The sequence below is a fragment of the Dendrobates tinctorius genome, unplaced genomic scaffold (assembly GCF_039654945.1).
Source record: "Dendrobates tinctorius isolate UK_male_01 unplaced genomic scaffold, ASM3965494v1 ptg000062l, whole genome shotgun sequence".
In the NCBI taxonomy this organism is placed as follows: Eukaryota; Metazoa; Chordata; class Amphibia; order Anura; family Dendrobatidae; genus Dendrobates; species Dendrobates tinctorius.
The window spans coordinates 19,920,805-20,064,983 of NW_027361730.1; the positions used below are offsets into that span (position 1 = coordinate 19,920,805).

The 144,179-nt window shown below is 44.8% G+C and overlaps 1 protein-coding gene across 4 annotated transcripts; it reads right to left on the minus strand.

The window, feature by feature from the left end:
- Positions 1 to 3,070: 3,070 nt before the first annotated feature.
- KTI12 (KTI12 chromatin associated homolog) lies at positions 3,071 to 101,789 on the minus strand. Of its 4 annotated transcripts, none has more exons than XM_073579358.1 (10): positions 101,684 to 101,789; positions 90,942 to 91,105; positions 68,905 to 68,956; positions 66,915 to 66,967; positions 36,729 to 36,784; positions 34,377 to 34,456; positions 32,417 to 32,576; positions 23,505 to 23,567; positions 13,770 to 13,840; positions 3,071 to 3,379 (listed from the first exon to the last, which is right to left on the minus strand). In XM_073579358.1, exons 2-10 carry the CDS (start codon positions 91,087 to 91,089, stop codon positions 3,238 to 3,240), a joined length of 825 nt encoding a protein of 274 aa, XP_073435459.1. In that variant the 5' UTR covers positions 91,090 to 91,105; positions 101,684 to 101,789; the 3' UTR covers positions 3,071 to 3,237. The 4 variants fall into 4 exon arrangements, with proteins under 4 accessions (XP_073435459.1, XP_073435460.1, XP_073435461.1 ...); XM_073579359.1 differs by having other exon boundaries at positions 90,942 to 91,102; positions 101,684 to 101,783; XM_073579360.1 differs by lacking the exon at positions 101,684 to 101,789 and adding an exon at positions 101,440 to 101,677 and having other exon boundaries at positions 90,942 to 91,102.
- Positions 101,790 to 144,179: the final 42,390 nt, after the last annotated feature.

Here is a 144,179-nt window from a genome sequence, read left to right on the forward strand (position 1 = left end):
ACTCGATCTTGTATCCTGTCGACACAACGTCCCTGACCCAAGCGTCCTCCACTGAGGCGAGCCAGACGTCGCTGAAGAAAAGGAGTCGACCTCCCAACTGAAAAGGACCCCTTGGAGACCGACGACAGCCATGCAGAAGTAGACCGTCCAGATCTAGATCTGGATGATCGGCCCTGGGAAGAGTGCGACCGCCATGACGGAGTGGGTCTGAAAGAAACCTTCTTCCTTTCCTGGCGAGCTTGTGGCCTTTGCTGGTTGGAAGGGTTTTCCGCCGCATTGAAACGGCGGAAAGTCCGAAAGGGACGAAACTGGCGCCTTGGAGTAGGTCTGCGAGGCTTGGATTGAGGGAGAAGAGAACTCGTCCCCCCGTTAGCGTCCTTAATAATCTGGTCCAATTGGGACCCAAAGAGGCGCACTCCCTGAAAAGGCATATTAGTCAGAGACTTTTTAGAGGACAAGTCCGCCTGCCAGGCCTTGAGCCAAATTGTACGTCGGATCGCCACGACGTTGCTTGACGCCTGAACCGCGCAGGAGGCGGCATCCAGGGAAGCAGAAAGCAGATAATCCCCCGCATGGGAAATCTGATTGGCGAGATAGGCCAGGTGCTCGGGTTGAGCTTTATCCAGGATGCCCTGACAAAGATCCTCTGCCCAAGTAGCTACGGCCTTTGCTGCCCAAGATGAAGCAAAGACTGGACATACCGCCGCTGATGCTGCTTCAAAGGCAGACTTTGCTAGAGATTCTATGATCCTGTCGTTAGAATCTTTCAGAGACGCCACACCCGACAACGGGAGAACCGTGTTGGTAGAAAGTCTGGACACGGGAGGGTCCACTGAGGGAGAAGCGGACCAGTTATCCAAGAGCTCTTTAGCAAACGGATAGAGCACGCCGAGACGCTTTCCTCTTTGAAAGCGTCTGGTCGGATCTTCCCTCTCCTTGGTAAAAATCTTTCCAAACTCTGAATGGAAGGGAAACACCCTGGATGGTGTTTCCGCCCGTCTGAACGAAACCTCCTGATCTGAGAATTTCGCAGGGGCGTCAGTGATGTCGAAGGTATGGTGAATTGCGGCAATGAGGTTCTGCAACCGTAACCGTCATGCTCGCATCCTGGTCCGAATCCAGCTCTAAAACCCCTTCAGATTCCGAAAGCGCTTCGCCTGACTCGGGAGACGAGGCCCGAGAGGGAGACTGCTGGGGACCGTGGGGTGAGGTAGGACGAGGAGAGGACTCCGCCTGGAGATCCTGCCTGGGCCTCTTGCGACTGACGCTGGCTGGCTCAGATGGGTCGTCCTGAGACGTGCTGGGTCCCGCCGAAGCTCCCAAGGGCAACTTATCCAGAACGGCTACTAGGGACTGAGACACCTTGGTGAGGTCTGCCACCGACTGTGATAGAGAGGAGGACCAGCCCGGCATGGGGGGCTCACTCACCACTAGAGCTATGGATGGCTCCTGAGCGGCGTCGGGCTGAATTGGATTGCTACAGTCCAGGCAGAGGGGAGTGGACTGACCTGAGGGAAGTTTGCGATTGCAGGACGAGCAGGCAAAGAACTTCACTAGCGTGCTAGGGGGAGCCGCAGAGCGGGTACAATCAGACTTAGCGTTAGACATAGTGAAAAATGAGGCAGTGCCGGCCGGTTGGGGGACAGAAGGCAGAGAAGGGTGTCAGTCTGCAAATGCAGAGCTACTCACGGTCCGGTGTCCCCAGAAGGTGACGCTGTCTGATCTGTCTGCAGGATGCGCCAGGCCAAACCGGCTGAAACAGAACCAAGTGGACGATATTCGGCAGGGAATGAGGTCCGGCTGGCAGGCTGAAAAGATGGCGACCCCCGGAGGAAAGAGCGCGCTCCAAGAGAAGGAAGAAGGGCGGAGCTCGCCGCAGAGATCCCCTCAGCACCGCCCGCCGACCAATGGCAGGCTGGTGCAAGGAAAGGGGGCTGGGAGGGCCTAAGACGGGCGGGAGAAATGCCCGCTTAGAAGAAAGGGGCAGGGGGCGTGGCCGCGACGCAGAGGGAGGCCCGAAAGAAGCCGGGGCCTAAATTAATAGCGCCGGCTGCCTGTCAGCAGGGGGTCGGCGCGGAAGCGCGCCGCAACACCGGCCCACGTCCCTGCCCAGAGCTACCCGACTCCTGCGCCACCCCTGCCGAGATGGAAAAAGGGAGGGGGAGAAGCGCAGAACGAGGCCCGTGAAAACCCGGGGCCTGCATGGATGCGGAGACCGTAGGGGGATGCGGGGTGCACATGGACCCTAACGTGGTCCCCCTGGCGACCGCTCCAAGAGAAAACGCCGGGGGACCGCCTAGACTGAGGGGGCCTTACAATAAAGGTACCTGAAAATCCCACGCTGTCTGTCTCTATGAAATCCGCGCCTCATCCAAACTTCAGGCTCTGGTAGGCGAGAGGGTGGGAGGCGGGGGGGCAAGGACCGTCAGTGCGGCTGGCACCTACTTGTGCGAGGCTCCTGGTCCTGCTCCGGAGACCTATGAGGATACGGGGTGGCAGTACACGCCGTACTCATAGTCTCTTTGTGGGAGTACGGATGTGACTGTTCACTCCGTATCCCTCCGGAACCTGTAAAGAAACGACGCACACTGAGGTAGATATGGGTCTAATAAAAGACCCGTGTCCACCTCCTACTGACACTAAGCTAAACTGAGGAATTCGCCTGCCGGTCGGTGGGGTGTACACTGCGGAGGAGGAGCTAACCTTTTTTTGTGCATAGTGTCAGCCTCCTAGTGGCAGCAGCATACACCCATGGTCTCTGTGTCCCCCAATAAGGCGAACGAGAAATGTACGTACCCTTCTCTGTGAATTGCATTAGACTATAAAGTAACATCTGGTTGCATGGCTTTAAACCTCAGAGAAGAAAAAATGGCAATGGAAAGGCAGCAAATGTTTGTGACTAAATCCAGATTCCAGCCTGAATAAGAATTACAAAGTGTGTCTAAAATCAAACTACGCATAGAAGACACCTATTAGGCCAAAATGTTCTTCATAAATACATTCTTGCGTGCTGCAACATTTACAAGTACTAATTTATATCTACAGGTTTAAGAAAAATTCAACCACACAGTTAAATAATAGTTGGGCTTTATGTTGTGAAAACGAAAACAGATTTATTGCTAAAATCAAGAAAATAAGAAAACTCCTCTTTGCCAATTACACTGTCCTTTTAAAATCTTGAATAACTGAAAGTAGCAGCAGATCCTGTAACACGAGCAGCCCCAGCAGGACGCCTCTTCAGCGGAGACTTTGGTTCAGGTATTGCACAAACATATTTGCAAGCTGTGATATGTTCTCATTGGGATGGAGTTTGGTGTAGCTGATGAATTGCTGACGAAGCCTCCGCAGCTCTGACATATTTAGGATACGTGGCAGCTGAATGTGTGAGAATTAAGGAAAAAAAACTGTAGAATATTACATAAGAGAAAGTCAAATGACGTCAAAGTTCTTTGGAAACCAAGGATGTGCAGACAAGGTCTGGAGTACTGAACGTGGACGCAGATGAATCACATACTACTGTCACTGGGTCCATGATCATTATTTGCAGCAAATGTTAAATGGAACCTGTCAGAATCTTTAACCCCTCCACCTTCAGATATAATTTATATGACTGTGTAGCCCTTTAAAAGATCACTCAGTTTATCTATTTATGACTCCAAAGTGATGCTCCGGCAGAGAGAAATCACATTTTTAAGTTGAGTCTGAAAGCACATTTGGGTGCAAAAAACCGGATTACTTACCGGTAATACTCTTTTGTAGAGTCCACGACAGCACCCACTGAGAGAGGGGATCCGCCCCCGGAACAGGAAACCTACAGAGAGATAAATGGGGCGGTCCCCCTCGCTCCCTCAGTTTGTATTACCGAGAACAACGGAGGAACCGCCATACATGATTTAGTCAATTTGTTTGGGCGATTCATCTATCTTACACCCCTATATTATTTATGTTCGCTAAGTTTAACCACATATTAAATTCTAACTACAATCTCCACCACCAAGGAGACCCATGTGTGAGAAAAATAATTTTTACGGGGGGGAAGTGAGCGGGTGCTGTCGTGGACTCTACAAAAGAGTATTACCGGTAAGTAATCCGGTTTTTCCTCTTCGCCACGACAGCACCCACTGAGAGATTTCCAGAGACAATCACTTGGGAGGGCACACCGTGCTAAGGACTGATCTACCAAAAGTCAAATCCTCGGTAGAGGATAAATCTAGTCTATAGTGACTATAAAAGGTAGATGGAGAAGACCAGGTTGCAGCCTTACATATTTGTTCAATTGGGACGTTTGCCCTCTCGGCCCAGGAGGATGATATGGCTCTAGTAGAGTGCGCCTTAATCCCCAGCGGAGGTTCTTCTCCTTTTGCCAAATATGCCATTGTGATCGCATCTCTAATCCACCTGGATAATGTGCCTGTTGTAACTCCAGACCCCTTTCTGTTGCCCTGGAAGGAGACAAAAAGAGAACTACTCTGCCTCCAGGGACTGGTCCTATCAAGGTAGGCTAGTACAGCTCTTCTCACATCTAAGGTGTGATATTTCACCTCGTCCTGGTTTGACGGGTTTTCGTAGAAGGAAGGTAGGCATATCTCCTGAGACCTATGAAATTTAGTTGCCCATTTGGGAAGGTAAGACGGGTCTGTCTTCAAAATCAGTCTGTCTCGTGTTATTGACAAGAACGGAGGGTCTACTGATAGAGCATGAAGATGACCTACTCTTCTAGCTGATACTAAAGCTACTAGTGTAGCAGTTTTTAATGAGAGGCACTTCGTTGATGCTGAGCCTATGGGCTCAAACGGGGCCTGAGTAAAGGCATCCAAGACCAGAGTAAGGTTCCATGCCGGAAGCCGAGGAATATGCACCGGTTCTGATCGTTGACAAGCTGAAACAAAACGGGTCACCCATCTATTTGCTGCCACGTTATAGTTAAATAGGGCTCCTAGGGCCGATATATGGACTTTAAGAGTATTTACTGAGAGGCCCAATTCTCGGCCTCTTTGAAGAAACTCTAAGATGGCCGTAATGGGTACTTCACCGGCTAGCTCTGCTGGGTGAAAGGTCAGGAATTTTCTCCACACCTTAGCGTATATTCTTGTTGTAGACTCTTTTCTACTTTGTAGCAGGGTATTAATCAGGTTTTTCGAGAAGCCCTTCTGCTTCAATAGTTCCCTTTCAAATTCCAGGCCGCTAGGTGTAGGGCTTTGACCTGTGGATGGTAGCAGGGTCCCTGCGAGAGAAGATCCTGGTGCAGCGGCAGGATCCACGGGTCGGTTATTGACATGGCTCTCAGCCATGAAAACCACGGCCTTTTGGGCCAAAACGGGGCTATCAAGATGACCCTCGCCCTCTCTTGTCTTATTTTCCTGACTACTGTTGGTAGCAGAACCATTGGAGGGAAGGCATAGGCTAGCTGGAATGTCCAGGGTGCTTGGAGGGCATCTAGAATGTCTGGGTTGTCTGACCTGTAGATCGAAGCAAACCTTCTTACGTGCCTGTTGGCTCTGGTCGCGAACAGGTCTCTCTCTGGTCTGCCCCATTCTGTCGCTATTGTCTCAAAGACATGCCTGCTGAGGACCCACTCGCCCTGATATAGGACCTGGCGACTGAGATAGTCTGCTTGAGAGTTGTCCACTCCTCTTATGTGGAGCGCCGACAAGGAGTGAAGATGTACCTCGGCTATTTCTAGGATCTTTTCCGCGATAGACATCAACGGTCCCGATCGCGTACCTCCTTGTCGGTTTATATAGGCCACTGCGGTGGTATTGTCTGTCTGGATCCTCACGTGGGTTCCTCTTAACTGCGGGAGAAATTGAGATATCGCATAGTAAATTGCTTTTAGCTCCTTTACATTAGAGGAGGTTTCTATTTCATGTTTACGCCACCGGCCTTGCCTCATGTGCTCCTCCAGGTGGGCCCCCCAACCTAAGGGGCTAGCATCCGTGGTGAGCACCTTGGAGGGAGTTACCCACCATTGCACTCCCTTTGACAAATTGGTAGGATTCAACCACCACTTTAGGGATTCAACCACTTCTGGCGATAGGGACATCCTCCCTTCCAACCGCCCCTGCAGTCTGTTTCCTGCAGAATAGCCCACTGTAGCCTTCTGGAGTGGAACTGGGCCCTTTGCACCGCTGGGATGCACGATATCAGGGACCCCAGCAAGGACATACCCTGTCTTAATGATATTACAGGTTTTCCTATAGTATTCTGTATCTTATTGATTATGGCCACCGCTTTAGCGTCTGGTAGAAAGCATCTCTGACTTACGGAATCTACTTGCAGGCCTAGGAACCTCTGACAGGTCACTGGCTCTAGCCTGGACTTCTCCCAGTTGATTAGCCAGCCTAGTGTCTGTAAGGATGAGATAATCTTAGCTAATCTTGTTTCGCCCTGAGAAACAGAATTCCCCACTACGATCAGGTCGTCCAAGTAAGGGATCACTAGGGTGTCATTCAGTCTTACATACGACATCACCTCCAGCATCAATTTGGTAAATACCCGAGGAGCCATGGATAGCCCGAATGGCATTGCCGCAAACTGGAAATGCTGAATCCGACCCTTGAACCAGACCGCTACCCGCAGGAACTTCTGGTGCTCTCGGAATATGGGGAGATGGTAATAGGCATCCTTGAGGTCCAAGACTGCCATATAGCACCTGGGAAACAAAAGTTTTATTGCAGAATTTATTGACTCCATCTTAAATGGCCTCAGCCTCAAGAAGGTATTAAGCTTTTTTAAATTTATTATAGTCCTGAAAGAGCCATCTGGTTTTGGGACTAAAAACAGAGGAGAATAAAAGCCCATTCCTCTTTCGTCCTCTGGGACCTCTATCAGGACCTGTTTAGTTAGCAGTACTGCAATCTCCATCTCCAGTGCTTCCTGCTGTATCTGGGACTTCATGGAAGTCAATAGGAAGAGGTTCGGTGGATGCCAAACAAATTCTAGTTTTAGGCCCGATGAGACGATATCAATGGCCCATGGGTTAGATGTTACCTTCCCCCATTGGTGGCTGAATTTCAGTAGTCTGCCACCCACCGGTGTACTGGTATTAGCGGAACCTGTCTCCTCTGAAGGGACGTTTTCCGAATAGTGCCCCTCTGTTTGGGGTCCTTATTTCCCCAGCGGTCCTGGGGTTTAAAGTGTTTCTTTTTGCCAAACGGCGGCTTTCTGTAGGCCCTCCTATTAAAGGGAATATACGGGTTAGTAAAACCTTTTTTTCTCTCCCCCGCTTTTGTTAAGCTCTCGTCCAGTTCCGTGCCAAATAGGTACTTACCCTGGCAGGGTATAGCACACAGTTTAATTTTTGTTTGCATGTCTCCTTTTCACCCCTTCAACCATAAGGCCCGCCGGACTGCATTGGTTAGTCCTGCTGCTCTAGCAGATAAACGGAGAGAGTCCGCTGAGGAATCGGAGAGGAAGGCCGCTGCTCCTTTAATGAGGGGCATAGAGGACAGGAGTTTATTCCTGGCCACTCCGTTCTTAACATTGTCCTCTAGGTCATTCAGCCACACCAACATTGACCTTGCCGTACACGTGGCTGCTATTGCGGGCTTAAAAGCTGCCGTACATGCTTCCCAGGATCGTTTTAGGAGTGTATCGGTCTTACGATCTAATGAGTCAGCCAAAGATCCTGAATCCTCTACCGGCAGGGAGGATCTACGAGAGGTAGAGGCCACTGCCGCATCCACCTTGGGGGCTCTCGACCAAGCCGTCAATTCCTCGTCGTCAAAAGGGTATTTACGCTTTGACGTTAAGGGGAGGAAGGTTCTCTGCCCCTGTTTTTCCCACTCCCTTTTTACTAGCTCTTTTATAGCTGGGACCACTGGGAATGCTCGGACCTTTCTACGGGAAATGCCTGCAAACATTATGTCTTGCGGAGTTTTGGGGTCCTTACTCTCTGGTAGCCCCATGGTATTTCGGATAGACTTGACCAAGTTACTGACGCTGTCTGTGGGGAAACACGTCTGCTCCTCATCCTCTGAGGAAAGGTATTCCTGGGATCTATCAGAGTCTAGATCCCCGGTTTCTGACGGTGACTTTGACACCGGCGAAGCTCCTCCTCTCGGTGAACCTATTTCTCTCACGGAGGAGTGACCCCCCAGACTACTGGAGCTGCCTAAGGCCCGTAGCTCTTCTCTAATTATCGCTCTGATATCCTCTTTCTTCCGGGAGGATTCCTCCTGTAAGGCCTCCTCAATACACGACTGGCATAACCTTTTAGGGTGGCAGTCTGGGAGGGGCTGAGAACATAAGGCACACTCTCTATTTTTCGCCTTCTCCGTTCTTTTGGCCTAAAAGGGGGGTATGGACCAGAAAAAAAACTGCCATCAGTTATTTATTCTGACTAAAAACACTCACCCGTGAGTCTCGTCAGCACACTACCGGCTGCGGGGTCCGCGACTCAGGCCTAGGCGAGGCGTGGGACGGTTTTTTCTCTTTACGTTTTTTCTCCAAGTGCTCATCTTGCCTGGAAGGTCCGCTAGATTCCTTCCTGGAGCTGCCACTTCTTCTGGTGCTACTGCTTCTCCTTGTAGTACCGCTTTGTCTGCTGCCATGTGGGGATTCCACTGGCTGACCTAACGGGAGCGAAGCTGGGTCATCTATGGATGACATGACTGCGCATTGGCGCTGCGTTCGTGGCTCCTTTTTATAGCCTTTGTAATTGATGCTTCCCTTTCCACCATTTTTTTTTTTTCTCTCCCTTCTGCGCATGCGCGGGCGTTTTCCCTCGATCGCCGCCTCCTGTCTTGACCCCGGAAGTCCTCATACCACTTCCGTGTTGTCTCTGCCTGGGAGCGCCGCTGGAAGAGCTGATACCGCGGCCGTCGGACGGTGACACCCACGCACCCGGCCGCAATCTGTTAACCCCTTGCCACAGGTATGATCCCCAGTAGCGCTGCCTGGTACAATGCTCAGGCTCTTCTGCTTCCTCTCGGGGGGGGGGGGGCGCGCGGCCGCCATCCCCGATATGCTCTAATGGCATTTGTAATGCGCTGCCCGCTTCTGGGGGGGGGGATATACGCCCATGTCCCCTCAGTGAGCCTTGGCACATCTCTTACCTCCGGCCTCACCTGCATTACCAGCTCTGGGGGGGGGGGGAATCACCTCTCCGCCCGACGCTGCCTCCAGTCCTGGGGCCCCTGCTGCTCATATTATGCACGCAGGCGGCTACCAGACCAGGTATCCTCTTCTGCGGGTTCCTTTCCAGGAACAGGAAACCAAACTGAGGGAGCGAGGGGGACCGCCCCATTTATCTCTCTGTAGGTTTCCTGTTCCGGGGGCGGATCCCCTCTCTCAGTGGGTGCTGTCGTGGCGAAGAGGAAAATACACCTTTAGCTCCTCAGGCTCACGCCTCAGTGGCCATGGACCAGGGTCAGCAATCTGTCAATCAGCGAGGGGAGGGTGCTACTAGGTAGGAAATACAGAGTAAGGCTGCTTTTACACTTGCCGTGTTTTTTGCGACCAGTTTTTACGCAAAATACCTTATCGGATCACCGTTTTACCCTGTTGTAACAAATTGGTGGGAAAAATACGGCGATCCGCATATACGGTGTACTGCAAAAAATAAGCTATCGTTGTTTTTGTGGTACCATTGAAATGTATTGCGGCCGTGTCCATGAGCCGTGAAAAATATCGAGCAAGCTCGATATTTTTTTCATGGCCGTATATACGGCCCTCACGGCCATACGGGACAAGGCGCACCGATGAATTTTTGCGGGCCGTTTTTGCGGCCCCATAGAAATCTATTGGGGCCGCAAAAACGGCCCTCAAAAACACAGCAAGTGTAAAAGAATCCTGAGGCTGAGAAGCTAGAATTGCATCATCACATCTCAATGTAATTTCTACTGGAGCCTTGCTTTGGGAGATATAAAGGAATCGTCTGGCATATCTTTTTAAGAGATACACAATCATATTAAATGTTTGGTAAGGTAAACATTTCTGACAGGTTCCCTTTAAGAATTGTAGTCACTTCATTATTAAGGGGAAATTAACTATATATATCCTACTAGCAGCAATGTTGTCCCCTTCTTATCTCTCCCCAAGTATTAGCTGCTTTTCCCTCTCTCCCATCGCTCTCCTAATTGCAGCAATGTTGTCCCTTTCTTACCTCTCCTCCAGTAACAGCTGCCTTGTCCTTCTTCCCACCCTTCTCCTACTAGCAGCAATGTTGTCATTTTCCTACCACTCCTCCAGTAACTGCAGGCTTGTCCTTCTTCCCACTCCTGTCCTAATTGCAGCAATGCGGTCACCTACCTACCCGCTGCCCCAGTAACAGCTGCCTTGTCCTTCTTCCCATCACTCTCCTACTTGCAGCAATGCTGTTCCCTTCTTACCTCTCGTCCAGTAACAGCAGCCTTGTCCTTTTTCCTACCCTTTTCCTACTTGCAGGAATGTTGTCCCCTTCTTACCTCTCCTCAAGTAACAGCAGCTATGTCCTTTTTCCTACCCTTTTCCTACTTGCAGGAATGTTGTCCACTTCTTACCACTCCCCCAGTACCAGGGCCTTTGTCCTTAACACTCCTGTTCTACATGCATCAATACGGTCATATTCCTACCACTGCCCCAGTAACAGCAGCCTTGTTCTCCTTTCCACCCCTCTCCTACTTGCACCAATGTTGTCCCCTTCCTACCCGGAGCCCCAGTAACAGCTGTCTTGTCCTTCTTCCCAACCTTCTCCTACTAGCCACAATGTTGTCACCTTCTTACCTCTTCTCCAGTAACAACAGTCTTTGCCTTTCTTCCCATGACTTCCCCACTAGCATATGTTACTTAAAGAATGACCATGGTTTTGATTTAATTAACAGTACACATGGAAAATAAGCAACTTGATATGTCTTATCAGAGAAATCTGCTTCTTTCTCCTCCTTGATTGATCTTTTATTCTCAATTTGGGAGCAAAATCAGTAAATTCTGTCTTCAGTGAATACAGACTCTCCCATAAGTGAGATAGGAGATGACAATTGGTGCTCATGAAGTTCTATGGAGGGGGTTGCTAGAGGAAGACACGCACATGCTGCTACAAGTTTTCATAAAACAACAGTTATACTAAAAAAAAAGTCTAATTGTCGTTTCAGGAGAACTTGCAGCGACTGCAATCTCCTATCTTACAAATGGGAAAATCTGTCTTCACTGAAAAGATTTTTTTTACAGAACGACTGATAAGATATTTTATAAAAGTTTCTTATTTTCTCCTTTACTATTGATTTCTGAAAGAAAATTTAAAATGATGGTTACTTTTTAAAGAAGCATAATTAAAAGTGGTATTTACAAAGAAAAAAAAACAACCGATTTTTTGTAATGATTTTTTTTTTTTTTACATTTCAGTCAATGTAAAAATCTGTTGAAACAATGCAGTCTTCACTTTGGACACTAGATATCAGCAAAAAAGGTTATTTTCTAAAAAGGAAAAAAAAAATCCTATCAGTAGTAGGTAGAAAAAAGTTCATGGTAAACATCTGGTCAATGAGGGAAGATTGCAGACACCAGTATATAATATAATTGATAATCTACAGTTAAAGCCTCCATACATATTAGAAAATGTCAGTGGCTGTGTTCTCCCTCAAGGTAAACCGCTGCTAGGAGAACGGCAGGGACTCGGAAATTACCAGTTCAGATTTTATATATGTATTGCAAGGTAGCGCTGTCATTCAGGTAGGGGATACTCGCTTGGCAGCCAAATAATCATATCCGGCACGGGTTTTCCATAAAACAATAACAATCCATGCGGTTTATTCAGGCATCATAAACCCACAGCAGCAACATAAAGTTCATATAATCAGCATATAGCGTTCATGACAGCGCTCCACTCTGTTATCCCTGGGGTCACACAGGGTACGCAATGTCCAGTACTCAGGCTCTTCAGCCTCACAGATATCTCACCCTGTCAGGGTTACCTCATGGCTGCTTCTCAGTGCAGACCTTCAATCCCTCTCCCTGGGAACTGTCAGACGCTTGCAGCCATTACTCACAGCATTCACGTGCTGTCAGGCAGGAAGCCCCATCTCCCAATGGGACCTTCCACAATGGACCAACCGGGTCCAAGCATTCACTACATGTGACCTACCCTGGCCACCTTATATGGTCAGTAGCCACGCCCACCGGGTCACATGGCTATGACCTCATCACAGATCCTACAAGCATTCATACATTCTTTACTATGGCGTTCTAGCTACACCCCTGGGTGGATTTGTAGGTAGCTCTCACTAACCCATTGGCACGAAACCTCAGCAGTATCACTGCTGATCAACACATACACAAGTCTTCATCTCAAGGCCACCCACCTTGAGATACATTACGATCATTCAGCATCCTACACCTATCAGGACACTGGAAATGCTTATACGCCTGTCCTGGGACACCCACACAGCACCCCCTAGTGTACACAGTGGTCACTACACTAAACCTTTCCTAAGGCTTCTTTTACACTTACCGGGTTTTTTGCGGCCCATTATTGCTGGCCTTTTTTGCGGGCCGTACCGCCGCAATTTTCACGGTCTGCCACAATAACGAACCGCAAAAAACTTGCAGATTGCTGTTTTTCAGGTTTCCAATACTATGGAAGAAGTATTGGGAAAAAAAACGGCGTTCCGCAAATCCGGAAGTGACAGTGCACCACACTTCCGTTGTTTTTGCGGTCCCACTGATTTTCAATGGGAGCCTTGTCCGTAAGCCGTGAAAAAGATCGAGCAGGCTCGATCTTTTTTCACGGCCGCAAATACGGCCCTCACGGCCATACGGCACTCCGACTAATTTTTGTGGGCCGATTTTACGGACCCATAGAAATCTATTGGGGCCGCGAAAACCCGGTAAGTGTAAAAGAAGCCTTAGGCCTTGCCAGTCAATTCTTGAGGATATTGGGACCTCTGTGTTACCTTCCCAGAGGATACCATCAGCACCATCAAATACATCACATCATCACCCCAAGAAGCCACAAATATCAGACTGCAGTGTAAAATGCCTCCCTAGTAAGGTCAAAAACACTACAGTGTAAAATACTTCCCCAACACCAGTGTAGCATGAAATACCTCCCCAATACCACCAAACAGCACCTTGTAACAAATACCTCCCCTACAACTCGGAATACACAAAATAATGCCCTTGATGCCCCAAATAAACACAGCACTGCAGTGTAAAATACCTCCCAAGCACGGACAAACAGCAGTGTAGCAGAAATACCTGCAATGCTGAATACTTAAAATATTGCCCAGATGTACCAAATAGCACAATGCTGCAAAAAATTCCTCTCTAAAAGAGCTAAACATACACCACAGCTTAGTACCGTTGCTGCATAGTCCGTTACAACAGCATTAAGCATCCAACATTTCCCCCACTAAGGCCTCTTTCACACTTTAGTTTTGTGATGCCAGTCAAAATCCGCCCTTTTTTTGAAAAAAACGGATGTTTTTTTTTTTTGGTGGAACCGTTGCATCCGTTATTTGACAGATCCGTTGGCATTTCTGCGTCCGCCATGCGGAGTAGACGGACACAGTAAAGTTTTTTCTCTGAGGCGGACCCGCTTTTTTAAACTGCGCGTGCCCGTAAAAGCTTCCATTCATGTAATTTAAGCCTGAACGCCGTTCTGGCACAGGTGGAAATCTCTCTCTCTCTTTAAAATTGACATCTGATACACATCATGATATCCCCCCCTCGACACAGTTTTTCCTTCTCCACTAGCTTGTTAAAAAAACAAAAAACAAATTATAATTTACAAACTGCACAGTGTGAACTGTGCTACAGCCTACAAAAGTCATGTGCATTTTTACTTAAAGGATATTTTCTCCGTGGCTCCTGGCACCATGATGATATCTCCAGGAACACTGGTTTTCTGGGCACTTAGAACAGCCTATGAAAACACATAAAAAGGTTACAATAAAAGCAATGTGCAGAAAGGCAAGACGTACTTTTAACCTTACAAAATAAAATGCTACAATGTAGAAAAAAACTAAGACCCACAAACTTTTAAATGTTCCCAACTTTAGCTTTTTTTTTTTTCAGGATGATCAATATGTTTTGCGTCAGGGGTAAAATGTAGCATAATGAAGATTTTTTTTCCAGGTGTATTTTTATAGACAATAAAAACCACTTAAAAGAGATCCGAAATCTTGCAATATTCACACTGCCCAGGAGGCATAACGCTAAACTCATAGTTCCTTAAATCATGTGGATCTTGCTGCAGAATTCCCTTCCATACTGGCAGCAGGAAATAAAAGAAAATACATTTGCTAGTGATTTCTGTGGTACCAGCAGGGCTACTATGCCAGTCCTGGTGCATGCCGTTTGATCATTACAGCCTCTGATTGCATCCAGTGTGACAGCATAGGAGGCTGGGATGGGGAAGAACCGACATAAAAACTGTGGCGGTGTGGGGAGGAGGACTCCCAGACAGTGAAGGGGCAGGTGCCCAGGGGACCGCCATCAGGGCATGATGCTGTTAGGACAGTTAAAGAAAAGACTTGACTGAAGTGGTCAGGGAAACAGGGGGCGGGGCAAGCTTAACAGGAGCAGGGGGAGCGCTGAAGTGGCAGTTGACAGAGAGCCAGACAACAGACAAGAAGTTGGGTGAGACAGAGAGAGGACCGAGGGAGCGAACGGTGTGTTGTGGAGAGACCGACAGGGCCCTGTGAAAGGAAAGCTGCGGACTTACCGACTAGTGACACGTGAGAGCCTTGCACCGGCGGCCGCTCCCCTCATACGGTCGCATACAGCCGCCCCCGCTGTTTCCCGTCCTGCTGTGACAAGTCCACGACCTCCACTGACCGCTGCGACTATAGACCATTCCTTTACAGCGGTCAGGACACTGCCCCCCTGCCTTCTTCCACAGCTGCGGCCCTGTCATCACCGGCCCCAGGGGGCGCCACCTCGCTAGAGGCGGCAGTAGAGGCCCCCGTCTGGTTTGCTGAGGGACTCTGGGCAGAGACTGGTGAACGGTAGATTTAGAGACTGCGTCATCACCGCACCCCACCGGCATCATTTCTTCAGGGCCTGTTGCGCCCCACTGGCATAATTTCTTCAGGGCCTGTTGCGCCCCACCGGCATCATTTCTTCAGGGCCTGTTGCGCCACACCGGCATCATTTCTTCAGGGCCTGTTGTGCCCCACCGGCATAATTTCTTCAGGGCCTGTTGTGCCCCACCAGCACCGATTCTTCAGGGCCTGTTGTGCGTTGCCAGCACAGATTCTTCGGGGCCTGTTGTGCCCCGCCAGCACCGATTCTTCAGGGCCTGTTGTGCCCCACCAGCACCGATTATTCAGGGCCTGTTGTGCCCCGCGAGCACCGATTCTTCAGGGCCTGTCATGCCCCACCAGCACTGATCCTCCAGGGCCCGTCAAACCCAAATCATCCCGGGACATCGGGGCGTCAAGGCAGCCGCATCAGCGACCTCTGAGCGGCCGCATCTGCGATCCTGAACGACGCCTGGAAGGATACGTTGTCCATAGGAAATAAGGACCCTTAGTTCGGCCGTACGTGGCCTACAACACCCGGACTAGCCGGATTAGTCGCATTTAGTATAAGCCAAATAAAGCAAAGCCAATATCAGTCCGAAATGACAATTATTTCTCATCCAAATTTACAATGTAAAGCAGCAAATGAGATAAAATGTAACTTTTAATATACCAATTAAAAAAATACCAAAAATAATGTCACCCACAAGTGAATTTAAAAAAAGATGCAAGATAAATGGGTGATCCTCAGAGGATATTTGCAAGCACCCAAACGCATCACATAAGGGATATAGAATGTAACTGATAAAACAGACAACAACCTATATAATGGATACAGCATGAATGAAAAGGTAGCACAATGCTATAGCCAGTTGCACATGTATACACATGTATATTTTTAAAGGCCAGAGCACAGGTTCATAGCCTTTCATAAACGAGATTTCAAAAAAGGAACGAGATTTCAAAAAAGGAACAATCTCACCGGTTTATGCAGACGGTCAGGAGTCACCAGGGATACTCTGTATACCAACAGGAAGGTAGCGATGGGAAGACAATACCCTGTCAATTCCCTTACATGCTAACCATTAACTGATCCCCAGGCTCCTGCCCTTACAAGGGCAGTCCACAGCTAGCCCTATATTGCACATGCCCTGCACTTTCCCTATAAAGAGCGTCCCAACGCGTTTCATCCAAGTAACTCTTCAGGGGACTAACTTGTTTAAAGTGCCATAGTGCTATAACTAAGAGAAATACATCCTCCCACTCTCTATGCTATCTGCTGTCTGCTGAAAAGTGTTGTAAATGTTATTGAGTCCCTGCGAGGACAGTTTGTTGTTGCCCATTTGATTTGTTCAGCACAGCCCCAGCGGCACCAATTTATAAATATTTATTTTACCAATCACACTCAGTCTCGTGTCTCGTCACTGCATCCTGAGAACCTGTCTAAACCCTACACTTGGCGTAGTCGATGCAGTCTCCGAGCACAGACAGTGGTGCCCCAGATCAGGGTAGAGCTGTAAACTCTACAAATGAGGAGGGTCTCCGTACCAGCATATCATTGGGGGCCATGCTGAACAACCTGCCTAGATTTTCCGGCTCCAATACTATGTTATGGAGCTGGACAGAGCGGATGCGGGGGCTCCTCTGGATGCACCAAATGACCCCTGATCTGGAGGCCGAGGTGGCACTCATGGCGCTGGACGGGGAGGCGCGGAGGTCAGTGATGTTGAAACCTCCGGGGCACCGTAACATTTTTGAAAAAGTGTTACAGATAGTAGAACAGACCCATGCGTACTCTACTGATGTGGGAGAATTAAGAACCCGTTTGTTTAGTCGGATGCAAGTAGAGGGGGAGACGATCACAGAGTATATGAATGTCCTCCAAGAATTGCATACGGCTATAGAAAGAAAGGACGGGGTAGGGGCAGGACCTGTTGACATTACCCTACGTGACCTACTGGTGACTGGTTTGCGAGATCTATTAGTCAATCAGGCACTGCGGGAACAGATCAGAATGAATCTCCGAATAGATTTTTCAGAGGTGGGAAGTCAGGCACGTGCTCGAGAGCAGGAGCAGGGGATGGCGGTCCCCGTGGGGAAAGTCTAAGGTGTGGGGGCCTCCACGAATGTAGTAAAGGAGCCTCAGTGGGTGAAAGAGATGAAGCAAGAGCTGAAAAGTATTAAAGGGCGAGTTGGCCGAAGTAAAGAGAAGAACCGAGACCGGGACTGGACGACCTAGCTTTAACCCCGGCTCCTGGGGATCCCGCTCCCCGCGGGGTGGTCAGCCTACACAGACCTGGTGTTTTGAGTGTGGAGAACCAGGCCACTTTGGCCGAGTGTGTCCGCGGAGTGGGAGATACCCACCCCGGCGGCCATTAAACTAAAGGGCTCCTGGCTGGGGGGACGCCGCTTGGAGCCAAAAACCACAATTAGGGGTGGTGGAAGTCCCGAAGATTTGGTAGCAAAATGTCCGGTGGTTTGGGCAGAAGTGGAGGGCCAGGCTGTCCGGTGCCTGGTGGACACGGGGTCACAAGTAACCACTATGCCTGCAACGTACTTCAACAGAACTTCCCGGGAGCAGCCAGACCTCAGTGGGGGCCCGTGATCAGACTAGTAGCTGCCAACCAACCGCCGGTCCCAGTTGTCGGGGTGGTGTGGGTGCAAGTGACGCTGTGCGGTAAATCCCTTGGTCGCAGAGGAGTGGTACTGACTCAAGGAGAAGCTGATAAGCAACACCCTGTCACCCTAGGCATGAATGTCCTATGAGAGTTCGGCAACCTACTGCTCAATGACCCTACACAGAGGATTCTGAAGCAGTGGGGTTCTCGCACAGCCCAGGGCCAGGTATTCCAGCAGCTGGTGTGGGGAGCACGGGTACATCAGGACCGTCAGGAAGGCGAGGCTCTGGGTAAAGTCATCACGCCAGCGACTCCCCTGCTTGTGTTACCTCCTGGACAGACTGTGGTGGCCCTGCCCATTCGAGCCCCGATACCCTTGGAGGGTGTGGAGGTGCAGGTGGAGCCGTGTCACTCAGAGCGCTTACCTCCTGGCATACTGGTGGCCCGTTCCCTGGCTACTGTGCAAAAAGGAGCTGTCCTGGTGCGCTGCGTTAACCTTGAAGACCGAGACACCGTTCTGAAAGCACGGACTGTACTGGCCAAACTAGTAAGGCCCTTAGAAGAAGTGCTGCCAGCCCCTGCGGTTCAATTACGAGTACACCCCGAGGATCCTTGGGAAGTAACAATACAAACCTTACAGGCCCACGAAGTCTCGGCACAAGAGAAGGGCCGAAATATTTTGGAGCAGATGCGGGCCGAGCTTTCTGGATTAACTGCAGCCCAGGTTTCACAGATAAAAACATTGCTGGGACAGTACCATGAAGTATTTGCTAGTCATGAGGACTATTTTGGGTGTACCACCGCCATCACTCATGAAATCCCCACAGCAGGAGCGGCCCCTATCCGGGAACGATATCGACAGATTCCGCCACAACTCTATCAAGAGGTGAAAACTTTGCTGGCCCAAATGCTGCGAAAAGGGGTGATACGGGAAAGTCAAAGACCCTGGGCGGCCCCAATCGTGTTGGTCCGGAAGAAAGATGGTACACTACGATTCTGTGTGGATTATCGTAAACTGAATGCTTGCACTATTAAAGACTCATACCCACTGCCCCGCATAGAAGAATCCCTGTCCGCCTTGGGGAAGGCAACATATTTTTCGACCCTGGACTCAGCCAGTGGGTACTGGCAGGTGCCCATGTCAGAGGAAGATAGAGCCAAGACGGCGTCCATATTGCCCATGGGACTGTTTGAGTTTAATCGGATGCCGTTTGGGACTCGCCAACGCCCCCGGGACCTTTCAGCGTTTGATGGAGCGGTGTCTGAGAGATCTCAATTTTGAGGCTACGTTGATCTATCTGGACGACATCATCGTCTATGCCACCACCTTCGAGGACCACCTGAAGCGGTTGGGACAGGTACTCAGCCGGTTGCAAAAGTACGGGTTGAAGGTGAAGCCTCAGAAATGCCACCTATTTCGCTCTCAGATTGAGTAGATGGATCATGTCGTTTCGGCGGAGAGTGTGAGGCCATCCCAGGAGAAGGTGGCTGCTATCCAGGAATGGCCTACCCCCGAGACGGTGAAAGATGTGCGGGCTTTTCTGGGGTTAGCCGGATATTACCGTCGTTTCGTAAAGAATTTTGCATGTCGAGCTTGAGCCCTGCACGACATGCTGAAGGGGGCTCCCGCTGGGGCTCATGGGCGAAAGATCCAGTGGCAACACCCTCAGGAAGAGGCCTTCCGAGACCTCAAGGCTGCGCTCTCGGATGCCCCAGTGTTGGCTTATGCGGATTTCTCTCAACCGTTCATCTTGCACACTGACGGGAGTCTTCACGGGCTGGGGGCTGTGTTGTCACAGGTTCAGGATGGCCGGGAGAGAGTGATCGCATATGAAAGTCGCTCACTCCATGACTCCGAGCGTAACCCTGACAATTACAGCTCTTTTAAGCTTGAGCTCCTCGCAGTGGTGTGGGCTATGACGGAGAGATTTTCAGAGTACCTAGCAGGCTCCGAGGTGGTAGTGCGAACTGACAACAACCCGCTGGCTCATTTGGAAAACGCCAAATTGGGGGCTCTGGAACAAAGATGGGTGGCCCGGATGGTGAAGTACAATTATAAGATTATCTACAAAAGAGGAGCCGAGAATATCCATGCAGACGCCCTCTCCAGGATTCGACATACAACTCCAGGGCAGAATCGAGATGAAGAATTAGAAGGAGAGGAAATACCGTTCGCTCTCACTGCTACCGTGCTCACAACCGACAATAAAAAGATATCTTCCTCTGAGACCCCAAGGGGCATACTGGAACAATCCCGGGATAAGTGGATACAACAGCAACAAGAAGACAAAGAGGTTGGCCTTCTCAGGACATGGGTCACCGCTGGGCAATTACCCACTGACTCTCAACGGCAAAATTTGACCCAAGACCTGTTGCTTATGCTGCGACAATGGGAGAGGTTGGTTATCCGAAAGGGATTATTGTATCGTAAAATAACATCACAAACAACCTCAATGATGGTTTGGCAGGTGGTTACGCCAGGAGCCCAACTTCACGTACTGGCTCGGGAGGCTCACGAAAAAGGGGCCCATTTCGGAACAAAAAAAACTTTGCAATGGCTGCAACAGAAAGCTTACCACCCGCGCTTGCCGGTTGTTGTGGATGAAATTTGCCGGACCTGCCGCCTGTGTGAACTAGCCAAACCACCCGCTCAGCGAGCCGCAACACAGACTATTGTGACCTCAGCACCCCTTGAGCTCCTGACAGTGGATTATCTGACCATTGGACCCGCATTTCAGGGATACGAACACTGTCTCGTTATGGTAGATCATTTCATCAAGTTCGCTGTGGTCACCCCCACTCGGGATCAGACCGCAGAGTCAGCTGCCTCCGCAATTTGTAGAAACTTTATACAAGTATATGGCTGTCCTCAACGAATACATTCTGATCAGGGAGCATGTTTTATGGGAAAAGTCATGGAAGAATTACATCACCTCTATGGAATCGACAAATCCCGGACCACACTGTATCACCCGCAAGGGAATGGGGCTTGTGAACGATTTAATCGGACATTGATTCAGATGTTGCGCACTCTGGAGAGTGACAAGAAGGCCCGTTGGCCCGAGTATGTTTCCGAATTAGTTTGGGTCTATAACAATAGGGTACATCGAGTGACTGGCTATACCCCATCTTCCCTGTTTGGGCGGGAAGGTAAAGGGATCACGGAGGAGGAGTTAGACCCCGAAGAGCCTCAGCCCTGGACTGGAGTGTCGTCTTGGGTCCGAAATCATCGCCACTGGCTGCAAACTCTTCACCGGATTGTACACACCAAGCTCAGAGACTGGGAGCACCCAGGGAAGAATGCAACCCCGCCTCCTCACCTCCAAAGCGGGGACTGGGTGCTTGTACTAGATCAAAGCCCCCAGAACAAATTGGAGCCGCGTTGGGAAGAAAGTCCTTATCGGGTCTTACGCCGTATTCATTCTGACGGACCGGTGTACGAAATACGACCTGAAGAGGATGAAACACTGCCCACTCGTGTTGTGCATCGTAATATGTTACGCCCATGCACTTCCTCCGACCCGAAGCAACCGGAGCCTATCCCGTAGACATCTGAACCGTTTTCCGTATGTTGGGACCCGGACGACGACGAAGATTGTCTCCAAGGACCCAGAGGCCCTCCACTCAGTAATGAATCATCTGACACAATTAGCCCGCCTGCACCAACCAGCCCACCGATGTCCACCACCCCAGACGACTCTACCCCGGTTGAACTTAGACGCTCCGAGCGGTCAACAGCCGGCAAACCCCCTAAACGATATGAGCAAGATCAATTCATATGGCAACGAACATTGAAACCCCTACAGACCGAACTCAATAGACTAAAGCCCTTGCACGAGGACTGGCGAGCTTACAGGGTGGGGGAGTGTGGGAAGGAGGACTCCCAGACAGTGAAGGGGCAGGTGCCCAGGGGACCGCCATCAGGGTTCCTGAGGGAACGATGCTGGGAGGACAGTTAGGCCGGGGTCACACTAACCTGCGCAAAATACGGTCCGTAGTTTACAGGCGAAATACGGATCAATGACCCATAAATAGTGCTCTGTAGGTCATCCGTAAGCAAGGTGCGGTCGCGTATTTTGCGCATGTCTGCATCCGTATGTAATCCGTACAGCATCCGTATGGCGAGATTTTCTCGCAGGCTTGCAAAATGGACATATAATGGAGCCCTATGACAGCGCACTGAATTGCCGCCTTTGCTAAAAGACACCGGGTGCGTATTTCTCGCAATATACGGCTGGTGCGAGGGACCCCATAGAGAATCATTGGTCCGTGTCTAATGCGTGCTTTTAGCGCCTCTCACTCGGCCGTATTCCTCGCCAGTGTGACCCCGGCCTTAAAGAAAAGACTTGACTGAAGTGGTCAGGGAAACAGGGGGCGGGGCAAGCTTAACAGGAGCAGGGGGAGCGCTGAAGTGGCAGTTGACAGAGAGCCAGACAACAGACAAGAAGTTGGGTGAGACAGAGAGGACCGAGGGAGCGAACGGTGTGTTGTGGAGAGACCGACAGGGCCCTGTGAAAAGAAAGCTGCGGACTTACCGACTAGTGACACGTGAGAGCCTTGCACCGGCGGCCACTCCCCTCATATGGTCGCATACAGCCGCCCCCGCTGTTTCCCATCCTGCTGTGACAAGTCCACGACCTCCACTGACCACTGCGACTATAGACCATTCCTTTACAGCGGTCAGGACACTGCCCCCCTGCCTTCTTCCACAGCTGCGGCCCTGTCATCACCGGCCCCAGGGGGCGCCACCTCGCTACAGGTGGCAGTAGAGGCCCCCGTCTGGTTTGCTGAGGGACTCTGGGCAGAGACTGGTGAACGGTAGATTTAGAGACTGCGTCATCACCGCGCCCCACCGGCATCATTTCTTCAGGGCCTGTTGCGCCCCACCGGCATCATTTCTTCAGGGCCTGTTGCGCCCCACCGGCATCGTTTCTTCAGGGCCTGTTGCGCCCCACCGGCACCGTTTCTTCAGGGCCTGTTGCGCCCCACCGGCACCGTTTCTTCGGGGTCTGTTGTGCCCCACCAGCACCGATTCTTCAGGGCCTGTTGTGCCCCGCCAGCACCGATTCTTCAGGGCCTGTTGTGCCCTGCCAGCACCGATTCTTCAGGGCCTGTTGTGCCCCGCCAGCACAGATTCTTCAGGGCCTGTTGTGCCCCACCAGGACAGATTCTTCAGGGCCTCTTGTGCCCTGCCAGTATGGATTCTTCAGAGCCTGTCGTGCCCCACCAGCACAGATCCTCCAGGGCCCGTCGAACCCAAATGATCCCGGGACATCGGGGCATCAAGGCAGCCGCATCAGCGACCTCTGAGCGGCCGCATCTGCGATCCTGAACGACGCCTGGAAGGATAAGTTGTCCATAGGAAATAAGGACCCTTAGTTCGGCTGTACGTGGCCTACAACACCCGGACTAGCCGGATTAGTCGCTTTTAGTATAAGGAAAAGTGTTGTAAATGTTATTGAGTCCCTGCGAGGACAGTTTGTTGTTGTCCATTTGATTTGTTCAGCACAGCCCCAGCGGCACGAATTTATAAATATTTATTTTACCAATCACACTCAGTCTCGTGTCTCGTCACTGCATCCTGAGAACCTGTCTGAACCCTACAGCGGGACCAAAGTAATCACCAGCAGATAAGAGTCTTTTTTTTCCCAACTTCACTTGTGGATTTCACTGGCAGCTTGTCCTGCAATAATTTCCACAGTATTGTGTTGGCAAATGTAGCATTCTAAAAAACTGCAACACAGATAAATTTCCTTCTTGAAAATAAAAGCAAAGTTTGGAGGAGATTACCAAAATTTCATGCACTTTGCTAATACCGTATTACACTGCAGACTGATCCACAAATTATCCATAAGGTCAGAACAAACCATCCAGTTGTGATCCTCATTTAGATGAAAAAGCCATTTTCACCTTTGCACAAATACTTTCAGCAGAACACTTCACTTACAGTTACAACATCCTGTGTCACCTTGTCCAATTCATGCAGAAAATTTGTGGAGGACAAAGGTTGCTGTTTAGGGGGGAAAAAAAAACAAAAAAAACAATGCTTGTTAGAATGCAAATCTTGTACAAATAGTAATTGCTGAAATAAAACAAACAAAAGCCCCACTGCACTCAATTTATGTTTGTTCCCTTTCATTTTCTTTCTCCCAGTCTTCCAGGGGCCATATATGGTCAGACTCTTGAAAGACTTGGAGAAAGAAAAAGGCATGTTTTCTGGTTGAGCTGTAGTATTGAATGACATCCCCCAAAAAAATAAAAACAGAAAGAAAGGAGAAGAAAAAAGGAATTCAACAATAGCTGCGTTGGAGTCATTTTTAAAGTATTCACTGTGCAGTACAAATGACCCTGTAACTTTATTCTGCAGGTCATTACATTATGCTACATTCACAGACCTGCGTGACACATCCTAGTGCTGTTCGTTTTTTTCTTGGGAAGCAAAAGGATCCATATGCACATCAGTTTGAAAAATGGACAATGTTTCTGGTCCATGAGCATGTCCTATTCTCAAATGTTCTGTGGATCAGACTTGGCCATTAAAGTCTATGGGGATTCATGTAAACACTGAAGCCATAAGGCCCGATCATGACTGGTGCTGTTCACACCGGCCTTGATGAGGAGATGGTCTGGAGTCAGTCAGCAGTGTTGGATTAGTGGTGTGCACATGTGTTGACACCTCACCAGAAATCCTACTCCCCTCATTACTAGAGTAAGATTTGTGGTGTAGCAAATGCTGCAGCTTGTCATGAATTTGATGAGTGGTGGTCATTACACCCCCACCCTCTTTGCCGGAGCTGGGTGAAAATGACGTGAGAACACATTCTAGTGCAGCCTTAAGTTGTGGCAACATTTTGATACATTTCAAATCTATTTATTTATATAGCGTCATTAATTCCACAGCGCTTTACAGACATTATCATCACTGTCTCTGATGTGGCTCACAATCTAAGTTTCCTGTCAGTATGTCTTTGGAATGTGGGAGGAAACCGGAGAACCCACGCAAACACGGGGAGAACATACAAACTCCTTGCAGATGTTGTCCTTGCTGGGATTTGAATCCAGGACCGCAGCGCTGCAAGGCTGCAAAGCTAACCACTGAGCCACCAACACAATACTGCCATAAAAGTTTTGATGAATTGCACCCATAATTTGTACTTTAGAATTCCATCATATATTTTTAACTGATACATTAAAGTGTAAATGGATGAAAAAGCTCATACCTTCTACCTTTTTCAATTAAAACAAAATGAATGTAACAAGGATGACACTTTGGGGAAAAAAGAAAATCGGAGGGCAACACAGCGGTGTGAGGCAATATCAATTTTATATTCAGAAATCACCAGTCTGTGGCTGCCCACTTTATAATACATAAAGAGGGGAGCCCCACACTGGCGAGAGGCACTCTTTCAGAGTTCTCTCCCTTCTACAAGAAGCATATACAGTGTGGGAAATAAGTATTTGATCCCTTGCTGACTTTGTAAGTTTGCCCACTGACAAAGACATGAGCAGTCTATAATTTTGAAGTGCAGGTTACCGTTAACATTTAGAGATAGAATATCACAAATAAAATCCAGAAAATCACATTGTACAAAATATATACATTTATTTGCATTTTGCAGATAGAAATAAGTATTTGATCCCTCTGGCAAAAAAGACATAATACTTGGTGGCAAAACCCTTGTTGGCAAGCACAGCACTCAAACATTTTTGTAGTTGATGATGAGGTTTGCGCACATGTCAGAAGGAATTTTGGTCCACTCCTCTTTGCAGATCATCTGTAAATCATTAAGATTTTGAGGCTGTCGCTTGGAAACTCGGAGCTTCAACTCCCTCCATACGTTTTCTATGGGACTAAGGTCTGGAGACTGGCTAGGCCACGCCATGACCTTAATGTGCATTTTTTTGAGCCACTCCTTTGTTGCCTTGATTGTATGTTTTGGGTCATTGTTTTGCTGGAAGACCCAGTCACGAACCATTTTTAAATGTCCTGGTTGAGGGAAAGAGGTTGTCACTTAGGATTTTACGGTACATGGCTCCATCCATTCTCCCATTGATGCGGTGAAGTAGTCCTGTGCCCTTAGCAGAGAAACACCCCCAAAACAAAATGTTTCCACCTCCTAGACAGTGTGGATGGTGTTCTTTGGGTCATAGGCAGCATTTCTCTTCCTCCAAACACGGCGAGTTGAGTTAATGCCAAAGAGCTCAATTTTTGTCTCATCTGACCACAGCACATTCTCCCAATCACTCACTGAATCCTTCAGGTGTTCATTGGCAAACTTCAGATGGGCCGGCACATGTGCCTTCTTGAGCAGGGGGACCTTGAGGGCACTGCAGGATTTTAAACCTTTACGGCGCAATATGTTATCAATGGATTTCTTGGTGACTGTGGTCCCAGCTGCCTTGAGATCATTAACAAATTCCCCCATGTAGTTTTAGGCTGATGTCTCACCTTCGTCATGATCAAGGATAGCCCGCGAGGTAAGATTTTGCATGGTGCCCCAGATCGATGTTGATTGACAGTCATTTTGTATTTCTTCTGTTTTTTTACTATTGCACCAACAGTTGTCTCCTCACCCAGCGTCTTACGAATGGTTTTGTAGCCCATTCCAGCTTTGTGGAGATCTATGATCTTGTCCCTGACATCCTTAGAAAGCTCTTTGGTCTTGCTCATGTTGTAGAAGTTAGTCTGACTGATTGAGTCTGTGACAGGAGTCTGTTATAAAAGGTGACTATGTAAGACAGCTGTCTTTAATGAAGGTAACGAGTTGATTAGGAGCGTCTAACAGGTCTGTAGGAGCCAGAACTCTTAATGGTTGGTAGGGGATCAGATACTTATTTCTCACTGCAAAATAAAAATAATTTTATATAATTTATACAATGTGATTTTCTGTATTTTATTTTTTTATTCTTTCTCTCAATGTTAAAATTAACCTACCCTTAAAATTCTAGACTTATCTGATAGACACTATCAATAAACCCCAATCACAAAATCTGAATACCGTATTTTTTGGACCATAAGACGCACTTTTTTCCCAAAAAACTTTTGGGGAAATGCGGGTGCATCTTATACTCGGAATATACTTACAAAATACTCTGGCGCGGCGGTCCCGGTCCGACGCTGCAGGGTGATGCATCCTCCCTTCCCAGGCTGGTGCGGCGGTTGTGCTCTGTGGTGCGGCGGTCATGCTCTGTGGTGCGGGGGGGCTCCGCCGCCATTTTCTGAAAGCCCGGAAGCCCCCACAGATCCATTGCTGCGATGCACTGGCCTCCGGGAAAATGGCCGCCGGGGGCGGCACATGCTCACTTCTGGGAGGAAGTGAGGCTGTTAATTTCCAGGGTTCTTTATGTGGAGGTGGGACAGGAGCCGATGGTGTATCTGTTAAATATTACCCCCAAGGGGATGGGGAAAAATTCAGCCAAGATGTTATGACGCATTCTTATAGCAGATAGGTTGCTCTTAACGGGAAGCAAATCTCCCCTCCCTCATATCAGCACTTATATAGCATTAACGACATCAGAGGAATGGAATATCTGACGGCTCATTTGGTTGCGAGAGTGGATTGTTTTGATTCTATTTGGGTTCCAAGAGATTACTTCTGGGCTCAGAGAAACAATTAGATTTTCTTTTATATGCTTGGATTCTCTTCCTGGATTATTTACTCCCCTCTTTTTCTTCCCTTCCTTGATGCGTGTGTCTTGTCTCTTTGTCTGTCACAAGAGGTTGTATTCATGATATTGCTGATGGGGGAATGTTGGGTATTTTTGATAACTTTGCTTATTATATTGAGTACCCATTGACTCAGTTTATAGTTTACATCTGAGCATTCTATTATCTTAGGGAGTTCCTACCTATATTGCTCTCCGCATTGCCTTGTCATTGCAATTTCTTTTATTTCTTATGCCTCGGGATGTAATGGTTTGTCCGGATTTATTTCCATTTGTTAAAATTAGTAAAATCTTAATAAAAATTTACAGTTTCAAAAAACAAAAAATTATACACTGTTCATTGTCTTTGCCAGTAGGCACACTTACAAAATCAGAAAGGGATCAAATACTTATTTCCCCCCACTGTACCAATAGCGGATACCCTGAAATTCCAGGTTACCTAGTGGTTAAACTTTTTTTTCCTAAAAACAAAACAGTCTAAAAGAGAAATGACCAACACAGAAAAAAGTGCAATGAGTGCAAAGCAGCAGAATTCCTAGGAAAACGTAATAGCAGAGAATGTGCATATTACATAAACACAGTAAATCCAGTCTGCTCACAGGCAAAAATGTGAAAGACAGATGGACATAAAACATAGGTCTCCAAGCAATGCTTGACCCAGAAACTGTTAATACATGGTATCACATTATAAGAAACATCTGATTGCAAAGCCGTGGATCTAATGACATACTGGGACTACTGTTAAGGGCCATGTACACAGGCTGATAATCGGGAAAAAACGATCCTAGAGGAAGAGCTCCTTGTTTTTAACCCCTTTACCGCCAAGGGTGGTTTGCACGTTCATGACCGGGCCAATTTTTACAATTCTGACCACTGTCCCTTTATGAAGTAATAACTCTGAAACGCTTCCATGGATCCCGGTGATTCTGACACTGTTTTCTCGTGACATATTGTACTTCATGTTAGTGGTAAAATTTCATTCAAATAACTTGCGTTTATTTGTGGAAAAAAAACGGAAATTTTGCGAAAATCTCGCAATTTTCTAACTTTGATTTTTTATGCCCTTAAATCACAGAGATATGGCACACAAAACACTTAAGAAACATTTCACATATGTTTACTTTACATCAGCACAATTTTGGAACCAAAATGTTTTTTTGTTAGGAAGTTATAAGGGATAAAAGTTGACCAGCGATTTCTCATTTTTGCAACACCATTTTATTTTTATGGACCACATCACATTTGAAGTCACTTTGAGGGGTCTATATGATAGAAAATACCTAAAAGTGACACCATTCTAAAAACTGCACCCCTCAAGGTGCTCAAAACCACATTCAAGAAGTTTATTAACCCTTCAGTTGCTTCACAGGAATTTTTTGAATGTTTAAAAAAAAAAAAAAAGGAACATTTAACTTTTTTTCCACAAAAAAATTACTTCTGGTCCAATTTTTTTTTATTTTACCAAGGGTAACAGGAGAAATTGAACTGCAAAAGTTATTGTGCAATTTCTCCTGAGTACGCTGATACCTGATATGTGGGGGGAACCACTGTTTTGGCGCATGGCAGAGCTCAGAAGGGAAGGAGCGCCATTTGACTTTTTCAATGCAATATTGGCTGGAATTCAGATCGGACGCCATGTCACGTTTGGAGAGCCCCTGATGTGTCTAAACAGTGGAAACCCCCCACAAGTGACCCCATTTTGGAAACTAGACCCCCCAAGGAACTTATCTAGATATGTGGTGAGAACTTTGAACTCACAAGGGCTTCACAGAAGTTTATAACGTACAGCCGTACAATTAAAAAATCATATTTTTTCCACAAAAATGATCTTTTCACCCTCAATTTTTATTTTTCCAAGGGTAACAGGACCCCAAAAGTTATTGTGTAATTTGTCCTGAGTACGCTGATACCCCATATGTGGGGGTAAACCACTATTTGGGCGCATGGCAGAGCTCGGAAGGGAAGCAGTGCCATTTTACTTTTATGGCTGGAATGGAGATTGGACGCCATGTTGCGTTTGGAAAGCCCCTGATGTGCCAAAACAGTGCAACTTGGAAACTAGACCCCCAAGGAACTTATCTAGATGTGTGGTGAGTATTTTGAACCCCCAAGGGCTTCACAGATGTTTATAACGCCCGGGCGTGAAAATAAAAAAAATCATATTTTTTCCACAAACATGATCTTTTAGTCCCCAATTTTTTCACAGTTTGACTTTTTCAACGCAGAATTGGCTGGAATTGAGATCAGACGCCATGTTGCATTTGGAGAGGCCCTGATGTGCCCAAACAGTGGAAACCCTCCAATTCTAACTCCACTTTGAGAGCTATAATTTTTCCATATTTTGACCCACCGAGTCATGTGAGGTCTTATTTTTTGCGGGACGAGTTGATGTTTTTATTGGTACCATTTTCGGGCATGTGAAATTTTTTGATCGCTTTTTATTCCGATTTTTGGGACGCAGAATGAACAAAAACCAGCATTTCAAGAATTTATTTTGGGGGATGCGTTTACACCGTTCCGCGTGTGGTAAAATTGATAAAGCGGTTTTATTCTTCGGGTCAGTACGATTACAGCGATACCTCATTTATGTCTTTTTTTTATGTGTTGGCGCTTTTATGCAATAAAAACAATTTTAGATAAAAAATAATTATTTTTGCATCGCTTTATTCTGCGAGCTATAACTTTTTTATTTTTTCACTGATGATGCTATATGGAGGCTCGTTTATTGCGGGACAAGATGATGTTTTCAGCGGTACCATGGTTATTTATATTAGACTTTTTGATTGCGTGTTATTGCACTTTTTGTTCGGCGGTATGATAATAAAGCATTATTTTTTGCTTTGTTTTTTATTTTTATTTTTTAAAGGGGTTTGCTAAAGGGGTTAACTAATGGGACAGTTTTATAGGGCGGGTCGTTACGGACACGGTGATACTAAATATGTGTACTTTTATTTTTTTTATTTCCAAAAAATGAATTTTAGGTAATATTTTTTTAATTTATTTAGCGATTTTTTATAAATTATTTTTACACTTTTTTTTTACTTTATTACAATGTCCCAGGGGGGACATAACTGTCATGTGACAGATCGCTGATCTGTCACAACACAGATCGCTGTGACAGATCAGCGATCTGTCACAGGCAGTGGGGCAGGCTTCCTCATGCCGGCGCTTTGCAGGCATGTGGAAGCCACCTCCCTGCAGGCCCCCGCCGCCATTTTGGATCCGGGGACCTGCAGGGAAGGAGGCCCCCACAGCAGCGCTGCACATTGCGTTGCTGCGGGGGTCTCAGGGAAGCACGAAGGGAGCCCCCTCCCTGCCGATGCTTCCCTAAACCCCCGGTACACTGCGATTGTGTTTGATCGCAGTGTGCTAGGGATTAACGTGTCGGGGGCGGTCCGTGACTGCCGGGACACATAGTGCCAGGTGTCAGCTGTGATAATCAGCTGACATCCGGCCGTGAGCGCCGCTGATTGCCATGACGTACTATCCCGTCCATGGGCATAGGGGCCCGGGTCCCATGGACGGGATAATACGTCGGATGGCAGAAAGGGGTTAAACTTGCTGGCAGTCACCCGACAAATGAGCAAAATGTTCATTATCTGGATGAAATAATTTTTAAAGGTTTAAAACGATCTATCACTGTGAAAAAAAGAACAAGTGCTGGGAACAACAACGATATCCTATGATCACAACATGATCATATTAACAATTGCTCAGTGCGCCTTGTCTCCACAAGCTTCGAAACGACTGTAGATACGTATCCATGTAGCAGATTAGCGATGGTTTAAAGGGAAACTGGAATGTCCCAAACTGTACTAATCTGCAAATATGGTGTTAACCTGCAGGTTTAACAGCGTTCCATTTCTGTCCGGCCACCATACTGAAAATGAGGTTATGGGGAAGAGATAAAATGTATTCCTCCCAGGAGCGGACAAAGAAAGAAGCATAATTTAGCGATAGAGACCCTGATTCAAGTGATATGTCACTTACTGGAGTTTTGATAAAATCACTGTTTTCTCAGTTGCAGATCACTAGAGGACTAGTAATCCTGCCATCATATAGTCGTCCATATTCATGATCGCTGCATAACCTTAACCCCACCACTGATTGGCAGCTTTAAACATGTGCCAAAAAGTATAAAATAGCACGATAAATGACCTGCTTAGTACGACTGACCAGATTACGATGAAACATTCATCTAGAATCTGTTAATTCATAATATTGCTTTGTTATAAACAGAATAGCACGAGTTAGTACACTCGTTGTGTAAAGAAGGAATATCATCGCTCGCAGAGCAGGTCTCCTCTTTAGATCGGACGATGTGCTGCCGAAAATGATGATTGTACTGCTGGCATAAACATTCTATTCACCTCACAGAGCGTTTTGCCGTTTTGCTCGCTTGCTGGGTGATTGGCAACTTGTTTACACAAGCTGGTCATTTGCGCAGATGCTTTCTATCGGCTAGCCTAAATAAGCCTTTAGCTGCAATGCTTAGAAATTAGAGCGTTAGATAGGATTGAATGTTATTGATCCTGGGTTTATACATGTCAAACGACTGCTGATCATCTACATGAAAGCTAACCAGTGATCATTTAATGGCCTTTTTAGACTAGTATTCTATGTGCATAAAATATAACTTATCAGCAGCACATCCCCTGCTTAACAGGACAACGTGCTGCCATCAACGAGGATTTTTAAGCCGCCAAAAATCATTTTGCTTGTTCATTGATGATTAGCAGCCTGTTTAGATGGATTGAAAGTCAGAAACAAGTGTTCCTAGGAATGCTCGTTCCCCGTAGGGCTCCGGAGTCGGAGTCGTGGAGTTGGTGTCCATTTTGGTGGAGTCAAAGTTGGAGTAAATATAAAATGGACCGACTCCTAAAACATAATAAATTGGGTACAGTAGAACAATGCAGGATGTGCTGTAAATGATTTCATAATAATTTGGGGAAGTTTTGAAGTGTCCTATAAATGTCTGATCTGTTCCTGATCTAAGGATCTCGGCTTTTAGTTGAAATGAATCTTTGTTGCACTTTATGTACATGTTCAGTAGTGAGGCAGTGCTGTGGGGTCGGAGTCGGTAGCCAGGGAAATTGTGGAGCCGGAGGTTTGGCTTACTGACTCCTCAGCCCTGGTTCCCCATCATCAGCCCATCTAAAACTATGGTAAGGTAGACAATTGTGAATTACACACCGTTTGCGTAGACTGGTTAGGCGGTGGGGCTTTCCTGTGAAAAATTGCATTACTGATCTGATCCAGTGGCAGAACATCATCCTTATGAACAGTAAAGATAGGACTGTCCCAGCGATTTCGAGAATCTGGAGCTTCAAACCTCTGTACCAAAGCATCAAACCTGTCATGAGAGAGATTCATTATTGACAGCGTGACTGGCAGGGCACAAACAAATCAGTTTTTCTAAACCCCAAAATATGTCATAAAGCCCAAGATGTGACTGATACTTTATATGTGATCAAGATGTTATTAGCAAGTGACTCAACAAGACAAAGTAAAAAAAAAACAATATACGGTACATTTGTGAAAGAATGATCTATTGCGTCTACAAGATGCAAGAGAGTACTAAGGACGAGCATGCAGAATCCAAACAAAGATGCTGGGAAGAAAATTAAGCTGGTGCCGAATACAAAAGCCTCAATGAGCAGACAAAATCAATTCTTGCGCAGTGCTAGGCTATAATACATTTAATGAGTTTTCCTGTCATTATTTGGGACTTTGCACTTATTGGAAGGACAGTCCCATAGGGTGAAGATAATTACATTCATTTCTATCTAGAAGAGTTAGAAATATAATCAATCCCACATTAAGTGAAGGCGCTTGGACTACACAACGTCTGGATTAGGCATTTTAAGACTTAAGGTCAGAAAGTAAAATATTAAAAAACAATAGGCTTTATGTTGCCTATTGAAATCTATTTGTAAAAAGAAAAAAAAAACAACCCAAGGCTTATAATAATATAAACCGCTGACTATTTCTCTGATCATGGATTGGATGCTGTGTTTTCAGCCTTTTGTACCTCGGTGCTGTCTGTAATCAAGAAGTTACCACGATTGGATTATATATTAACAAGAAACAAAAGAAAGATAATTGTTTTCAGAACAAACTGTTTCAAATTGAAAATGACTTAATATTCAGTATGTCTCGAACTAATCCCTGAACATCTGAAAATCTTTCTTCCTCATCTGCAATTCAAAGAGTTCCGTGTAGAAATAAAAGACGTACAAGAATTCCAGCAGCCGTTGATGGCAGCTTTGAACTAACCAATTCAGAAATCTAACAACCCCCCTGAGAGAGGCTTATGGTACCACGCTTTCTAAACCCGCTTCTAATGAATTATTCTCTGTTTGTCTTCAAGGCTAAATTAGGATTTTTTTTCTTCTATCAGTTTTGAAAAACAAACGGAGAAAGCGGTACAATGCAAAGAATGGAGATGGCTTTGAGTGTATTCTCCATTTGCAGTCAAAGTCTCCGCGGTAAAAGGCAATCTCATCCCTACAGAATGTTAATAATGGCTCTTCTTTAGAGGTATGTTCATACCAGGGCTATGGAGTCAGTCGGAGCCCATTTTGGTGGAGTCAGTGTCATGGAAATTGAGGAGTTGGAGGTTTGGCTTACCGACTCCACAGCCCTAGCAGGGCTGTGGAGTCGGAGCCCATTTTGGTGGAGTCAGTGTCATGGAAATTGAGAAGTTGGAGGTTTGGCTTACCGACTCCACAGCCCTGGTTCATACACAGCTTTTTTCACGCAAAATTCCACGCAAAGTCCCTGTGAAAATAGTCCAAAAATGCCTTCCACTATTTTTAATCAGAAATAAGTGTTGCCTTCCATATTTTTTCTAACATTTCAATGCCATCTATCGAAGCAGCTTCTGCTTGGAAACTTGTGTGTCGTCACACTCACGGAATTACTCTAATCTGCACGCGCACCGGCAGTACTTCAAACTATAAATCCATGGCGGATAGCAGAGGGTCAGACTCAGATTTTTGCTACAAAGACACACTGTATTATTCAAGTGTGTGAGCATACCCTAAAAGGAATGTTTTTAACCATATTATTGCTTGCAAGGTTGACGCAAAGGTCCTACTAGATGATAGAACTGTTAAAAATTGGTGGTAGAGCCAAGGCTTCAATTACTTACACTGCCTGTGTATACTGATCGTCCTGCTGTCTGTCCTGGTTCCATCCAGAGCTTGTGTCAGGAGATGTTAGACAATGAATCTGCAGTAACAAAGAGTAATAATCACACAGTATTTCATTATAATCCTTCATGGTTCCCCAAGATTGGATCCTTAGGTTAAAGGAAAGCCATCATCAGAAAATAACCTATCATTTAGATCAGGTTTTTGTGTTACATGCATTTAAAAATATAATATAAGATCTTTAGGAAAAAAATAGTAATCTTGCAATTTTCAAACTGGCCAATTTTGCTATTTTAGACTCCTATTTACTGTCCTTTCAGGAAGAGTTTTCAGCAAGGATCCTTATGAGCAGAGGCAGGATTACAATAACTGGCAACACCTGTATACACAACGGATATCACCAAATACAAGAGGTGATGGTGCAGCTGACCCTTCACAGTGACCATTGCACAGGTTCATTGGATGCCTAAATACAAAAGTTAGGGTCAGAGTATGTACTTGTGGCTAATGCACGTGTTGCTTCTTTAAACAGCAGTCTAAAAAAGGCCCCAGTGGCCAGTGTAAAAACTGCCTGCAAGAAGAAGATGGCAAACAAACAACAAAAGAAAACAATATTTAACACGAAAACCTGAATTAAACAGCAAGTCATTTTCTGAAGGTTGTTTCTAAAAGGGAACCTAAGAGTATAAGGTGCTCTTAATTAGGACAGAAATCTATACAAAGCCAAGGTGACATTGCAGGATACAGGTAGATATGATAATAGGAATACCCATTATATTCACACTAAGATTATCATGGCCAGTCTACAGGTCAATCCTTTCACACACCACCAGACACAGGCTTGTAATGCACTTTTATGCCCTAATTCTTCTTTCATAGTTACTTCACTGAAAGATGTTCAGACTATTGTTTTAGAATAAGTTGAACTGAAGAGCATAAGAAAACCAAAGCATACCGATATGAAAAGGCATATAAGTAAACAATACACTTAAGGGAATCATTAAAAATATGTACAGAAAATGCCCAGCTACCTCAGCTTTAAGGGGTTGAACAAAGATCTGAAGTTATCCTCTATCCAAAGGGATAACTTTGTTAGAAGGGAGGTGAGGTTGAGCATGTGCACCTCAGCTCCAATCACTCTCAATGGAACTGCTTGGCCATCTCCTGCACTCCCTTCGACAATGCTTGGAGCAAATGTTCTCATACTGTACCTCCACTCCATTCAGATAGGTCTCTTCAGGACCCTGCTCTCAATATCGCTGGGGTCCAAGTCGTCAGACCTCCAACAAACAATAAGTAATGTCTTTTCTGATTTATAACAAAAAAGACACTTCGTATCATGAGGCACACCCCTAAAGATACTTGAAGGGGTTTTCCCAAGAACAAAAGTTAATTTTATTCACTAGATCTTTGAATAAAAAGTTCCACAATTGGATGTGATAAAAAAATATCCCTGTGCTGAGCTAGTTTTATACATGTGCCCCTGCTGTGTACTGTGTAATGACTGTGTCTGACCGTACAGGGACATGGTCTGATCATCATGCCTGTTTTTAACTAATGCTTTACCTCACAGAAAGAACCAACTGTGATCCCGTCCTGTAATGTCAGTATAGTCTTACTTCCTCCCCTGCCCAGGAGCTGTGGCATGATCAGACCATGTTCCTGCACAGTCAGACACAGCCATTACACAGTACACAGCAGGGGCACATGTATAAGATTGTCTCAGCACAGGGACATTTTTTAATCACATCCAATTGTGGAAATTATTTTTAGTCCAAGATCAAGTGAATAAAATTAAAACTTGTTCCTGTGAAAACCCCTTTAAAGGAGGTGTCTTTAACAGGTACAATTTATTTGCACTTGTACTGCTTAATATACATTGCGTTTTCTTTTATTATACAAACTGGTTCAAAAAGATGGTGAAAAATTATTGCCATGGTATTTAACAGGAAAAGATACCAAGTAAGTTATATTTATACATTACAAATGCTCAAAGTGATTTTCACTGGTGACACGGCAGATGGTGGTCCAGTCCACCATATCCTTTGATCATTCAGATCCTATAACTGGTAACATACACCGAGTCCTTGATGTAGCCCCACAAAAAAGTTGCAGGGTGGTAGATATGGCGATTGTGGAGGCTAGCACAACATCAGTGAATGGACCAAAGAAAACACATCACTGAACAGTGGAGTCCAAATCAGAGCAAACTTGCATAGTGTGTCTTTTCACATTAATTAATTTGTCCTATGTTCCTTCGGTTATGAATACTGAGACTATAATTGTGCACTATCCTTTTTGAATCACGGTATTCTACTCACGCACAAGGAAACATTAGCAGTATGTCATACCAGGCAGTGTGGGGTCTGGACATGCTTTATTAGACAAAACAGCTCATACCTATACCCTGCAAAAGAAGAAGACATCAGTAGGTCACAAATTACAAAGTGAAAAAAGATCACACATTTCTAACATTTTTTTCCCATCTCCTTTTATCGTATTTTGTCTTATATTGTAAACCTTATGTCACAGGAGATCAGCCGTCCTTCCAAACACCACACATCCACCTCTGTATCTGGTTAGTCGAGCAATGTAAAGCCACGGACAATAGGCAGAGTCAGGCAGCAATAGCAGACATCAGGAGAAAAGTTAATTCCTACGTTCTCTTTAGTTTTTCTTTAAAGGGAACCTGCCAGCAGGATTGTGCACAGTAACCTACAGACATTGTCAGGTTGGCACCGTTATACTGAGTAAAATGATACCTTGGTTGATGAAATCCATCTTATGGTTGTTTAATCTTTATTTTCAGTTAATGATACGCTTGTGTTTTGGGGTGGGATTGTGGGGGGGGGGTGTCTTCATTTGGTGCTCTGATTAGATAGTCATCTGTATAGCTTATGACAGGTCACTGATCCCTCAGTGACTTGCCCCCTATTTTACCTACTGTATATGTTATTTGGAAATAAAAAAAAATTACTTTCATCATGCAGGTACCTGTGGCGCCTGCGCTGTAGCACAATCGAATCTATAATATTGTCATGGACGTGATTTGTGGAACCACTGTGCCACGAAGAGCCTGGAGGGGCGTGACTAGGCAAGAACCGGACTGTTCACTAGAGCTTCTGATGGGGAGGTTAGACTTGGCTCCCGATGCACGCCAGGTGCCACTCCAGGGCAGACCAACGACCATGCAGTGAGTGCAACTAGCAGGATTAGTACTTAGAGCACAGCAAACAGGACTTTCACTGGTATGCAACCTTTCACAACATAGACTGTAAACAGGAAGGTTGCCCAGGCACCTCACCAGGAGAGAGGAAGCAATATATACATAATGCCTCATAACCATTGGCTGGGGAGGAAATAGTGCTGGCCCTTTAAGAAGGTGGGAGAGCACGTGCCCATAGGACATGGCTAGAGACCTGGCTGGAAGTGCTGCTGGGAGCATGACGAAGAGAGGAACCAACTGCAGTGCGGGTGAGTAAACTGACACGCCGGAGACCCTGCCTATCAGGGAAGGGACAAGGCGTGGTGCTAACATATCCATATATTAATTTTAATTTAGTGATGTAAATTTGCTTAAAAAAAAAAAATTCTTCCTCAAAATGGCGCCGGCCATTTCTCTGATCACAGAGTATTATAAAACTTCTTATATTTGCATGTGTTATTGATTCATGCTAATATTGTTGAAAGTACAGTTCCATTTTTAACAGAAGACGACCGATTTAACATGTTGGAAATCAATGTTTATTTTATCTTGCAGGATATATCCATTCATTAGTATGCCTTTCTTCATTCAAATTTCAAATGGGAGAATGATGGTCAGATTATAGGAAATACTAGTGATGAGCGCAAGTGCTCGTTACTAGAGTTTGTGAAGGTGCTCAAGTGACATGTTCGAGTCTCCACGGTCGCATGTTTTGCGGATCTTAGACACAAAACATGTGGGGATTAGCCAGGTTTGTCAGGCAATTCTCGCATGTTTTGTGGCTAACAGCGAGGTGCTCTAACATGCCACTCGAGCACCTGCGATATTCAGCGCACACCCACGCACCCTAGGCAAACTCGAGTAATGAGCATTTGCGCTCATCACTAGAGAAAACTATTCATGCATTTTAATTTTGGATTACGTACATTGAAATCTGTAGGAAATAGAAAAAAAAAAAATAATTATTCTAGTCTTTTTTAATTTTCAAAACCTTTCATTGGTAGGCAAACACTTTCTTCCTGTGGTGTCTACATAGAGTATGGCAAGGTGTGTGCTTTATAGCAGTCGGGGTGACTGGGAGTTAACTGACAGAAATCTCAGAACATTAGGCTGGCACTACAAGACTTTTTTTAAAGGGTAGGTTTCCACGGTTAGCATTGGCAGCACTTAGGACGCCGCTCTGTCCAAAGTGCTGGTAGCTTTTGTACGTGCGGTGATTTCCGCATTTGTGTTCATTGAACCATGTGGAATCACAGCATCCTATACATAGGACGGTATATTTATCTTGCGGAGACTGAGCGTCTCCGCATGATAAATAGAGACGCTGCGGTCTGAAAAGACGCGACGCATGTCTGGTTACGCAGGGAAGCCGGCGGCGGCCCTGCGCGCATAGTGGAGATTTCATAAAATCCCCTACACTATGTAGTTTCTCGCATCATACTAGCAAGTGTGACCCCGGCCTTAGGGCAGAGAGACTGCCATATTTCTCATGCGAAAATCACACTGTAAACCTCGTACTGGCTGTCGGCTCTCCTGACCTGAGCTGGACAGCTGCTGCATAGAAATACATCATACTATCTTGCTCAGGTCAGGAGAGATGCCAGGCCAGTCCATGAAGCGTGATGCGATCCTCGCGCGAGAAATACGGCAGTCTGTCTCTGCCCTTATTAGAAGTCTAAGTAGTACAGCTACTAGGTAAGATGCATTAAGTGCCTTGTTTAGGTTTAGTGTTGCTATCCTGCCATATAAGTCCATGTTCACAATGCATAACATTTCTGGTACAGATTCAGTTTCAAATTCACAATGAATTTGTAAAATATACTAAATATATATATATATATATATATATATATATATATACACAGTCATATGTAAAAGTTTGGGCACCCCTATTAATGTTAACCTTTTTTCTTTATAGCAATTTTGGTTTTTGCAACAGCTATTTCAGTTTCATATATCTAATAACTGATGGACTCAGTTATATTTCTGGATTCAAATGAGGTTTATTGTACTAACAGAAAATGTGCAATCTGCATTTAAACAAAATTTGACCGGTGCAAAAGTATGGGCACCCTTATCATTTTCTTGATTTGAACACTCCTATCTACTTTTTACTGACTTCCTGAAGCACTAAATTGGTTTTGTAACCTCATTGAGCTTTGAACTTCATAGCCAGGTGTATCAAATCATGAGAAAAGGTATTTAAAGTGGCCACTTGCAAGTAGTTCTCCTATTTGATTCTCCTATGAAGAGTGGCATCATGGGCTCCTCAAAACAAATGGGAGAGAGCAATTAGTTCCAGCTGCGTGTAAAATTCTTTCTTTATTTCTTCAATAAAAATACATAAATCTTCATAATGTGTGCCCCAACATGGACAACGGCAACGCGTTTCGATCTATAAGATCTTTGTCAAAGCCAAAGATCTTATAGATCGAAAACGCGTTGCCGTTGTCCATGCTGGGGCACACATTATGAAGATTTATGTATTTTTATTGAAGAAATAAAGAAAGAATTTTACACGCAGCTGGAACTAATTGCTCTCTCCCATTTGTTTTGAGGAGCCCATGATGCCACTCTTCATAGGAGAATCAAATAGGAGAACTACTTGCAAGTGGCCACTTTAAATACCTTTTCTCATGATTTGATACACCTGGCTATGAAGTTCAAAGCTCAATGAGGTTACAAAACCAATTTAGTGCTTCAGGAAGTCAGTAAAAAGTAGTTAGGAGTGTTCAAATCAAGAAAATGATAAGGGTGCCCATACTTTTGCACCGGTCAAATTTTGTTTAAATGCAGATTGCACATTTTCTGTTAGTACAATAAACCTCATTTGAATCCAGAAATATAACTGAGTCCATCAGTTATTAGATATTTGAAACTGAAATAGCTGTTGCAAAAACCAAAATTGTTATAAAGAAAAAAGGTTAACATTAATAGGGGTGCCCAAACTTTTACATATGACTGTGTATATATATATATATATATATTAACTGCAGGTTTTATCATTGATTTGACTGCAGACTTTCACCCTACCTCTTACAAAGATTTGGTGCAATCTGAAGTGAAAATCCACACAGGAATGAGCATGCTGCGAATATGAAAAGCTGCATCATGCTCATATTTTCATGTGGATTTTTTCTCCAATGTGTGTCAGTGGAGTTTTTAGAACCTCATTTACTTGAATTGTAGTGTAAATTGCTGTGCAGAATCTGCATCTCTAGTCTATAAGAAATCCTGAAAGTGTGAACTTGCCCTGAGGTCTCACGTAATAAAGCTGTCATTACACTGCATGATCTCTTCAGATAGTGAAATGTCTCTGCTCATAGAGAAGCTGACAAGTGAGAAACTGTGCCCCAGGGTAAAAACTACGTCATGCGCTTAGTTATATCAAAAGTCTCAGAGAAACACCTCCGCTACGTGACATTTATAATTGAAACAAAAACCTAAAAAGAGATGAACTGGAACGTGTAGACACATTCACACTGGCCACTAAACAGACAAAACCCAAGATAAAAGCAAGAAATGCAAATACCCCGCAGTAAATAAATAATAGTGCATGAAAATAATATAGGGTACCTAGTTAACATTTTTTTAACCAAAATAAACACGTAATAGCCATCCTTCCACGTTACAGTGACCCAATTGTGGATGGTCCTATCCTCTAGTATTAAAACCTTACCATTTGTCAAGTGACATAAAATGTGAATAAGGGCTGAGAAGGACTTAGATTTTTGTTTCAGGCTTTTTGCACTCTGTGCAAATAATAGTATGGCCTTCCTTTTCCTTGAGCTGGACATTATATTCATGTAGTTCCTCATGGCTGGGTGGTCATAAGTCGGGTCCCTGTCCTTCTCAGCCCTTATTCACATGTCCTTACTTGCCATAGGGTAAGGTTTTAATACTAGAGGTTAGGACCGTCCTGAATAGGGTCACCTTGATGCGGTGGGATGGCTTTTGTTTTTCTGATCAAAGCCCTATGTTATTTTCATGCACTAATACGATTTCCTGCAGGGCATTTGCTTCTTATTTTGTTTTAGTATTAGTTACAGATTTATATTTGCACAAGCATCATTTATCCAGCAGGGAAACCTGTCTGGCTGATGTACTCTTATTGTGTAGCCTATGCAGATATAGCAATATATGAACAGACCTGTATTACTAACTACATCCTGATACAAGAGCAATAATGCACAGAAGTAAAATAGGTGATATAATATTTATTTATTTATATAGCACCATTGATTCCATGGTGCTGTACATGAGAAGGGGTTACATACAAATTACAGATATCACTTACAGTAAACAATCTTACAATCACAGACTGATATAGAGGGGAGAGAGGATCCTGCCCTTTTGGGCTTACATGCTACAGGATGGTGGGGAAGGAGACAGTAGGTTGGTGGGTCGCAGTAGCTGAGGCATGTGTGCCAATGTAGTTGAGGCATGTGTGCCAATGTCGCAGAGCTGCAGCATTAATACAGCTTTAGGCTAGTTTCACACTTGCTTTTTTTTGCAGCGCGTTTTTCCCGCAAAAAAACGCATTGAAAAAACGCATACAAAAGCATACAACTGCTGCGTTTTTTTCAAGCATTTTTATGAGCATGCATGAAAAAAACGCAGCGTTTTTAAGCGTTTGTATGCGTTTTTAGTGCGTTTTTACCGCGTTTGCGTTTTTTTCCAACATTGGATGTCCCCTCACACTAACCCAAACCATGACTTTACTAACCCTAACCCTGACCCTAACCCTAACCCTGACCCTAACCCTAACCCTGACCCTAACCCTTAACCAAATCATACTTAACCCTAACCCAAACCCTAAACCCTAACTAACCCTAACCCTAACCCTGACCCTAACCCTGACCCTAACCCTTAACCAAACCATACTTAACCCTAACCCTGACCCTAACCCTAACCCTTAACCAAACCATACTTAACCCTAATCCTGACCCTAACCCTGACCCTAACCCTTAACAAAACCATACTTAACCCTAACCCTGACCCTAACCCTGACCCTAACCCTGACCCTAACCCTTAACCAAACCATACTTAACCCTAATCCTGACCCTAACCCTGACCCTAACCCTTAACAAAACCATACTTAACCCTAACCCTGACCCTAACCCTAACCCTTAACCAAACCATACTTAACCCTAATCCTGACCCTAACCCTGACCCTAACCCTTAACCAAACCATACTTAACCCTAACCCTGACCCAAACCCCAACCCTAACCCTGACCCTGACCCTAACCCTAACCCTAAACCCCCTTAACTAACCCTAACTCTAACCCAAACCCCTAAATTCCATGGTTAAAAAAAAAAAACGCATATGCAAAAAAACGCATACATGAGCATGCCAGTGCGCACATATGCGCATCCATAGGCTATAATGGCCATTTTTAGCGCAAAACGTGCGCATATGTGCGCATGCGCTTTTTTGCAGGGCCAAAAAATGCAACATGCTGCGTCTGGAAAATACCAACGCACACCCCAAAAAAACGCAGCGCATGAAAATCGCATACATGCGCTTACAAGCGCGCAGGTATGCGCACCCATGTTAAATATAGGGGAAAAAACGCATGCGCACATATGCGTTTTTTTCCAGCGCTAAAAAACGCAAATGTGAAACCAGCCTTAGTGATGTAGAGGTCCTAGTAAGCTGAAGGTGTGTGTGTGTGTCTGTGTGTGTGTGTATGTATGTATGTATGTATCGTAGATTTGGCAGAGCCACGTGTATGCATGTGTGTTGCCGAGTTGTCTTTATGTCTATATAGCAGAGCGCTGTTTTTGTATATTCTAGAGCTGTGTGTAGCAGAACTGTGTTTGTGCATGTAATAGAGCGGTGTGGGTGTGTATGTATGTAATAGAGCTGAAGCAGAGCTGTTTGTGTATACACAGTAGAACTGAGTGTGCATGTACCGTGCATCTTATAGTACAGTGTGTCCTAACAAAAAAATGCAAATAATTAATTGACTAAGGTGCAGACAAGCATTTTCACAATCCTTTATGGAACTGGGGGGATAAATACATATAAATATTTTTATATATAATACAATGTTATTTGTGCATGTCAAATGTAACTAAAAAACAAGTCCATGAAACCCCTGACAGTAAAAGGGTTAAAAGACCATTATATAATGGTCACTTAAATCCAGTAAAAGTAGAGAGTGAACTTTGATCCTTTCATGTGCTGTAAGTTACAGCTCTACATTGCTTTTTATAGCATGTAATTCAATAAGGTGTACCATTTTTATATAAAACAGAAGCTGCTAAATTTGTCCACCATCTGCTCAGCACGGAGGAGCTAATAAAGGAGTTTTTTTAAAAAAAGGTAAATCATGACTAGTGTTGAGCGATACTTTCCGATATTGAGAAATATCGGATCGGATCGATACCCAAAAAGTATCGGGTATCGCTGATTCCGATACCGGAAACCCCATTCAAGTCAATGGGACAGAAATATCGGAATAAAAAAACCCCCTTTCTTTACTTGCACATCCAGTTCGGGAGGGGGGGGAAGAGTGTGGGCGGTGCGTGGGCGGACACTGTGTGTGCGGGCGGGGTCTGTACGGGCCTGCCGGGGGTTGTGTGTGTGTGCAGGCATCGTCCGATGGGACTACAAGTCCCATCGGGCTATGCCTGCTACAATGACAGTGATTGACACATTAGCCAATGATGCGACAGTAGTAGTCCCATCATCCGGCTAATGTGTTGAATGTAAAAAAAAAACAAAAAAAAAAAAACATACATACATACTTAATATATACTACATTCATACAACATACATACTACATACAACATACATACTACATACAACATACATACTACATGCATACTACATATATACTACATTCATACAACATACATACTACATGCTACAGACATACAGCACACATACTACATACAATACATTCATACAATACATACATATAGACATACAGTACATATAACAGAGTACATACTCACCATCACTTGTCACTTTGATCCCCGAAGCCAGTGTCATCTTTAAAAAATATTAAAATAACAAACAACCGATATACTCCCTGATTCGCAGAAATCCACGAGTGTCCCACGACGATCTCCCGTGGAGAACAGCAGCATCAGCTGATGCCATCGCTCTCTAGGGGCTCCAGGAATACAATGACGGGAGGTAGGTATCCTTCCTCACTGTATTCCTCCGCCACTGTAAAAAAATAGTCCCTAGTCTCACTTTTGGCATTGCTGTGTGAAAGTTCCCACGCAGCTTTTGCCATAAAGTGAGACCAGTGAACCATAGTAACCTCTCAGTGATGCACTGCAGGAGATCGTCGTGGGACACTCATGGATTTCTGCGGATCAGGGAGTATATTGCTTGTTTGTTATTTTAATATTTTTTACAGTGAGATGACACTGGCTCCGGGGATCAAAGTGACAAGTGATGGTATGTACTCTATGTTACATGTACTGTATGTCTATATGTATGTATGTATTGTATGAATGTATTGTATGTAGTATGTATGTATGTATGTATGTTGTATGAATGTAGTATATATGTAGCATGTACAGTGGGGAAAAAAAGTATTTAGTCAGTCAGCAATAGTGCAAGTTCCACCACTTAAAAAGATGAGAGGCGTCTGTAATTTACATCATAGGTAGACCTCAACTATGGGAGACAAACTGAGAAAAAAAAATCCAGAAAATCACATTGTCCGTTTTTTTTTTTTCATTTTATTTGCATATTATGGTGGAAAATAAGTATTTGGTCAGAAACAAGCAATCAAGATTTCTGGCTCTCACAGACCTGTAACTTCTTCTTTAAGAGTCTCCTCTTTCCTCCACTCATTACCTGTAGTAATGGCACCTGTTTAAACTTGTTATCAGTATAAAAAGACACCTGTGCACACCCTCAAACAGTCTGACTCCAAACTCCACTATGGTGAAGACCAAAGAGCTGTCAAAGGACACCAGAAACAAAATTGTAGCCCTGCACCAGGCTGGGAAGACTGAATCTGCAATAGCCAACCAGCTTGGAGTGAAGAAATCAACTGTGGGAGCAATAATTAGAAAATGGAAGACATACAAGACCACTGATAATCTCCCTCGATCTGGTGCTCCACGCAAAATCCCACCTCGTGGGGTCAGAATGATCACAAGAACGGTGAGCAAAAATCCCAGAACCACGCGGGGGGACCTAGTGAATGAACTGCAGAGAGCTGGGACCAATGCAACAAGGCCTACCATAAGTAACACACTACGCCACCATGGACTCAGATCCTGCAGTGCCAGACGTGTCCCATTGCTTAAGCCTGTACATGTCCGGGCCCGTCTGAAGTTTGCTAGAGAGCATTTGGATGATCCAGAGGAGTTTTGGGAGAATGTCCTATGGTCTGATGAAACCAAACTGGAACTGTTTGGTAGAAACACAACTTGTCATGTTTGGAGGAAAAAGAATACTGAGCTGCATCCATCAAACACCATACCTACTGTAAAGCATGGTGGTGGAAACATCATGCTTTGGGGCTGTTTCTCTGCAAAGGGGCCAGGACGACTGATCCGGGTACATGAAAGAATGAATGGGGCCATGTATCGTGAGATTTTGAGTGCAAACCTCCTTCCATCAGCAAGGGCATTGAAGATGAAACGTGGCTGGGTCTTTCAACATGACAATGATCCAAAGCACACCGCCAGGGCAACGAAGGAGTGGCTTCGTAAGAAGCATTTCAAGGTCCTGGAGTGGCCTAGCCAGTCTCCAGATCTCAACCCTATAGAAAACCTTTGGAGGGAGTTGAAAGTCCGTGTTGCCAAGCGAAAAGCCAAAAACATCACTGCTCTAGAGGAGATCTGCATGGAGGAATGGGCCAACATACCAACAACAGTGTGTGGCAACCTTGTGAAGACTTACAGAAAACGTTTGACCTCTGTCATTGCCAACAAAGGATATATCACAAAGTATTGAGATGAAATTTTGTTTCTGACCAAATACTTATTTTCCACCATAATATGCAAATAAAATGAAAAAAAAAAAAACCAGACAATGTGATTTTCTGGATTTTTTTTTCTCAGTTTGTCTCCCATAGTTGAGGTCTACCTATGATGTAAATTACAGACGCCTCTCATCTTTTTAAGTGGTGGAACTTGCACTATTGCTGACTGACTAAATACTTTTTTTCCCCACTGTATGTATGTATGTTGTTGTATGAATGTAGAATATATGTAGTATGTATGTAGTATGTATGTATGTTGTATGAATGTAGTATATATGTATGTTGTATGAATGTAGTATATATGTAGTATGTATGTTGTATGAATGTAGTATATATGTAGTATGTATGTTGTATGAATGTAGTATATATGTATGTTGTATGAATGTAGTATATGTAGTATGTATGTATGTTGTATGAATGTAGTATGTATGTTGTATGAATGTAGTATATATGTAGTATGTATGTTGTATGAATGTAGTATATATGTAGTATGTATGTTGTATGAATGTAGTATATATATATGTAGTATGTATGTATGTATGTTGTATGAATGTAGTACATATGTAGTATGTATGTGGTATGTATGTATGTTTTTTTTTACATTCAACACATTAGCCGGATGATGGGACTACTACTGTCCCATCATTGGCTAATGTGTCAATCACTGTCATTGTAGCAGGCATAGCCCGATGGGACTTGTAGTCCCATTGGACGATGCCTGCGCACGCACACACACACACACACACACAACCCCCGGCAGCCCGCACAGATCCCCGGCAGGCCCATACAGACCCCGGCAGGCCCGCAGACGCCCGGCAGGCCCACACAGACCCCCGGCAGGCCCGCACAGACCCCAGGCAGGCCCGCACAGACCCCAGGCAGGCCCGCACAGACCCCCGGCAGGCCCGCACAGACCCCCGGCAGGCCCACACATCATGATGCGCACAGACCACGCATCATGATGACATCATTTCAGCAGCCAATCACAGCCACAACACTGGCTCATTGCATTATGGGAACTTCCGATTCCGGTATCCGATATTGTAAAAATATCGGTACTCGGTATCGGAATTCTGATACAGCGAATATCGTTCGATACCCGATATTTGCAGTATCGGAATGCTCAACACTAATCATAACTTGGCTTTTCATCAGTGAAAGATGGTTAAGAGAGTTACTAGGTCATATCGAATTAGGAGAGACCCCCCCCCCCCATATTGAAAAACATCCCCTAGAAATGACAGGCAGCTTGTTTAGTTACCAGTCACCACTTGGAAATACTTCTAACTACAATCTTAAGGGCCCGTTACACGTTTACACGTAGCGATATCGCTAGCAATTTCGCTATAACGTCACTGATTTTGTGACGTAGCAGCGATATTGCTAGCGATATCGCTACATGTGACACTTACCTCCGACCGGCTCCCCCGCGATGTTCGCTGATCGCGCGAGAACGGCCTGGGCCATTTCTCGTCGGCCGATTCCTGCTGGACTTCATGTGGCGCCGACGCGCGACGCTTGGACGCTGGCGGGAGGACGTCAGGATCGCCCCGTCTGACAGGTAAGTAGCGACCCCCGACCACTGATATGTCGCTGGTGAGATCTGCCTGTGTGGCAGCTCACTAACGACCACTTAGCGATGCACCAGCGATTCATGTTGTTGTCGGGATAGCTGGTGCATCACTACGTGTAACGGTACCCTTAGGCTGGTTTCACATTTGCGTTTTTTAGCGCTGGAAAAAAACGCACACCTGCGCATGCGTTTTTTCCCCTATATTTAACATGGGTGCGCATACCTGCGCACTGGTCAGCGCATGTATGCGATTTTCATGCGCTGCGTTTTTTTGGGGTGTGCGTTGGGATTTTCCAGACGCAGCATGTTGCATTTTTTGGCCCTGCAAAAAAGCGCATGCGCACATATGCGCACGTTTTGCGCTAAAAATGGCCATTATAGCCTATGGATGCGCATATGTGCGCACTGGCATGCTCATGTATGCGTTTTTTTGCATATGCGTTTTTTTTTTTAAACCATGGAATTTAGGGGTTTGGGTTAGAGTTAGGGTTAGTTAAGGGGGTTTAGGGTTAGGGTTATGGTCAGGGTTAGGGTTAGGGTCAGGGTTAAGTATGGTTTTGTTAAGGATTAGGGTCATGGTTAGGGTCAGGATTAGGGTTAAGTATGGTTTTGTTAAGGGTTAGGGTCAGGGTTAGGGTTAGGATTAGGGTTAAGTATGGTTTTGTTAAGGATTAGGGTCAGGGTTAGGGTCAGGATTAGGGTTAAGTATGGTTTTGTTAAGGGTTAGGGTCAGGGTTAAGGTTAGGATTAGGGTTAAGTATGGTTTTGTTAAGGATTAGGGTCAGGGTTAGGGTCAGGATTAGGGTTAAGTATGGTTTTGTTAAGGGTTAGGGTTAGGGTTAGGGTCAGGGTTAGGGTCAGGATTAGGGTTAGGGTCAGGGTTAAGTATGGTTTTGTTAAGGGTTAGGGTCAGGGTTAGGGTCAGGGTTAGGGTTAGTTAGGGTTTAGGGTTTGGGTTAAGTATGATTTGGTTAAGGGTTAGGGTCAGGGTTAGGGTTAGGGTCAGGGTTAGGGTTAGGGTCAGGGTTAGGGTTAGTAAAGTCATGGTTTGGGTAGTGTGAGGGGCCACCTAAAAATGTTGGAAAAAAACGCAAACGCGGTAAAAACGCGCTAAAAACGCATACAAACGCATAAAAACGCTGCGTTTTTTTCATGCATGCTCATAAAAATGCTTGAAAAAAACGCAGCAGTTGTATGCTTATGTATGCGTTTTTTCAATGCGTTTTTTTGCGGGAAAAACGCGCTGCAAAAAAAAGCAAGTGTGAAACTAGCCTTAGATGCTGTAGCTGGAAGCTGCATGCATCAATGCTCTTGATCTCATGCTGGGTTAAAAAGCAAGGGGAGAGGAATTAGAGCAGAGATGAGAGCAGCTCCAGCTGCCATCACACACCCATGTTGGCCAATCCAGTACCTCTGGGATCCACATTCCCAGAATATCATTGTCGCTTGCAAGGTCTTGTCCAAACATTGCCTCCATGGCCTCCTCATCGAGATCAATTTCTAGTTCCTCATCCAGATTGAGGTCATACAGTGCTCCAGGTTCCTGCTGCAAAGATACGCCATCTCGTCGACCCTGGTTGCGGTGAGCCTGAACAGTATGGTACAATCCAGCCGCTCTCACCATATTCTTTATTAACTTTACCCATTCCTCAGAGACTTTAGAACTTCCAACTATGTATTTTCCTTCATGTGACTTGTAGGTCATTCTGTCTCATTATGTACACGGGTGAGACATTCTGTGACTGTGCGTCAATCCAGCACTAGAAACTATAATTACTGCAATGTCTTATAGGAATCAATCGCAGAGGCCGCTGGTGGCTGCATAAATAATAAATGGTTTGGAAATTAAGTTGCAGATTGTGATTAAGCAGGACACTTATCTGCCTGTGCCGACACACTGTGTTCAATGTCCACCTGTCCTGATGGGTCATGATGCCGTAAATTAGACTTGTCTTTGCCATTTCCTTGTACTATTGGAACACTATGCAAAACCAATCGCTACACCTTCTGATAGGTAAACACAATCTAAAATGGGAGCGCACTGAACACTTAATATAATATACAGTGATGGAAATAAGTATTTGATCACTTGCTGATCAGTTTGCCCACTGACAAAGTCATGGACAGTCTATAATTTTAAGGGTAGGCTAATTTTAACATTAAGAGACAGAATATAAAAAATAAAATCCAGAAAATCACATTGTATAAATTTGCATTTTGCAGTGAGAAATAAGTATTTGATCCCTCTGTCCAACAAGACTTAATACTTGGTGGTAAAACCCTTGTTGGCAAACACAGCAGTCAGACGTTTTTGTAGTTGATGATGAGGTTTGCGCACATCTCAGGATGTATTTTCGTCCACTCCTCTTTGCAGATCATCTGTAATCATTTAAGATTTTGAGGCTGTCGCTTGGCAACTCAGAACTTCAACTCCCTCCATAAGTTTTCTATGGGATTAAGGTCTGGAGACTCGCTAGGCCACGCCATGACCTTAATGTGCTTCTTTTTGAGCCACTCCTTTGTTGCCTTGGCTGTATGTTTTGGGTCATTGTCTTGTTGGAAGACCCAGCAACGACCCATTAACCCCTTACTGCCATCGGACGGTATAGTACGTCCAATGTCAGTATCCCCCGCTTTGATGTGGGCTCCGGCGGTGAGCCCGCATCAAACTTGGGACATTTCAGCTGTTTTGAACAGCTGACATATGCCCGCAATATGCATGGGTGGAATCGCGATCCACCTGTGCCTATTAGTTAATTGCCGCTGTCCAACTGACAGCGGCAATTAATGCGCGCTTCCGGCCATTAGGCCGGAAATACGAGGAACGCTGACTCACGTGATCGAGGGTCATCGGTTCGTTGGTATAACAACCAGAGGTCTCCTTGAGACCTCTATGGATGTTGATTCTGAATTGTTATGAGCACCACCCTGTGGTCGGCGCTCATAGCTATGCAACAATTCTGCCACATAGAGGCGATCTGAGCATCGCCTCTAAGTAGCAGAGCTGATCGGGCTAAGGCAGCTTCTAGCCTCCTATGGAGGCTATTGAAGCATGCCAAAAGTTGAAGAAAAATGTTTTTAGAAATATAAAAAAAAAAAGACAAAAGTTCAAATCAGCCCCATTCAAAATAAAAAAAAAACAAAACAAAAAACAAAAAAAAACCACACATACACATTTGGTATCGCTGCATTCAGAATCGCCCGATCAACAATAAAAAGGATTAACCTGATCGCTAAATGGCATAGCGGGAAAAATCGAAACGCCATTACTACTTTTTTTGGTTGCAGCAGCATTGCATTAAAATGCAATAACGAGCGATCAAAAGAACGTATCTGCACAAAAGTGGTATCATTAAAACATTAGCTCAGCGCACAAAAAATAAGCCCTCACCCAACTCGAGATCATGAAAAATGGAGAAGCTACGAGTCTCGGAAAATTGCACAATTTTTTTTTTTTTTTTTTAGCAAAGTTAGGAATTTTTTTTAACCACTTAGCTAAAAAAAGAACCTAGACATGTTTGGAGTCTATGAACTTGTAACGACCGGGAGAATCATAATGGCAGGTCAGGTTTAGCATTTCATGAACCTAGCAAAAAAGCAAAAAACAAGTGTGAGATTGCACTTTTTGCAATTTCACCACACTTGGAATTTTTTCCCCCCCATTTTCGAGTACACGACATGGTAAAACCAATGATGGCATTGAAAAGTACAACTCGTCCCGCAAAAAATAAGCCCTACATGGCCATATTGACGGAAAAATAAAAAAGTTATGGCTCTGGAAAGAAGGGGAGCGAAAAACAAAAAGCTCCTTTCATTAAGGGGTTAATGTCCTGGTGGAGGGAAGGAGGTTGTCACTCAGGATTTTACGTACATGGCTCATCCATTCCCCTATTGATGCGGTGAAGTAGTCCTGTGCCCTTAGCAGAGACACATCCTGTGATGTATCACACAGGGGAAGGGGGTGTCTACTTAGCTCACCTCGGGGGAGAGGAGAGAAGAACCCAGCAGGCATCGGCTCTCTTGTCGCACCACTTGCCCCAGGTCAGTCAGGGAGCTGCACCATGGGCAAATAGGTTCCGGAAAGGCTTCCCTTATAGGTACAAGTTACTGAGGCGCTCCCAGTGAGAGGGGATATACATCACCAGTCCAGGCTCCTCACTAACACAGTACCGTATGATGCCACCAGTTGCTCGTTCGACATAAGCCCCGTCCGACAACAAGCTTATATCAGGTCAGAAACCAACCTGGGTATCGTATAATATAACTAACAGAGCGTGCGGACGTGGGGATTCGTGTATCGAGAAAAGAGCAGCCCAAGATTAATTTTATATTTAATCGCCAAAAAGGTGCACTAGAAATATACAGGTATACAGTCAGGAGTGTAGTACAAGGATAGGGTATAAATAGGTTTTAATACCGTTTTATGTAGCATGTGACCACAGGGAGGCGCTGACGGATCACAGGTCCAAGTCTAAAGCCCCTGTCACACACTGCGATATCGCTAGCAATATCGCTGTAAAGTCACCGATTTTGTGACGTTGCAGCGATATTGCTAGCGATATCGCTGCATGTGATACTTACCTCCGACCGGCTCCCCCGCTGGTTATCGCTGATCGTGCGAGAAGCTCCTGGACCATTCCTCGTCGGTCACTTCCTGCGGCGCCGACGAGCGACGCGTGGAGCCGGGTGGGAGGACGCAGCATCGCCGAGTCTGACAGGTAAGTGGCGATCCCCGTCCCTAGCGATGTCGCTGGTGAGGTCTGCCTGTGTGGCAGCTCACTAGCGACCACCTAGCGATGCACCAGCGATCCTGACCGCGTCATATCGCTAGTCGGGATCGCTGGTGCATCGCTAGGTGTAACGGTACCCTTAGTTACATGGTTTGCCTGGCTGCGTCAGCTAAGGGATTCTCCTGCCAGTAGAATAATCAAGCTCAAAATGAGCAGCTGTCTCTTATCTCCAAGACTGTTCCCTCCCACACTCTGTGCCTACCCCTGGGCTTGTGCAGCCTCTCTTCTCCTATCTCTGAGGTTATGATTTTCTGTCCAGACCCGTGGAGACTCATAACTTTCCGCCCGAAGCTCTGAATGGAATGGCAGTGCCACTAGATTCTGCTGGATTTTATCTGCGCATAGAGACTAAATATGCCTACCGTATGTAATTCCTGGTAGCTATGCTTTATAACTCAAAAACGCAAAGTGCTACAGGTGGCTGCCATGCACGGACATGTGGATGAAGGAATTCCGAATATGTGCTCGGCTAGTCTCAGATATTGCATTCTGTTATTATAGGTCATTTTCCAGATTCAATACCTCAGTCTTGCTGTGACCTGTAGTGCCCGAATTACACAAAAGAAGTTTAGTTTAGCTGTGCCTGCACTAGAACTCAGACACTTGTGCTAATTGGTGGTCACCGAGCTTCAAAGAGCTTGTTCCTGGAGTTTTTAATTAAAGAAAAACATTGCATTGCTTTTAATGGCCTTGGGGAATGCATGCCAAGGAAGGGGGGCTGAATGGTCTGAAGTATTTTTGAGCCAAACTTTATCTTGATGGGGAATTCAATCAGAAATCAAAATTATACCATTTTCCCATCTCTCATACCCCCAGAACATAATGTTTCCACCTCCATGCTTGACAGTGGGGACGGTGTTCTTTGGGTCATAGGCAGCATTTCTCTTCTTTCAAACATGGTGAGTTAACGCCAAAGAGCTCAACTTTTGTCTCATCTGACCACTCCCAATCACTCACAGAATCATCCAGGTGTTCATTGGCAAATTTTAGACGGGTCTGCACATGTGCCTTCTTGAGCAGGGAGACCTTGCGGGCGCTGCAGGATTTTAAACCTTTATGGCGTTATGTGTTCTTGGTGACTGTGGTCTCAGCTGCCTTGAGATCATTAACAAGGCCCCCCCCCCCGTGTAGTTTTACGCTGATCTCTCACCTTCCCCCTGATCAATGAAACCGCACGAGGTGAGATTTTTCTTGGTGACCCAGACTTATGTCAATTGTCATTTTGTATTTCCTCCATTTTCCTACTATTGCACCAACGGTTGTCTCCTTCTCACACAGCGTCTTGTGTATGGTTTTGTAGCCCATTCCAGGTTTGTGCAGGTCTATGATGGTGTCCATGACATCCTTACAAAGTTCTTTGGTCTTGCCCATGTTGTAGAGGTTAGAGTCTGACTGAGTCTGCGGACAGGAGTCTTTTAGAAAGGTGACTATGCAAGACAGCTATCTATAATGCAGGTAACGAGTTGATTAGGAGGGTCTAACAGGTCTGTAGGAGCCAGAACTCTTAATGTTTGGTAGGGGATCAAATACTTATTACTCACTGCAAAATGCAAATAAATTTATACAATGTGATTTTCTGGATTGTATTTCTTATATTCTCTTAATGTTAGAATTAACCTACCCTTAAATGATTAACTGTTTGTCTTTGTCAGTGGGCAAACTTACAAAATCAGCATAGGATCAAATAATTATTTCCTTCACTGTATATATATATATATATATATATATATATTTATGCAGAAATCACTGAATATCTAAACAGATCGACCTCCACATCTGCTCACATTCTGTGTAAGGATAGACAGATGTATCAAGATTACAGCTAACTATAGCAATCCCAATCCCATCACTGGTGTGTAGAAATCTCACAATCCTCCCCTGAGAACCATCATGTATGACCGTGCAACACTTTAATTATTTAGCTCTTGGCTTCAGGCTGGAATGGAAAACCAATGGGCCATGTATGATTTATACTGACATGTCTGTAGATGCATTGTTGAGACCCAATAGTCATTTTATCTAAGGAGACAGATATTTAAATCAACACACAGTTAACTCCAATGTCCCAATAACCTATTTCACACTAAAGGCCCTTTTACATTTAGCGATGCACCAGCGATCCAACCAGCGATCCGACCCGGTCAGGATCGCTGGTGCATCGCTAAATGATCGCTAGTGAGCTTTCATACAGAAAGATCTCACAGCGATGCAGCAGCGACGCAGCGCACGATACTTACCATTCACACACAGCGATCCTGCGTCCTCCCGCCCGCATCCACGCGTCGCTCGTCGTCACAGCAGGAAGTCTCAGCAGGAAGCGCCCGACGAGAAATGGAGCCGGACATTCTCGCGCGATCAGCGATGGACAGCGGGGGAGCCGGTCGTTGGTAAGTATCACACATAGCGATATCGCTAGCAATATCGCTATAACGTCACAAAACCAGTGACGTTTTAGCGATATTGCTAGCGATATCGCTTAGTGTAAAACCCCCTTTACTGTACATAGGTCTAAAATCTGAAATGGGCAGAATGCTGTAGATAAGCCCCTGATGGCAATGCCGGTACCTGAAAGCGCTAAAATGGGGTGACAGATTCCCTGTTGTCGATTTTTTTAAAAAGTTATGAAGCAATTTTTTTTTTCCTAGAGGGGACCTATAGGTCAGAAAATCCCCCAAAAGTTATAACATATTTACTACAACACCCTTCAAGGTATTTAAAACTCCATTCAGAAAGTTTGGAAAAAAAATGAATAGTTACATTCTTTCAGCTAGAATGATGCTTTAGCCTCAATTTTAATTTTCACAAGATGTAATGTAAGCGAATGTATTAAACAAGGTGTCAAGCAGTTTCTACTGAACGCTCCGATAAACTATATGTGGTTAGAATCTACTGTTTGGGCACATGGATTGGCACAAAAGCAAATATGTGCTTGAATTGTTTGCGGACAAGTCGCATTTGCAAAGCCCTCAAGGTGCCAAGACCACAAAAAAAAAAAAAAAAAAAAAAAAAAAATGCACAAGTTACCCTATTTTGGTAACTACATCCCTCAAATAATTCATCAAGAGGTGAAGCAACCATCTTGGACCCACATATGCTTCACGAAAGTTTACTGCATTTGGAAATAAAAAATTGTAGGTTTTCCACAAAAATATTGTTTTAATCCCAAATTTTTCATTGTTTTTCTACTTTTTACTTTATCCCTTGTAACAACTTATAAAGCAATATCTCCTGAATGTGACTCTACGCTTACAGAGTCTTGAGGTACCAGAACAGCAAAAATGTCAAGCCCCGCTTCTGGAAAATAGAACAGTCATATGTTATTCATGTAGGAGTGTAATCAGCATTTTCGTCTCACAGATGTTTCACCAATTTCTTTACGATTGGGCTGTGTATAAATGAAAAAATACTTTTGTTACATTAAAAAGTGGATGTAACCATTTCAGTGCACAATAAATAGTGCTCAGTTTGTGTTTGTGAAGACATGCACCCCTTATGGGTTTGTCCAGGACTTAACAATTGATGACATCTCGACGTTAGATTGGTGGGGTCCGATACTTTAAAAGATCAGCCTAAAATTGCTCTGGCAGTGACCCGAACTAAGCAATGTACAGTCATGATGAAAAATTTTGAGATTGACACAAAAATTTGGTTTTCACACTTTTGGAAACAGCAGGGTGGTTTGCTGGTGAAGGGGAAAAAAAAAATCTCTTTAAATCTTCTGCCTGAGCGAGTGTGAACGAGCTGAGTGTGACCGGAGCGTAAGGGTCCCGTTTCACATAGCGATGCACCAGCGATCCCGACAACGATACGATCTGGTAAGGATCGCTGGTGCGTCGCTAAATGGTTGCTAGTAAGCTGCCAAACAGGCAGATCTCTTCAGCGACGCAGCAACAATCCAGCGATCTATATAACGACCTCGGCGGTTGTTGGTACGGATATAGAAGGGTTAATGGTTTGCTTTTACCTGCCTTTAATTCTTCAATTGCCTTTCGCCTTTCATTGCTAGAATTTATTCTTATGACACAGCAGTTTGCCAGTCTCCTCTTCAAGGAAACTATGCTTCTTATCATATATGTTCTCAATAGTCAGCCACAACGTGTTCTGGGTACATGGTGAATAAAGTATGACCCTGAGGTGACGGTGGGGGCTACATGAGCTCCATAGAGTTACATTTGTTGTAAATGGTATAAAATATTGCCTTGTGTTTCATTACATCAGATAAAGTGATTTGCCCACGACCTGTGTGCAGTTTCCTTTGTCTCCAAGCGCTTGTAAATTAAGGGCGTAAACTCCTAATTTGGCCTCACTGGTGATCTGGCATGCCTGACTTTGGGTCAGAACAAAAACAGCTACAACAGTACCTTGTCACACAGCAGCTATTCTGTACGATTCCAGCCTGCGTCCCTGAGTTCTGCGTCGCCAACGAGGTCGCTTTTTTTCATCGTCGGTGTCCCGCTGGCCAGCATGCATCGCTGTGTTTGACGACGACGACGAAAAAATGGCCAAGGACATTCCAGCACGATCAGCGATATCCAGGGGGCGGTCGCCGCTACGTGTCACATGTAGCGAGATCGCTGTTGCGTGACAAAATCGGTGACGCTTTAGTGATCTCGCTATGTGAGACAGGAGCTTAAGTGCGAACGGTAGTAAGTGTGTGGCTTGTGATTCAGTGACTCTGGATTCAGGGAGTTTCCAAGGGAGGCATTACTGAATTACTGTTATATTTTATTAATACTTTTTATTTATCTTTTCTGTCTGGTGCAATCCCCATTAGGATGTGCTCCACTATTGCCAATGCCATCCAGTGTACATCTTGCCACATGTATGCAATCCTTGACCAGCCGGTCAAGGGTGCATACTGCTGTGCGAGATGTGGGCACGTTGTGCATTTGGAAGCCCAGATAATGGATCTAAATATGCAGCTGGCAACACGGAGATCCATAGACAATATGGAAAGAAGTCTTCCACTCACGGAGCAGACGCTCAAATGGGATAGATGGGGGGGGGGGGATGCTAGGTTGGAGCTGCAGGACAGTGAAGCAGCAAACTGGGTGACAGAAGGCGGGTAGAGGGAAGAGTGCCAGGGAGGCTAGTCCTGATCTGGCACAACCCAATATATTTGCCAAGTTGGCAGATGAGGGGAGTGTCAGTGCAGGGGTAGCACTGCTGCAGCAAGGCATGTCCTCTGAAAGCTGGAGGAGTGTATGCTCCAGTAAGGGGGGAAATAAGAGAGCAGGGCAGGCCAGACAGGTGCTGGTAGTGGGGCATATCTGTAAAGATGCCATGCCTGATCAATGCCATCCCAGTGATCGGACTAGTCTATCAGCACAACAAGGGTCCCACAACCTTGCCTTGACTCTCAAAAAAGTCAAATGATAGCCTCATCTCCATTTATTCACTACAAGAATGTGGTGGCCGTTAGTTGCCTAACCATGGGGAAGTAGGGTAAGGGGTGAAGCCCACATTGATCAGACATATATGGCATATTCCTGTCAATATACCACAAGTACATATGATGGGAATATCCTTTTAACTAATAAGAAAATAGCAATATTCAGCAGTAACAATGCTAAGCAACATAAAGAAGGCTTCATTACATCATGGCGTCTTTTCAATCAGCAGTGGCACGTGTCCTTAATCATCTTAGTACATTAAAAAAACACTAGTACGGGACTGGTAAATATCATGTGAACTTTTCCATTCATGACAAAACGCGCAGATGTTCCTACACTGCATTAAGATGGGGTGGACAGGACAGAATATCCAAAGCCTCGTGTAATTATTAGGTCATTACATTATCTTCATAGCAAGTCGCTAGAACAAAGGTCATTTCTACATACTTCAGACAGAAGGTTTTATGGCAATTGATTATTTGGTTATTTAATAAGCTGGACTCATTATCTACTTTCACCAGTCTTGAATATGTAGTAACCATCTGCTGTCTGTCATTATCTTTGGCTGGTCTCCATTTACTGATAGCAAATGCTGCTTAGACCAGTTTATTGTTTAGACTACAAAATGTGGAAATCCCATAGATTACCAGGAAAAAGGGGCTGTGATCACTACAACAGGGGACTTGATATACAATTTAAGATCATTTTTACCCTATAGCATATGTCAAACTCGGGCCCTCAGGGTGATTACCTATTTGGCATAGACATCGACATCGCACTTTCAATTGTATCGGCATCCAAGGATCCAATGCTGAAGGAGGCAGACATCAGCAAACGCTCGCTTCGCCATCGTTCTCCCTGTGCATCTGACATCTCAGAGCAGAAGGAGCAAAGTCACTATTTCGCACTCACTGTGCAGAGCCGTGAAGAGCTTCAGAGTGTTTGCTGCAGAGACTGGAGACACAGGGGACCAGGGAGAGGAGAGGTTTTTTTTTTTTTAATATGGGGCCCATTATACTTTATGGAGGACTATATGGGACGCATTATACTGTATGGAGGATTAAGTGGAGCCCTATGTGGGGACCATTATGCTGCGTAGAGATCACAGTTGAGATCACCATACTTTGGTGGGGGTCAAAGGGGGTTGGGAGGTGGGGGTACAGTAGGGTCATCATACTATGCGTTTGGAGGAATTTACTGTGGGAAGGTATGATATGGTGTTTCAAGCGGGGGGGGGGGGTCACGTATTGGCATCATACCTTCTTATCTGCATGTATCAATTGAACTGGCTTTTTATCCTTTATTACATATTTAAAATTAGGCCATTGGGCCACATGCTTTTACAGCGCTTATATAACATATTATTCCAGTATGCCCCATTTGTGATTACATGTTTATTTTTTTCAAAGATCTATTAATTAAAATGTACTTTAAAAGGACAACACCTTTAAGTTTGTATCCATATGAAAAAGGTTCATCATTATATTTGATAAGGATAAACTTCAATTGTAGTCATTTTTTATATACATATCAAGGATGGCCATGTCTTTGTCCAAGTTTTTAATTTTGGTCCTCTATGTATTTCAGTTTGACATCTCTGCCATATAATCTGGCCAGGAGCTATTGAGAACCAAGATTAGAAGTTACACAAAGTTAAATATTATCCATATAGGTCCATGATTATGCAAAAACATGTATTTTAATTATCTCTTATGATCAAATTCCTTGTTATCTAATAATTTACCATTGTATACAAGTGTGCTTTGGAGTCCATCATGCCATATGTGTGATTTAAAGGGAACCCATCACCAGGTTTGACTGATAAAGAGATAACACAACCACCTCTTAGTGCTGATATACAGCATTTTATAATGCTGTACATCTACGCCCTACCTGACCTGAAAGACAAGAAAAAGACCTTTTATTATACTCACCTGTGGGACTGTCTGGTCTTGGTTCGGCACCTCCCTTCTTCTTGCGATGCCGCCCTCTTTCATGCTTTGTGTAGATGATGCTTCCCTACGTCATCTACACAGTCTCTCCGCCATCCTGCTCCTGCACAGTCATCCACATTACTCAAGAAGGAGGACGGCATCACAAGAATAAGGGAAGCGCTGGACCAAGACCAGCAACACCCCTCGGACCGGGCTGCCCCGCACGGGTGGATAATAAGTTATTTTTTTTGCCTTGCAGGTCGGGTTGGAGGCATATATACACATCATCATTACAGAATGCTGTGTATCAGCCATGAAATATGGTGGTGTTCTCATATTGGTCAAACCCGGTGACAGGCTCTCTTGAAGCTACAGCAATATTCTTCATTAATACAGAAAGTGTCTAAAAATATGTATAATAAAGTATCTAATGGATACTGCTACCTCAGAATCTGACACTGCAAGGTGAAACTGTGCCAGGATATGCAGGTTAACACCTTGAGTGTCATGGACAAAAGTAGAATATGTTAACAACTGCTAATCATTTTGAACGCCAAAGACATAGTATTTAAAACTTAAGACTCCTCGACATGTTTTGCTGCGTATGATCAAAGGCAACATATGACAAAAGGCTTAATCCACTTTTTAAAACCTCATTTCATAGGTCTTTAAGTGCACTCCCCAAGTCCTAGACCAGTTCTATCTATCAGTCAATCAATTTGCCATCCCTGCATTGTATACCATAGGATTGCTGGCTCATACAACTAATGAGATGCTAGACTAGTCCAGCTAATAAAATCCTCAGAGCGATTTAACCAGAGATGGGAAGGTGAAAAGCTGTCCAATCGAATACTCATCCTTTGCGTCTAGCGATCAGCATGGTTTAAAACAATGAACGATGTGATAGCAACTCACGACCAGCAAACAATGTCAGACAAGTGTTTATACAGGTTGAGAATTGTGAATTAAACGATTAACCATCATAACATCCATAATGGTGCACCGTGTTCACACAGACCGATAATCCGAAGTGTCCGTTTGTTTAACATTCAAATTAGAGATACTATTTAATTTGAATACAAGAATTCATAAAGTATTGTACAAATTTCAACGATACTATAAAAAGGATATTTAAATGAATTAACAAAACAAAAATTTGGGGGCAACTACGAATATGTACGGTACTCGTCCCAGTGCTGCAGCTGCTACTGAGCTATTGCCTTGGAACACAGTCAGCCCTATTATGACTTCAATTTCTATTTGGTCAAATTGAGAGCAACCTCCATTTAAATTACACAATTTTTGAAAATTTTTAGAGAATTTTTCCACCTAAACAATATCATGCACGATGGACGAGCGTTTTTTGTACACATCGTTTGGTTGTTCTAACCACTCATTACACGATTATCCTGAACAATGGGTCATTGCCGTTAGAATCGGACACATTATCGGCCACTGTAAATGGGCTTTCGGTCTGGTGACAGATGCAATAGCAAAAGAGCACCAGCAAAGAAAGAAGGGGCTTAATGCATCTGTACTGTACAGATACACCTTCTGTGTGTTGCACAAATGAGTAGAGATTTGGGAGGAGGAGGTTTCACCATTCTAGCGCCAACAGGTCAAATCGCTCTGAGGATCTTATTTGCTGGACCAGTCTCGCAACTCTTTGGGGCAGATTTATTCAGACTGGCAATTTGGTGTTGAACTAAATTTATTAAAAGACCCATAATAAACTAGGGAGCATTTATAGACTGTCCGAAAGTCAGAAAATTAAAATTTACACCTACTATGTGCAGATTGGTGCAAAATTTTGCAAAATGTTCTGGTCTGCAGCTGAATACATCTGTCTAAGTTTCTGCCACAACACACTAGCTTTTTTAATTTTTGGCTACCATAGTGCAAAAATTGAAAATTTCGTTCAATTTACAAATTGCAGCAATTTTTTGTGCAACTGGCTTTTTTTTTTTTTAGGATTTGGTTTCACCTTAAAATGTCTGTGGTACACAGAAAACATTGTCCCATAGATAGTTTTAATGTACATATTTAAGAGACTCGTATCAAAGATTACTGCTCAGCATTAATTTACAAAATATGATATGATGGACTCCATTGGAAACGCGCTTTCAAAATCCACATATATATTTAGCATATTATTGAACATTAGGAACATGCTGCCAAATAACTGCTCTGATGCACTCACTTCTGCAAACAGCAGCGCTCCGCTCTTGTAAGATTGCAGGCAGAGAGCCGAGTATGGGCGAAATAGAGAGCCCATCAGCCTGCATACACAGCAGGAGCAAGGGCTCAGGGCTGTCCGTACCCGGACCTCACCAGTCAGCAGCATGGATTGAAGAGAATATGCAGTCACTAAATTACCTATTGTTGAAATTGGGTACATTTTATTTTTTGTTCAAATAATCTTTATTAAAGAACAAAAATTAGCAATCGTTACATTTTCACACTTGTCATTGGGGTTATTTCAGACACCAAATTTCCTGTCCTGACAGGAAGAGCTTACAAGAGTTTCCTATTTAGTATAGGCAGCATTATAATGACAGGTAAGAACTTACCGTAATACACAGCGTATAACACAAGATCCAGCAATCACAATAGGTGATGTCACAGCTGACCCTACTCCACTTCCCAATGACCTTTGCACACGCTCATTACATGCCTTAATACAGAAGACAGGGTCCAAGTATGTTCCTTGATGCTAATGTACAGTGCTGTGCAAATTAATTGGAGAAAGCATTTTTTTAAGTAAAATCTTAAGTTTGTTACCAGTCAGTGATTCAAACCAGTTTTAACTGCTTTGAACGGGCACTCACACCTGTTCAAAGCAGTTAAAACTGGTTTGAATCACTGACTGGTAACCAACTTACGATTTTACTTAAAAAAATGCTTTCTCCAATTAATTTGCACAGCACTGTACATGTGAATTTCTTGAAACAGTTCCATTCATCATTTTTGTTCAATTATTACTCTTGTCCAGACCAAGTCACAGATTACAGTAGATATTGACGGGCAATCTTTCATCTGGAACAACACCCTTTATAGATGACCGGTCACCATGTATGAACAGTTTTCTATGAAGATTTTATTTTTTTGTTTAACACTAGAAGTTCTTCCTGCTGAAAGTTTCCAGAGGGTACCCGATTTTAAATGAGATTTTATGAAATCTTACTTCACAGTGCAGTTGAAAACAGTGCCAATTTAAGAAGTGACAATTTTTGGAAACCGGTTCAACTTTTGTAACTAGGGTGAATCCAATATGAAAATGGCAGATACAACCTAAGGCTACTTTCACACATCAGTTTTTTGCCGTCAAGCAGGATCCGGCTATTTTTAGAAAAAACGGATCCGGCATAAATTTTGGAGAACTGTAGAAACGGATCCGTTTTTTTGCTGGATCCGTCTAGCAGGTTATATCTGTTTCTGGGGGCTAGCCAATTGGATCTGAGCATGCGCAGACTTAAAAAAACGGATCCGGTGGCTGGATCCGTCTTTTGCTGGATCCGGCGCATTCCGGCGCCCATAGACTTTCATTGTAGCAAAAAGCTGGAAGCGCCGGATCCGGCGCTTCCGGCTTTTTCGCCGGAGACAAAAAACGTTACAGTAGCCGTTTTTTCCAGACGCCGGAATGAGACAAGTAGCCGGATCCGGCAAAAAACGGATGAAACGCAATGCCATCCGGCACGATCCGGCGCTAATGCAAGTCAATGGGGAAAAACTGGATCCGGCATTGCATTTTGCCGGATCCGGTTTTACAAAAAAAAGCCGGATCGCGCCTGACGGCAAAAAACTGATGTGTGAAAGAGGCCTAACTTGCCATCTTTATTGGGGTTTTCCATAGCTTTAATTCTAGTGTAGGAAAGAGCAATGTGGTGGATCCTGGGCACTGCCAATAAGCTGCACCAATCCTCTGGAATGCTCTACCCCAAGAAATCAGAACTAACCACAACTTATACAGATTCAGGCGCTTCTGTTTAGAGCGGCCTATCACGCTCCATCAAACTCCACCGCACCCAAAAGCACCACACATACTGGCTGGTGACTTCCTCATGCAGCCTTTATCTAGCTATCCCAGATTCCCTCAATATGGCTGGACCACCACTGTAAATACACATCTGTACTTTGTCTCCCCCACCTCCTTGTAGATTGTAAGCTCTTACGAGCAGGGGCATCATTAACTTTGCTTTAGTTATTGTATTATCTTTAACGTTGCTACTTATGACTTGCATATGAACTGTTGAATTGTAAAGCGCTGCGGAATATGTTGGCGCTATATAAAGATTATTATATTATTACTGCTGCTAACAGAGCTTAATCCAGGCGATAAGTATATAAAAAAAGGCTAATTTATTGCAATATGTTTCGGAGTAGAGCCTACTCCTTCCTCAGGCATCGCTGCTCAACCTTTCAATCAATTGCCACTAAAGAGACTTTCCAAATTCATTATTTTTTTAATTGCAGCACATCCTTTGTTCTACATCTGTCTATTGGGTGTGACTGCAATCTTCAATAGGTAGGGAGAACAATATAATCCATTAGATGTAGACTTAATAATCATAGATACAATAATCAATAATGGCATTATCATGGCTTATCGAGACACTTTGTAATGGAGCATAACTATGAATTTACATCTGACCGTAATAGAACAAACTCTCAACCACATACCAAATAGATTTCAGAAATTACTTAATTGGGAATCATAAATCATATTAGATATTCTTGCAACAGCGGGATTAAAAGAAACTGTTGAGAATACAAGATGCAAGTTAATACATTAAAATAATAAATCAATATTACAATTATGTCTACACACTACTGTCTTAAAATTGCAACCCTTTGCTAATATATAACATTGATATTTATTGTATGTTTAGGTGTATAAAGACCCTTTCTATTCTGTTGTGTGTGCGCAATATATATTTATTAGTGCATGTATAGTTCCTTGCTTTTTGTTTATGCATATTTTTGTATTTAATTATATGTTCCTGTTCAAAACGAGGAGGCAGCGCTTCCTTTTTTGTTAAGCCTGAGGAAGAAGAAGGTTCTACTCCGAAAGGTGTAGCAATAAATTGGAAGGATTTTTTATTTTATTCTTACCGACTGGATTAACCTCTGTTAGCGGCAACACCCGGGATCCACCACATTCCTTCTTCCTTCACTTGTCAGGTTCTCTCTTTATTTGGTGCGAGTACAGCGGCCATTGCAGCCACAATTGGAATATTCATCAGTCCTTGCGTAGTTGTGCTGCACAAAACCTGTTCAGGTGAGCGACCAACCCTCCAACTCACCCTTAAGTGTTGCCCGCAGTGTTACACAAGGAGCAGCTCTTGTTTTTTTTCATCTCTATAGCTGTAATTCTAGGAACAGGTTAAAAACTGCAACTAGAACAAAAACGTTCATGCAATATTATTAGGCTATTAATATTAGATCAGCTGACTGCAGGGACAAAAGAGCTCAAGTGCAGATTCCACGGAGTTGTAATATTAGACTCAGCCACTACCACAAGTATGGCGCTGTGTGGTGAACCTGGAAGGGGACGCTGCACTGCTTTCAGCCAGCAGTTTGGAGACCCCCAACTGATCTTATATCAATGGCTTATACTAAAGCACTGATAAACATTAGACAGCTGTTCGATCGACAGCTATCATGCCCAACTCCCCCATACTCAGTTTGGAAGAGAGCTCATGTGTTCTCTAAGAGAAATCCACTTCCAGAGGGCCATCTGCCAGCGTACAGAAGGATGGACTTTTGGAAATCTAACAGGTCAGATGCTTCACCTCCCTGACAGCCTGTGTTGCGGAAAGAGTCAGATGGCCCCCATACATATTAGACAGTTGGCAAAATTACATCAATACTGGAGGGTTCAGCTGATTTACGTCTAATGTATATCAAGTAGATGGGGAAGAGAACACTACCCTGTTCTACCATGTCTGAACACGATGTGTAGATTCTGAAGAAGAACCTCTCGCTCCTGCCAGCTTGCAAGTAATTCAAAAAAAGAAATATTTTTGATGCAGGTTTGCTCCATAAATGCAGATTTTATTCCATCGTCATTTAACAATCACAACATAGCAGCCAATCATTGGCCATATTGGTTTTGGTCATATTGACCGAAATGTGTCAGTGAAGTGAAAAAATGACAGCATTGTTGTGGTTGTGATTTTTAAATGAAGATGGAATAAAGTCTGCTTTTGTGGCTAAAACCTACAGCAAAAGCCCTCGTCTTTCGAAGACTAATGATTATGGTGGATTTTAAGATACACCATTAATTGTAGCGTGCCAGGAATCCTTTTAAATCTTCTGTTTCTATGTATCATACAACTAATGCGCGTGCAACTTTATTAACAGAGAATGAATGCTTCTAGCACTGATCAAAATGTACACTGTTGGCATCTTAGGTCACCACCAGCAATATGTATAGCGCACCTGCACACACAACGAGCATTATATTTGCTTTATCTCTTTGACTTACGCATTAGACATCTCACACATTGTCTTCATTAATCTTGGGAAGCTTTGATGATCACTTGTCTTGAGGATACAAGATCATAAGTTTTAAAGTAAGTGTCATATGGCTATAGGTTGATGGGCCACTGACATCACACCTAGCTAAATTCATTTTACTATTCCTTACGTTAAATACAGTGGAAGAAGTTAAGCAGTCACCTTTAATATAATTGAGAGAGTCCAGAACGACAACATCTTCTTTATTTAATTTCCTAAAATAGAAGAAAATAATAATATATTTTAGTACATCAGTTTATAATTCTGCACAATCTAATCCACCCCAATCCCCAGACACAAAACCACCCACAAATTAGATTTGTTCAGTAGTATTTTGACCTCTGCTTAAGGAAATGTAGAGAGTTAAAACATTAAAAAGGTACTGAATGATCTGCGACATTAAGAAGCAGCCAAGACCTAAGAACATTTCCTGCCAGGTAAACGATGATGTTCAATTATATTTATTGTATTTCTTTTCACAACAGAGGAAAAACCACACACGAATGACTGGAATGACTGGCTGTAGCTCGTGGTTAAGGAGAACCTCTGATTCATAGGTACACAGGATTACAGATGCATCATCTACAACTTCTAAATAAACCCACTGCATCTTGTCAACAGGCCGATGGTTTTATAGTTCTCGGATTAGCAGAACTGCACCACAGATGCCCAATGTAGGGTATAAGATGCACAAACTCCTTTCACAGAACCCAAGTAGCTGTCATTCAGGAAAAAAAACAAAAAAAACCCTCGAATAAATACTTGGGTTGCAGCAAACTGACTTAATGCCATTTGTAGACCAGAAGAATGCAGGCTGCCACTCACAAACATGCTGGTGGGCTGCAGGGAAGCTAAGCGAATAAAAATAAACCACCTAAAAGGTTTGTGGTCTGCCCACAGGATAGATGATAGGGAGAACATTCGAGATCACTGGGGCTTGGACCACAGAGAAAAATCACCAATCCCAAAGCTTTTCATAGCAGGCGCACGTCCCTACGTCTCTATTCATTCTAGTCTATGGGTCTTGCTGGTCGAGGAGTTGTACTCTGCTCCATTAATTCTCAATGGAACTGCTGGAAACTGCTGAGGTGCATATGATAAACCTACACTCGTTTAAGACTGTGCCCATTCAGAGCCCCTTTCTGGGGATAGGTCAGGGTCCAGATGGTTGGACCTCCATTGATTGTAAAAATATCACCTATCAAGAGGTGATAAACCCTTTAAAGAGTTTATACCCTTTAAAAATTGGTTTAAACCCTTTAAAAAGGAATCCATCACCATGTTTTTGCCAACTATTCGGAGATCAGCATAATGTAGAGACAGAGAACCTGATTCCAGTGATATATCACTAGCTGTGCCGCTTGCTTAAGTTTTGATAAAGTCACTGTTTTGTGAGCAGGAGAATATCATTAGAGGATGAGTAAACATACTGTTATGCAGTCTTCCATATTTATGACTACTGCATAACATCCCCATTTAGAGAATCTGCAGTGGATTAAACAGTGATTTTCTCAAAACTGCATCAAGCAGCCCAGTAAGTGACACACCGATGGAATCAGGGTCTCTTCCCTCACATCATGATGCTTTCAGGTGGGGTAGCAAAAACCTTGTGATAGATTCCCTTTAAGGTTGATTTAGATTGATATGAAAACCATGAAAAGTAAGAACAATAAGTTCTGATCACCAACATGTTCCAGCTTAGCCAAGTTAAGGTGGCTTAGTAGTTAGTATGATCATCCTTGGCTTTCAGTTCAAACAAGGATACAATCTGAATGGCACTGAATCAATAATTATCCAGCACATCATCTTGATTTTTTATTCAATTCCTCTTAAAAACATTCTTACAAATCAAGACAGAAAGGGATAGCTAGTCCCACATGAGCGTAACACGTTCCCTGCACCTTCGTGGATAATTGCACCTGCTATGGACAATTCAAGGGTGAGCTAATAAACTTTTCTTTATGTTTAATCTGCATAGCGTTTGTATGCTCCTCTTGTGTCTTTGAGGGTTTGCTTCCAGACTGCCCAAACACACCAGAGGGTCAATTTGAAATTTAGATTGCGAGCTGCATTGTAGGCAGGGACCCATGGGGGTGATACCAAACGTAAAGTGCTGTATAAATCAAGAGAATAATGAGAAATTATGTTTCACCTTTCAACTTCTGCCCTTAAAGCTCCACGTAGATCTTTCTCTTTTCTGGCATCTGTAAGAGAAAGATTTGCTCTCGTTATTAAACTATTACTAGTTTTTCACATAAAAAATGAGGTTTTCAATGCAATGTCACTGTGCAGTTGATGTAAGATCTGAAAGAACAAGACTGATATAAATCCCATGGAGGCTTTCCATTTCATTATGGAAAGTACAATTACACCACTGCTACACAATGTGTCCTGGGAGCAGCAATTAGCACTGTACAGACACAGTGACAGGCTTTCATGCCAAGCTTTTCACCGGCATTAATAACATTTCACACTCACCAGATCTCCTAGCAACTCTAGCTGCCCTATGTCCGCCCTGACACCGATATAGCTAGCAGAGGCTCCGTACATGGGGTACACTCTACCAAAAAGCCAGACTTAAGCACTAGTCTCTTAGTAACAGGAAAATGTCACCAGGTTTTTGCAACCCCCCCCCCCCATCTGTGAGCAGAATAATTAATGTAGGAGCAGGGACACAGATTCCCTCAATGTCACTTACTGCCCTGCTTGCTAGAGCGGGGATACAATCATTGATTTATCTGCTGCAGGTGTAGCAGTTCTCTGAATGCTGAGCTCTGCATAACCCCGCCCACACCACTGATTGGCAAACACCTCCAAGACCACCACTGGCTTGCTAAAGAAACTGAAGCCAATAGGTGTTGAACTGGCCAAGCATGTCTCCAGACCAAATACTCTATTACGCATCTGTGGGGCATCCTCAAATGGAAGAGGGAGGAGCACATAGTCTCTAACATTCTTCAGCTCCATGATGTCATGGAGGAGGGGAAGAGGATTCCAGTGGCAACCTGTTTAACTCCATGCCCAAGAGAGTTAAAACAGTGCTTGAAAATAATGGTGGCCACAAAAAATATTGACATTTTGGGTACGATTTGGCCATTTTCATTTAGGTGTGTAATCATTTTTGTTGCCAGAGGTTTAGACATTAATGACTGTGTTGACTTACCGTATTTTTTGGACTAAGAGACAGTTTTTTCCCAAAAAATTTGAGCGGAAAATGTGTGTGTGGGGGGGGTGCGTCTTATAGTGTGAACGCAGGCTTACCAGGGGGTTGAGGCAGTGGTGTAACAGCAGAGTAGTCAGCGGCAGAGGTGTGGCGATGCTGTGGCGGTGGGGAGCGCACGTGAGCAAGGTCTCTTCCTTAGGATGCCAGCGGCAGCAATATGTCCATGCCGTGCAGAGCCAAGAGTATCATCGGTTTCCCTGTGGCCATCTTCCTGAAGCCGTGGGCCGCGCAGATTGGGATCTCGGCGGCCCCCAGCACTCAGCTCTGCTAGGCGCGGACACATTTCTGCCGCCGGCATCCTGAAGAAGGGACCCTGCTCCATGCTCTGCCTCACCACCGACACCGGACCCACAGCATCGCACCCCGAGACTGCAGCATTGCCCCACTTCTGCCGCCGCCGGCTTTCTGAGGAAGGGACCATGCCTCTTGTGACCTCACTGTACCACCGCCGGCCCTCAGTTAAGATACCTTAAATTTCGACAATAAGACGGACCCCATCTTATAAAAATATTTTTTCTGCCATTTTCCCACCACAAAATTTGGGGTGCGTCTTATGGCAAGTTGCATCTTATAGTCCGAAAAATATGGTATTTAGAGGGCTCACCAAATTTACATGGCTATACAAGCTGTTCACTGACTACTTTACATTGTATGAAAGTGTCATCTTCAGTGTTGTTCCATGAAAAGATAGAATAAAATAGTTACAAAATTGTGAGGGGTAAGCTCGCTGTTTTGGGGTCATATTTGACACAAAACTTTCCTTTATTCCCCATTTCCAATCACTCACTTGCTCGTATCACCTGCACCTTAAACCACATCTCCAAAATCCAAAAATTTCTCACCTCTGAAACTGCAAAAACTCTAAGACTGTGTGCACACAGTGCATTTTTGGTGCGTTTTTCACTGAGCGGAAATGAGCCAAAAACGCTATGAAATCCTTATGCCAGCTAATTCAATGAGAATTAGCACATGATCAGTAATTTTCCTTGAGTATTTGCAGTGTTTTTTTTCTGCAGAATGTCAATTCTTTGTGCAGATTTTTAGTGTTTTTTCACCCTTTGACTTCAACAGAATCAGTCAAATCCGCAGCAAAAACGCAGGTATAAAAAAAGTTTGCGGATTTGCTGAGTTTTTCCTTGCGCAGTCAGATGTCAGCATGACCCCACAGCTGTGACCTTTGGTAAAAAGCTTACTGCAGGTCAGCAGGCGTTGGCTGATGAGAGACTACTAATCCCATCAGACTATGTCTATACATAATCAAATAAAAAAGAAAAGCATATACTCACCGAACATCAAATGCCCAATGCCCTTGTCTCCTGTAAACAATCAAAAATAATAAACCACCATCTACTCTCCTGTCCACCGTAGTCCACGTAATACCAAATGTCCCACGGCGATCTCAACTGTAGAACAGTCACATCGGAAGATGTGACTGCTCTAACCGGCTGCACATTGACATGTTGAGGTTAGGCAGATTTCATAAATATCAAAAGCTACATAACACTATCTTATAACTGAGAAGACTAGCAGAGCTGAAGAAGATAAATTAATGTTTTCTCAAAAGTAAAGCCAGAAATAGATTAAGTAATCCACTGTTAGAATGGGGTTTCTCAGATAGGGCAGCATAAACCTGATGTCAGATTCTATTTACTCTTGCTTTCAATGACATGTTAAATTATAGGGCCATGTAAGGTCTATTGCCAGACAATGTTTTAGTAAAAATAAAGTATATGTCAATCTCTTAATCTAAAATAACACATAACTGACATGGGAACATTGTTAATATATTGAAAAGTGTAAGGCCTGTTTCACACATCCGTTTGTCACCATCAGTCAAAATCCGCCGTTTTGGAAAAACATGGATTTTTGTGAGTACTCACCGTAAAATCCTTTTCTCCGAGACGCTCATTGGGGGACACAGAGACTGTGGGGTGTGTGCTTCTGCCGTCTGGAGGCTGACACTAAGTATACAAAAAAAGAGTTAGCTCCTCCTCCGCCGTATACAACCTCGCCCCCAGACCGGGCGTAACTCAGTTTAGTGCATAAGCAGTAGGAGAACGCGCCTTAAACTCAGGCAAGAAATTATAAGTCTGAAAAAGGGACCACCCTGATCCTTACATAAGGATTTGTATAATTCAAAATAAACAGATGCCAACTGGCTAATAGGGTGGGTGCTGTGTCCCCCAATGAGCGTCTCGGAGAAAAGGATTTTACGGTGAGTACTCACAAAAATCCATGTTTCTCCTTCGTCTCATTGGGGGACACAGAGACTGTGGGACGTTCTAAAGCAGTCCCTGGGCGGGATCTTAGCTCACCCAATCCATGCTATTTTGCGCCCCTGATTAGAGGTGCGCAACTGCTGCCTGGAGAATCTTTCTTCCCAGGCTTGCATCCGAGGATGCCTGGGTATGTACGTTATAATGTTTGACAAACGTATGCAAACTGGACCAGGTAGCTGCTTTGCACACCTGTTCCGCTGAAGCCTGGTGTCGCAGTGCCCATGAGGCACCCACTGCTCGAGCCGAGTGTGCCCTGATCCCTGCCGGAACCGGCGTGCCACTGATTTGATATGATTCTTGGACTGTCAGACGAACCCATCTGGCCAAAGTCGCTCTGGACGCAGCGAGTCCCTTCCGCCGCCCTTCTGGAATCACGAATAGAGAGTCTGTCTGGCGGAATGGCGCTGTCCTTGTCACATATCTCCTAAGGGCTCTTACCAGATCCAGGGTGTGCAATGCCTTTTCTACCCTATGCACCGGTGCCGGGCAAAACGAGGGTAAGACAATGTCTTCGTTGATATGGAATGCAGAGACAACCTTCGGCAAGAAGGGGGGAGCTGGCCTTAAAACTACTTTATCCTTATAAAAAGTCAGGAACGGCGGTTTACAAGATAAAGCCGCCAGTTCCGAAACCCGCCTAATAGATGTTATTGCTACCAGAAAAACGACCTTCCTGGACAGGTAAGGTAAGGAGACTTCTTGTAACGGTTCGAAGGGAGGTTCCTGAAGGGCCCTGAGCACTAAGTTCAGGTCCCATGATTCCATCGGTGCCTTATAGGGGGGTACTAAATGTGCGACCCCTTGCATAAACGTTTTAACCTGCCAGACCGCAGCGACCTTTCGTTGGAAAAGCACCGACAGGGCCGAGACTTGCGTTCTGAGCGAACTCGGAGCCAATCCCGCGTCCAGCCCTGCCTGCAGAAAAGCCAGTACGTTGGGGATCGAAAAAACCAGAGGAGCCACTCCGCGATCCCTACACCAACGGAAAAACACTTCCCAAGTCCGATGATATACCTTCGCCGAGGAAGGCTTTCGGGCACTCACCATCGTGGCCACCACATCGCGCCTGAATCCTGCCTGTGTTAACAGCCAAGACTCAATGGCCACGCCGTCAAACACAGGGCCCCTAAGTTCGGATGGCAGATCGGCCCCTGGGACAGTAAGTCCGGCCGATCTGGGAGACGCCAGGGTACGTCCACCACTAGTTGAACCAGATCTGCATACCAGGCCCGCCGAGGCCAGTCTGGGGCCAGCAGAATTGCTGGAACCCTCTCTCTCCTTATCTTTCTGATGACTCTTGGAAGCAGAGGTAGCGGGGGGAACAAGTACGGGAGCCGAAACTGGCTCCACGGAAGCACCAGAGCGTCTGCTGCGATTGCCTGCGGGTCGAGGGATCGAGCGACGAACCTTTGAATCTTGGCGTTCTCTCTGGATGCCATAAGGTCCACGTCTGGTGTCCCCCACCGTTGGCAGATCTGTTGAAAAACCTCGGGGTGCAGGGACCACTCCCCTGCCGCGACCCCCTGTCGGCTGAGAAAATCCGCCGCCCAGTTTTCGATTCCCGGAATGTGCACCGCTGAAATTACCACGTGGTTTTTCTCGGCCCAACGCAGTACCAGCCCGACCTCGCGCATGGCTGCCTGGCTGCGCGTGCCCCCCTGATGGTTCACATACGCTACTGCTGTAGCATTGTCCGACTGAACGCGCACCGGCCGGTTTGTCAGCCAACGCTGAAAATGTTGCACGGCCAATCATATTGCCCGTATCTCCAGAATGTTGATCAGGAGAATTACCTCCCGAAAGGACCACCGCCCCTGGGCTGTGTGACTCTGGAAAACTGCTCCCCAACCCTGCAGGCTTGCATCGGTCGTCACCACCAACCACTGTTCCGGGGGAAAGGGTTTCCCCTGAACCAGAGACGAGTCGCGAGTCCACCACTGGAGTGACCGTCGGACCGGTGGAGACAAACTGCACCGATGATTGAGGGAAAGCAGCCTTCGGTCCCATGCTGACAAGAGCGAATGTTGAAGCGGACGGAGATGGAACTGGGCAAACGGGATTGCCTCCATCGCCGCCACCATTCTGCCCAACACACTCATGCCGTACCGGATGGATCTGGAGCCCGGCTGAAGAAGGTTCCGTACCCCCTGTTTGATCCTTTGCGCCTTGTCCTGAGGGAGGATCACCAGCCCCTGGGAGGTGTCGAAAACCATGCCTAGAAATACGATTCTCTGAGCCGGAACCAAGGACGACTTGTTCCGATTGATCAGCCAACCTAGGCGGGCCAGGGTATCCAGAGTGATACCGACATTCTCCTGGCACGCCTGAAACGACGGCCCCTTTACCAAAAGGTCGTCCAGGTACCGTTATGCCCCGAGCATGCAGGATGGCCATAACCACCGCCATTATCTTTGTAAAGACTCTGGGGGCAGTGGCCAGACCGAAGGGCAGAGCAACAAATTGGAAATGTCGCCCTCCGATCGCAAAACGCAGGAACCTCTGGTGTGGAGGAAAAATCGGGATGTGTAGATATGCATCCTGCACATCGATCGAGGCCAGGAATTCCCCTGGATCCATGGCTGAAATGACCGAACGGAGGGATTCCATCCGGAATCGCCTGACCCTGATAAACTTGTTCAGGATCTTTAAATCCAGTACTGGCCTTACTGTCCCGTCCTTTTTGGGGACTGAAAACAGGTTGGAGTAAAAACCTTGCGTCTCTTCGCTTTTCGGCACTGGGACAATGACCCCGTTGCGCTGTAGCATCATTATAGCCTGCAACAGACCTTCCGCCTGCGATTCTGTTCCGGAGAGCCGGGAACGGAAGAAACGCCGTGGCGGGAGTCCGACAAACTCTATCTTGTACCCGGACGATATCAGTTCTGCCACCCAAGCGTCGCGTTCCACTGCGACCCAAACGTGGCTGAACCTTAGTAGGCGTCCGCCCACTCTGTCGTCCGTAGGTACGAAGTGCCTCGAGTCATTTTGCTGGAGGCTTTTGTGATCTGGCCCCCCTCGCTCTGGGCAAACGGCCCCGGCCTCTACCCAGCGGATTGGCCCTGTAAGAAACTTGCCTTTCTCTAATCTGACCATCATTTGCGGAGGTGGATGCCCTGGCCGAAGTCCACCTCCAGGAGCTACGAAAGGGCCGAAAACGCCTCTGCGTCTGCCTGAATGCCGGCCAACTCTTCTGCTGCGGTAGAAAACTACTCTTCCCCCCTGTGGCTTCTGAGATAAGTTTATCAAGCTTTTCACCGAACAATCGATTGCCTTGAAAAGGCAATGAGGTCAAGGATTTCTTAGAGATAGAATCCGCTTTCCATAATCTCAGCCATAATGCTCGCCTTACGGCGATCGCATTTGCTGCTGCCACAGCAGAACACTCGGCCGCATCCAGAGCGGCGCCGACGAGATAATCACTCGCTCCTGATATCTGATTTGTCACCTCCAAGATTTCCGCGGGCAGATCCCTGTCTTGGAGGGCCCTATGCAGAGTGTCTGCCCATGAAACCATGGCCTTAGCCACCCAGGTAGCCGCAAAGGAGGGGGCCAGAGCCGACCCTGCTGCCTCATACACTGAGCGGGCAAGCCCCTCTATGAGGCGATCAGTTGGGTCCTTAATAGAAGAACCGCTCGGTATCGACAATAGCGATCTTGATGCTAAACGTGACACCGGTGGGTCCACTACTGGCGACTCCACCCACCCTTTATGGAGTTCAGGAGGGAACGGATACTTTGCTTGCAGCGCCTTTTGCATTGCAAAGCGCTTATCCGGGTGTTCCCTATGTTTCTGGACTAGCTCCTCGAACTCCGTATGTGTGGCAAACCTTCTATGCGGACGCCTGGTTTTCTTGAAGGAGACCTTGTGACCTGAGGCCGTGGACACATCATCCTCGATCTCTAAAGTCTGGTTGACCGCCTCAATGAGGCTGTCCACCGAGTCCTGGTATCCCAGGCTTTCTGGATTCCAGGCTTCCTCTTCCTCCTCCTCGCCCTCGTCCTGATCGCTTCCTGAGCTTGGCGACAGGGAACGAGATGCCCTAAAAATCGCCGCCGACTCCCCAGAGGGCCCGGCCGACGGAGAACGAGCTCTCTTACCATGAGCTTGTCTGGTGCTGGAGCGGCCCCTAACGGACGAAGGGTCCTGAGACGTGGACGAGCTGTCTTCCGCTGGCAGACCACCATCCCTGACCCTGCCCGGGCCCCGAAGGGACTCAATTGCCTTCGTAAGGGACATCATAGAATGCGATAAAGACACTGCCCATTCTGGGGGGTCCTGACCCCTGGGCTCTGCAACAATGGGGGGCTCCTGGGCTCGCTCCGACTCACAGGCTTCGCAAAATTTACCCGGCTGCGCCTTAGGCAGCCTGACCCCACAGGAAACGCAAACAGCGTATAGGAAAGAGTGAGCTTTCCCTTTGCCAGACATATTGCAGGGTAGGGTAGGAGGAGGAGGGTAACCCCTTCCTTGACAACCAGTGCGGCACTCGAAACGGGGTTGCACTCACCCACCGGTAACGTCCCCCCTCTTCCACGGGGTGCTCTGGACGCAGCGAAAACCCTGAGACGTGGACGAGCTGCTTCACGTGCCGTTACTCGCCGGGGGCACTGCGGTGCACCTTGGAGAGAGGCGGCGGGGCTTCCGACCACACTCCGGCGAGGAAATGCGAGGAGGGGGAGGGGGGGCGGGAGCCTCTGGTCACTGTGCCGCCGGAAGTCAGTGGGCGGGGCTTCCGGCCCCCACCGGAAGCGGCGGGCGGGCCTCGCGCGGAACTCGCGGCCCTCCCCATACAGCGGGGACCGCGGCCGCCGGCGGAGCTTCAGCCGTACTCCGGCGGGGACCTGCGAGGAGGGGGAGGAGGGCGCGCGCTCCCCGGACACTGCGCGCCCGCCGCGCCCCCCGGGCTGCCGGAAGTCAGTGGGCGGGGCTTCCGGCTACCACCGGAAGGGGCGGGCAGGCCTCGCGCGGCCTTGCGGATCTCCCCATACCGCGGGGACCGCGGCCGCCGGCGGGACTTCTGGCCGCAGAGCGTCTGCTGCCGCATGTGGCACTACTCGCACCGGGTTCCACCGGGGAGAGAGTCGGGCCCCGTGAGAAGAAGTAACCCCGTCGGGCGGGGGAACAGACAGCCCCGCGGCGCCTTCTGGAGGGTCCCGTTCCGGGGGGTGACCCTACAAACAAAGGTGAGCCTGCCGCCGGGGGGGGCTCTCTTGGGGTGCTCTCAACCCCATCCCTGGGCGGGGAGGGGGAGGCTACTGGGGGTGGATGCTTCGATCCCCTGGCTCACCTGCGCCTCCAACTGCACCCCTGGTGTCACTACCTAGGGGTGGAAGGGGCCAACCTGAAATCCCGCGTTGCAGGAGAGGAACAAAACGTGGAGTCCGTTGGGGATCGCCCATCGCTCACACGTGCTCGCCCGTTGTAGCTCATGGGGAAATCGAATCCTCTCATCAGGATGCGTTGCCCCTCTTTACAAAATAAAAAAGAAAAATGGTTGTCTGGGGAAAAGTCCCAGATGTGTCCCTCGGTGCGGGAGAGAAAACACGTGGAGGACTACTCACACGTGGTCGCCCGTTGGTGATTTGGGGAGATCGGACCCTCTCTATAGGATCCGTCGCCCCTGTCTTATCTTCAAAGAAAGGGAAAAAGAGAAAAAAAAAAAAAAAAATCTAGTCTGGAGCTCCAGACTGCGTGTGCCTCCATCAGACACTAAGCAAAAAACTGAGTTACGCCCGGTCTGGGGGCGAGGGTGTATGCGGCGGAGGAGGAGCTAACTCTTTTTTTGTATACTTAGTGTCAGCCTCCAGACGGCAGAAGCACACACCCCACAGTCTCTGTGTCCCCCAATGAGACGAAGGAGAAAAAACGGAGCCGCCATTTTTCTTGGCTGATCCGTTTTTTTCCCCATTCACTTTCATTATCACCGGATTTTGACTGATGGCCGTCCGTAGCATCCGCATATCTGCGGATCCGCCAATATTTTGGCGTCTGTTGACCTGACGGACCCTGCAACGTTTTTTCTGCGCCTGGATCCGCTATTTTGTGTTTGTGTACAGGTTTAACCCGCAATTCTCTCTGGCTGCTGGATGAAACTCTCTCTCTCCTCCATTCCTCGCCCGATCTTCAGCCACATCTCTCACACCGTCTCTCACCGCGCGATCTCCTCCCTCATGGTCTCTCACCGCGCGATCTCCTCCCTCATGGTCTCTCACCGCAGATTCTCTTCCGGATACCTCTACATCCGGCGGTATTAATTTTTAATTTTTTTCCTTTTTTCCCCAGGCACAGTTCCTTTAAATTTTTACCATCAGCAGATCCGTACATCCGCCGATCCGCTGACCCCCGTTTCTGTCAGTCCGCCTACGGATCCGTTTTCCGCTATTTTGGCGGATTTAGACTGACAGAAAAAACTGATGTCTATTTGATACCCCCTTGGAGAATTTATTAACCTGTTCATTGCCATGTTATGTATCTCCATTCTTAAAATTAGCAGTAAAAGGGAAGACAATATTATGAATGAAATATAAATACCAACGCCCCTATACATCAGAAAGTACATTACCTCATCTATTATATAATTTTTATTTCAGAAATGGCCACAAGATTTCATAGTGTGACAGAGTTTTAACCTCTTTCTGACATCAGACGTACTATCCCGTCCATGGGACCCGGGCCCCTATGCCCATGGACGGGATAGTATGTCTAGCGCGATCAGCGGCGCCCACGTGGTGAGCGCCGCTGATCGCGGCCGGGTGTCAGCTGATTATCACAGCTGACACCTGGCACAATGTGTCAGGGGTGGTCACGGACCGCCCCCGACATGTTAACCCCTTGCACACCGCGATCAAACATGATTGCGGTGTACCGGGGGTTAAAGGGAAGCATCGGCAGGGAGGGGGCTCCCTCCGTGCTTCCCTGAGCCCCCCACAGCAGCGCAATGTGCAGCGCTGCTGCGGGGGGCTCTTTCCCTGCAGGCCCCCGAATCCAAGATGGCGACGGGGGCCTTCGGGGGCCTGCAGGGAGCTGGCTTCCTCAGTGCCTGCAAAGCGCAGGCATGAGGAAGTCTGCAGTAGTGCCTGTGACAGATCGCTGATCTGTCACAGTGATCTGTGATGTGACAGATCAGCGATCTGTCACAGGACAGTGATGTCCCACCTGGGACTATGTAATAAAGTAAAAAAAAAAAAAAAAAGTTAATAATTTTTTTTAAAAAATCGCCAAATAAATTAGAAAAAAATAAAATATTCCAATAAATCCATTTTTTGGAAATAAAAAACCCAAAAACAATAGAAGTACACATATTAGGTATCGCCGCGTCCGTAACGACCCGCCCTATAAAACTGTCCCATTAGTTAACGCCTGTAGCGAACCCCTTAAAAAATAAAAAAAAAAACGAAGCAAAAAATAATGATTTATTATCATACCGCCAAACAAAAAGTGCAATAACGCGCGATCAAAAAGATGCATATAAATATCCATGGTACCGCTGAAAACGTCATCTTGTCCCGCAAAAAACGAGCTGCCATACAGCATCATCAGCGAAAAAATAAAAAAGTTATAGCACACAGAATAAAGCAATGCAATAATAATTATTTTTTATATAAAATAATTTTCATTGCATAAAACCACCAAAACATAAAAAAAGACCTAAATGAGGTATCGCTGTAACCGTACTGACCCGAAGAATAAAACTGCTTTATCAATTTTACCGCACGCGGAACGGTGTAAACGCACACCCCCAAAAGAAATTCATGAAACGCTGGTTTTTATTCATTCTGCGTCCCAAAAATCGGAATAAAAAGCGATCAAAAAATGTCACATGCCCGAAAATGGTACCAATAAAAACGTCAACTCGTCCCACAAAAAATAAGACCTCACATGACTCGGTGGATCAAAATATGGAAAAATTATAGCTCTCAATATGTGGTGATGCAAAAACTATTTTTACAATAAAAAGCGTCTTTTAGCGTGCGACAGCTGCCAAAAATAAAAACCGCCGTAAATAGTAAATCAAACGCCCCGTTATCACCCCCTTAGTAAGGGAAAAATAATAAACTTAAAAGAAAATGTATTTATTTCCATTTTCTCATTAGGGTTAGGGCCAGGGCTGAGATTAGGGTTAGGGGTGTGTTGGGGTTCGGGTTGGAGTTAGAATTGGGGGTTTCCACTGTTTGGGCACATCAGGGGCTCTCCAAATGCAACATGGCGTCTGATCTCAATTCCAGCCAATTCTGAGTTGAAAAAGTCAAATGGTGCTCCTTCCCTTCCAAGCTCTGCCATGCGCCCAAACAGTGTTTTACCCCCACATGTAGGGTCTCAGCCTACTCAGGACAAATTGCAAAACAACTTTTGGGGTCCAATTTCTCCTGTTACCCTTAGGAAAATAAAAAATTGGGGGCAAAAATATTTTTGTGGAAAAATTATTTTTTTATTTTCACGTCCGAGCGTTATAAACTACTGTGAAGCACTTGGGGGTTCAAAGTGCTCACCACACATCTAGATAAGTTCCGTGGGGGGTCTAGTGTCCAAATTGGGGTCACTTATGGGGAGTTTCAATAGTTTAGGTACATCAGGGGCTCTCCAAAGGCAACATGTCACCCGCAGAACATACCCCTCAAAGTCTGCATTCCAAAACATCACTACTTCCCTTCCGAGCCCCGACATGTGTCCATACAGTAGTTTTCTCCCACATATGGGGTGTCAGCGTACTCAGGACAAATTGGACATCAACTTTTGGGGTTCAATTTCTCCTGTTACCCTTGGGAAAATAAAAAAATTGGGGACTAATTGATCATGTTTGAGGAAAAAAATACGATTTTTTTTATTTTCATGCCCGGGCATTATAAACTTCTGTGAAGCCCTTGGGGGTTCAAAGTGCTCACCACACATCTAGATAAGTTCCTTAGGGGGTCTAGTTTCCAAAATGGGGTCATTTGTGGGGGTTTCCACTGTTTAGGTACATTAGGGGCTCTCACCCACAGACCATTCCATCAAAGTCTGCATTCCAAAACGTCACTACTTCCTGTTATGAAGGAGTCACCGTAGGAGGCAAAAACAGAAATACTAGCCAAGTCCAGAAAACCAGAGAAGTTGGCAGCTATCGGATTGCAGACCCCTGAACCTAACAACAACAACTAGCAGTAGCCGTGGGGGGTTCCTACGGTGCCCTAGACCCCTCGATCACAGCCGGAGAACTACATAGCCTAAAGACAGAAAGGGAAATCTAAACTGCCCCAGAGCAGACCCCAAAGCAATAGGCAGCCCCTAACATATAATGACGGTGAAGCAAGATGAAAAAACACTCACACAGATAGAAAGATAGGCTGAGCAAATGATGGGGCCCAAGCTAACTAAATAGGACAAAATAGAAAAGCTGCTGTCTGCAATCCGCCAAAACCCTCTCAAAAACAAGAGCCAACAGACTGATAGGGAAAAAAGCCCTGAAGACGCTAGGCTTCAAAAAGACTACATCAGTACTCAGGTATTATCTGAAGACAGAGCAAAAAGGAATTCAGCTCACCCAGCAGGGAAAGGCAGAAATCCAGAAAAACAAGGCAAAACAAAACCAAAACACAAATGCAAAAAGTAGAGCAGAAAACTTAGCTTTTGAGGAGCAGGAATCAGACTGGTCTCCAAGAATCCCTCAGAGTAATCACCCGCAAGGCAGAAGGGCGTCGGCTGCCTTATATCCAGTCAGCAATCCCAGTCACCCAGTCATCATCATTCTGCTCAGGTGCTTTGTAATCAGCCTTACTACCTTCCTTCACCAGAAGAGGGAGTTCATTTTCACCTTCACCATTGAGGTCTGATGAACTCACAACAACTTCCCTTCCGAGCCCAGACGTGTGTCCATACAGTAGTTTTCTCCCACATATGGGGTGTCAGCGTACTCAGGACAAATTGGACAACAACTTTTGGGGTTCAATTTCTCCTGTTACCCTTGGGAAAATAACAAAAATTGGGGACTAATTGATCTTGTTTGTGGAAAAAATACGATTTTATTTTCATGCCCTGGCATTATAAACTTCTGTGAAGCCCTTGGGGGTTCAAAGTGCTCATCTCACATCTAGATAAGTTCCTTAGGGGGTCTAGTTTTCAAAATGGGGTCATTTGTGGGGGGTTTCCACTGTTTAGGTACACTAGGGGCTCTCCAAAGGCAACATGACACCCGCAGACCATTCCATCAAAGTCTGCATTCCAAAACGTCACTACTTCCCTTCCGAGCCCCGACGTGTGCCCATACAGTAGTTTTCTCCCACATATGGGGTGTCCGCGTACTCAGGACAAATTGTACAACAACTTTTAGGGTCCAATTTCTCCTGGTACCCTTGGGAAAATAAAAAATGGTGACTAAAAGATCATGTTTGTGGAAAAAATACGAATTTTTTTATTTTCACGCCCGGGCGTTATAAACTTCTGTGAAGCACTGGGGGGTTCAAAGTGCTCACCACACATCTAGATAAGTTCCTTGGGGGGTCTAGTTTCCAAAATGGTGTCATTTGTGGGGGGTTTCCACTGTTTTGGTACATCAGGGGTTTTCCCAATCGCGACATGGTGTCCGATCTCAATTCCAGCCAAAAATGTCAAATGGCGCTGCTTCCCTTCCGAGCTCTGCCATGCGCCCAAATAGTGGTTTACCCCCACATGTGGGGTATAAGCGTACTCAGGACAAATTGCACAATAACTTTTAGGGTCCTGTTACCCTTGGGAAAATAAAAATTGGGGGTGAAAAGATTATTTTTGTGGAAAAAATATGATTTTTTAATTGTACCACTGTACGTTATAAACTTCTGTGAAGCCCTTGTGGGTTCAAAGTTCTCACCACATATCTAGATAAGTTCCTTGGGGGGTCTAGTTTCCAAAATGGGGTCACTTGTGGGGGGTTTCCACTGTTTAGGTACATCAGGGGCTCTCCAAACGTGACATGGTGTCCGATCTGAATTCCAGCCAATTTTGCATTGAAAAAGTCAAACGGCGCTCCTTCCCTTCTGAGCTCTGCCATGCGCCGAAACAGTCGTTCCCCCCACATATCAGGTATCAGTGTACTCAGGACAAATTGCACAATAACTTTTGCAGTCCAATTTCTCCTGTTACCCTTGGTAAAATAAAAACTGAACCTGAAGTATTTTTTTTTTGTGAAAAAAAGTTAGATGTTCATTTTTTTTTTAAATATTCAAAAAAATTCCTGTGACGCACCTAAAGGGTTAATAAACTTCTTGAATGTGGTTTTGAGCACCTTAAGGGGTGCAGTTTTTTAGAATGGTGTCACTTTTGGGTATTTTCTATCATATAGACCCCTCAAAGTGGCTTCAAATGTGATGTGGTCCGTAAAAATAAAATGGTGTTGCAAAAATGAGAAATCGCTGGTCAATTTTTAACCCTTAACTTCCTAACAAAAAAAATTTTGGTTCCAAAATTGTGCTGATGTAAAGTAAACATGTGGGAAATGTTAGTTATCAAGTTTTTTGTGTGCCGTATCTCTGTGATTTAAGGGCATAAAAATTCAAAGTTGGAAAATTGCGAAATTTTCAAGATTTTCGCCAAATTTCCGTTTTTTTCACAAATAAACGCAAGTTATTTGAATGAAACTTTACCACTAACATGAAGTACAATATGTCACGAGAAAACAATCTCAGAATCACCGGGATCCATGGAAGCGTTCCAGAGTTATGACCTCATAAAGGGACAGTGGTCAGAATTGTAAAAATTGGCCCGGTCATGAACGTGCAAACCACCCTTGGGGGTGAAGGGGTTAAGGGAAACTATACTTTCAAGTAACTTATCAAAATAAAAAGTGTCACACTATTGCATGTCATGTATTTTGCATTGTTCACAAGGTTCCCCGTTAGGCCAGGATCACATATGCGAGAAACACGGCCGAGCCTCGCATGTTAATACCCGACACTGCCGCCGGCACTCAGGAGCGGAGCGCGCGGCTGCATAGCAATACATGGAGCCGCACGCTCCGCTCCTGAATGCCGGCGGCAGTGTCGGGTATTAACATGCGAGGCTCGGCCAGGTTTCTCGCATGTGTGATCCAGATCTTACTGATACTCTCCCTTACTTGCAAATGACTGAGCTGGTGGTTGCAGGCTAGCCGTTATTATGACTCCCATACACATCCCTTAGCTAGAACACAGGTAGAAGCAGCAGATTAATGGCTGAAATTACCCAGCAATACTGAGCAGTGTTGCAGTGAATCCAGCTTATACTTGCTAGAAGGCTTCAGAAATATGTTTCTATGCTTGTGTCTACCGCTTCAATATTCTAATGTAATCTGACATTCACTTATGCTTGCTTCAGCAAGATGGATTTGCCCTTTTTTTCTTGAGTACATGATGAGTTAAGGAAGTGAAGAGGGTGGGTGAGAGGTGTCTCATTGCTGAAGAAAGAAGCAGATTTCTTTGATAACATATATTACAATGTATCTTATATTTACCTCTACTACTGATTTTTGCAAGAGTTTGGTGAAAGTATATTTCCATTTAAGAACCTGACTTGTCTATTAAATCTGAGCCCCTGGTGACATCATGGTCAGAACCATGAACAAATGAGCAGAGCAGTCAACCTGAATTGACTTGACAGCTCTATTCCTAAAATATATCTGGATCTGCCATTGGGGAGTGGAACTACTACAGAATCCCGCACAAAATAACATCACAAAGAAATACAAGCTTCAGTCCTGTATCCAAAATGTTACAGAATTACTTCAATACAATAAAAGGTATTAGCAGATAATGAGGTCTGTAGGCTTATGTAGGAAAGTATGCTACATGGCATGTGATAACCATCTAGTCTGGCCCCTGGATACTTGGAAACAAAGTAGCAGAAATATTGAGTGTTTATTTACATGCACACGTCCCATTAAAGCACAGAGAAATATTTTGTTTCAGCTCCTATATTTTTTTTCCCCTTCTTCCAAAATCAGGACCTTTTTCCCCACTGACAAAGTCATATGAGGGCTTGTTCTTTTTTGTGTGGGACTAGTTGTACTTTTGAATGACACCACCCATTTTAACATAACGGTTTACTGAAAAATGGGAAAGAACATTCCCTGCTGTGTGAAATTGTGGGGGGAAAAACGCAATACCACAATAGTTTTTTGGGGTTTAGTTTTTTTTAGCATTCATTCTGCGGTAAAATGACCTTTTTTAATTCATACTATTTTGGGGTAGAAGCAACGCTTTGATTGGTTCTTAAGGATACGTGCCCACGATCAGGAAATAGCAGCGCTTTGGAAGCATAGTCTTTTCGCTGTGTCCAAAACGCTGCATTCAATCACGCAGTTAAATCAGAGTGTATTCATTGAACAATGTGTATTTACCGTATCCAAAACATTCTATTGTGGACCTCTTTGTTGCAGAGATGCGACTGCTTGTAAGCCCGCACTGAGGGGGAGTTTACGCAGCGTCAAATAAAATCATAGTGGGCATGGGATTTCTATAAATCCCATCCATTGTTCTAGTGTAGAACGCAGTGCAAGTACGCTGCATCCAAAATGCTGCCATTCCGGACTGTGGGCATGTACCCTAAGGCATTCTTTTGTGGAGTGGTGACAACCAAAACCCAGCAACTCTGGGATTTAGATTTTTTTCTCTTTGCAGTTTACAGATTGGGTTAATTCATTTTATATTTTGATAGAATGGATTTTTAGGAACATAAAAAAAACCAAGGACAGAAACATAATGATTAAATACCGTGCAGTAAATAATTAGTATAATGGATGAAAATAATATATGGTATTTACTTAACATTTTTTGATTAAAATAAATAAATATGAGAAAGCCATCCAGCCTTGTCAAGGCAACAGTAACTAGGACGGTCCTAACCCTGATATTAAAAATCTTACCGTTTGTCAAGTGACATGAATGCATATAAGGGCTGAGATGGACTGAACCCAAGTAACGGACACACAGCAGAGGAAGACCACATCAATAATGCCCAGTTCAAAAGATAGGCAGGCCACACCTTTATATGCACATTATGCAAACAGACAGAAAAAACCCCAAAAAGGTCTGAACTGAGATATAAATTGGTGTGCATGCAGTGTGTAAGCGCTGTCCTTGGTTATTTCTGTTCAGCGGCTAGTGTGAACACGCTTTTACACGCTGCATGGACACCAATTTATATCTCAATTCATACCTTTGGGTTTATTTTTAGGAATATGTTGATACCAAACATTTATGTTTTCTTTTATTTCTTTATTGCTAAAAGGGGGTATCTGGGACTTAATAGAAAAACAAAAATAGTGCCCAAGTACTAACAGGTAGGTAATTACAATTTACTTGCCCATTGTGCAGGGCGCCGTTCTTCCCCCGCACAGTATGGTCACAGACTGCTACTGCCGGGGACTCTGCTGCCACTACGGGGTGTGACTTCCGATGTCATTCTGATTGACAGCCGGCTCCTCCACTTAGGCAGTGGGGATCCAGCAGTCAATCAGAATAATGTAGGAAGTTCCGCCCCGTCGACCAAGCAGGGTGGAAACGAAGCCTCCACTCTGTGGACGTGACATCAGCAGACAGCAGAATCCCCAGCAGGAGAGGTCTGTGACAGCTTTGTGCTTAGGAAGACCTGCACTGTGCACTACAGGCATGTTAGTAACTAAATGCCTGTTAGTGCCTAAGCACATTTTTTTGCTTTTATTAAGTCCCAGATATCCCCTTTAACTGGGCAAAAAGGGATGATTCAATTTTTTTTGTTTGATTTTTTAATTTGTTAAAAAAAAATGTCTTTACTTTTTACCGTTATTCCCCCTTAGCGTCTTGAACCTGCTATGATTTGATCAGTTGCACTATATAAAGTGGCGTGTAAACGTTTGGGCACCCCTGGTCAAAATTACTGTTACTGTGAATATTTAAGCAATCGATCTCTAAAAAGCCTAAAGTTAAAGATGACACATTCCATTTGTATTTTACTATATACACACAAGATAAAACTAAAAAGGAAAGAGCGCAATAGGGTCTTATCTGGGTGGAAGATAGAACAAATTCAAATGGAATCTACTCACCTTTCCCAGAACGAATAAAAGCATGTAAATCACTGTCAGCCTGCTGCACGCCCGAGGTTCACAACCGTGACCGCCAGTATAGTTCCTTTTGGATAAATATTTAGGCTTAATGTGCGCTGCTGAGACTAGGATAAAGTCACCACATGAGAATCTTTTTAACTCTTTATTCCCAACGCGTTTCAAAGTGAAAAGCCACTTCTTCTTCAGGGGATGACATATAGTGGATAGATACAACCTTCTCTGGTTAAATACATTCATTATTTGAATTTCGGCGCCAAAAAACCACATGGGATGGGAGGACAGATGTCAGAGTTCAAGGGTTAATGGAACGTGAAAACAGTTTATAAATGTTCTTATTATTTAACAGTAACATTTCTTAATTTCTCTTTACAGATAATATGTTGAAAAAGAAAAAATAATAAAAAAGAAAGAAAAACTACATACTGAAAAAAGGTTTAATATGGGAGATGGATCGAACCCATTGAAAAAATTATGTACATATCGTAGTCCAGAGTCTATACCACTCGAACAGAGCGGATTTCGTTCCAAAAAGGAAGAAAACGGGAAAGAGTATTAAATATGTTAAAAGATGTAATTAAAATTTCTTTAATTAAAATTGTATTAAAATGTGTATAAAAATTGTATAAAAATTGTGTATAATAAAATTGCGTTGGATTGATAATTGTTTAAAAATTGTAATGTTGTTTTATTTAAAATTTGTAATTTCCCGTTTTCTTCCTTTTTGGAACGAAATCCGCTCTGTTCGAGTGGTATAGACTCTGGACTACGATATGTACATAATTTTTTCAATGGGTTCGATCCATCTCCCATATTAAACCTTTTTTTAGTATGTAGTTTTTCTTTCTTTTTTATCATTTTTTCTTTTTTCTTTTTCAACATATTATCTGTAAAGAGAAATTAAGAAATGTTACTGTTAAATAATAAGAACATTTATAAACTGTTTTCACGTTCCATTAACCCTTGAACTCTGACATCTGTCCTCCCATCCCATGTGGTTTTTTGGCGCCGAAATTCAAATAATGAATGTATTTAACCAGAGAAGGTTGTATCTATCCACTATATGTCATCCCCTGAAGAAGAAGTGGCTTTTCACTTTGAAACGCGTTGGGAATAAAGAGTTAAAAAGATTCTCATGTGGTGACTTTATCCTAGTCTCAGCAGCGCACATTAAGCCTAAATATTTATCCAAAAGGAACTATATACACACACACACACACACACAGTGGCTATGGAAAGTATTCAGACCACTTGAAATTTTTCATTCTTTGTTTCTTTGCAGCCATTTGGTAAATTCAAAAAAGTTCATTTTTTCTCATTAATGTACACTCTGCACCCCACCTTGACCGAAAAAAAAAACAAATGTAGAAATGTTTGCAAATTATTTAAAAAAAACTGAAATATCATATGGTCATAAGTATTCAGTCCCTTTGCTCAGTATTGAGTAGAAGTATCCTTTTGAGCTAGTACAGCCATGAGTCTTCTTGGGAATGATGCAACAAGTTTTTCACACCTGAATTTGGGGACCCTCTGCCATTTTTCCTTGCAGATCCTCTCCAGTTCCGTCAGGTTGGATGGTGAACGTTGGTGGACAGCCATTTTAAGCTCTCTCCAGAGATGCTCAATTGGGTTTAGGTCAGGGCTCTGGCTGGGCCAGTCAAGAATGGTCGCAGAGTTGTTCTGAAGCCACTCCTTTGTTATTTTAGATGTGTGCTTAGGGTTATTGTCTTGTTGGAAGGTGAACCTTCAGCCAAGTCTGAGGTCCAGAGCACTCAGGAAAAGGTTTTCATCCAGGATATCTGTCCTTGGCCGCATTCAGGTTCAGTTTGGCTGGACAGCCAGGTCTAGGAAGACTTCTGGTGGTCCCAAACTTCTTCCATTTAAGGATTATGGAGGTCACTGTGTTCTTAGGGATCTTGAGTACTACAGAAATTCTTTTGTAACCTTGGCCAGATCTGTGCAGGGAAGGGGGAGCGGCGGGTCACAGAGGCAGGAGCCGGCGGCTGTGGCTAAAGCCTGTGCCGTTGCTAAAGAGAAATGGATTATTCATTTCTCTGTAATAGCACACAGTGACATCCACATCCGCCGGGTTCCAGCACGCCATCGCTGCATCTCGTTCGTTCCAGCGCCAGCAACTCTTCTGACCGAGCGATTACATGGCCCCGCTCATTAAGGTAATGAATATTCATGTCTCTCCACTCCCATAGGTGTGGAGTGAATATTCATTACCTTAATTAGCGGGGCCATGCGATCTCTTGGCCAGAACAGCTGCTGGCACTGGAACAAGATGCAGCGAAGGATCACAGACAAGGTAAATAGGATGTTTTTTTTGTTATATAGGAACCATGCATACAAGGATGAGATGGGGGAAGGACAGGGACGGGGGAGCCATGCATACAAGGACAGGGATGAGGGGACAATGCATACCCGGCTTATACTCAAGTCAATAAGTTTACCCAGTTTTCCATGGCAAAATTAAGTGCCTTGGCTTATACTCAGGTCCACTTATACTCGAGTATATACGGTATTTATTTTAAAAAATTTACAAAAAGGAAAAATGGGCAGATACAAATTTCGGGCACCCTGCATGGTTAGTACCTAGTAGCACTGCCTTATTCAAGTATCACAGCTTGTAAATGCTTTTTATACCCATTCAAGAGTCTTTCAATTTTTGTTCGAGGGATTTTCATCCATTCTTCCTTGGAAAACTCTTCCAGTTCTGTGAGATTCCTGCGTCATCTTGCATGCACTGTTATTCTGAGGTCTAGCCACAAATTTTCAATGATGTTCAGATCAGGGGACTGTGAGGGCCATTGTAAAACCTTCAGCTTGCGCCTTTTGAGGTACTCTATTGTGGATTTTGACTTGTGTTTAGCATCATTATTATTCATTTGTAGAAGCGATCCTCTTATCTGGTCAAAACCGATAAGTCTGCAATCACTCTGTGTGATTGAAGATTTATGATTCCCCCCATCGCACATACTGCGGTTTCAGACCAGGGATCGGAAGGTATGTATCCATTATACATACTTCCAGCCAGTGGGCGTGGTCTCACTCCATACTCACTCCAACTCAGGCTGGCTCATTCACAGGCTAATTTTAAAGCCAAGATTCATAACTTTAAAACATCACAACGATGGAAGCTCCAATTGTGATCTAGTCAGAGAGTGACTAGTAGCAAGGATATGCCTTACACATACTAATATGCAGGAAGACATGGTCCTTGGCAGAGAAAAGGTTCAATCTCATCCAAAGCAACCACTCACACCAAAATAAGACACAAGATACGGAAAATAAACATGGCAAATGCATAAAAAAACAATAGCCAAGACAATATCTTAATACAATACAATGTTGTTATAAAATTAAGTAGATCGTGGGGATGGTGGAAAGTGAAAGTAAGCATATTTGTGCAAATTCCATTAAAGAACTGACAATTATTGATCCAGAAAACAGCCATTTGAATAGGTAATGCTATTGCATTTTGTGCTATAGTTAGCAATGTCCAGTTGTCTGGATTCACCCTGATAGTCAGAGGTAATTGTAATATATTGACATCTACATACACAATGAGATAAATATTCATCTATCGAAAAGGGTTCAAGGATAACACAATAATTCTAGAAAAACACCAGTAGTACTTAAAAAGCCTGCTCACCTGCATACACAGAATTCCTATCTACTCCTAAAACATGATCCCCAACAATAAAGACTTTTTTCTCCTTCTGCTCGAAGTGTTCTTTCAGCTGTAATGCTCTACGACTTTTTCCGCTGCAAGGGAATCCGCACATCACAACAAGTGGCATTGTTGGAACCAGCCTGCTGGAATAAACACATCAAGCTATCAGAGCACAGAGAACACACGACAGTCGGGCTCTTTGTACATCACTTTTTGGCCAAATAGGTAAGGTACATAAATGATATACATTCTAAATGTGAACTTTTTTAGATAACCTTATGATACCAATAATAGAATTAGACTTACCGGTAATTCGGTTTCTAGAAACCTTCCACGACAGCATGGGGGGGGGGGGAAGATTGTCTCCACGCCCTAATGGGGGACAGGAAGCACGAGAGGTTAAAAAGGTCCCTCCCACCTCCCTCTTACCAGTGACTTATAACTGATTACCATAGCACTGGTTACCTTAAGATCCTCAGAATTTGTCCAAGAATGCAGGGAGGGAAATAGTGGTGTCGTGGAAGGTTTCTAGGAACCGAATTACTGGTAAGTCTAATTCTATTTTCTCTAGCAACTTTCCACGACAGCACAGGAGGCATAACAACCTATACTGCACTGGGGGGGGGGGGGGGGGGACGACAACGGCCTGAAGAACTTTTCGGCCAAAGACTAAATCCCTGTTGGACATAAGGTCCAACCTGTAGTGTTTAGAAAAAGTATGTAAGGAGGACCAGGTTGCTGCCTTACAAACTGCCCTGAAGATGCGCCTGCCCTCTCAGCCCATGAAGTAGAGGTAGATCGAATTGAATGCGCTTTGATCCCTGTAAGGGGAGTGATGTTTTGCGCCAGGTATGCTTCAGAGATAGTCTTTTTAATCCAATTGGCAATGGTGTTTTTTGTCACCTTCTTTCCTCTTTTTGGACCAGAGATATGGATGAATAGGTTGTGGTTAATTCTATAAGGCTTGGTACACTCTAAGTAGTGAATTATTCGCCTTACGTCCAGCGTATGAAACACCTTCTTTAGGGTTTGCTGGGTTTTGACAAAATGAGGGGAGAATTATACTCTGTGATCTATGAAAGTCCGACAACCTTTGGTAGAAAAGACGGATCAAGGGAGAGAACTATGGAGTCATCTCTGACTGTTAAGTAGGGTTTTCTGATTGAGAGAGCCTGTAGCTCTCCTATTCGCCTTGCTGAGGTTATTGCTATAAGGAAGGCCACCTTACAGGAGAGCAGCTGAGAAGTACAGGATGGCAGGGGCTCGAAGGGTGATTGAGTGAGTCCTGTAAGAACCACGTTAAAGTCCCATGGTGGAACCGCAACTAGCTTTTTTGGATGTAGCCTAGTGGCTGATGTAATGAATCTTCTTATCCACCTGTGGTTGGCCAAGTCACAGTCAAACATGGAGCTTAATGCTGATATCTGTACTTTCAGTGTGCTAGGCTTTAGACCTAGCTCAAGCCCCCTCTGTAGGAAATCCAGGATACGGGAAATGTTAGGGTTTCCTGGGTCAGGCAAATCTGGCAGACACCATGAGGAAAACTTTTTCCATATTTTGTTATATATAATAATAATAATAATAATCTTTATTTATATAGCGCCAACATATTCCGCAGCGCTTTACAGTTGAACAGTTTCAAACACAACAGTCATAAGTAACAACGTTAACAATACAATAATTAAAGCGAAATAAGACGACCCTGCTCGTGGAGCTTACAATCTACAATGAGGTGGGGGGGATACAAAGCACAGGTTTGTATTTACAATGTATTTACAATTTACAATTTACAATTGTATTTACAATGACGGTCCAGCCATCTTCAGGGGGTGGGGGTTAGATGGAGATAGTGAATGGACTACACACACACAAACATGACTTTGATTACTGAATGTGATAGGCCGCTCTGAACAAATGTGTTTTGAGCGAGCGCCTAAAACTATGCAAATTGTGGATGGTCCTAATATTTTGGGGTAGAGCATTCCAGAGGATTGGCGCAGCACGGGAGAAGTCTTGGAGTCGGGAGTGGGAGGTACGGATTAGGGCAGAGGTTAGTCGAAAGTCATTTGCAGAGCGCAGCGGTCGGTTAGGCCGATAGACAGAAATGAGGGAGGAGATGTAAGGGGGTGCCGCACTGTGGAGAGCTTTGTGGGTGAGAACAAGTACTTTGAATTGTACCCTGTAATGAATTGGCAGCCAGTGTAACGACTGGCGAAGAGCGGACGCGTCTGAGAAACGATTAGCCAGATGGACAACCCTGGCTGCTGCATTAAGGATAGACTGGAGAGGGGAGAGTCGAGTGAGAGGGAGGCCAATTAATAGAGCATTACAGTAGTCTAGGCGGGAGTGGATCAGGGCGACAGTGAGAGTTTTTGTTGTTTCCATGGTGAGAAAAGGGCGGATTCTAGAGATGTTCTTTAGGTGTAAGCGGCATGAGTGGGCAAGAGATTGTATATGGGAGGTGAAGGAGAGATCGGAGTCGAACATAACACCCAGACAGCGCACCTGTATTGTTATATATAACAATAGTGACCGGCTTCCGGGATTTCTGGAGGGTGTTTATTACTGCCTCTGATAGACCCTTGGCCCTCAAGATCTGGGTCTCAGTAACCAGACCACTAACCTCATTCCCCGGAGGTTTGGGTGATGCAGCGGGCCCTGTAAGAGCAGGTCGTTTTCCAGGGGTAGGAGGACTGGCCCCTCTACCTGTAGCTCTGTAATTAGAGAATACCAGCTCCTTTTTGGCCATAGCGGAGCTACTAGGATGGTCTGGGTTCGATCCTCCCGGATCTTCCTCAGGGTTGTGGCAAGGATTGGAACTGGCGGGAAGGCATATGCCAGACGAAACCTCCACTTGTGGGCGAAGGCATCTACCCCCAGGGATCTGTCCCTGGGGTTCAGGGAAAACTAGTTTCTCACCCAAGCATTTTCTCTTGAGGCCAGTAGATCCACCTCCAGGAGGCCCCACCAGTTGACCAGCTTTTGAAAGATTTTTTCGTTTAGGCTCCACTCGCCAGGCTGGATGCATTTTCGGCTCAGGAAATCTGCCTGAAGATTGGAGGTACCCTTTAGGTGGACTGCTGTTAGAGACCGGAGGTGTCTTTCGGCCCAGCAAAATATTCGGCCCGACAGGCCCTCTAGACTGCTGGATCTTGTACCACCTTGGTGTCTGAGATGGGCCACTGTTGTTACATTGTCCGAGTAGATTCTGATATGATGGCCCTGAACTAGGTGTCTTTCCTGCCAGGATAGCTTCCTCCACAGCCTTCAGTTCCCTGAAGTTTGAGGACTTTGTACTCAATTTCTGGCTCCACAACCCCTGGAATGGTTGTTGGGACACTACGGCTCCCCAGCCTTTTTTGCTGGCATCCGATGTTACCGTGACCAAGGGGATTTGGGACCAGTTGATTCCCCTGCACAGATTTTTGTGGTCCATCCACCATGCTAGTGAAGCTTTCACTCTTCCTGGGGTCTGGACTCTTGTTCAGGCAGGTGTGATCTCTGTTCCAGTTTCCCAAGATATGGGACTGGAGTATTCTGGAGTGAGCCTGCGCCCAAGGTACCGACTGGATGCAGGAGGTCATTGACCCTAGTATGGACATAGCTGACCTGAGGGTCGGGGACCTCGGTTTCCTGAAGCTTGAGATTCTTGAAATTATGGACCTCTGATGTTCCTCCGGAAGGAAGGACATTTGTTTACTTGAATCTAGGAGGATTCCCAAGAATTTTATCTGCAGGGAGGGTTGGATCTGCGACTTTTTCATATTCAGGATCCACCCCAGCGATTGGAGAATACCCAAAGTTTGGGTCACCTGGTTTACCAGAGTCTGGTATGAGGCTCCTATTATCAGCAGGTCGCCCAGGTAGGGTACAATGCATATACCTTGGCTTCTGATATGGGACACAGCTTCCGCCATAATTTTGGAAAATACTCGAGGGGCAGAGGATATTCCAAAGGGAAGTACGTTGTACTGATAGTGCCGGATGTCTGGACCCTGACGGATCGCAAACCTTAGGTACTTTCTGTGAGAAGGATGTATAGGAATGTGAAAATAGGCATCCTTCAGATCTATGGTTGCCATGAAGTAAGGCGGCCTTATGCCATGAAGTAAGACGGCCTTATCAGAGGAATGACAGTCTTTACCGACTCCATCTTGAATCTGCGATATGTTGGTTGAGGCCCTTGAGATATATTATTATTCTTGCCTCTCCTGTGGGTTTCTTCACTAGGAACAGCCTGGAATAATGCCCTCTTCTGTTATGAATGGGTCACCGAGGAGAAAAAGGCAAAACAAGCTAAGCCACAGAAAACCAGAGTGGTTGGTAACTATGCAGATTCCTGATCTTACCACACAACTAGCAGTAGCCGTGGAGCGTGCCTACGATGAACCTAGACGTCTCGTCACGGCCGGAGGACTACATAAGCCTAAAGCAAGAAAAGGGAAAACTAACTGCCCCAGAGCAGACCCCAAAGGAATAGATAGCCCCCACACATGTATTGACGGTGAAACAAGATGAAAGCACAAACACAGGCAGGAAAATAGGCTGAGCAAATGATGAGGCCCAAACTAACTAGACAGGAAAGGAGAGGGAAGACACTGTCTGCAACCTGCAAAAAACCCTACAAAAATAATGTCCAACACTTCTGATAGCAAAATTAACCCTGAAGTCACTAGACTTCTCCCAATATATCAGCACTCTGAAATATTCTGAGACAGAGCAAAAAGAGACCGAACTAGTAAGGGACAAAAAGCCAATTGGCAAAATACTGATAAATAAGAGTGGAAATTCAGCTCAGCCCCCAGACGGGGCTGGCAGACCACACAAAAAACTGAATAGACCAACAAAATCAAGTGTGAACATTAGCCAAAAAACTTAGTTGTAGATGACTGGAACAGAGCTGAAAACCAAGAGCTGACAAGCCAGAAGGAATCACCAGCAACTGAATAGGGCGTCGGCTGTCTTAAATCCAATCTGAGAATCCCAGATCCAATCGTCATCCCCATCCTCAGGTGGCAGATCTCCACCAATCAAACCAGCCGCACCACCTCCCGACACCACCAGAGGAAGTCCTGAAGGGGAACCAGAAAATGAGCTCACAACCCCCTTTCCTGTTCCTCCACAGGTACCTGAGAAATGGCAATTGATTGTAGGAGGAGTTGAATGCCGGATTTTAGTGCTGTAGTCTTCCGAGGTGGTAGGGAGGTAACGCTTATACCTCGCGGGGGGGGAGGATTTGAATTCTAGTAGTAGGCCCTCTTTGATTACACTGAGGACCCAGGGGTCGAGTCATTGCTTTTCTTGTAGCTGTTGCTAGGTGACCAGGATATTCCTGCTTCTCCCCTTAGCATAACTCTATCTTCCCGACTTTCCCTTCCCTCTCGGCTGGGATGGCTGATTCTGGGGGGCTCGAAAAAGCCGCTTTTTTGGAGTTCTCTGCTCAGGAAGTACCTTCTTTTTGTCTGTGGCCTTTTCAAGAATTTCATCTAAGGCCGGGCCGAAGACATGTTCACCCTTGAAGGGCAAAGAGCAGAGCTTCACCTTGGAGGTAACATCCCCGCTCCACGTTTTAAGCCAGAGGGCACGTCTGGCAGAATTGGACTGTACCATAGCCCTAGCAGAGGCGCGGATCATCTCCATTGATGCATCCGCCAAGAAGCCAGTAGCTCTTTGTAGTATAGGAAGGGAGTTGAGGAGGTCACCTCTTGAGGTTCCCCGAGAAATATGACTCTCTAGTTCCTCTATCCATTGGAAGAGAGACCTAGACACGCATGTGGACGCAATCCATGACTTTAAGGAAAAAGCAGAGGTTTCCCAGGCTTTCCTTAGGAGGCTCTCTGCTTTACGGTCCATTGTGTCTCTAAGCTGGGACGCGTCATCAAAAGGAAGGACCGTTTTCTTCACCACCCTCGCATCAACTTTCTGGATGTCCCATTTAAACTCCTCTCCCTCCAGGGGGAATCTATGCCTGAGTTCCGAAGGGGCTGAGTAGCGCTTCTCTGGGTACTCCCATTCCTGGGAGATCATATCTACTATGCTCCTATGTACTGGGAAACCTGTTCGCTTGGGTCCCTCGAATCCCCCGAACATGCGGTTTTGTGCTGAGTAACAGGCTCATCCTCTAGGCCCATGGTGGCCCGTACTGTACCGACCAGCTCCTCCATATATTCTGTGGAAAGGAGGTATTTCCTAGATTCGGCTGAATTAGAGGTTCCCGGTTGTTCCCAATTTTCAGAGCCTGAATTATATGATTTTTCTGATTCAGACTCTGAGTCTTCCATCTGAATTTTCCGTTTTTTTGGGGGTGGTGAGCCCACAATCGGAGGGAGTGGAGGTGGTGGGGGGGACAGTGCGGCCAGGGAAATCTGAACCTGGTGAGTAACCAGGCTGCGGATTTCGTCAATTAGTGACGGGTGTTCAGCCCTGACCACCCTGTCTATGCAAGCTTGACACAATTTTTTTGCCCAATTTGAGGGGAGTTTTGCACTGCATATGACACATTTGGCTGACTTGCTGGTGGTATTGGTGCTTTTGTGGGCAGACTTGTCTCCCTATAAGAAAAGGGGGGGAAGTATTTTGAGGACCTCTATCCCAAGATCGCACCGCTAGGACCCACCCCAGTTATACTTACTGTGGCTGGGGCAGTGCCGGGCTCTGCAGACGCAGGGCAGGAAGAACCGTCCATACTGACAGGGGATTTGCCTTACCTGTCGGCATGTTCCGGCGGGTTAATAAAGGGTTATCCCCGCCCTCAGCGCAGTATTTTCATTTTTCCCCTCCTCCTCCCTGGGTCCCGGGGCAGGCACAGCGAGTGCTGGCGCGCTCCGCACGCTGGCAGCTGAATGGGGGCCGCCATGACAGGAAATTGTCATACATACCCCGGAAGTGACCACGCGTGACGTCACTTCCGGGTCACCGCACGGCGTGGAACAGGGGGAGGAGAGACCGGAGAGCTGCGGGAGGCCTCCGGTCGGGGATCAATGGCCCGCTTTACTCCCCATAGGTGAGCGTGGGTGGTCCAGGAAGGTCCTGTGTTCTTATGAAGACGGGAGCAGTACGGAGGAGGGGAGGCAGTGCCGCCGACCACCACTGCCCGGCTTAAGAATTACAGGTACGCTGCAGCAGCCGGCCACACAGCATACCGCACCTCTCCATGCCCCATGGTGGATAGGAAAGACACTGGTGAGAGGGAGGTGGGAGGGACCTTTTAACCTCTCGTGCTTCCTGTCCCCCATTAGGGCGTGGAGACAAGCTCCCCCCCATGCTGTCGTGGAAGGTTGCTAGAGAAAAACACATCAGTTAAATATTATTAGGGCTTTTCACATGCTCCGAAATTGCTGCAGATTTTCCATCCGGATTTTGGCCCAAAAAAATCTGTAGAAGTGGATTAGATTTAACCAGCAATGCAGACTTAAATCAGTTAAATGTGAATTTATGTTGCAGATGCCAATGACTAAGTTATTTAGGAAGCCAACTCATAATGCACAATTGTTGTGGATTTTGCTGCAAATGACCTATTATCTGCAGCAATATACAAAAGTTCAGTAGCAACTAAAATATATTAGAAGTTAATAAAAAAAAAAAAAAAACACTGGCATCTCTATTGTAAAGCTAGCCTGGATATCTGTACAGTGGCATGTGAAAGTTTGGGCACCCCTGGTGAAAATTGCTGTTATTTTGAATAGTTAAACAAGTTGAATATGAAATGATCTCTAAAAGGCCTAAAGTTAAAGATGACATTTCCTTTGTATTTTAAGCTAAAAAGAAAATATTTTCATCTTTTACATTTTAAAAATTAGAAAAAAAAAAAGGAAAGTGGGCAGATGCAAAAGTTTGGACACCCTGTATGGTTAGTACCTAGCAGCACCCCCTTTTGCAAGTGTCACAGATTGGCTGGCTACAAAAAGCATCTACAAACGTCTTTCAATTCTTGTTTGAAGGATTTTCATCCATTCTTCCTTGGAAAACTCTTCCAGTTCTGTGAGATTCCTGGGTTGTCTTGCATGTACTACTAGTTGAAGTCTAGACACAGATTTTTAATGGTGTTCAGATCAGGAGACAGTGAGGGCCATTGTAAAACCTTCAGCTTGACCCTTTTGAGGTAGTCTATTGTGGATTTTGACATGTGTTTAGGGTCATTATCCATTTGTAGAAGCCATCCTATTTTCAACTTCAGCTTTTTTTTTTTTTACAGATAGTGTTATGTTTGCATCAAGAATTTGTTGAAATCTCATTGAATCCATTCTTCCCTCTGCCCGTTACATGTTCCTGGTGCCATTGGCTGCAACACAATCCCAAAGCATGATTGATCCACCCCCCCATGCATAATGGTTGGCGAGATATTCTTTTCCTGAAATTGTGCCCTTTTTTCTCCACACATACCTTTTATCACTGTGGCCAAAGAGTTCAATTTTAACCTCATCGGTCCACAGGACTGTTTTCCAAAATGAATCAGGCTTTATTCTTTTGCACGCTTCTGAAACCAAACTTTATGGTAACGACACAGGAGAGGTTTTCTTCTGATGACTTTCATGAAGGCAACATTTGTGCAGGCATGTCTGAACAGTAGAACAATGTACCACAACTCCAGAGCCTCCTAAATCGGCGGTTACGATTTGCCTCTCTAGCAATCCTAAGACGAGTACTCACTGAATTTTTTCTTGGTCTTCCAGACCATATCTTAACCTCTACTGATCCGGTTAACTGCCAGAAAAGGGCAATTTGAAAACGCTTTTCTACCTTCTTGTAGCCTTTTCCTGCTTTGTGCGACTCCACCATTTTCATTTTTAGAGTGCTAGTCAACTGCTTAGAAGAACTCATGGCTGCTGTTTTTTTTTTTGTTTTTTTTTTTACACACACAAGATTAGAAGAGGCTGGGTTTTTATAAAACGGCGAAATTTGCATCGCCTGGCCTTACCTAATGATGATCGTGAACCTAACAAGCTAATTAAGGTATGAAACCTTGGTCAAAGTAATCTGAGCACAGAGATCTCCAAAGTTGCCTAAACATTTGCATCAGTCCATTTTCCTTTGTTATATATTTTTTTGCCTAAAATACAAAGGAAATGTGTCATCTTTAACTTTAGCCCTTTTAGAGATCATTTCATCTTCAACTTGCTTATCTGTTCACAACAAGAGTAATTTTGACCAGGGCTGCACAAACTTTTACATGTCAAAATCCCTGAAAAGTAGAATTCCAGCAAGAACCCCGGCAGGGCCAGTCACCCATATGAAATTGATGGAATCACTGTGAACATGGTCTCACCTCTGTTCTGGCAGCAAGAGCCTGTTACAACAAAAATGTGGTTTATCATGTCTATGCAGATTTGCAAAAAATTTAATACTACCAGAAGGAAGCCAGACAATATCCTCAGTAACATCATTGGAGTTCGCATTAGAACCCCTAGATTTTAGGTATTCCAATAGAATATTCCAATAGAAACCCTGATCTGGTACTCAACTGAATAAGGGGGTACCCAGTATTAGGCACCTTTTTTGAGAGGATTATACCCAAAATCTGCCTGGAAAAGTACAGGAAGGCTTAATTATCCCTGGGTGTATCAGCCCCAATTACAGGGGAAATAATTAAGGCTATGTTCCCACTATGAGCTTTTTCATGCTGCAGGTTTTCTGCACACATTATGTAAATTATTTTTTTTTTAAACAATATAAGTAACCTAAGTCAAAAACGCACAAAAAACTCAATGCGGGAATGTAACCCAACAAGTAATCCAAAAGTTATAATGCCTGCCAAAGTGTATCAGAATTAGGCTAGTTTCACACTAGCGTTTATTCGACGCAGCGCACGGCGCCGCTAAGCCCCGCCCCCTGCCGGCTCCCTGCTCGCTCCATCCGGTCATCGTCGCCTACTATCGCACATAGACGCTTGCGATCTGCGCACCCTATCTTTAGCATAGGGTGCACAGATCGTGCGCTGGCCGTGCGCTAGTAGGATTTTGGCGTGCGCTGCGCACTTTTGAAGGTGTGCGCCAAACGCAGCATGCTGCATTTCGGCGCGCACGGCGCACCTTCAAAAGTGCGCAGCGCACGCCAAAATCCTACTAGCGCACGGCCAGCGCACCCTATGCTAAAGATTGGGTGCGCAGATCGCAAGCGTCCATGTGCGATAGTAGGCGGCGATGACCGGATGGGGCGGGCAGGGAGCCAGCAGGGGGCGGGGCTTAGCGGCGCCATGCGCTGCGTCGAATAAACGCTAGTGTGAAACTAGCCTAATTGATATGGGAGAGAGAACAAACTTTTAAATGTATTTTAGTGGTTCTTTGTGATCATTTAAGAAAAAAAGTGTGAAAAACAAAACATTCATCATTTCACACTGTTATCTGCCAAAAAGAAAGCATGCATCACAATAAAAAAAATATGAATTTCCAACAAGAAAAAAAACTGTTACAGCTCATTAAACTATATGGATACAAAGAAAGCCGAACTCTGATTGGTTGGATTGGACATCAATACTAACCAAGTGCAGAGTAGAAAATGAAATAAGTGGTTACTGGAGGAGACAGGGCTATATATAGGGACTGAGGGACCAATGACACCACTTTACATGAGAAGCCATAGAGCACGACATGGGGCTGCCGTGTGCGAGGGTATACCGGGTGTCCACCGCCGCGGCGGACAGGGGTGCAACATGCTAGAAGTCCCGCTGCGCACCCCGTTATCAGTAGCAGCTGTAATGCACAGCAGCAGCGAACAGTAATCACCTCCTCAAGGCGCCGGGCAGAGTTATAGAAGCACAACCATGGGCGGCGCCATTTGCAATTCCCAGCAAGCACTTGCTTCCGGTCACGTGGTGAGAAGTGATCCGACGCCATGGCAACGACTAATGTTGGGGCTTGTGAAGTGAAATGTGGGAGTGGGCGCACATAATTAGATCGTGTGCTAGATGGCGGGGTTCCTGTACCTGTGGGGCGAGGAGCAGTGACCGGACCCGTGTGGCGCCGGGATTATGGGCTTTACTCTGCTATCATTATGGGATAGCTGCAGGGCTGGGAAGCACAAGGGCTTGGAGGGGCTTCATTTGTAGACCCCTCTATTATGAAATATTAGGAGCGGACCCCTTACCTCATGATTGGTGAAACATTTCACAGCAATTGTGGGTAATAAGCGGCAATGCCCAGACGCCATGATGGGAGCTATACACAGGGCTGGCTCAGGACAGGCTATTAACCCCCGGAGCTGGTTTCGGTTTTGCATTTCCGTTTTTTGTTCCCCTTCTTCCCAGAGCTATAACTTTTTTATTTTTCCGTCAGTATGGCCATGTGAGGGCTTGTTTGCGGAGCAAGTTGTACTTTTGAACGACACCATTGGTTTTACCATGTTGCGTACTAGAATACAGGAAAAATATTCCAAGTGCGGTGAAATTGCAAAAAACAAGTGCAATCCCACTCTTGTTTTGTTGTTTGGCGTTTTTGCTAGGTTCACTAAATGCTACAGCTGACCTGCCATTATGATTCTCCAGGTCAGTACGAGTTCATAGACACCAAACATGTCTTGGTGCTTTTTTTTTTTTTTTATCTAAGTGGTGAACAAAATTCCAAACTTTGCAAAAAAAAATTGCACCATTTTCCAAGACCCGTAGCGTCTCCATTTTTCGTGATCTTGGGTTGGGTGGGGGCTTATTTTTTGTGCGCCGAGCTGACGTTTTTAATGATACCATTTTTGTGCAGATAGGATCTTTTGATCGCCCGTTATTGCATTTTAATGCAATGTCGTGGCAACCAGAAAAAACGTAATTTTGGCGTTTTGACTTTTTTTTTTCACTATGCCATTCAGTTATCAAGTTAATCCTTTTTTTATTGCTAGATCGGGCGATTCTGAACACGGTGATACCAAATATGTGTATGTTTGATTTTATTGTTTTATTTTGAATGGTGCGAAAGGGGGGTGATTTGAACTTTTATATTTTTAAGCAAATTTTTTTTTTACATTTGGCATGCTTCAGTAGTCTCCACAGAAAACTATAAGCTGCCACAACCCGATTGTCTCTGCTACATACAGGCGATGGTCAAATCCCCTCTATGTAGTAGAATTGCTGACTTGCTACGAGTGCCGACCACTAGATGGCGCTCATAGCAATCTGGCACTGACAACCATAGAGGTCTCCAGGAGACCTCCGGTTGTCATGCCGACTCAACAGTGACCCTCAATCACGTGATGCGGGTTACTGGTGTGCATATTTCCGGCGTGATTGCTGGAACTGCTGGTTAAATGCTGCTGTCAGAGATTGACAGCAGCATTTAACTGGTTAATAGCCACGGGTGGGTCGCGATCCACCTGTGGCTATTGCGGGCACATGTCAGCTGTTCAAAATAGCTGACATGTCCCAGGAAAGATGTGGGCTCACCGCCGGAGCCCACATCAAAGAGAGGGAGTCCGACATTGCCATAAAGACGCCCAGTGTTGGAATGGGGTTAAAGGAAGCGTTCTATTAAAAAAAAGTAATTAAAAGGGTTGTACAGTCTATGTACAAGTATGCAGTTATTCTGTCTAGTCACATTCTGGCCCAAGAACAAGTGCTTCTCACAAAATTAGAATATCATCAAAAAGTTTATATAGAGTCCAGACTCTGGGACCTTGACTTCCAAATGAAATACAGAATTTACTTTCATCTTCCAGTTCTTTTTCTCCTTGGCCCAGGTAAGACGCTTCGGGCTTTGTCTATTGGTCATGAGTGGCTTGACACAAGGAATGTGACACTTGTAGCCCATGTCCTGGATACGTCTGTGTGCGGTGGCTCTTGAAGCAATGACTCCAGCAGCAGTGCCCTCCTTGTGAATCTCCACCAAATTTTTGAATGGCCTTAACAATCCTTTCAAGGCTGCTGTTATCACAATTGACTGCCTTCTGGACATCTGTCAAGTCAGTAGTCTTCCCCATGATTGTGGAGCCTATTGAAACCAACTAAAATACCTTTTACTCTTCGCCACGACAGCACCCACTGGAGGTATCGGATCCGCCCATTTGGAACAGGAAACCCTACAGGAAAGATAAAAGGGGCGGTCCGCCTTTCCTCCTCAGTTTTGGTTTCCTGTTCCAAATGGAGCAGGATCCTGCAGGATCTTACCTGGGCCATGCATCCGCCTGTGCGGTCTCTTCGGGAACGGCAGGGGCTGCGGTCCGGAGGCAGCGTCGGGGGAGACTCCGTTTGACGGCTCCCCCCTCGTCTGGTGGCATATTGGTAATGGCCGGGTCCGGGGAGGGCCGCCCGGTCTTACCAGGGAGCGCGCCGGTCTGGCATCCGGGGGATCCTCCCCCCCCCATCCCCATCGGTGGGGGTATAGCGTGGATGGTGAGGCCATGTGCGCGCGAGCCGCGTGTGTAATTGCGGTGGCGCGGGAGCAGGCCGGCGCCCGACGCTCCTATACCCCGGAAGTGATGGTTGAACTTCCGGGGTAAGATGGCGATGACGCGGCGCATGCGCCCTGTGACTGGCGACTTCCGGGGCTACAATATGGATACAGATAAAACAGCGCTGCAGCGCTGCAACGTTGGAACATGTCGTCCCCCGCAGAGTCGCAGACCCCAGCAGGGGATTCAGCTGGGGGCAACTCCACCAGGGACCGCAGCGCCAGGACGGAGACTGCCCGCAGGAGCGAGGCAGCAGAAACCCGATCCAAACCGTCTCAGCCATCTGAACCGGTATTAAGCTTCACTGGGTGAGTGTGCAAAGCATATGCTCTACCTATTAAGCTAACCTCCTCTCCTCCCCCCCCCCTTCCCCCCCCCTCTTTACCTTTGACCTCCCGTTTTAGTCAAAGAAAAAAGGAAAAACAAAACATAAAGAATGCGCATTATGTTCAGAGCCTCTCCCTGACTCCTACCCCAAAAAGCTCTGCAAACAATGCATTAAAGAGACCAGGCAGGGGTCGACGATATCTTCTCAGGATATCCGAGCCATAATTAGGGAGGAAATACAAGCCATCAACCGCGCCAGCACTCCCGCAGAGTCCAGTCATAGAAAACAGGTTATTGTTAGTTCAGAGTCAGAGGAAGAACAGGATTTAAACTCAGACTCCGCTTCCACGTCCTCATCATCATCCTCGGAGGCGGAAGGACGCGCATGTTTTCCTCTGGACAGCGTAGATAACCTGGTAAAAGCGGTTAGAAACACTATGGGGTGTGAAGAGGAAAGGGGAGCCCAGACCGCGCAGGACATTATGTTTGCGGGATTGGCAGAAAAAAAGAGGAGACCATTTCCAGTAATACCGGCAATTAAAGATCTCATCAAAAGGGAATGGGAAAAACACGACCAGAGGGGTTTTCTCCCATCCGCCTCAAAACGGAAGTACCCGTTCACTGATGAAGATCTATTAAAATGGTCTAAAATACCAAAAGTGGACGCTGTCATATCCTCCACTTCCAAACAAACCTCGATCCCGGTCGAGGACGCAGGATTGTTAGCAGACCCATTGGACCGAAAGGCTGAATCTTCGCTCAAAAGGTCCTGGGAGTCCACCACCGGGGTATTCAAACCCGCAATAGCCAGCACATGTACTGCTAGGTCAATGCTGGTATGGCTAGATCAATTAGACCAGCAGATTGAGCAAAGAGTGTCAAGAGACAAACTGCGTGCAGCCATCCCGTTGATAAGAGGGGCAGCTGCCTTTATGGCAGACGCTTCAGCGGACACCCTAAGACTGGCAGCAAGGTCGGCAGCCCTGGTGAATAACGCCAGACGCGCGCTTTGGATAAAAAGCTGGAAAGGGGATGCACAGTCAAAGTCCAAAATTAGTGCAACCCCATGCGAGGGTGAGTTCCTCTTCGGAAAAGCCTTAGACGAAATTCTCGCCAAGGCAAAAGAAAGAAAAAAGGCCTTCAGTGATTCTCCCATTCCGTTTTATAGGAAAACCTTTAAAAGACGGCCATTCGGGAGAAGAAGACAATCGGACAGAACGAGATGGGCCACGAAAGACGAAAAGCAGAAGGGTACCATCTTCAGAGGGCCAACATATAGGAGAGAGAAAAATTAAAAGTTTAGACCCACCGGTTGGGGGCAGATTAAAATTTTTTTTTACCAAATGGGAACAAATTACGTCAAACCCATGGATTTTGAAAATAATCAAGGAAGGAATAAAGATTGAATTCCTTCGAATCCCCTATGAGTTCTTTGTTATAACTCACCTTAATTCCTCACTTCAGCAAAAGGCTCTCGAAGACGAGATTCGAGTCCTGCTAGCCAAAAAAGTTTTAGTTGACGTCCCTGAGGAACAACAGGGTAGAGGCTTTTACTCTCCCCTGTTTTTGGTGTCTAAACCAGACGGTACATTTAGAACCATTATTAATTTAAAGAAGCTAAATTCATTTATAAAAAATTATAAGTTCAAAATGGAATCGATTAGATCCACTATAAAGCTTCTTTTTCCAAATTGCGTAATGGCAGGGATTGATTTAAAAGATGCTTATTATCATCTCCCTATACACAACAGATTCCAGAAATACCTAAGAGTCGCAGTGGAAGTCGAGGGCAGGATTCGTCATTTCCAATACGCGGCCATGCCCTTCGGGCTTTCCACGGCACCAAGAATATTTACCAAGGTGATGGCAGAAGTGATGGCCTACCTTCGCCAAAAGGACACACTAATTGTACCATATCTAGACGACTTCCTAGTAATTGGGAATTCAGTCAAACAATGTACTGAACGCGTGACTGACGCAGTCTCCTCTTTTCAGAGCCTTGGCTGGATCATCAATATCCAAAAGTCCAGACTCGATCCGCAATCTCTCCAGACTTTTCTAGGATTTCAACTAGATTCCTTGACCCAGAGATGTCTACTACCCCAGGTAAAAATCATCCTCATAAAACAAAAAATACAAGCAGCTATAGTTAAACCACGTGTATCCTTAAGAGGAGCAATGTCACTATTAGGATCACTAAATTCTTGCACCCCGGCAGTCCGGTGGGCCCAGTACCATGTCCGTACACTACAACACCAGATCCTCCAGGAGGATAAACGACATAGTGGTTATTTACAGAGCAAAATAACCCTGTCACAAGAAGTCTTGACTTCCCTAGAGTGGTGGTTAGACGATGATCATTTATGTTCAGGAGTCCCATGGGTTATAGTTCCATCCTGTATTGTAACCACCGATGCCAGTCCCCAGGGCTGGGGAGCCCACATGGAGAATGGGTTTTATCAGGGAAGGTGGAGTAAAGAGGAATGTGATTACTCATCTAATTTAAAAGAACTGACTGCAGTGTTCTATGCTCTATACAACTTCCTTCCGCAGCTCCAACAGAAGCATGTAAGGATCCTGTCGGACAATACCACCACAGTGGCATATATAAACAGACAAGGAGGAACTCGATCAGAGACTCTGATGTCTTCAGCGGCAAAAATTTTAAACTTAGCAGAAAACTATTTTTTGTCCCTCTCGGCCCTTCATATAAGAGGCGAGAGCAATCAAAAGGCAGACTTCCTAAGCCGTCACACTCTACGACAAGGAGAGTGGTGCCTCAATCGGAAGGTCTTCAGGGACATAGTAGCCGCATGGGGACAACCCGAGGTGGATCTTTTCGCCACAAGGGAGAACAGGCAGATAAAAACCTTTGCCTCCCTATCTCCGTCAGATCACCCAAACATACTGGACGCCTTTCTAGCTCCATGGAATTTCAACCTAGCGTATGCGTTCCCTCCATTGATCCTCCTACCTCAAGTAATTCGGAAGATCAGAGACGACAAAGCCAGAATAATCTTAATAGCACCGTTCTGGCCAAAAAGACCGTGGTTTTCGTGGCTGCAGATTATGTCGATAACAGATCCTTGGATCCTTCCGACTGCCAATCTACTCTCCCAGGGCCCCTTTTTCCACCCTCAAGTGCTCAGCTTGCACTTGACGGCGTGGAATTTGAGAGGCAGTTATTGAGGACAAGAGGATTCTCGGAGTCCTTAATTGCTACACTACTACAAAGTAGAAAACAGTCCACGACCCAGATTTATACTAGAATATGGAAAAAATTTCTTCAATTCCATACAGTACCTCATACAACAGAAGTTCCGATAATCCCAATCTTGGAATTTCTGCAGAAGGGGAAACACTTAGGCTTAGCAGTAAATACACTGAGGGTACAAATATCGGCATTAGGAGCACTATATGGCCATAATATAGCGGGCAACAAGTGGATAACTCGTTTCATTACAGCATGTGAACGAATAGCTCCAATCTACATACCCTCCGTCCCTACATGGGATCTAAATCTGGTCTTAGACGCCCTAACGGTAGACCCCTTTGAGCCGATCGACACAATACCCTTCAAATACTTAGCACTTAAAATGGCCCTCTTAGTATCACTGACCTCAGCTAGAAGAGTGGGTGATATTCAGGCCTTGTCAATAGATCCACCTTTTTTCCAAGAATACCAAGACAGATTAGTATTAAAACCTGACCCTGCCTACCTGCCAAAAGTGGCAACAAAATATCATAGATCTCAGGAGATACTCCTCCCAACCTTCTATAAAAATCCCTCTACTCCGGAAGAGCAGAAGTTCCATACTCTGGACGTCAAAAGAACTGTCCTAAAATATATTGAGAGGTCCAACAGTTGGAGGCAGAGCAGGGCCCTATTTGTTTCATTTCAGGGCCGTAAGAAGGGGTATGGAGTCACGAAGAGCACCATTTCCCGGTGGATCAGAGAGGCCATTCGTTTAGCCTACTCCGCAAAAAACGAAGATCCTCCAGGGAACATCAGGGCGCATTCCACCAGAGCAATGGCAACCTCTTGGGCGGAAAAGGGAGATGTTCCGATTGAAACTATATGTAAGGCGGCAGTTTGGTCATCCCCTTCTACCTTCTATAAGCACTACAGACTTGATCTGTCATCAACCTCTGACTTAAGCTTTGGCAGGACTATCCTTGGCACGGTGGTCCCACCCAGGTGATGGTCTCTGGAATCTCTCCAGTGGGTGCTGTCGTGGCGAAGAGTAAAAAGCCGGATTACTTACCGGTAATGCTCTTTTAATGAGTCCACGACAGCACCCGTTCACTTCCCCCCCTAAAGATATCAATAGTTAAAGTATTACCAAATAATGGATAAGAAAGATGTTAAAATAAGAGAACATTGCCTAATCCTTGGCGGTCCTTCTGGTACTCTGAAACGTAAAACTGAGGAGGAAAGGCGGACCGCCCCTTTTATCTTTCCTGTAGGGTTTCCTGTTCCAAATGGGCGGATCCGATACCTCCAGTGGGTGCTGTCGTGGACTCATTAAAAGAGCATTACCGGTAAGTAATCCGGCTTTTTTAAATGCTTAGGAAGCCTTTGCAGGTGTTTTTGATTACCCCAATTTACAGCGATAATAACTTTTGGGATATCATAGGCTGTAAGCCATAATCACCAACATTAACAGAAATAAACACTTGAAATAGATCTCTCTGTTTGTAATGACTCTATATAATGAGTTTCACTTTTTGTATTGAAGAACTGAAATAAATTAACTTTTTGATGATATTCTAATTTTGTTAGAAGCACCTGTATACATATCACATTCTTGACAGTCTAGTTGGCATGTGGTCACGAATATACATATAACATTCTAAACAATCTAGGTGGCATGTGGCCAGGAGTATACATATCACATTCTAGACCAGGGGTCTCAATCTCGCGGCCCGTGGGCCAACTGTGGCCCTCGGGACAATATTTTGCGGCCCTTACCTCCTGGGCCCGCAAGACAATTTTTGCGGCCCTCACCTCGGCCGGGATCACATCTGCGAGAAACACGGCCGAGTCTCGCATGTGAAATCCCAGTCACACGTAGTACCGCTCTTTAAGGTCATGAATATGGATGCCACTCCACTCTCCTAGGCGTGGCGCCCATATTCATGAGCTTAATGAGCGGTAGCACATGACGTGTGACCACGCGCTCATACAGGAAGAAGATGTTGGCGCTGGTCCATCGGAGTTGCAGCAGGAGGAAGTGAGTATGATGATGGCTAGACAGTCACAGCAGCCTGCTGTCAGCAGGCAAGGCGTATGAGTCACACTGACAACACATGCAGCAGGAGCAGCCGAACAGGGACCAGACCGCGCCACTGACTCAAGTGCGCCGGGTTCAGAATGAGCGGTGGGGCGGTGCGGTATATTGCTCTTGGAGGCGGGACATCAGCCGGCCTTATTGCAAACTTGCACCATTACCCCGGGCTCAGAAGCGGAGGCGGCCGCGGAAATTGCTGCTCAGCGGGACAGAAAAAAAAGTAGAAAAGACACATGGGCTAACACTGAAACAGTGACACCAAGTGGAATTATCTATTACACAGCCCCAAACGTCTTTTTCAAAGCCTGCAGTGAAGAGACAGGTTGGTGATGAGCGCAGACAATTTCAGGAAAAGTGGGAAGTACAATGTTTCTTTGTTGAGCACAGGGGCATCCCGACGTGTCTTATTTGCACAGAGAAAGTTGCAGTGCACAAAGAATACAATTTGAAACGTCATTACATAACTAGACATGCTAAGGAGTATGCAAAATACCAGGGAGATGAAAGAGCCAACCGGGTTGCTAATCTTAAAAGATATCTACAGAGGGAACAAGCTAAAGCAACCAAAGAGAATAATGCAGCAGTCGAAGCTAGCTACGTGGTTAGTGAGATGATTGCTAAAGCAGGAAAGTCATTCAAAGAAGGTGAATTTGTAAAAAAGTGCATGTTACAGGCTGCAAATATTGTCTGTCCAGAAAAGAAAGGTCAGTTTAGCAACATCAGCCTTTCTGCCAACACCGTAGCAGAACGCATTTCTGACCTGTCAAGTGACATTTATGATCAACTATTTGAGAAGGCAAAATGTTTCAGTGTATACTCAGTCGCTCTTGAGCCCACAGACATCACCAACACTGCCCAGCTCGGAATCTATGTCCGTGGTGTTGATGACAATTTTGAAGTCATAGAGTAGTTGCTCACAGTGATTCCAATGCATGGCCAGATCACCGCTCAGGAGATATTTCACCAGCTGTGTGATGCCACTGAGAATGCCGGTTTAGCTTGGAGGAGGTTTGTTGGAATAACAACTGATGGAACGCCAACAATGACAGGGAGGAAAAATGTACTGGTGGCACTTGTTAAAAAAAAAACTGGAAGAGGAAGGTGAGGAGGTCATTGCTCTGCACTGCATTATCCATCAGCAGGCCCTTTGCAGCAAATGCCTGAAGTTTGACAATGTGATGTCTTTCGTTGTGAAATGCATCAACCAAATCAGATTCAGGGGCTTAAACCACAGAAGGTTTCGTGCTTTTTTAGAGGAAATGGAGTCAGAATATGGGGATGTGCTCTACTTCACTGAGGTACGTTGGCTCAGCAGGGGAAGCATATTGAAGAGATTTTGTGAGTTGAGAGCGGAAGTGAAAGCCTTCATGGAGAAAGATGGGGCTGCTGTTCCTGTGCTAAGTGATCCAAAATGGCTCATGGACTTAGCTTTTTTTGTTGATATCACGCGTGAGCTTAATGTACTGAACAAGAAGTTACAAGGCCAGGGGCAACTTGTCAGTGCTGCCTATGACAATGTGAGAGCATTCTCTACAAAACTTATGTTATGGAAAGCCCACGTTTCTCAGACAAACCTTTGCTATTTCCCATCATGCAAGGCACTCATGGAAGCAGGCACATCATTCAGTGGTGAGGAATATATGGATGTCATTTTGAAGCTACAGGAGGAATTTGATCACAGATTTGCAGACTTCAAGACGCACAGAGCCACATTTCAAATTTTTGCGGTCCCCTTCTCCTTTGTTGTGCAAGATGCCCCTCCTGTGCTTCAAATGGTGCTCATTGACCTGCAGTGCACCTCTGAACTCAAAGCCAAGTTCAGGGAGGTGAGTGGAAAAGCAGACAAGCTCGGGCAATTTTTGAGAGAATTGCCCCCCAGCTTCCCTGAGCTTTCCCGAATGTTCAAGTGGACCATGTGTATTTTGGGAGCACATACTTGTGCGAAAAGCTCTTCTCTACCTTGAACTTCAATAAGTCCAAGTACAGGTCCAGACTTACTGATGAGCATCTTCAAGCCCTACTGAAGGTCTCAACTGCTTCCTCCCTTAAGCCAAATGTGGCTCGGCTATGCGAGAGTAAGCACTGCCAGATCTCTAGCAGCAAAAAGTAGGCAGAAGAAGCCATGTTCAAAACAGTTTATGTTCAATGTTCCATTCATGTTCAGAAAGTTAAATGTTAAAGAACTGTTAATACAGACATCTGAATAATAATAATTACATTTCTCTAGTCGGCAACTATATGTGGTTTCTTCAGTCTTCTATATCTGCTATATTATCATTTTCATTTTATTTATTTATTTCTGATTGATTTATTTTTTTCTTATGATTTTGTTCATTTATTTTTATTTGATAACATTGGAATGTTTTTGTAACAGCTTTTCTTGTGGAAAACCTGATGCGGCCCAGCCTCACCTAGATTCTACCTCCAGCGGCCCCCGGGTAAATTGAGTTTGAGACCCCTGTTCTAGATAGTCTAGTCAGTATCATGGTTTACTGGGTTCTCGGATTAGGTAGTTGCAGGGTTAACTCTGATGGCCTCTTTCTGGGTCCTGGGAGGCTTTTTATAGCCTCACAGTGAGACCATTCTTTGTCGTTTATACTCTGACCCTTAGCTGAATGTGTCTGACCCTGCTGTGCTTTGTGCCTGTGCTTTTGTCTGTCTCGTTTTGATCTGGTTCCGTCCCCGTTGTGATTCTTGCTTGCCGTGTTTGTACTGTTTATTGCCCGTCCTGGTTAACTGATCTCTTGCTGCGTTCTGACTATCCTTCTGACTGCCCCTGTGTACTGCGCCACCCTTTCTGTGTTTGGACCTTGGCTTGTGTGACTACATTATCTCTGCTTCCCCTTTAACATCCCTGTGCCCTCCGCTCTTTCCTGCAGGTGTCCCCCAACGCTGCAGCAACTCCGCGCTGTCTCCCCTTACAGTGACGCTAGACTCCGCCCACCTCCTCTGACTCTTTGTCACGTGACCGCAGGTCCTGTCTGCCTTCTACTGCGAGCAACTAGCTGCCTCAGCACCGCTAGTACCGCTCGCGTCTGCTGCTCCCCGGGCACCAGATGTCCAGGTCAACCTCCTGCGCTGCCGCCGGTAAGTTCCTGTCGGGCAGCGGGTCCTGACATTATAAATGACCGTTTCAGGGTTTTTTTTCTCTGAGGGAAAAGAAAAAAAGTGTTATCCTCATGGATCCCATGCAGGCATTAGCGGATCAGGTAAAACACCTGACGCAAATGTTCCAGAAGCTGAATGTTGAGCAGTGCACGATGGCCCATACCCAGCAGCAGCTGGTAGACAACGTACAGGGGGCTGTCGCTGTGGGGACTCTGGGCACTGGTGGTAAGGATGTGTCATTGGTATCTCCCGAATCTCCAGTAAAACTTGCCGACCCCTTCTCAGGGGATGAGAAAGAGTTCTGGGCCTTTAGGGAGGAGTGTAAAGTTTTTTTCTCCCTAACGCCTCGTTCTTCTGGGGATGAATGCCAGAGGGTGGGAGTCATTATTTCATCTACTTCGGGGGGGGGGGTGGCTTCCCAAGTTTGGGCTTTTTCTACTTCTGCTCCGGAGAGGATGACTGTTGATGCCTTTTTTGATGCCCTGGGCCACATCTATGATGAGCCTGACAGGGTCTGTATGGCTGAGGACATGGTAATGAATGTGCGGCAGGGTAAACATTCAGCCCAGTGGTTCTGTTCAGAGTTCAGACTTTGGGTGGCAGAGGTGTCCTGGGATGATGCCGCCCTTCGAGGGCTATTCTGCAGAGGCCTGTCCAAACGCCTCCAGGACTCTCTGGGTCTTCAGCCCCCACCTGACACCTTGGAGGACGACATAACCCAGGCCGTACGAATGGACCACAGGTTGCGGGCCAGAGGTGTCATGCAGTGTGAAACATCACTGTTTTCTGGCAGCAAAGAGGCTGGGACCGCTCTTGAGGCCATGGAGATTGGCGTCACTTTGCTAAAGGAAAAGGAGAAAAAAGCGTCGCCGGGAGAAACAACTCTGTTTCAATTGCGAAGAGCCCGGACATTGGAGAAAAGATTGCCCGTCCTCTTCTAAGACGACGGGAAATGACTAGGTCTGGGTAGTGGTCGAGGAGGCTGCCCAGACCTTCAGGTACTTCTTTACTCATGTCCTAAAGTCTTGTTAAAGGTGGAACTGTTGGTAGACAACTATCGTTTTTTCTCTACAGCAATGCTGGACAGTGGTTCCTCTCTCAATCTGGTCAGCTCCTGTGTCATCTCCCACCACAAGATAGGGACCGTCAAGCTGGAGACACCACTTAAAATTGTGGCCATCGACACCCGAACAGGGATTCTTTGTTTCCAAAAGGTTTTCTTTTAAGGTCAGTTCTTCCCACAAGGAAGAGATGTAATGTTCTGTTATGGACAAGCTGCCCGCAGGGCTGGTGCTGGGCATGCCATGGCTCCAACGCCACAACCTGGTGATTGACTGGGAAACGGGAAATTATCAAATGGGGATCCAAATATGTCGACTGTTGCCATAAACCTGTTTGTTGTGTGAAACTTGCAAAACCTGTCTCGGTATCTTCTGTTAGTCTGGAGGGTATTCCGGAGTACAAAGACTTTGAGGACGTGTTCTCTGAAAGTGAGGTTGAGGTGCTACCCCAGCATAGACTATTTGACTGTGCCATTGATCTTATTCCTGGAGCCAAATTACCCAAGGCCCGTCTTTTTAATTTGTCAGGCCCGGAGTGCCCTGCTATGAAGCAATATATCGCTGAGAGTCTCTGTAAAGGGCATATAAGATCTTCTGTGTCTCCTGTAGCTGCAGGGTTTTTCTTTGTTAAAAAGAAGGATGGCGTCCTACGTCCCTGCCTCGACCTTCCCTTCAGGCACCGGGTCCTGACAGCATGTGATCAGGATTATACATATCGCATTCTAGACAGTCTAGTCGGCATGTTACCAGGAGTATACATATTGCATTCTAAATAATAATAATTTTATTTCTATAGCGCCAACATATTCCGCAGCACTTTACATTTTAGAGGGGACTTGTTATGATTGGGTCACCGAGGTGCAAAGGAAGACCAAGCTAAGCCACAGAAAACCAGAGAGGTTGGTAACTAAGCAGATTGCAGACCCCTGATCCTATCCACACAACTAGCAGTAGCAGTGAAGCGTACCTACAATGATTCTAGACGCCTCGACACAGCTGGAGAACTAAATAAGACTAAAGCAAGAAAGGGGAAATCTAAACTGCCCCAGAGCAGACCCCAAAGGAACAGATAGCCCCCAAACATATTGTCGGTGAGACAAGATGAAAACACAAACGCAGGTAGGAAAATAGGCTGAGCAAATGATGGGGCCCACACTAACTAGACAGGAAAGGAAAGACACTGTCTGCAATCATGCAAAAAACCCTGCAAAAAATGTCCAACACGTCTGATAGAAAAATACTGAAGTCACTCGACTTCGCCCACTATATCAGCACTCTGGCATATTCTGAAAGCAAAGCAAAAAGAGGCCAATCTAAGAAGGGACAAAAACAAACTGGCACAAGCAGTAACGTAAGGATGGAAATTCAGCACAGTCCCCGCCGGGGCTGGCTGACCACACAAAACTGAATAGAAAAAACCAAATCAAATGTGAACAATATCAAAAGAACACTTAGCTTGAGCATGCAGGGACTGAGCTGGAAACTAAGACCTCAGGAGGCAGGAAAAAAATCACCAGCAGGGATAGAGGGAGTCGGCTGTCTTAAATCCAGTCAAAAACTCCAGATGTCCAATCGTCCTCCTCATTATCAGGTGGCAGGCCTCTGTTAATTAGATCAGCTCCATTACCTCCTGTAACCACCAGAGGGAGCCCGGAAAGAGAACTTGCGACCCTTCTGTCAATATATCCAGCTCCACTACCTTCACTAGTAACCAGAGGTAGGCCAGAAAGTGAATTCATAACAGGACTTGTACAGACAATAGACATTGCAGCATAACAATAGACACATAGATCAAAACAGATACCAAGAGGAGTGAGGGCCCTGCTCACAAGCTTACAATCTATGAGGAAAAGGGAAGACACGAAAAGTAGATGGTAACAATTGCTTCTGTTGTTTGGACCAGCCAAAGTGTAAGAATCGGGTGTTCCTGTAATGCTGCATGAACCGGTTATCAGCTTAAGTATGTAACAATACAGACACAGAGGGCTATTAAATGCATAAAGCATGTGAGAACATGATGCGAGGAACTGGGATATGGTAAGATTTTGAATGGGCAACACAGGGATAGTTAGATTAAGATAGTCTAGTTGGCGCGCTGCTATGAGTGTACATATCGCACTCTAAACAGCCTAGTGTGTCAGGTGTGACAGTCATCCTGGATCCAGCTGTGGAAGGTCATTGCGATTAGCTCTACCAGCACCTCCTTGATTTTTGCATCTCTGTTATAGAGTGATATCCTTCACCCTCTAGGACCCAACAGTTACCTCCACCTTCTGCTGCTAATTAACACATCTATGCGGAAGGTTTAAATACCTTCAGCAATGTGCTGGTGTTAGTTCAATTTTCCTCTGGAGGATTGCTGGTGTGATATCTCAGTAGTCTCCTCAAGCTAAATGTATCTCCTCATTTGTCCACCCTCTGTCTTTAGTTGTAGTGGGGGCTGACTAGGTTTATCCCATCCCTTTGCTATCCAGGGCCTATTGCTAGGATCAGGCAGGGATTAGGTTCCTGCTCGGTGATTGGTGCGGGACCTATTTAGGGATGTCAGGGTGTTGGTAGATCTGTCTCAACTCCCCCCTTCCCTAGTGTTTGGGCTTCCCTCCCTCTCTCTGTTGTTGTGCACCTTGCTTTCAAGATAGTCTAGTCGGCATGTGGCCAGGAGTATACATATCGCATTCTAGGCCTTCTAGTCAGAATGTGGCTAGGAGTATGCATATCGCAATCTAGGCAGTCTAGTCGGAATGAGTCCAGGAGTATATATATCGCATTCTAGACAATCTAGTAAGATTCTTGCTGTTAGTCTACATATTGTATTCTAAACAGTCTTGTCGGAATGTGGCCAGGAGTATACATGTCACATTCAAGACAGTGTAGTCGACATGTGGCCAGGAGTATGCATAGTGTGAATATCGATTGCAGGATTTAGAAGGTAGGGAGAAGGAGGGGGCTCCCACTCCCCTTCAATTGGCATCCCTGCAACATCATCTGGAGGGGCTGATCATTTCCACGGTAACGTGATGTCGTCATGACGACATCCGGGTCATCAGGGCTAGCCAGCTAGTTAGATCATCTGGAATGCCTGATCTTTGGTAACTAGCTTGTGTCAGTGCAGCACTGACAGTGATAAAGCATATCTCCTGCTTTTCTATGCTTTATAACTGCAATCAGAGCTGTGAAAGTGTAAGTCCTATAGTGGGACTAAGTAAAAAAGTAAAATTTAATTGTAAAAAGATTTTTTTAAAAATCACTAATAAAAAATATACATACAGTATATACAGCTCTGGCAAAAATTAAGAGACCTCTGCAAAATTTTCAGTTTGTCTGATTTTTCTCATTATAGGTATATTTTTGAGTAAAATGTAAATTGGTCTTTTATTCTATAAACTACTGACAACATGTCTCCAAATTTCCAAGCACTAAATTTTGTATTTATTTCCAGAAAATGAGAAATGGTCAAAATAACAAAAAAATGCAGTGCTTGCAGACCTCACATAATGCTAAGAAAACAAGTTCATAATAATACTAATGTTTTAACTCAGAAAGAGTTCAGAAATCAATATTTTGTGGAATAACCATGATTTTTAATCACAGCTTTCATGCGTCTTGGCATGCTTTCCACCAGTCTTTCACACTGTTTTTAGGTGACCTTATGCTACTCCTGGTACAAAAATTTAAGCAGTTCTTTGTTTGATGGCTTGTGACTTTCCATCTTCCTCTTGATTACATTCCAGAGGTTTTCAATGGGTTTCAGGTTTGGAGATTGGGCTGGCCATGACAGAGATTTGATGCGGTGGTCCTTCATCCACACATTGATTGACCTAGCTGTGTGGAATGTCGCATTATCCTGCTGGAAAAACCAGTCCTCAGAGTTGGGGAACATTGACTGAGCGGAAGGAATCAACTGTTTTTCCAGGATAACCTTGTATGCGGCTTGATTCATACGTCTTTCGCAAAGATTAATCTGCCCAATTCCAGCCTTGATGAAGCATCCCCAGATCATCACCAATCCTCCACCAAATTTCACAGTGGGTGCAGAACACTGTGGCTTCTAAGCCTCTCCAGGTATCCGTCTAACTGATGACCAGGTGTTGGGCAAAGCTGAAAATTTGACTCATCAGGGAAGTTTACCTTACTCCAGTCCTCTATGGTCCAATCCTTAGGGTCTTTGGCAATCTTCAGCCTGGATCTCCTTTGCTTCTCATTGAGTAAAGGCTTTTTTCTAGCTTTACATGACTTGAGCCCTGCCTCTAGGAGCCTGTTGCGAACTGTTCTTTCCGTGCACTTCACCCCAGCTGCAATTTGCCATTCCTTTTGTAGGTCACTTGATGTCATTCTGCGATTGCTGAGTGACATTCGAATAAGATGACAGTCATCCTGGTCAGTGGAGAGTCATTTTACGCCCTCTGCCAGTCTGCAGCTTTGTTGTCCCCAATGTCTGCTGCTTGACCTTGTTTTAATGGACTGCCGTATTAAAAATTTTAAGGATGGAGGCAACATGACGCGCACTGTGAAAAATAAGTAAATAAAAAATGAGGCAAAAACTATGCTTTATCTTACTGCTGAACAAAAAGTGGAATACAAACAGATCAAAAAGACGAATGTAAGTAAAAATGGTGTTGCTTAAAACGTCAACTTATCCCACAAAAAGAAAAGCCACCATACAGCTCCATCAGTGAAAAAATAAAAAAGTTATAGCTCTCAGAATAAAGTGATGCAAAAATAATTATTTTTTCTATGGAAAGTTTGTTTAGGCTAGGTTCAAATTAGCATTTGAGTCCGCAGCGTATCATCCGCATGTGCAAACGCATGCAAAATGCATGTTTATGCAGCGTTTTTATGCGCATCATCTTACTCCTGACGGAAAAATGCTGCGTGTGCATGCATTTTTATGCGTTATTGCATGTGTTTGCATTGTTTATGCGTATGCGTTCGATATGACACCAGACAAAAATAGGCATGTCTCATGGGATTTCTATATGTATTTTGAATAACGCATGCCTATCGAACGCATGTCCTTGCATACCAATGCGTTCCCATAGACAGTAATGCGGGGTTTTTTACGCAATTATCTGTATGCGCATGCCTGCGGATATTTGATGGATTTTTGATGCCTCAAAAAATGCAACGTTGCGCTTGCCGGACAACACCGCACAACGACGCATGCATGCGCAAAAGCATGCAAACGCATGCAAACTCATGTCCCTGCGTACACCAGGTTAAACATATGTATGCATGCGGATCAAAAGCTGCACACACAAATGCTAATGTGAAACCAGCCTTAGACCATGAGATAAGATGCTTCTGTCAGTGCAGAACTAAAAGGTATAAAGTGTTGCAATGCATTATACCAGCAGTCAGAGTGCTAAAAGTTAAGTCCCATAGAGGTACTAAGTAAAACACGTTTTTAAAAATTGTAAAATATTTTTTTCAAAAATAAAAATAGATATATCCATAAATGCATATTTTTATGTGGGAAAAATACATATTTGGTATTGCCACGTCCAGAATGACCTGATCTATAAAACTGTCATACTAGTTAACTTCTTCAGTGAACACCGTAAAAAAAATAAAAAGCAAATAAAATGCTTTTTATCATACCGGTGAACAAAAAGTGCAATAAAGACAAGTGTAAATATAAACGACATATCTGAAAATGTCATCTTGTCCCTCAAAAAAAAATCCATCATACAGCTCAGTCAGTGGAAAAATTAAGAAAAAACTATAGCTCTCAGAATACAGTAGTGCAAAATTATTATTTTTTCTATAAAATGCTGTAGTTTTTATTGTGTGAACGTGCCAAAACTATAAAAAAAATTATATAAGCGTGGTATCGCTGTGTAATCGTCCTGACCCGAAGAAATAATGCTGCTTTATCAATGTTATCACATGCGGCACAGCATAAAAAAAAAGAAAAATTCCTTCTTAGGCATTCCTTAAAGTGTTGTAATAATAAATAGATGCAGAATAGTTAGATATATAGATGTCAGTGACCAATACAATTTAGTGTGTGTGCAAATTAGGGGACATATATGTAATTAAAAAATATTCTTTTTGGAGGAAAAAATGGCGTGGTCTCCCGCCCAATTTTTAAAGGGAAAACCAGTGACTGGGGGCAGATATTAATAGCCTAGGGGACCATTGTTATTGCCCCCCCCCCGGCTGAAAACATCTGCCTCCAGCCACCCCAGAAATGGCGCATCTCTAAGATTCGCCAATTCCGGCACTTAGCCTCTCTCTTCCCACTGCTCTGTAGTGGTGGCAAGTGGGGTAATAGTTGGGGGGTTGATGTCACCTTTGTAGTGTAAGGTGACATCAAGCCCACGGCTTAGTAATGGAGAGGTGTCAATTAGACACCTATCCATTACTAATCCAATAGTTGTTAAGGGATTAAATAAAGACACAGCCAGAATAAAGTATTTTAACTAAATAAAACACTACACAGTTTCCCAGATTTATTATATAGCTAATCCATGCAACGCCCTTGATCTCCTGTAAAAAATAAAAAAAATAACAAACCAAAAATATACCAACAGTATACTAACAATTGAATTAAGATAATAAAGGAGTCTGTGTCTTTATTTCAATTAAAGGATTTTTTAATGGGTGTCTGTGTTTTCTTTACATTTTGACTATATGGGATTAGTAATAGGGGCGTCCTATCCATTACTAACCTCGGGGCTTGATGTCATGTCAGAAAGGTGACATCAACTCCCCAACTATTACCCCATATGCCACCACTACAGGGCAGTGGGATGAGCAAGGCTATGTGCCAGAATTGGCGCATCTTAGAGATGTGCCTTTTCTGGGGTGGATGAGAGCTGATGTTTTTAGCCAGGGGGGCCAGGATCCATGGCCCCTTGCCAGGCTATTAACTTCAGCCCTCAGCTGTCTGCATAGCCATTGCTGGCTATTATAGGAGGTCCCCACGTAATTTTTATCCAAGATATAATCATTTATTAACCCCTTCCTGACATCTGACGTACTATCCCGTCCATGGGACCCGGGCCCCTATGCTCTTGGACGGGATAGTACGTCATAGTGATCAGCGGCGCTCACGGGGGGAGCGCCGCTGATTGAGGCCGGGTGTCAGCTGATTATCACAGGTGACACCAGGCCCTATGTGTCAGGGGAGGTCATGGACCGCCCGCGGCACGTTAACCACTAGCACACTGCGATCAAACATGATCACAGTGTACTGGGGTTTAGAGAAGCATCAGCAGGGAGGGGGATCCCTCCGTGCTTCCCTGCGACCCCCGGAGCAGCGCAATGGGGCCTCCTTCCCTGCAGGTCCCCGGATCCAATGTGGCGGGGGCCTGCAGGGAGCCGGCTTCCTCACTGCCTGCAGAGCGCAGGCATGAGGAAGCCTGCTGCAGTGCCTGTGTCAGATCGCTGACCTGTCACAGCGATCTCACACATGACAGTGATGTCCCCCTTGGGCCAGTGTAATAAAGTTAAAAAAAAAAATGTAAAAATAATTTATAAAAAATCGCTAAATAAATTTAAAAAAAAAATATTCCCTAATAAATTCATTTTTTGGAAATAAAAAAAAACAATAAAAGTATACCTATTTAGTATCGCCGCATCCGTAACGACCCGCCCTATAAAACTGTCCCATTAGTTAACCCCTTTAGCGAACCCCTTAAAAAATAAAAATAAAAAAAACAAAGCAAAAAATTATGCTTTATTATCATACTGCCGAACAAAAAGTGCAATAACGTGCGATCAAAAAGACGGCTATAAATAACCATGGTACCGCTGAAAACGTCATCTTGTCCCGCAGAAAAATGAGCTGCCACACAGCGTCATCAGAGAAAAAATAAAAAGTTATAGCTCGCAGAATAAAAGCGATGCAAAAATAATTATTTTTTTATATAAATTTGTTTTCATTGCATAAAAGCACCAAAACATAAAAAAAGACAAATGAGGTATCGCTGTAATCATACTGACCCGAAGAATAAAACCACCTTATCAATTTTACCGCATGCGGAACGGTGTAAACGCATCCCCAAAATAAATTCTCGAAATGCTGGTTTTTGTTCATTCTGCGTCCCAAAAATCGGAATAAAAAGCGATCAAAAAATGTCACGTGCCCGAAAATGGTACCAATAAAAACATCAACTCATCCCGCAAAATATAAGACCCCACATGACTTGGTGGGTCAAAATATGGAAAAATTATAGCTCTCAAAATGTGGTGATGCAAAAACTATTTTTACAATAAAAAGCGTCTTTTAGCGTGCGACAGCTGCCAAACAAAAACCCTCTATAAATAGTAAATCGAACCTCCCTTTACCACCCCCTTAGTTAGGGAAAAATAATACAATTAAAAAAATGTATTTATTTCCATATTCCCATTAGGGCTAGGGTTAAGGCTAGGGTTAGGGCTGTATTGGGGTTAGGGTTGGAGTTAGGATTGGGGGGGTTTCCACTGTTTGAGCACATCATGTGCTCTCCAAACGCAACATGGCATCTGATCTCAATTCAAGCCAATTCTGTGTTGAAAAAGTCAAATGGTGCTCCTTCTCTTCCAAACTCTGCCATGCGCCAAAACAGTGTTTTACCCCCACATATGGGGTATCAGCCTACTCAGGACAAATTGCAAAACAACTTTTGAGGTCCAATTTCTCCTGTTACCATTAGGAAAATAAAAAATTGGGGGCAAAAATATAATTTTTGTGGAAAAAAAATGATTTTTTTTTATTTTCACGCCCGGTCGTTATAAACTGTGAAGCACTTGGGAGCACAAAGTGCTCACCACACATCTAGATAAGTTCCTTGGGGGTCTAGTTTCCAAAATGGTGTCATTTGTGGGGGGTTTCCACTGTTTAGACACATCAGGGGCTCTCCAAAGGCAACATGACACCCGCAGACCATTCCATCAAAGTCTGCATTCCAAAACGTCACTACTTCCCTTCCGAGCCCCGACGTGTCCCCATACAGTAGTTTTCTCCCACATATGGGGTATCAGCGTACTCAGGACAAATTGGACAGCAACTTTTGGGGTCCAATTTCTCCTGTTACCCTTGGGAAAATAAAAAAAAATGGGGACTAAAAGATCATGTTTTTGGAAAAAATATGATTTTTTTATTTTCACGCCCGGGTGTTATAAACTTCTGTGAAGCCCTTGGGGGGTGTTCAAAGTGCTCACCACACATCTAGATAAGTTCATTGGGGGTCTAGTTTCCAAAATGGTGTCATTTGTGGGGGGTTTCCACTGTTTAGGCACATCAGGGGCTTTCCAAACGCGACATGGTGTCCGATCTCAATTCCAGCCAAAAAAGTCAAATGGCGTCGCTTCCCTTCCGAGCTCTGCCATGCTCCCAAATAGTCATTTACACCCACATATGGGGTATCAGCGTACTCAGGACAAATTGCACAATAACTTTTGGGGTCCTGTTACCCTTGGGAAAATAAAAATTGGGGGTGAAAAGATCATTTTTGTGGAAAAAATATGATTTTTTAATTGTACGGCTGTACGTTATAAACTTCTGTGAAGCCCTTGTGAGTTTAAAGTTCTCACCACATATCTAGATAAGGGTAAATAAACTTCTTGAATGTGGTTTTGAGCACCTTGAGGGGTGCAGTTTTTAGAATGGTGTCACTTTTGGGTAATTTCTATCATATAGACCCCTCAATGTGACTTCAAATGTGATGTGGTCCGTCAAAATAAAATGGTGTTGCAAAAATGAGAAATCGCTGGTCAACTTTTAACCCTTATAAGTTACTAACAAAAAAAAATTGGTTCCAAAATTGTGCTGATGTAAAGTAAACATATGTGAAATGTTACTTATTAAGTTTTTTGTGTGCCATATCTCTGTGATTTAAGGGAATAAAAATTCAAAGTTAGAAAATTGCGAAATTTTCAAAATTTTCACCAAATTTCCGTTTTTTTTACAAATAAACGCAAGTCGTTTGAATGAAATTTGACCACTAACATGAAGTACAATATGTCACGAGAAAACAATGTCAGAATCACCAGGATCCAAGGAAGCGTTATTACCTCATAAAGGGACAGTGGTCAGAATTGTAAAAATTGGCCCGGTCATGAACGTGCAAACCACGCTTGGGGGTGAAAGGGTTAAATATACGTCCAGAATTTTGCACACACGCTATACTAATTGTATTTGTCACTGACATGTATGTATCTACCTATTCTATATGGATTTACTGTATGTAATCCATCTCTCCCATCCTGTCGGCTCCTGCAGTGATTTTACAGAGACTGGCAAATCAATTACCGGCTATTCTTCTATACACCTCTCTTTCTGCAATATAAATACATATTTATGGTCAGTATAACACACGGTTGTCAAGACCATTACCTGTTGGATCGGCCACACAGGTTCTCGGATGCCTCTTATCCTCAGAGGTATCCGATAAATATACATTCACACACAGTCTCTGACCCCGGTCAATATCACGCGGTTTTCAAGACCGTTACCTGTTGGCCACGCAGGTTCTCGGATCCCTCTTACCTCAGAGTTATCCTGTACACATTTCTCTCTGACCCCGGTCAGCATCACACGGTTTTTAAGACCGCCCGCTCCTGTTTGCTCGGAGTCGCCGGCACGGCTTTCCCAGACTATGCGACGTCCGAGCCTGGAACATGGGAGCTCTGTCCACACTGACAGACTCCTAACACACTCTCACACATGTGCAACACACCTTCCTTAGATAGCCTGTAACCACTCCCAGGTACCTATCACATGGCTAGTCACATGTTCATGACATCACAGGTCCTGCAGATTCACAACCACACAGACCTCTTCAGCCAAAACAGGGTACAGTGACCCCCCTCACCACGGTGTGAGGTACATGGGTTGCCAGACCCTCCCAACTCTCATAGCTACCTGTAGCCCGAACCCAAATGTGAACAACAACCACTTAAATGTTTACGTACACTTAAGAAAATACTCCGGGCTACATCACAGGGAGCTACAATTCCTGTGATACATACCTACTATTAACCACATGACCACCAGTCACACCAAAATATATACATATCATGTGTATGTCACTGACATCTATATATACACTATATATGTGTGTGTATTCTATATGTACTGTATATAACTATTCTTATCTAACCTGTTAGTGTGATTTTACTGTACACTGCATATGAATTACAGGCTTTTCTTCTATCTATCTATCTATCAAATCTACAGTTGTGGCCAAAAGTATTGACACCCCTGCAATTTTGTCAGATAATACTCAGTTTCTTCCTGAAAATGATTGCAATCACAAATTCTTTGGTATTATTATCTTCATTTAATTTGTCTTAAATGAAAAAAACACAAAAGAGAATGAAGCAAAAAGCAAAACATTGATCATTTCACACAAAACTCCAAAAATGGGCCAGACAAAAGTATTGGCACCCTCAGCCTAATACTTGGTTGCACAACTTTTAGCCAAAATAACTGCGACCAACCGCTTCCGGTAACCATCAATGAGTTTCTTACAATGCTCTGCTGGAATTTTAGACCATTCTTCTTTGGCAAACTGCTCCAGGTCCCTGATATTAGAAGAGTGCCTTCTCCAAACTGCCATTTTTAGATGTCTCCACAGGTGTTCTATGGCATTCAGGTCTCGACTCATTGCTGTCCACCTTCGAAGTCTCCAGTGCTTTCTCTCAAACCATTCTCTAGTGCTTTTGAAGTGTGTTTTGGGTCATTGTCCTGCTGGAAGACCCATGACCTCTGAGGGAGACCCAGCTTTCTCACACTGGGCCCTACATTATGCTGCAAAATTTGTTGGTAGTCTTCAGACTTCATAATGCCATGCACAAGGTCAAGCAGTCCAGTGCCAGAGGCAGCAAAGCAACCCCAAAACATCAGGGAACCTCTGCCATGTTTGACTGTAGGGACCGTGTTTTTTTCCTTGAATGCCTCTTTTGTTCTCCTGTAAACTCTATGTTGATGCCTTTGCCCAAAAAGCTCTACTTTTGCCTCATCTGACCAGAGAACATTCTTCCAAAACGTTTTAGGCTTTTCAGGTAAGTTTTGGCAAACTCCAGCCTGGCTTTTTTATGTCTCGGGGTAAGAAGTGGGGTCTTCCTGGGTCTCCTACCATACAGTCCCTTTTCATTCAGACGCCGACGGATAGTACGGGTTGACACTGTTGTACCCTCGGACTGCAGGGCAGCTTGAACTTGTTTGGATGCTAGTCGAGGTTCTTTATCCAACATCCGCGCAATCTTGCGTTGAAATCTCTTGTCAATTTTTCTTTTCCGTCCACATCTAGGGAGGTTAGCCACAGTGCCATGGGCTTTAAACTTCTTGATGACACTGCGCACGGTAGACACAGGAACATTCAGGTCTTTGGAGATGGACTTGTAGTCTTGAGATTGCTCATGCTTCCTCACAATTTGGTTTCTCAAGTCTTCAGACAGTTCTTTGGTCTTCTTTCTTTTCTCCATGCTCAATGTGGTACACACAAGGACACAGGACAGAGGTTGAGTCAACTTTAATCCATGTCAACTGGCTGCAAGTGTGATTTAGTTATTGCCAACACCTGTTAGGTGCCACAGGTAAGTTACAGGTGCTGTTAATTACACAAATTAGAGAAGCATCACATGATTTTTTGAACAGTGCCAATACTTTTGTCCACCCTCTTTTTTATGTTTGGTGTGGAATTATATCCAATTTGGCTTTAGGACAATTCTTTTTGTGTTTTTTCATTTAAGACAAATTAAATGAAGATAATAATAACAAAGAATTTGTGTTTGCAATCATTTTCAGGAAGAAACTGAGTATTATCTGACAGAATTGCAGGGGTGTCAATACTTTTGGCCACAACTGTGTATATATATATATATATATATGTGTGTGTGTTTTGAAGAATATTTCCTTTTAAAACAATGTGTAAAGGACAGAGAACTGTATGTAAAAGCTCATGTTAAAATCGCATTTCAATCAGATAGCAGTCGCACTGCATTCTGATGTAAATCGGATGCTAGGTGTGAAAAATCGGATTGTACTCGCAGAAAAAACGCGTGACACTTGCATTACATTTGTCCCACTCTTCTGCATCAAAATCGGACCAATTTTAAAATCGCTATTGTGTCTCCAGTCTAATTCTGCTGCCTCATTTTAGTAAATGCCGTACAATAGCAGATTTACAATTTTCACTCCGCAACATCCACTGCTGCTTGTTTCTGGAAAACACCCATGGAGTCAAATCGTCACTACACCTGTAGATAAATTCCCAAAGGGTTATAATTTCCAAAATGGGGTCAGTTGAGGGTGGATTCTGCTCTTCTAGAACTTAGGAGCTCTGTATGTGGAGTCTGCAAATTGTTCTAGGAAAATCTGCCCTGAAGGAGGCAAAAAGCACTCTGTCCCTCTCAAGTCTCTCCATATGGCCGGGGTCACACTAGCAATGAATACGGACGAGTGCTGTGTGATAGAGCATCACATAGCACTTGGACCAGTATTCATCTATGGGGCAGCTCCCATCTGGTGTTTTTTTTCTCAGCCGTTTTCAGCGTGCCAGTTAAATTGTAGCATGCTGCGATTGTCACCAACACTCGGCTGAGTCTCGGCTTACTCGCACACATATAAGTCTATGGGTGCGAATAAGACAACGCACATCACTCAGATGTCATCCGAGTGCTGTGCGATATACGCCGACCCAGGCAATGGAGGAGATGGAGAAATTAATTTCTCCTCCTCCACCGCAGCTGTGCTCTGTGCGAGAGGATCGGAGCACAGACGCATGACACTCGGCTCCCACTCGCAGCAGAGCAGGAGCCGAGGATCACTAGCATATCATATCTGATGCTCTCGCATCGGATGCCATACACTAATGTGACCCCGACCTATGGCTAAGCAGTCCCGTACAGCCACATATGGGGTATTTCCATGTTCACCAGGCATTCAGTGACAAATTTTGGTGCCATTTTTACCCATTTCCCTTGTAAAAATGTAAAATCTGGGGCTGAAAGTAAATTTTCTTGGTAAAAATGTAGTTATTATTTCTTTACTGCCCAATGGTATAAAATTATGTGACACACCTGTGGTGTCAATATTATCACTGTACCCCTAAATAAAGTCATTGAGTGGAGTAGTTCATAAAATTGTGGGGGGTTTCTGCTGTTCTGGTACCCCAGGGCTCTCCCATGGTTCATGGCATTTGCAAACCAAAACAGTAAAATCTGCACTAAATTATGGCGCTCCTTTCCTTCTGAGTTTTGTACTGTGCCTCACAAGTAGTTCCCGATTACATGTAGGGTTTTGGCGCACTCAGGAGAAATTGCACAACAAACTGAGAGGTCCATTTTTTCCTATTAGCTCTACTAAAAATTTGGGGCTGAAAAAACATTTCAGCTGTAAAAATGTAATTATTCTTTCTTCACCAGTATTTGGTAAATAAAATTAACTTTATTAAACATGTACTGTGGATAAATCACACCAGTAATTCAATATATAAAAGACATAACAAAAGAGTTTGGAATGCAGCATTTGTACTGCCAAGAAAACAGGTTTGGGCTGCAGAAAAAAACGCAATGTGTAAATATTGCATTAGTCTTCATAAGCAGGTATTTTCTGACCAACTTCTAATGGTTACCAAAAAATTGCCGCAAGCAGAACTACACAGTTTTCACCCCCAACAAAGCCACTGTTTGCAAATATTAGCACTTTGTAAGGGCTCATTCACACGTCTGTGGATCTCAGCGAGGGCTCATTCACACGTCTGTGGATCTCAGCGAGGGCTCATTCACACGTCTGTGGATCTCAGCGAGGGCTCATTCACTCATCTGTGGATCTCAGCGAGGGCTCATTCACACGTCTGTGGATCTCAGCGAGGGCTCATTCACACGTCTGTGGATCTCAGCGAGGGCTCATTCACACGTCTGTGGATCTCAGCGAGGGCTCATTCACACGTCTGTGGATCTCAGCGAGGGCTCATTCACACGTCTGTGGATCTCAGCGAGGGCTCATTCACACGTCTGTGGATCTCAGCGAGGGCTCATTCACTCATCTGTGGATCTCAGCGAGGGCTCATTCACACGTCTGTGGATCTCAGCGAGGGCTCATTCACACGTCTGTGGATCTCAGCGAGGGCTCATTCACACGTCTGTGGATCTCAGCGAGGGCTCATTCACACGTCTGTGGATCTCAGCGAGGGCTCATTCACACGTCTGTGGATCTCAGCGAGGGCTCATTCACACGTCTGTGGATCTCAGCGAGGGCTCATTCACACGTCTGTGGATCTCAGCGAGGGCTCATTCACACGTCTGTGGATCTCAGCGAGGGCTCATTCACACGTCTGTGGATCTCAGCGAGGGCTCATTCACACGTCTGTGGATCTCAGCGAGGGCTCATTCACACGTCTGTGGATCTCAGCGAGGGCTCATTCACTCATCTGTGGATCTCAGCGAGGGCTCATTCACACGTCTGTGGATCTCAGCGAGGGCTCATTCACACGTCTGTGGATCTCAGCGAGGGCTCATTCACACGTCTGTGGATCTCAGCGAGGGCTCATTCACTCATCTGTGGATCTCAGCGAGGGCTCATTCACACGTCTGTGGATCTCAGGGAGGGCTCATTCACACGTCTGTGGATCTCAGCGAGGGCTCATTCACACGTCTGTGGATCTCAGCGAGGGCTCATTCACACGTCTGTGGATCTCAGCGAGGGCTCATTCACACGTCTGTGGATCTCAGCAAGGGCTCATTCACACGTCTGTGGATCTCAGCGAGGGCTCATTCACACGTCTGGATCTCAGCGAGGGCTCATTCACACGTGTGGATCTCAGCGAGGGCTCATTCACACGTCTGTGGATCTCAGCGAGGGCTCATTCACACGTCTGTGGATCTTAGCGCTTTGTAAGGGCTCATTCACACGTCTGTGGATCTCAGCGAGGGCTCATTCACACGTCTGTGGATCTCAGCGAGGGCTCATTCACACGTCTGGATCTCAGCGAGGGCTCATTCACACGTCTGTGGATCTCAGCGAGGGCTCATTCACACGTCTGTGGATCTTAGCGCTTTGTAAGGGCTCATTCACACGTCTGTGGATCTCAGCGAGGGCTCATTCACATGTCTGTGGATCTCAGCGAGGGCTCATTCACACGTCTGTGGATCTCAGCGAGTGCTCATTCACACGTCTGTGGATCTTAGCGAGGGCTCATTCACACGTCTGTGGATCTCCTTCTGATCATGGACTGCAATGCCCAGACTGACCGAGGGTCTCCTGTACAGTGTCCATCAGGGTCAGGTATCAGAATCAGGTATCAGACAGAGTATTTCTGATGTTTGATTTTGATATATGATCATGTCCTAAAATGGACACTGTAACTGTACTCCTGACTGGAGCATGACAGCTGCTTATATTTCTTACATCAGTAGCAAAGCCGCCACAAAATCCATCAGAAAATATGTCACCACCGGCCTTTTCCTGAAGCATCTTTTTTTGCAGGAAAAAAGGCCCTTTTACATTTAGCGATGCACCAGCGATCCGACCAGCGATCCGACCCGGTCAGGATCGCTGGTGCACCGCTAAATGATCGCTAGTGAGCTTTCACACAGAAAGATCTCACAGCGATGCAGCAGCGACGCAGCGCACGATACTCACCTTTCACACAGCGATCCTGACGTCCTCCCGCCCGCGTCCACGCGTCGCTCGTCGTCACAGCAGGAAGCCCAGCAGGAAGCGCCCGACGAGAAATGGAGCCGGACATTCTCGCGCGATCAGCGATGGACAGCGGGGGAGCCGGTCGCTGGTAAGTATCACACATAGCGATATCGCTAGCAATATCGCTATAATGTCACAAAAGCGGTGATGTTTTAGCGATATTGCTAGTGATATCGCTTAGTGTAAAACCCCCTTAAGTATGTACGTCTGTGTCTAAAAGGAAATTTACAGAGGAGGTTTTCATTACCTAAAACAGTGTGGACGAGTTTTCTTTCCTAAACCTTTTGATTGGACAGGGACTGGTTTGGAGATGATTCCATTAGGTATTGCTTCAAAGAAGTGACATGGACTTTTATTTTTCCTCCAGGCATTTTCAGACATGAAGCTGAAAAAAAAAAAACGCTCAAAGCATTGAACCCATGAACAGCAAAGAGAGTTCACAACAGGATAAATAGGAAGGGTCTTTCAAGTGTTTTAAAACAAATTTTTTAAAGGTACTTATTGGGCCACCTCAAATAAACTCCTCAGGCGCCTCAGTGTGCACATACAAGTGCAGGAGGCTATTTATATTGTTACTGAATACTTAGAGATTGCAGAGTCCTCTCATGACACTACTTATATCTCATTTAAGTAATAAAAAAATCTTTACTAAGAGCTGTCTGCTTCCTCATGCTTTGATCATAGAGGCTTTTCAGCTATATTATTGTAATATCTCCCAATTACTAGTCCTTGACCTTCCCAGTAAGGCATCAGTAAACACCAAACTTTTAAAAGGCTCTTAAAATATTATTTTTGTGAAACCTTTAATTTCAAGCCTCAGAACATGGTAATGTAATAAAGCCGCTTAAGATGAAGCCCCACAGCACTTTTATCTTAATGTTAAGACAACCTACACAGGTGAATTATTCCTTGTTCCTTATTTAAAATTTGTGCTCATTGGCTATCAAACATAATATATTATTATAATTTGTAACTTTACGATACATATTTACATTATTATGATTTTTTTGGAAAAGGCCAGAAAAACCCGGGCTTTGCACATTGATAATTTTTTTTATATTTTTTTTCAAGGTGACAACCATTTTATCATCCAATGTTTTTGAAACTACATTTTTGTAATTTATAACTATATTTTAAGCTCCCCCGATGTTCCTCTTTCACCTATGGTCCAAGAGTCCAACAACTCCACTTCCAGGTTATGTGCTTTCTGTGTCAATATGTGACCCCCATACTGTGTGAAGGGGTATGGCTGGCCAACTCATTTCAATAGTTATGTCAGCATCTGTTTCCTCCCCAATGGTAAATATGATTGTAAATTTCCATTGCTGATATTTTTCACAGCATGTGCATTAGATTTCTTAAAATATCATACATAGGTTTGGTACTGATTTTCTGGATTGGGAGAAGGTCCCAGTCTTATGGAGCATTGCTTCCTGGAGTTGTACGATGTGTGGGGACGTAGGACGGTGTATATCACCTGGATTTCAACTAGGCACCAGCCATAGAGTCTGCCTATGGGGGTGCATTATACCATATAGAGTCTTCCTATGGGAGTGCATTATACTATATAGAGGCCTATGGGGAGCACATTATACTATAGAGCCTGCCTATGGGGAGTGCATTATACTATAGAAGCCTATGAGGAATGCAATATACTATATACTATGGGGAGTACATTATACTATATAGAGACCTATGCGGAGTACATTATACTATATACAGCCCTATGGGGGGTGCATTATACTATATTGAGGACTACCTGGTATATTATACTATATGGAGACTATCTAGGGGACAGTCATACAGTGTGGGGATTACAGTGAGGGGGCCATCATACAGTGTTGGAGCCATCAAACAGTTTGGAGGCTACTGAGGGGTTAGTATACTGTGTGGGTGGTATTATACTGTGAGAGGGCATTATACTGTACTATCTATAAGAGAGCATGATACTATGTAGAGGGGAGCTGAACAAGGAGACTCGGGACATTATTAAATGTAAAGTGGGCACCTATTGTTGTAGGGGAACTCAAGTTATTGTTACTATCAAAGGGACACACAGAGGACATTATTACTTTCTAGGGGGGCAAAATGTGGGCACTGTGTTCTAGGGCACTTACACAGGGCATTATTATATTCTAGAGGTTTATTTTACCATCTATATGCACAAAGTACGTGCAGTAACAGGGACACATACAACAGCAGTGGTTCAGTATTGGGGTATTAGCAGGATATGTAGTTTGTGCAGGTTGGGGATAGATGGGAACAGTGCTGAAAATATAAGAAGTGAAATATGTCTTTGTTATAATCTCTGCAGCTGAGTCCTGGCTGGAAGAAGTTGTCATGTGGGCCTGGGCCAGATGGAAAAGACGGAAAAAGTGAACGCTTCCATCATAAAGAACATCACCTGTAAGTGACTATATATAACTATGCTGTAATCTTTTATATGTTCTGTAGGACTGGTATTTACCTCTGACCATATGGCGGTAATATCAATGTTGGTCTTTGTATAGAGATTATTTTCAGCAACAGCGTGGTCATCTACTGAGGTTCTCCTACATCCACTATTAGGGTGGAATCAAGGTAAGGCTAGGTTCATATTAGCGTTTCTGTGCGCAGCATATCTTCTGCATGTACAAATGCATGCAAATGCATGTTTACGCAGCGTTTTTTATCCACGTCATCTTACACGTGACGCCAAAAACGCAGTGTATGCATGCGTTTGTATGCATTTTTGCATGCGTTTGCGTTGTTTATGCACATGCCTTCTATATGACACCAGACACACAATGGGCGTGTCTCATGGGAATTCTATATATAAACGCTGCAGAGATGAAATACTCATCTTTTGCTGCTGTATCCATGATTAATCTTGATTTGTCATTAAAATTAGCTGTTGCCTTTGCTGTGGCTTGTGAAGAAGAAAGAAGAGAAACGGAGAAGACGTCGTCGTCGCTATTGCCAACACCCCATTGTAGAAGTCCGAAAGAGCCATGAAGCTTACCACTTGTTGTACACAGAGCTGCGTGAAAACCTGGAAAAGTTTTTTGACTACACAAGAATGTCGGAACAGAGCTTCCATGACTTGCTGTTACATGTCCGAGGATCCATCACCAGGCAGGACATACAGCTACGTCAAGCAATTCCTGCTGAGGAAAGACTGTTGGTGACCCTGAGGTATGTAATTTTGAAAAATAAACACCTGTCATTAATATGATTGTTCTAAAAGCCATGTACTGATTTTTTTTTTCTCATTTTCTGTTCGGCAGATTCCTGGCTACCGGAGAGACCTTATCATTTCTACATTTTCAGTTCCGGATTGGAGTGTCCACGCTTTCTGGGATTGTTGGAGACACTTGCCGTGCTTTATGTGAAGATCTGCGTGAAGAATTCCTCCCCCAACACACAACTGAACTGTGGCTGGAAAATGCTGCAAAATTCCAGGACATTTGTAATTTTCCAAACTGTTTGGGGGCTGAGGACGGCAAACACAATCGGATTATGAAACCTGCTGGAAGTGGATCCGAGTATTTCAATTTCAAAAAATACTTTTCCATTGTTCTCATGGCGATTGCAGATGCTGACTGTCGATTTGTCGCGGTGGACGTTGGCTCATTTTCACAAGGAAATGACTCAGACTTTAAAAACTCTGACATGGGCCAACATTTGTATGGTAATGATTTCAATTTTCCACAGCCACGACCTCTTCCTAACACTGAAGGACCGCCAATGCCGTTTGTTATGGTTGGGGATGAGGCGTTCCAAATGTGTGCCAACCTCATAAAATCGTGCTTAAGTCGGGACTTGAATCACACCAAAAGGATATACAATTACCAACTGACAAGGGCACGAAGAACTGTGGAGTGTGCCTTTGGTTTGCTGGTATCTAAATGGTGCATTTTGGGAACAACCAGCAGTATAAAAATTGAGACAATTGATGAGACTGTGAAAGCGTGTGTTCTGCACACTTACATCCTGGTGAAAGAGCAACAACACTTTGAACTTGAGGAACCTGTTACTACCACATTGCAGGATTACCAAGATCACCCTCTGAGGACTACAGTGCAAGTTACACAAATGAGGGATAAATTTGTTGCCTACTTTGCTTCGGATATTGGACTGTGGCATGGCAAGACAAAATAGTTTAAGCCGCTTGTACCTGTATTGTTTGCTACTTGTACCTGTATTGTTTGCTAACTTTAATAATAAAACCTCCACTGTAACACCCGTTATACAATACACACATGTGTCCATTTTCAAATAAAGAGATAAACACAGTGATTGTGAAAACAAAATATTTTTTATTAACAAAAAACAATAAATAAAAAGGGAGTTTAGGTTTGGCGGCGGGTGGAAGGAGTGACATTGTGGACCGAGGGGGTGTTGGGCTGGGATGAATGACTAGGAGTGGCTGGGGAAGTTGTTACAGGGAAGTGGCACTTAATTGGAGGTTTGAGTCAAAAATATTGGCAGCAGATGTAAAATTAGGGGAAGAGGACACATTAGGAATGGAATACAAATTGGAAGGGACTGACACATTGGAATGGAGAGAACCAAGGGAACGTGGGGAGAGACATGGAAACGGAGACATAATGAGAGGTGAGGGTGGAGGTGGTGGGCAATGTTTCTTTCCAACTTTACTTTTGCTGGTTCCTCTGCATTTTTTTTCCTATTCCAGGGGTGCTGCACTCGGCTGCGTGGTGTAAGTAGAAGGCTGCATGGCAGCTGCACTCGGCTGCGTGGTGGAAGTTGGATACTGCATGGCTGCTGCACTCGGCTGCATGGTGAAAGTTGAAGGCTGCATGACTGCTGCACTTGGCTGCATGGTGAAAGTTGAATGCTGCTTGGCTGCAGCACTCAGCTGCGTGGTGGAGCTAGGTACTGTAGGAACAGTGGTGGAAGTTGAAGGCTGCATGACTGCTGCACTTGGTTGCATGGTGAAAGTTGAAGGCTGGCTGCTGCACTCGGCTGCATGGTGGAGCTGGGTACTGTAGGAACAGTCCTAATGTCCAGCGGTGGTGGTGGATAGGTCACTTGCGCTGTCATCAGTTGTTGAGCAGACGGGTATCCGAGTCCTTGAGATGTTTGGAAAGGTGCTGGAGTATTCTGCCACTGCTGCTGTGCTGGCCCTTGTTGACCTGTAGGAAACAAACTTTGTGCCTGCTGCTGATATCGGGACTGCTGCAATGCCTGGCAGGTCTGCATCATGTTCAGCTGGAGATCAGGTGGTAGGTTTTCTGACATGCACCGCTCAATTGAAGAAAAAAATGTTGCGCCGGTCTCTGAAGGTCGCCTTCCAGGTAGTCAAGGCGTCTGAGGACTTCCTGGAAAAGTGTGTTCACCTGAGTGAATCCACTATCCAGCCTTTCCAAAACCAACTTCATCCCATCCCGGAAGATCGAGCCTAAGTGAATAAACTCGGGCATGACTGGCCTCTCCCATGACGATGATATTTATATTTTCTGAGCGTTGGAGCAGCACCACTTCAAATCGGAATCTCCTCCCTCATGTCCTTATTGAAGCAATCCTTCACCGAACGCTAACGGTCTTTTATTCTCTTCACTGTGAAGGGGAAAAAAAGGAAAAAATTAATTGTAAAACAATGCACCTACATTAACAGGTTCACTGCTGCATCAGACCAAATTGCAATACTGACGAAAATCATTTCTAGCACGTGTCATGGTCCCAATCAGCCAACAGCGGTTTTGACACTTCTTCCCAGAGTCGTCAAATCCAAGCTGAGTCAAAATGATTACGATCACGGGGGTCCCACAACGCTGCTCACTCTTTCACAGATTGAATGAGTTGGTCGTTATCAATCTCTGGTTGTGGAACCTATAGATCAAATTAAAAAAAAATTTGTAAGTAAAACTGAAAACAAATTCAATTACAACTGATAATGAAAAGAATACTTACACCCTGTCTTTCCGCCTCAGAAAATTGAGGCTGACGACCCTGGGAAGATTCATTTGCACTCGACTGCTCCTGCACTTCTGCACTGGAAGGTACCTGTAAAGAAAATACCTGATTTACCACATGTACAGTCATATGTAAAAGTTTGGGCACCCCTATTAATGTTAACCTTTTTTCTTTTTAACAATTTTGGTTTTTGCAACAGGTATTTCAGTTTCATATATCTAATAACTGATGGACTCAGTTATATTTCTGGATTCAAATGAGGTTTATTGTACTAACAGAAAATGTGCAATCTGCATTTAAACAAAATTTGACCGGTGCAAAAGTATGGGCACCCTTATCATTTTCTTGATTTGAACACTCCTAACCACTTTTTACTGACTTCCTGAAGCACTAATTGGTTTCGTAACCTCATTGAGCTTTGAACTTCATAGCCAGGTGTATCAAATCATGAGAAAAGGTATTTAAAGTGGCCACTTGCAAGTAGTTCTCCTATTTGATTCTCCTATGAAGAGTGGCATCATGGGCTCCTCAAAACAACTCTCAAATGATCTGAAAACAAAGATTATTCAGCATAGCTTTTCAGGGGAAGGATACAAAAAGTTGTCTCAGAGATTTAACCAGTCAGTTTCCACTGTGAGGAACATAGTAAGGAAATGGAAGAACACAGGTACAGTTCTTGTTAAGCCCAGAAGTGGCAGGCCAAGAAAAATATCAGAAAGGCAGAGAAGAAGAATGGTGAGAACAGTCAAGGACAATCCACAGACCACCTCCAAAGACCTGCAGCATCATCTTGCTGCAGATGGTGTCACTGTGCATCGGTCAACAATATAGCGCACTTTGCACAAGGAGAAACTGTATGGGAGAGTGATGCGAAAGAAGCCGTTTCTGCAAGCACGCCACAAACAGAGTCGCCTGAGGTATGCAAAAGCACATTTGGACAAGCCAGTTACATTTTGGAAGAAGGTCCTGTGAACTGATGAAACAAAGATTGAGTTGTTTGGTCATACAAAAAGGCGTTATGCATGCGCTGTATTGCTGACCGATGCACAGTGACACCATCTGCAGCAAGATGATGCTGAGTCCATCAGTTATTAGATATATGAAACTGAAATACCTTTTGTGTCCGAGGATCTCCCTCTTCTGGTGAAGGAAGGTAGTGAGGCTGATTTAGATGAAAGAAACCAAACACCTGATCAGGTGGATGGTGACTGGGTAACGGGAACTTCAGACTGGATATAAGGCAGCCGACGCCCTTCTGAGTCGCTGGTGATTTCTCTGCTGGATTCTTGGAGACCAGTCTGATTCCTGCTTCTCAAAGATAAGTTTTGCTCTGCTATTGAACTTATTAGTTTTGGTTTTGTTTACTTTGTTTTTTGGAGTTCAACCATCCCCGGCCGGGGGTGTGCTGGATTCTTTTTCCTTGATCAGTGTTCTCTTTTGCTCTGCTTCCAGAATATTCTGAGTGCTGATATAGGGTTTGAAGTCTAGTGACTTCAGGGTCCTTTTTGCTTATCAGTTGTGTTGGTAATATTTTTAGCAGGGTTTTCTCGGATTGCAGACAGCAGCTTTTCTATCCTGTCCTTTTTAGTTAGCTTGGGCCTCATTGTTTGCTCAACCTATCTTTCTATCTGTGTTAGTGTTTTCATCTTGCTTCGCCGTCATATGTTGGGGGCTGCCTATTGCTTTGGGGTCTGCTCTGGGGCAGTCAGTTTTTCCCTTTTCTCTCTTTAGGCTTATGTAGATCTCCGGCTGTGACGAGGTGTCTAGGATCACCGTAGGAACACTCCACGGCTACTGCTAGTTGTGTGATAGGGTTAGGGGTCTGCAATCCGCTAGTTTACAACCTCTCTGATTTTCTGGGCTGAGCTTGTGTTTTGTTTTTTCCTCCTCGGTGACTCAATCATAACAGTATTGCCAGTCAATACGTACCAATCAGTATATCAAATGTGATTACATATTCAGTGTCATGACCACTCTGGGAAGCTTCACTTCACATGTTGGATGAGCAGGCAGCAGTCAAGTGAAACACTACAGAAAAGAACAGAGAAGAAACTTGTTAAGAGCCAAAAACTATATACAGTATATATATTAAAAGTGATTATGAAGTGATTAAACAGAGTCAGCATGGGTTTGTAACTAATAAGTCATGTCAGACTAACTTAATTTCCTTCTATGACGGTATCACTGATTGGGTGGATCAAGGAAATGCTGTAGATATAGTATATCTTGACTTCAGCAAAGCATTTGACAAAGTCTCTCATACAATCCTTATTGAAAAAATGACTAAGTATGGAATGGACAAGGCAACTGTTAGGTGGATTCATAACTGGCTTAGTGATCGGACCCAAAGAGTGGTCGTAAATGGCTGCACATCCAGTTGGAAGAATGTCTCAAGTGGGGTACCACAGGGCTCTGTCCTGGGCCCTGTATTGTTCAACATCTTTATCAACGATTTAGATGAAGGAATTGAGGGTAAACTGATTAAATTTGCTGATGACACAAAGCTAGGAGGGATAGCTAATACTAGAGAAGAGAGAGAGAGGATTCAAAAAGATTTAAATAAACTGGAGAAGTGGGCAGCAACTAATAGAATGGTTTTTAACAGGGAGAAATGCAAATTACTACATCTGGACAATAAAAATGAAAAAAGCATATACAGAATGGGAGGAATAGGGCTAAGTGACAGCACATGTGAAAAAGACTTGGGTATACTAATAGATCACAGACTGAATATGAGTCAACAGTGTGATGCAGCAGCAAAAAAGGCAAATGCAATTCTAGGATGTATTAACAGAAGCATAAAGTCTAGATCACGTGAAGTCATTATTTCCCTCTACTCCTCTTTGGTCAGACCTAGTGTTGAGCATTCCGATACCGCAAGTATCGGGTATCGGCCGATACTTGCTGTATCGGAATTCCGATACCGACTTCCGATATTTTTTCAATATCGGAATTCGGCATCGGAATCGGAAGTTCAGTTGATTGACGGCCTGACGTCATCATGATGTGCGGTGTGTGCGCATCATGATGCGCCGTCATTTCGGGCCTTCCGGGGGTCTCTGCCGGCCTGCCGGGGGGCTGTGCCGGCCTGCCGGGGGGCTGGTGGACTGCCCGGGGTCTCTGCCGGCCTGCCGGTGGTCTGTGCACCCTGTGGGGGTCTGTACCGGCCTGCCGGGGGGCTGTGCCGGCCTGCCGGGGGGCTGTGCTGATGTCCGGGGGTCTGTGCAAGCATCGTCCGATGGGACTACAAGTCCCATCGGGCGATGCCTGCTACCATGACAGTGATTGACACATTAGCCAATGATGGGACAGTAGTAGTCCCATCATCCGGCTAATGTGTTAAATGTTAAAAAAAAAAAAAAAAAAAATACTACATACATACTACATGCATGCTACATACATACTACATGCTACATACATACTACATATATACTACATACATACTACATACATGCTACATACATACTACATGCATGCTACATACATACTACATGCTACATACATACTACATGCATGCTACATACATACTACATACATGCTACATACATACTGCATACATACTACATGCATGCTACATACATACTACATGCATACTACATATATACTACATGCTACATACATACTGCATGCTACATACATACTACATATATACTACATACATACTACATATATACTACATGCTACATACATACTACATGCTACATACATACTACATGCTACATACATACTACATATATACTACATACATACTACATACATGCTACATACATACTGCATGCTACATACATACTACATACATACTACATACATACTACATGCATGCTACATACATACTACATGCTACATACATACCACATACATACTACATGCATGCTACATGCATGCTACATACATACTACATGCTACATACATACCACATACATACTACATACATGCTACATATATACTACATGCATGCTACATACATACTACATATATACTACATGCATGCTACATACTACATACATACCACATATATACTACATACATACAATACATACATAGACATACAGTACATATAACATAGAGTAACATACTTACCAATACTTGTCACATTGTTCCCCGAAGCCATTGTCTTTCCGGAATAAATATTAACATAACAAACCACAAAAATACTCACCCACGATCCGAAGCAGTCCACGAGTGTGTCCCACGACGATCTTGGGTAGAGAACTGCAGCATCAGATGATGCTGCCGTTCTCTACGGGCTGCAGGAATCCAATGACGGAAGGTAGGTATCCTTCCGCACTGTATTCCTCCGCCACTTAAAAAAAAAAAAAGTCCCTAGTCTCACTTTATGCCATTGCTGCGTGGGAATTTCCCACACAGCAATGGCATAAAGTGAGACTAGGGACTTTTTTTTTTTTTTAAGTGGCGGAGGAATACAGTGCGGAAGGATACCTACCTTCCGTCATTGGATTCCTGCAGCCAGTAGAGAACGGCAGCAACAGCTGATGCTGCAGTTCTCTACCCAAGATCGTCGTGGGACACACTCGTGGACTGCTTCGGATCGTGGGTGAGTATTTTTGTGGTTTGTTATGTTAATATTTATTCCGGAAAGACAATGGCTTCGGGGAACAATGTGACAAGTATTGGTAAGTATGTTACTCTATGTTATATGTACTGTATGTCTATGTATGTATTGTATGTATGTAGTATATATGTGGTATGTATGTAGTATGTATGTAGCATGCATGTAGTATATATGTAGTATGTATGTAGCATGCATGTAGTATATATGTAGCATGTATGTAGTATGTATGTGGTATGTATGTAGCATGTAGTATGTATGTAGCATGCATGTAGCATGCATGTAGTATGTATGTGGTATGTATGTAGCATGTAGTATGTATGTAGCATGCATGTAGTATATATGTAGCATGCATGTAGTATGTATGTAGCATGCATGTAGTATGTATATGGTATGTATGTAGCATGTAGTATGTATGTAGCATGCATGTAGTATATATGTGGTATGTATGTAGTATGTATGTAGCATGCATGTAGTATGTATGTAGTATGTATGTAGTATATATGTAGTATGTATGTAGCATGTAGTATGTATGTAGTATGTATGTAGCATGCATGTAGCATGCAGTATGTATGTAGCATGCATGTAGTATATATGTAGTATGTATGTAGCATGTAGTATGTAGCATGCATGTAGTATATATGTAGTATGTAGCATGTAGTATGTATGTAGCATGCATGTAGTATATATGTGTTATGTATGATGCATGTAGCATGCATGTAGTATGTATGTAGTATATATGTAGTATGTATGTAGCATGCAGTATGTATGTAGCATGCATGTAGTATATATGTAGTATGTATGTTGCATGTAGTATGAATGTAGCATGTATGTAGTATGTAGTATGAATGTAGCATGTATGTAGTATGCATGTTGTATGTATGTAGCATGTAATTTTTTTTTTTTTTTTTTTTTACATTTAACACATTAGCCGGATGATGGGACTACTACTGTCCCATCATTGGCTAATGTGTCAATCACTGTCATGGTAGCAGGCATCGCCCGATGGGACTTGTAGTCCCATCGGACGATGCCTGCACAGACCCCCGGAGCCTGCACAGCCCCCCGGCAGGCCGGCACAGCCCCCCGGCAGGCCGGCACAGCCCCCCGGAGCCTGCACAGCCCCCCGGCAGGCCGGCACAGCCCCCCGGCAGGCCGGCACAGCCCCCCGGAGCCTGCACAGACCACCGGCAGGCCGGCACAGACCACCGGAGCCTGCACAGACCCCCTGGCAGGCCGGCACAGCCCCCCGAAAGGCCCGTACAGACCCCAGAGAGGCTGTACAAGGGCAGGAAAGGGTTTTTCTTATTCCGATACCGGAAGTCCCATAGACTTGAATGGGACTTCCGGTATCGGAATCGGCGATACCGATACTTTTTTTAAATATCGGCCGATACCATCCGATACGATACTTTGAAGTATCGGACGGTATCGCTCAACTCTAGTCAGACCTCATCTGGAATATTGTGTCCAGTTTTGGGCACCACATTTTAAAAAAGACATCAACAAACTGGAGCAAGTTCAGAAAAGAGCGACCAGAATGGTGACCGGTCTGCAAACCCTGTCTTATGAGGAAAGGTTGCAGGATTTGAGAATGTTTAGTTTGCAAAGGAGAAGACTGAGAGGAGACTTAATAGCTGTCTACAAATATCTAAAGGGCTGTCACATTGTAGAAGGATCAACTTTATTCTCATTTGCACAAGGAAAGACTAGAAGCAATGGGATGAAACTGAATGGGAGGAGACACAGATTAGATATTAGAAAAAACTTTTTGACAGTTAGAGTGATCAATGAGTGGAACAGGCTGCCACGAGAAGTGGTGAGTTCTCCTTCAATGGAAGTCTTCAAACAGAGGCTGGACAGACATCTGACTGGGATGATTTAGCGAATCCTGCTTTGAGCAGGGGGCTGGACCAGATGGCCCAGGAGGTCCCTTCCAACTCTACAATTCTATTCTATTCTATTAAAAACATAATGGACACCAATACTTACATTACAGGCAGTAGTCCAACAGCACAGCAGTCAGGGACAGAACAGGGACAACGGCACAGCACCGGGACGGCAGCACAACACTGGTACAGCAGCACAGCACCGAGACAGCAGCACAGCACCGAGACGGCAGCACAGCACGGGAACAGAAGCACAACACCGGGACAGAGAAATCCTGGACAGGAGAAATGAGTTATATAGCGGGGGTGTCTCAAACCAATGTCAGATATTTAGAGGTAGCAAATTGGTATATCATGAACAATAAAACATAACCTTTAATGATTCTTTTAAAAACCATACATCAAATCAAAACAAACATGTGCCAAATTGCAATTGTGCAGTGTTCTATTAAAAACAAACCGTTTTGTACTAAATAAGGTACCATATGGCCCTAGACATTAACGTATTTCTTGTCCAGGTGTTTCACAACAAATTACATTTAGAAGGGGCCGCTCCTTGAGGGATAGGTTGGTCTGCAGCCATTATACCCAGAAAACCTCATACAGCTCAACATGGCTAGGTACACAGCCGAAAGGCTGTTACAGATGTGGTAGCTGTAAATATTGTACCTCTATTCAACAGAGCAAAGAATTTCAGAGCAATGTCACAGGAAAGATCTACCCTATTGGTCAATTCATTAATTGTAGATCAATAGGAGTGGTATATAAAATCACCTGTAGCTGTGGCCTTGAATACATCGGCAAGACCAAGAGGGAGCTGAGGGTTAGGGTAGGCGAACACCATAGAGATATAATTCATAAACGTGATACACCGGTAGCCACCCATGTCAATCAAAAACATAAGGGTGACGTGAAGGCAGTCAGTTTCATGGGCATAGAAAAGGTCCCCCAAAATCCAAGAGGAGGTGATTGGGATAAACGCATACTCCAAAGAGAAACCTATTGGATTTTCTCATTACAATCTGTATATCCCAAAGGACTGAATGAGACACTA

Excerpts from the sequence above, each read along its gene's own strand:
- KTI12 (XM_073579358.1), bottom strand. The coding sequence starts at position 91,089 with ATGCCACTTGTTGTGATGTGCGGATTCCCTTGCAGCGGAAAAAGTCGT. Across the intron at positions 66,968-68,904 it reads TTAAGGGCAGAAGTTGAAAG|GAAATTAAATAAAGAAGATG; the intron begins GTGAAACATAAT and ends CTTCTATTTTAG. Across the intron at positions 36,785-66,914 it reads CTCTCTCAATTATATTAAAG|GGTATAGGTATGAGCTGTTT; the intron begins GTGACTGCTTAA and ends CTTCTTTTGCAG.